The following is a 144,179-nucleotide window of genomic DNA, read 5'->3' as shown; positions in this document are numbered from 1 at the left end:
ATAAATATGTATGTTATCAAAATATTCAATGTCTATTATGACTTTTGTATTCTTTATATAGAAACCATTCCCCTTACATCAATATCCAAGTTTCTGGAATTGTAAGCGCTGATAAACCCATTTACCATGCAGACATTCTAGACGGATATATATGTATCAAGATCAATGCAAATGAGTAACGCGTTGTTGGTATGTGGGTCGAATCCATCACACCATATCACATCCATAAAGTCTTAGAAGATTCCAGAAACATCTAGTATACGTCAACACATGATCGCAACAGTTCATCCGTCTTTTGAACTTTTCCCCTATTTACCAAGAACCCAGCGTGATGATGCCTCCCAAATCTTATGGTACTTTGTAAACACATAGTGTATTGCTTTTCATCATGGCTGTTAACAAATTACATGATTATTGTTAAAAATCTAACTTTTGCGTTGCTATAAAGCAATTGTACCATCACACTTGTATAAACTCTATAATTAAGTTGCTGCTTCAAACTGCGATTTTAAAAAATTGGATGGCATAAATCCATACAGTTTTGTATGAAAGATTTCGTAATCTACGAAGCGCAGAGTTATCCTATTTTTCAATTTGTGCCCATGAATCTTCTTGCCAAAACAAAAATCTTGACAATTCCATATGTTTAAATCCATATGTTTAACTTTGAAAACCAGCACAAAAATGTATTTATCATCTGGTTTCTACAAAGGTGTATGATTACCTCAGGACATTTAGCTCCCCAACTATATAATCAACTGAATCCCATCAAACACAACTGTTATCTATCAATAGTGTTGTAACTTCGACTGATTCTACTTAGTATCAAACTAACGAGGAAATCACGTTTTTCTTTAATGTTTCCTATGACCACCGTACCGAGCTGCACCACGTTATTTTGTTACTAATGTACTTGAAGTGCATATGAGGTGCACAAGAGAGAGGTAACTATGATAAAATTCCTTTTACAAAAGCAAATATGCAATCAAATATTGCAGAATACTTGTAAGCTATTGGGTTAATAAGAATGGTTCTATGTAAATAGTTGTGTCTCTTGGAATTATTGTATTGTTTCATTAAAGACAATAATTATCACGATTCTTATGAAGAAAGTTTGATAGGTCTCCGTCTTATAAGCATCAAAGTCCACATGCACTTGGAGGAGCATTTATAGATGTGATATCAGTACATGGAATAACGTTAATTTGTTTTTGTTATCACACATGTAGCTGCACCTCCCTATCATACCAACAATGCCAAATATATTGCAGACCATCTCTGTACATATGCTTGTCTTACATACCATGGATATAAAACACGTGTTTCTTTGAGCCATACGACTAGCAGCAAGAAGTGAAGCTGCCGGATTTTATGGCTGTAAATGTCTATTGTATTAGGTTCGACAGTTCAGATTGTCCACAAAGGTGAAAACCCTCGTGCTCTATGCGTATAAAGGTCAACATTCTTTACTCTTTACTTTGACATTCACAAGAGTATGGAAACAAACTCCACGTATAATTGTATTTGAAATGTTCTGTTCTTAGTTTTGATAGGAGTCCTATCATGTCTGGGCCAATTATGATATCAGCAAATAAATATTCTTGATGTAATATAGTTCCAAACATGCAACATACAACACTACAGGATAAAGTCTCATACTGTATGTATAAATTTGTACTAAATCTGCAGAAAATATACTTATTAGAAAATTTTGACATTTGACATTGTCAGTGGAAATAACATAATGGTAAGCAATGGTTTTGATGATGCATGACCATCATTAAAACACTTCAGTTTTTAATTCACAATTTACTTGTCTTGCCGGTTTTATTGTCATACTTTGTTAATGTCGGCTAAAGCTTTACTTCCAAGGATAAGATATCTAGATTGAAAATGTCCACAACCAAGCGCTTGCCATACGTTAGACAAGGTTTGCTATGCAGACCTAGTGAGCTGGACCATTACAAGCATTGTGACTGATTGCCATGGTCTGCAGTATCACCTAGTCCATCAGTCTGTTTTATTTCTAGTGCATAGGTCTTATCTAGAACGACATACCTATGCATTTTTTTAGCAATCTGGTTGGATCCATAAAACGTCTGAGCAATGACCGCGTTGCTGCTAACGATATATATACAAGTTAATGACGTTGTGAACTGGTCCAGGGGACTGTTAAGTATTTAGATATACCCTCTATTATTTGTCATATTCGTAAATACTACAAAAATACATTTATGTGTTAGTGTAGCCAAATGTTATATATTTGTGTATCCAAATGCCGTATATATTTGTGTACCCAAAATGTGATATATTTGTGTACCCAAATGTTTTATATGTGATATATTTGTGTACCCAAATGTGATATATTTGTGTACCTAAATTAGATATATTTGTGTACTCAAATGTGATAAATTTGTGTACCTATGTGCGATATATTTGTGTTGTGCTATGTTGTATTATTTGTCTTCAGGTGATGTATTTTTCAGTTCCATTTTTTAATTTCTACTTCGATCGAATCAGATTTTCCTCAATCGCATCAAAGCATTAAAAAAAGCTCAGGCGCTTCGCATCATTGTCAAGTCCTAGAAGGAAAAAAGATGATGTAGCTTAACTCATTATTTTGCTCTACTCTATCTTGTTATAAATTTAAAGTTTCTATTTCACGTGTCTTGTAAATCCTTGTTATTCTAAAATGTCATATATTTGTGAACATCTACAAAGACGTCTTTGGAAAACAATATTATATAAAGGAAAGCCTTACAGCGAAGAATATTAGTTATGCTGGTGATGTTTTAATGGGAATCATAGAACATCTTGTGTTACTGCCTACGACCTCCGTTTGTTTTTCTTAGATTGTTATATTTACAAAAAAGTCAATACTTCACATCTTCTGCATAAACGATTTTCCTCATTTTGTTTAAGCAACGGTCATCAGGCAGGCGAGCTTATAACGAAACCTGTTAACATGGTCACATGGAACGAAGGCCCTTTTGTCATGCCATCTGACTTTAAAGTTGGAGTAAGCAAATTGAAACCCCGAGAGAATTTGCATCAAAAGTATATCTAACGACAAATCTTATCCCTAAAACAGAGTGACAGTCTTCATTATGTGTACGGAGAAACAGCTTCTGAACTTATCGGATAAGTATACACATGATAAACTGGTACTGATATATCAGCCTAGCTTGTAGTTAGACCAAAGTAAACATATTGGATTTTGTTTAAATAACATACATGGGATTGGCTTGTAATGTTGTAATACTCCACCATTAGGACTGGTTCAGGGAGTATTTGCTGTGGACAAGGGATTAAATGCAATTGCATCACGCCTTGTATGTGCAAATTTCTCACAAATGTCTTATAGAGATACCGTCTAATTGCCAAATATTTGTTTCAAATGCATGCAAAACAGATTAGTTCGAGACACTTAACATTGCCTGTTCCAAGTACAATAGCAACAGTTCGCGACCCCTAACATTACCTGTTCCAAGTACAATAGCAAGAATTTGCGACCACTAGCATTGTCTGTTCCAAGTACAATAACAACAGTTCGAAACATATAGCATCGCCTGTTTAAAGTACAATAGCAAGAGTTTGCGACCCCTAACCTTGCCTGTTCAAAGTACAATAGAAAGAGTTTGCGACCTCTAGCATTGTCTGTTCCAAGTACAATAGCAACAGTTCGAGACACTTAACATTGCCTGTTCCAAGTACAATAACAACAGTTCGAAACATATAGCATCGCCTGTTTAAAGTACAATAGCAAGAGTTTGCGACCCCTAACCTTGCCTGTTCAAAGTACAATAGAAAGAGTTTGCGACCTCTAGCATTGTCTGTTCCAAGTACAATAGCAACAGTTCGAGACACTTAACATTGCCTGTTCCAAGTACAATAGCAACAGTTCGAGACACTTAGCATTGCCTGTTCCAAGTACAATAGCAAGAGTTTGCGACCTCTAGCATTGCCTGTTCAAAGTACAATAGCAAGAGTCTGCGACCCCTAACCTTGCCTGTTCAAAGTACAATAGCAACAGTTCGAAGCAACAGTTCGAGACCCCTAACATTACCTGTTCCAAGTACAATAGCAAGAATTTGCGACCACTAGCATTGTCTGTTCCAAGTACAATAGCAAGAGTTTGCGACCCCTAACCTTGCCTGTTCAAAGTACAATAGCAACAGTTCGAGACATTTAACATTGCCCGTTCCAAGTACAATAGCAAGAGTTTGTGACCTCTAGCATTGCTTGTTCAATGTACAATAGCAAGAATTTGCGACCTCTAGCATCGCCTGTTTTAAGTGGAATAGCTGCAGGTCTCGACCACTAACATTAACCGTTCCATGTTCCATACCAAGAGCTTGCGACCATTAGCATTACCTGTTCCAAATACAATAGCAAGAGTTCGCGACCCCTAGCATTGCCTGTTCAAAGTACAATAACTAGAGTTCGCGACCCCTAACATTGCCTGTTCCAAGTACATTAGCTGCCGGTCGCGACACCTGGTGCAATTTCTTTTTCAAGATTTACAGCTTAAGTCCTCGATATTTTCTGTTATTTGTCACAAGAGCCGAAGTACATATAGAAAGACTTGATGATGTTTTAAGCATTTGACTGAAATATTGAGGAATCCCTATGTTAAATGGATCGACCTACTAAGTTCCGACTTCGCCATAGTACTTTCATTTTATGTGTGTTACCGGGTTGTACGCCTACTCAGTTTGGAGATGTGGCTGACTTTGCTTACACAAATATTTGCCAATGTAGTTATCGTTCCTAATTCGATGATACGCGTCTCGCCAGTCGACCATTGTGTTGAGTGTCCGTTAAAATGTCGTTATTCCGTGTGCGCGTTAGGAAAGACATATAGATTTTTCTTGCTACCGACAATTTTATACAGTAAAAAATAGTAGGAACAATGCTAAAACCATCAGAAAATGGTAGCTGGTGTTGTTTTTCAAAGAGATCTAAAGGATTAAAAACGTTAAATTTGAACTTGTGATGTTTCACGATAACAGCGTCTGATTAAATTGTCCAAGTAGCCTGGTGTAATGATATACGCCTCCCTCGTAAGTCGACGGTCATTAGCGGGCCTCGCTCCAACATCCCACGGGGCTTGACCTTATATACAATGTACGGGTGAAAACAGAACCAACACATCACAATCAATATGTTTAAGATTTAAATTACCGTGAATTCTATATTATTCACGTTAGGACAAGAATGTTTGTGACGTACCGCTGATGATTGAAGGCCTAGTTTAGTGTATCACATAGTATAAAACAGGTGAAATGCCAAATAAATGTTTATTGACAAAATATTAGGTAACTTTTAAGACTATACTACATTTCAGTTACATACAATTTTCATTCGGAGAAATTGCATGAGACATACACGTGTTGTTATAAACAATCAGTATGATCTAATGCTAATTATATAAAATTCGTATAAAACGTTTGTTAAAGAAATGAAGTAAGATAAAAGTTTTAAAACGTTATCGGATTCAGAGCAGTCATTTTACGTCAACCAAATGAACTCTTTCCCAACCACTTTTTTGTTCACTGGTAAGATACTGGCTTTGTATGAGCATCATCTGTGCGTATAATATTTCAAAACTGTGTTAGCATAGCCTAGCGGTAAAGAGGAAAGTTATTACAGGTGAACCCCTATCATCAATGTTCAGCTCGACCGGAAGACCTTGGACACTTACATAGTTATCCGCAAGGCGTCACTATGTTGTAAGTATGCTTCTCTGTTGAAATATCGATTTTTATACATCACTTCTCGTGATAAAACGATATCACACGGATAAGGTTTCTAAAGAACCAAGACGTCGTATGTGTGCTGTCTGAACGCGACCAAGATAATTAATCAAACCAGATCTTTTAATTCTATCTAATTTGTTTAGTTTTCACTAATGACATTTGAAAAAAAATCAGGGAAAATTAGTAGAGATTAGGTACGTCATATGCTAATCATGTCTATACAGTATAGTGGATATTTCTTCAATAAAATTACAACAGATACAGCTACTTGAGACGAACCAAGCATTAAAGTTCAGATAACGAGAAATAATATAGTACATAGAAAGACAAAGAGAGAAGAGAAATCAATCTGTGTTATTTCCTTGACATTATGACGTTTTTTTAATTCCTCTTTACAGAAATATCTTATCGACGGTTCCAGTGATGCGCTGCTGTAGCGCTGTACATGTAGACATGACGAACAGTAATAAATGGCCAGCCACTTTGGACGGCCATCTGTGTAATGACACCGTCCAGGCAACTAACATAGCTAGGCAGTACAGCAGTACAATCACTCGCGTTAACTAAGACACTTTTCGAATGAATAATTAATCAGTTGCCAACACGTCTGGCAGATGAGAACAATATGATGAGTGGTTATTGCTGTAGAAAGACATATATCCAAAAAATCTCCCATCCTCCAATTCCGAGCAAATTGCATTTATGATCCCATAGAGTAAGAAAATCATGTTGGTCGACCCTAAGATATAAAAGCCAGCTTAATGTTCGGTTCCATAAGCGTTCCACTCCCTGTCAATAGGAGTAAACTGTATGTTGCAGCACTAGCATATCTCAATATACACTACAAGCACCTGTTTTCTGTATATCGCTGTAAAATTGTCTATGTAGATAAATGCAATCTAATAAATGCATTTATTTAATAAAAACGAATACGAAAAACACGCGTTTTGGTTGCTAGGCAAGCTATTCCTAAGAAAACCACATGTGATATTTAACTTCTTTGAAAATTAAAATCAGATAAAAGAAAGCTTGGTTTCATTTTCCATAACCTTGATCTTCATGAGTTTAACCACTGAGCAGTGTATGGTAAAGTCAATTGGAAAACCATAAAAATGGATATATTGAGTGTGTTGACAAACAGTGACTGATTCATCGATATGAATTCCTGCACCAATGCTCCAAATGTAAATCTCATGAATATCTGCAACAACGCTATACAAAATGTCACTCTGATGTCTATTACAAAACCGCACCAAATGCAAGTCTGATGTCTGCTACACAACCGCACCAAATGTCAGTCTAATGTCTGTTACCATATTGTTCCAAATGTTAGTCTGATGTCTGCTACAACACTATACAAAATGTCTGTCTGATGTCTGTTACCATACTGTTCCAAATATCAGTCTGATGTCTGTTACAACACTATACCAAATGTCACTCCGATGTCTGTTACAAAACCGCACCAATTGTTAGTATGATGTCTGCTACAACACTATACCAAATGTCAGTCTAATGTCTGTTACAACACTATACCAAATGTCAGTCTAATGTCTGTTACAACACTGTACCAAATGTCAGTCTAATGTCTGTTACAGCACTATACCAAATGTCATTCTAATGTCTGTTACAGCACTATACCAAATGTCAGTCTAATGTCTGTTACAGCACTGTACCAAATGTCAGTCTAATGTCTGTTACAGCACTGTACCAAATGTCATTCTAATGTCTGTTACAACACTATACCAAATGTCATTCTAATGTCTGTTACAGCACTGTACCAAATGTCATTCTAATGTCTGTTAAAACACTATACCTAACGCCAGTCTGATGAATGTTAAAACACCATACAAAATGTAGGTCGACGTCTGTTAAAAGACCATACTAAAAGTAAGTCAGAAGCCTGTTAAAACACCAAAACACCGCACCAAATGTAAGTCAGTTGCCTGTTAAAATATCGTACAAAATATGAGTCTCGTGAATGTTACAAAACTGAACCAAAATATTGTACCAAAGAAGTACACATGAAAAAAAATCTTTTTATTCAAATTTGGGATAAGAAAAAAGTACCGAAGAGTCGAACAATGAATTAAACTGCATTATACAGCAATTTCTTCCTTTAAAAACTTGTGAGTGATGCCAAGAGCCTACATTTTGATGTCTATGATGCGACTAAGGAAAATTACAGGTGATTGAAGAAAACGTCAAATATCTAGGTGGGGAAATGTACTAGCCACGTACTTCAATATGTTTCGTAATTTCCATATATCTGATGATTCCTAGAGAACTTCAAGTGTGTGTACAGATGTATATTCTGAACGGAGCTAGTATTCGAAGGAATTAAAATGTGAGATGCAGGTTACGTGAGTCTGATATATGTTACAACTTTGTTCTAAATGTGAGTTTTGTGTATCTTAAAACACCGTACCAAACGTCATTCTGATGTACATATATCCTTATGTACCAAAAACGTTAATCTCACGTTAATTACAACATCAAAACACAACGGGTATTACGAACATTACAATACCTTAAAAAATGAGCAGAATGTAGGTTTCATCACTCTTACTCACTAAGTTTTTTTTTCATTCAAAGTAATAAGAATTGCTGTCTTTGGAATATATAAGAGTGTGTTCTTTATTGGATTAAGACTCTTTCTGATGGGAAATATTTCTTTCTCTCAATGAAAAAAGAGGGATTTACCTATAAAACATGATGTTAAGTTCAAAGAAACAATGGTTTCTGCCTTGGGAAGATATCAGTGTGTGATATATCGGATTGATACTCCTTCTGATGGGAAATGTCTCTTTCACCACCCACGCATTGAGGTCGTTAAATGTTTAATGAACTAAAGTTTATTTTATTCCTCATGAGGAAGTAGCTCCATAAACTGCAAAACAGTGAAAATGCTTTGTGAAAAAGATTAAAATCCGCAACACTAGAGAGCTCAACATGAATATCAGAAGGACATATAGGACAGTTACAGGTAATATATAGGGTAGTTACAGGTAACATATAGGGCAGTTACAGGTAACATATAGAACAGTTACAGGTAATATATAGGACAGTTACAGGTAACATATAGAACAATTATAGGTAACATATAGAACAGTTACAGGTAACATATAGAACAGTTACAGGTAATATATAGGACAGTTACAGGTAATATATAGGACAGTTAAGATAACAGTTAGAGGTAACATACAGAACAATTACAGATAACATATAGAACAGTTACAGGTAACATATAAAACAATTACAGATAATATATAGAACAGTTACAGGTAACATTATGGCTTATACTACAAAAAGAACAAAGGATGGCATCACAACTATGTTTTAATGGTATATGCATGTAACCCTAGTTAAATAATAGCCGCAATATACCAATCGGCTAGATCTTCGCTTAAGCTCGATTGGTTGAGTGTCAGAGTAGTAAGCCAGGGGTCCCATATTCGATTCCTAGCGGAAGCATTGAAATAAATAATGACCTCTGTTACATACATATGTCTACACTGTAGGGTACACTCAACTTTTGTACAATTGTACCTGAACAGAACATGTTCAGTGAACGTACAGATAAAGTACATTTAAGACAATGCAAGGCTCTGTACACATAGAACCGGAACAGTTAAGGTTCAATGAACTTGATGGATACGCTACAGAAAGGCAAATTCTACATTTAGATAGTGTACATTCGGACTGGAATGATACATTCAGATAGTGTACACTGGGACTGAAATGATACATTCAGATAGTGTACACTGGGACTGAAATGGGACATTCAGATAGTGTACACTGGGACTGAAATGATATATTCAGATAGTGTACACTGGGACTGAAATGATATATTCAGATAGTGTACACTGGGACTGGAATGATACATTCAGCTAGTGTACACTAGGGCTGAATTGATACATTCAGATAGTGTACACTCGGACTGGAATGGGACATTCAGATAGTGTACACTCGGACTGGAATGATACATTCAGCTAGTGTACACTAGGGCTGAATTGATACATTCAGATTCTGTACAATCGGGCTGGAACACATTCTCTTTTGCACAGTGCACACTGTGTACATTGTTGAACAGAACACACAGTCTATACATCTACGAAAGGAAATAAGTTTCGGCCTTCCATGGGCGTATCAGCGATCTCAGACAAATTGTATTTGTCAGCCAATTCATGGTCATTGCAAATTGCCTTTTGTCAGTTTCCAAGGCTAATACCTGACTGCGTTCTTAATCTGTAAGTTCTTCACTCTTCAAAGTACCCTTAGCTTGATGTATCCTGACGAAACGCACACGCAAAATGCAACTACACGCACATAATGAGCCATGTTTTATTGTGTTGTGTCGGACTTCTAATCTTATGAAATAATTCATTGATGTACAATCACATTTGTTGTTACTTTTGGTCGCTTTGATATTTTCCGATGGTTTGAAGGAATATTCTTTTGCAATATTAAAACTCCGCTAAATCTCGGCCTAGCGTTAAGCTGTCTGGTGCTCTCGGCACTCTAGCTATACCCAGTGATAAGGCGATGGTGTTCGTAATTTCTATTTCTGGTTGTAAATTTCTAGACAGCTCTCCTTTGTTTTCTTACAATTATTTCACATAGGTCCACTCCTCAACCGTCGTAATGAGAAAGCGGAAAGACCAAAACGAGGCACTGAGGAATGAGTCCTATACGGCGCGCCGTGTAAAACATCGACTAATTAAGTAAATATTTCACAAGGTACATTAGCAGTACATTGTACTTTGTACCTTGTTGAAACAAAATCGTGACGACCACATCAGCAAAACAAAAGGTTCATATATGTGTTTATGTTGTCGAACTATTATGATAACGAACCCATTTGGTTGTTAAGGTTAATCCGGAAAACGTTAGTATGATGGTCACCATTTTGACCTCAAAACAGAATGTTCTGATTTTTTTGTGATATCAAGTAAGACGTTTTCAGTGCTCCTTACTACTGCTTGTGCTTTCGTTGTAAGTACCCCTTCTTATTTTGAGAACATAACATGCCATTCGCGAAACTGACATAAAAGTACAAAATTCATGTCCCTTCAGGGAACATGATTTTATTTTGGAAGTCCATTTCTAAATGTTCGCGTGTTTCTTTGTTCTTTTCTGTCAATGATTGATGTTGAGTTTGAACTATAATGTTGCTGACCTGTTTTCTATCGTTAAAATTATTTTTATAACACCAGCTCCAACTGAATCTTTATAGCCTTAAATTGTTTTCGTACTACATTTCTCTTGGGTAGTTTGAGCTGATATAATATTTGTTTAGATGTTCACCTTACAAAATGACGCATTTTTTGTCTATTTAGTGGTCCAGTAACAGGGATATCACGTTAGACTTATACAGTGTCATATCCTACCAAAAGCTATTGGAATCTATATACACGGAAGTCACATAGACTGTACGGGCCACAAGTTGAAGTTGATTGAACATCAACTATCGGACTGTCAATCCATAGTGTGGCCAAAAGCCTTAATCTGGGGTTTGAGAATCCAACAATGTCTGATCAGCAGGAATCAGGCAGTTTGTCATGATTGCAAATCTCTGAAAAATCAGTTAGCATGTTATCCAAATCCCCGCCCAGTGTTGTGTCCCGCGGTCCGAGATATCAATGTCCGCCTCCCTCAGGTTTCCGATTAACAGATCACATTAAAGTTAATTAATTTGTAGCAGGCATATGGCTTGTGGTGATAGTTAATATAGCCATTCTACTAGGGAATTTAATTTGCAATGGCAAATATTATGCGACTCGTTTACATACATGTTCAGTAATACAATAACGGTATTTAATATTTAAGAACACTGTGACAAGAAAAATAAGCTCTTCTATGATATATTACAGTCCCTTTGTACAATGTAATGCCTCTTGGTTCCAAAAGATTGGTTTGGTTGTATCTAAGATTGCACAAAAGATACAAATGAGAATAACAGCATTAAAACAAGATACGAGAGAGCAGAGCCAAACAATGAATTAAATTGTAAAATACACCTGTTTTTTCGCTTTAGGACTCGTTAATGACGCTAAGGTTTACGTGTTAAACATAGGAGGTTGCTGACGATAATCCAAAGATTAACGAGAAAAGTTTTCATGCCACTTGAATATACATGTATACAAATATATAATCACGTGTTTCAAACGACGCTTGACATATGTTGACAAGCATTCGGTATATATGATCTGTTGTATAACGCCGCCCAATGAAACCAAGTTTCTTTCAGTATGTAGTCTATATAATTATAATCACGTGAAGAGTTTGAAACTGTTATATTCAACGACCAATTATTATGTCTGTATTGAGAGGAGCAATTCACAGTCGTTCACAGCCTATCAAAATGCCAATTTCTGCGACATGATAAAATATCCTAAATGATAATAAGTTATCTTACCTTTAAAACAAATGATTACTTTCAGTCCGATAGCACCTTCGTGACAATGGTAAAAATTACACGCAAGTCAGAACCGAAAACGCAGACGGCAAATACGATATACAGGAACTGAGGTACTTCAACTAAGGAACGATGAATTCAAATTTACTTCATTTATCCAGTATTGTGCGTTGTCGAGTCCCTAGCTGTCAACATAAACGAAGGCAATGTCACTTCATAATGAATATACAACAATGATCTAGCATTCACTTCGAATCATTTTCTCTCTTTGTGGTTACTCTAAAACGACACTAAGAATATTTCTCCTCGCGCAGCGAACGTGAATATCTTAATAACCAACACAGTAATTCTGATATTTCGAAATTAATCCGATAAATTAGTTTACCAGCATGTAAACATAGTTTTGTTTAAATAAAGTGCTGGGATGATTTGACTTGATATGCTTGTGAATTAGTGATCGCTTTGAAACCAGAAAATGACACTGTTGACAACGAAATTCTTGAACCTACCGATTTCATAGAGCATTATTCTAAAACTTGTTCACCAAAAAATACTTTTTCTGGCGAAATGCCATAGGGTGTTAAAATGTATAATTAATGTACGGTGTTTACCCTCAACATTTTATCGAATCATGGAAGAAGCTCGAGCTGACCAAAGAATCAATGTTACAACATGTAATAGCCAGAATATTATATGTAGACACTATAACGTTAGAGGTAGTTCTACTTTGTCTATACAGTATATATACTACAGTATAAGACAATGTGTAGACTGTTTTATCCCGACTGTTCGATTATCGACAGACAGTCTCTTTTATCATGGCTGTAAAAGCAGGGGAAATCAAATATGATTGCCCGGAGGTCATCTATATTGTGGGTCGCTAAATATATCCCTTTATCGACTTTATATAAAACAGTAGTTTGTCCATGCGTATTTGTCGTATTATTAGATATTATCAGCGCCATACTTGTATTCAAGGAACGAAATATTGATGGGAGAAAAATATCGTATACAAAAATACCCAAACGCTGATTTCAAAATTCAGATGAGTGCTATGAAATACATAAATGAAGGTGATTACAGGATGATAAACCTTGCCACGTGTCTTAAGAATAGTTTTAATGACATAATGTTTAATGTGTGAAGCACTCAGAGTGAGTACCGCATTGCCAGTAATCTATAAAGATGATATGTAATATAAAGAATTACGGATTATCTCCAGCTTCAGTGTTAAAATGCCGTGGTTACCAGGAACAATTTACATGTGTAACAAGTCGAAAGTACCAGTGCTGGTGACAATGGCCGACGTTGCAGATACACATACAGATATGATACCATTGTGCAAGCTTCGTTGTAATTATCTGTTCAGGAAACAGAGCTTCACATCTGAACGAAATACTTAGTACTATGCAATCCCCTAGCATTACCCAAAATTGAACCAGAAATTGGAGCAACTGGTTGAAAAAAGGAATACAATTTCAGCAGCAGGGACAGAGGAAAGACAGGCAGCCATAGAGAAATGTGACAAATGTGATGAAGTATATCGAGTATAATAGTAGACGCGGATGTTGGGCGAATTAAGTGGAATCTTATACATAGCTATAATGCCGTAGCTAGTTCAGGAGTTATCTTAGAATAAACTAGCTGGGTCTTGGAATCCGCAGTAAACACTGCAATATATATATGCACAGGTTACCAATAAACAGATGTTTGTAATGCCTCGTAAACGTTTTAATAATTAAGATTGGAGTTCTCTTGCTATGCAAGCGAACATAATTGAGTGCTTCAAGAAAGCAGAGTAGACCTCTGGCTAACAATATACCTGACTAATAGCAGTCAGAGATTCCTTTTTTTTTGTAGAAGGATAGAAAAGATGTACTGGCGTGAAGGAGCAGGAAACATCAGGACAAATATCCATATGGCATGGCAACATAATCGTAATCCAAACTCAAATTCCATGAACCTGGGGCATGATATGAAAAAAGATATTTACACGGAGCAAGGTACAAAAATTGGATTGTGAAAAAACTGGTTGATAGTAAATCTCAGTATGAAGGAAAAGATCGGCTTTTAAAGGCAACCAGAGTAAGGAAAGTAGGTGTGGTGCGTTGTGCCATCAGAATGCGATATTAGAATTGTACCAGCAGTAAATCCATAGCCAGTTCTTAACATATATGTCATTTGAAGAATCGGGAATTTCCAAGACTACATTTCTTAAAATAACAGAAAGCAAAATTCTGGCTTTAGAAAGACTTAATGCAGGATACTACAAGTGGTTCCAACAGTCTGTTAGCAAACTCTGAAAAAAAGGCAGAGCAACATATCGTCATTGACCGTTTGTAAGATATCAGCAAAAGGCTCGGAAGCCACAGATAACGAATTGTAAGGCAGACAGTGTGCAAAGGTAAGCAATAATATTTAATTGATTACTGGGAACAAATGACATTACATAAAGTTATAATTCCTCAAACACTGCATAACTTTCTTACATTTGAAAACTTTAACACAATTGTAATACAGTGATATTTTCATTATTATTTACTGACAACTAGCGATCTGTACAAATCAAGTTGTTTATTTAGTATCATCAGCATCATCACCATCGCAATCATAATTCATTCCTTCACTTACTTACTGACCCAGTACTACAAGTCTTTTTAGAAGCAATCCTGCAAATACCTTATACGTCAAATTTGAACAGTATCTTCCTTACGTTTGTCACCTCTACTCTTCCCTGCTGAATGACACGTTCTACCTATTATCATAAACTCCACAGTCACGTCACCTATGAAAAAACTTCGCTTGGCTCAAAAAATCACGTAAATTTATGTAATCTCAGTCGGGAAACTGAGAAATTGAACCAGTGAGATTTAAGTCCTGGAGCAGAGCTGCCTGTTATAATGATTTTTAGTTTACAACGACGGATTTATTTCAGAATAAGACTTGCGATATTGTTACTTTCAACAACAATTATATTGTTGGTCATTTAACAATCCTAAGTTGTCTTTTCAGAAGCGTAAGAGGAAGCACAAAGTTTGCTCAAAGACGAATTGCATGTGGATTTATGATGATGTAAGTGGTTAAACGGCAAGGTACCAAGGTAATGCTTTTACAGTTTTGTCTGGATCTGACGGGAACCCTCAGGCAGAGTACGACATCTTATATGATAGTGATAGTCAGCGGAGTGCAGTCGACAATCTCCACCAGGAGCTAAAATGGAAATGTTAAGTTTATAAACTGTTGAGGTAACGGATCAATATCGATATAAACATATAAAGACAAAACTTACATAATATGTTATTCTTAATTTTCAGCATATAAAGAATTTTGTCGGACATGGCTTGGTTATTATGATATATGTTTATCTTATAATATATATGTATATAATATTATAAATAAAATGTTTATTTCGTTATTGTTAGTTTGCTGTGAAACCAGAACTCCCCCAACTGACTGCAAACAAGACCGTTCTTCTAACAGTGCACAGTGCAGCACAAATCATAATCCTTCAGTCGATAGTTTTCCTATTTCTTTCCATAAAACCCAAATCCAAAACACTCGTAAGGAGATCTTGATTTCATCAAGCACGTGTAGTTTTATTAAAAACTATTTGTAATAATAACACATGTATCATCTTTACTTGAGTACATTAGAACTATAAAGTATCATGTTCAGATCAATATTAATTTCATACATATGTAATTTTCTTAAGAGAATAGCACCAGAGTTATTGAATTTAATACTTTGGTAAAACGAGTGAAAGTGATTTTCGCCTGGGAAAGAACAATAATAAGCTACTGACAAAACTGAATTAATGTTCGTTAGTTTGTCTGTTGGTTTCCTTTGTTGTAAACTTAGTAGCAGCAACTAGTGGTATAAAAACATACACAAAGAAATATTTGTTTTAAAGAAAAAGAAAAAAAACCAAAACTGTAATGTCAGTAAGCGAGATGGTATAGGAAACTAGATGCATTATATCAAGGCCTCATTGTATTATTACAACATGTAATATATGATATATGGCGGTGTTGTAAGGTAGTCACTGGTGACAGATAGATTATATATACATAGAAATAGAAGGAAGACAATTTTTACTCGTGACCTGCCAGGAACTCAAACTCACAATCTACAGTATTAAATCATATAGCCAAGAAATCATGCCTTACCATTACGCCACCACGACATTCCGTAAAAGGATTTCGGAAGTTGTTGTCAAAGTCAGATAGAAATTCTCGGCAATATCCTGGTGTCAAATTGTCTTATAAAGTTATATGAATACCTGGATCGCAATGTATATACAAATTGACACGAATTGTACAAGTAATACACGTCAACAACGAGTATAACTACGCCAGGTGAATTAAATATGGAACCTTCAGATCAACAATATTAATGTATATGATTCATGGAACTAATTTATTGATTTATTGATATTTTTGACATTGTAACACGAAGGAAGACAATTTTTGTGACTATCGCCCTGACCTGACCGGGCCTCAAAATCACGATCTGCGGCACCAAATCGCCTAGCAAAAGAATTCAAAGCTGTTTAAACGTTACACCACCACGACATCCCCGAAAAAGGATGTTTGGAACGCAATGCATAACTATCTCTTCAAAATATGTCTTGTGTCTGAATAGTTTAATGTATATGATTTCTAACTCTACTGATGTTTGTTGTTTACAAATTTCTCCCAGCAGATCCAACCATTCTTTGTGTTTAGAAAGATGTATTCACTTGATCCATGTAATGTTTTAGTCCATATGGAAATTCTCAAGGTCAATCATTTTACGTCCACTGTCACATTAGTCTTAAATGATTGTTGAGCGTTTTATCAGTTGGAGATTGCCAGGTGAGATTGTAAATTGTTTGTTCAGTGATTGACTTATATGTTTACTGAGATAAGTGAGTGAGAATAACAAATGATTCATTTAGCAATTAAGATTTAACAACTGTTCTCTCTATATGTGTTAAAATTCTTCTTGGCCATTGAAGTAACCTGTTGTCTACAACAATAATAGCTTTGTTAAAATTTAAAGTAACCATGTCCTGAAATTGATGGAGAAATCAATTCCATGTAAAGTTGTTTCCAATTTCATTTTCCACCTGTGATGGTATACATCAGCACCGATGTTTTAAACCCTTATCAAAATAAGATCGTATGTTTCTGTACTTACTTTCTGTCCGCATATCTTGGCATGTTTGTCTAAAACGTTTATAGTCACTATGACAGAAAATTGTTAACCGTTTGAAATAAAGGATGTGTCATCAGCGAACTTAACTTTTTTTAAAGTTTTTTAGATAAAACGATACAGGATCCCCAGTAATGTGATTGAATCAAGTGCCTTTTTCAAAATCGATAAAAATAATTTCCCAGGAAATATTGTTTTGTTCAGTATAATTCATTATATTTTTAAATTCATCTTGTATTTTCCACAATGTATCTTCCGCTAAAAAATCCTGTTTGCGTTTTTGAAATTATAGAGTCCTGAGACTGGTTTTAATTTATTTGCAATACATGCACGAGCTAGATTTGTAGGTAAGTTAAGAAGAGTAATGGGTCTCAGTATTGTCTGGGTTTATCACCTTTCGGAACACATATTATGATTCCTTTTTTTTGTGTAATTGATACTTGTTTAATTTATAGCCTTCCTTTCGAGATCGTATAATAAAAAATGTTAAGTCTTACCAAACAAATTAAGATTCAGAAGTTTTACCATCTGATCCTGTAAATTTATTATTTTTTATGTTTTTATCAGGACAAATAGAACTTTTTCTATTAAATCCTCTTCAATGTTAGTCTTTTTCATTATCGTTATGTATGTGAAACTCATGATCTTTTAAAATCAATATCCTCAATGTATTCAGAGTTTTTTAAACAATGATCTTTATGAATATTTCTCTTTCAATATTTCATTGTGTTTTGTAATGGGTTCTCCATTATCTTTAAAGTCTATAAATCATTTTACTGTTATTGGTTTATGATTCGAGGCTGCAGAAAAAAATCTTATCTTTGCTCCCTCTTCTATCTCTCTTGATCTTGTCACGTTTGCTCTAAAGTTTTCTTTTCTAAGGCTTGTGGGTTTTTTCTCGAGTTCTCGAGTAGGTTTGTATATTAATGTTGTATTATTGTTCATGATATCATTAATTTCTTTTTTATTTATAAATTGGCGTTAAAATAACGTTATTTTTAACGTTTAGATAATGTTATGAAATATTATCTGTAAATCATGTGTTTTATTTGATACATATTATATAGATAGTCCTCTAACCTCTAGAAGCAGAGTTTCTAGAAAATGCTGGTCACTTACTGTCATGTCTAGATGAATATTTTAAATACTATGTTCTTATTGTACCTTGGTGATGCAGACTGTAGTTAAGTGTTAATATTTTTTTCTCTTTTATCTTATTTACATTTTGAGCATCAAATATTTCTAATGTTGTTAATTAATTGTCTGTTCTGTATCCTACAAGTATATGTGTATGTTCTACTAAATTCTTGGCATTATCAGATATTAGAAAAAAAAGTCTACTTGTTTAAGGGGGTTTCTTTTTCTCAATATATAGACACCTTTGTAATGTTATACATACTCTTTCCTAAACACTAATTACATTTACTCTGTTTTTGTAGAATGTCGTTTGAATTACATGTGTATCAATATTTTTTGCTTTTTACTTTTCTCATCTGGTTCCAATATAAAAAGTTAACTTGTGAATGAGGTTAAACCTGTCACTATTCAGGCTGTTACCAGATGTTTTCTTTTTTGTTTTTTGTTTTGTGGGTTTTTTTTTTTTTTTTTTTTTTGAAAGTAAGTTTTTGACTTTGAAATATATGTTTCCTGTTTAGCTTTTTCACACAGAATTACTCCTTGGTTCCTTGGGTAAGTGTAAAGCAATGCTCGTCAAAACTGTGTTAGTAAATACCAAACAAAGATTTGTTATGAACCGTTTAACTGAAATACGTCCCGTTTAAGATAAACATTTCATTTGCTTTTGCCAGTATTATATACTTACTAGATTAGGGTTCATATATTGTTCAAGTTCAACACTGCTATTTTAGGAACTCGCGAGTTCCTACGGCCAGCAAACATTCTTCACAATAAAATTAAAGTTTCATATACATTATTAAAATCTAATTTTCAGATACATAATTGATAAATACAACAAAATAGAGGTGGTATTTATCAGCACTGTGGCCCGTATTTTCAAAAATGTGTTTTGAATTTTGTCAGTTATTGTGTAGTCATTATATGTTGGTAAAAAACAAAACAGGTCACACAATCCTTGCAAACACTGTAAATTTCACTCGATCCTTTCCTACACCAACATCGAAAGGTGTTTGATGAGTATGATGATTTTAAATTCTACATTTTCCATTTCTGGATTCCTATATCCCAACCTATGATGTTTACATGTCGCTGTTGCTTCGATGTTCAGGGGCCGGTTAACATTTTCACGTTTTTCGTGCATGACAACGTCAACTGACGGACAAACTTGTAACATAAGGTTTTAAAAAGATGCATGTCGATGAAAACTATGGGTATGTTTTGCGGTCGTCATAGTGATCTCATTGAGAAATATTCTATTTCTTTGTGCGATAAGACGCCGAGCGTGTTTGATACTTGTAAGTCTGCCTGTTGGTTCTCTTTTGAGAACGCCTCATTTCTTACTAGGAATGACCTAGATTTACTTGTTAAGTGTCGCCGATGAGGCAAAAAGACACTTATTCTTCCTTAACACCTGGTCTTATCCTTCTTTTACTTTTTCATGGGTCGATGTCTAAATATTTCTCTTTTTCATATTTTGCCCTAGTAATATTGAATTTGGGTTTAGATTATGACTGTGTTGACATGTTGATATTTGTTTGTTTTTAATTTATTTTTTTTATTACTCTATTTCGTTTTATTCCACATAAATTCTATTCTTGTCTGTATTTCAGCCTCTTTGTCAACGCTATATTGTTAACACTGTGGTCCGTTTTCGTCAGTAATTGAGTCTGTATTTGTCTGAAGTATGGTCCTGCCCTTTCCCCGCTTTAAATCAATTCACTCTCAATCTTATTTAAAGGGTCTCGTATGTAAATAATCATCGTAATGAGATTTGCCTTGAGATGTAAAACGATTTCGCATGTTGTACAAGGAAATAAAATAAAAAAAATGAAAAGACCATACACTATTGATTTTGTACCAACATTTGATTACATAACATTTGAAAGTTGACCTTCTACTTGTGCATATCAGTGGTACCTCAAACTTCACAAAAGGCCGACTGGATATATGGAAGTAATGCTGTGGGTTGTATGAGGTACAATGGACGCCACGGGAGACATTTCCTGTCTGGTCTGAAGGTCGTTTTTGCCTATCCTTCAGAATTAGTCGCCAAGCTTTTCTCGACCCCCGTTCACACTTTCAGACAAATGATTACAGTCAGTCGAGTTGTATTTTGGACACTGAACTTAAACCATCGTAAAACTGGCAATTTCACCAAATGAACAGGAGAAAAATTCGACCAATAGTATAGATATATATCTGTATCTTGTCGTTTTGATATCTACCACATGTACATATAAATGTTTTATTGGTCATCTTCATACACAAAATTCGTAATTTCGATGATAACATACCAAAAACTCCAAATTAAAGGAGTATACTTAGAGAATGTAGCAATTCTTTATGTTTCCTTCCTGGAGTGGCCATTACGACGTCATTGCTGTTATTAGGAAGATGGCGTAAGTTCGCCAGTCAAGATGGATATTCCAAATCTGGCATTACGTCATGGGAACGGACAATTTCCCCCAGTTTGTATTTCATTTTATTGTAATGTACTTTAACAGATGTAATGCAGTATAGCAATTGAGCATGTTTGCCTGTCTATGTGTCATTCATGCTATGTACGCGTATCAACTAAGCTGTTCGTGATGCCACTTCACAGAGAAGACTTGAGAGTTGTAATCAAGCATTTTTTTCAGACCTTTTCCTGCAGTTCCATTTACGAAACGCCTGCATGACCCTTAATACGAGCCTGATTCGCTATTATTTTTTTTTTCGGGGGGGGGGGGGGAGGTGACAGAAGAGACATTAAAAGTAAATAAACTCTAAGGACACAACTATTCTACTGATGGACTTAATTCTGGTAACAAGTCGTGTTTAACAATGCCAGATGTTTAGTCAAACCTTAACTGAGTAAAACCGGAATACTGCACGGCCCCAAAACCTAATTACTGTTCGTGATATGTCGATCGCCCAATTTTATACTAGCTTAACGACATATTAATTCTTGATTCAACTTTTACTAATGATTCTTTCTCAACGCATAATCGGCTTACATGCAAATTGGCAAAATTACGACGTTGGTAATGAAAATTGGAAGTAATGAAATAACCCAGAAACGTGGCTTCTAAATCCTATCAATGATATGTATGATCGATGAGAATCCGTTTTCGGCCGTTGTGACCAGTTTACTGACTTTTAGACCAGCCCTTTGGATTACACTGTTAACACCATTCCTTAAGCGGACACCCGTCGTGCTTCTGAGTCCAGTCATAGCGGCGGACACCAGTCGTGCTTCTGAGTCCAGTCATAGCGGACACCAGTCGTGCTTTTGTGTCCAGTCATAGCGGCGGACACCAGTCGTGATTATGAGTCCAGTCATAGCGGACATCAGTCGTGCTTCTGAGTCCAGTTGTAGCGGACACCAGTCGTGCTTCTGAATCCAGTCATAGCGGACACCAGTCGTGCTTCTGAATCCAGTCATAGCGGCGGACACCATTCGTGCTCCTCAGTCCAGTCATAGCGGCGGACACCAGTCGTGATTATGAGTACAGTCATAGCGGACATCAGTTGTGCTTCTGAATCCAGTCATAGCGGACATCAGTCGTGCTTCTGAATCCAGTCATAGCGGACACCAGTCGTGCTTCTGAATCCAGTCATAGCGGACACCAGTCGTGCTTCTGAATCCAGTCATAGCGGACATCAGTCGTGCTTCTGAGTCCAGACGTACCGGACACCAGTCGTGCTTCTGAGTCCAGTTGTAGCGGACACCAGTCGTGCTTCTGAATCCAGTCATAGCGGCGGACACCAGTCGTGCTTCTGAATCCAGTCATAGCGGCGGACACCATTCGTGCTCCTGAGTCCAGTCATAGCGGCGGACACCAGTCGTGATTATGAGTCCAGTCATAGCGGACATCAGTCGTGCTTCTGAATCCAGTCATAGCGGACATCAGTCGTGCTTCTGAATCCAGTCATAGCGGACACCAGTCGTGTTTCTGAATCGAGTCATAGCAGCGGACACCAGTCGTGCTTCTGAATCCAGTCATAGCAGACATCAGTCGTGCTTCTGAGTCCAGACGTACCGGACACCAGTCGTGCTTCTGAGTCCAGTCATAGCGGACATCAGTCGTGCTTCTGAGTCCAGTCATAGCGGCGGACACCAGTCGTGCTTCTGAGTCCAGACGTACCGGACACCAGTCGTGCTTCTGAGTCCAGTCATAGCGGACACCAGTTGTGCTTCTGAGTCCAGTCATAGCGGCGGACACCAGTCGTGCTCCTGAGTCCAGTCATAGCGGCGGACACCAGTCGTGCTTCTGAGTCCAGTCATTGCGGCGGACACCATTCGTGCTCCTGAGTCCAGTCATAGCGGCGGACACCAGTCGTGCTTCTGAGTCCATTCATAGAGGCGGACACCAGTCGTGTTTCTGAGTCCAGTCATAGCGGACACCCGTCGTACTTCTGAGTCCAGTCATAGCGGACATCAGTAGTGCTTCTGAGTTCGGTCATAGCGGCGGACACCAATCGTGCTTCTGAGTCCAGTCATAGCGGACATCAGTAGTGCTTCTGAGTCTAGTCATAGCGGACACCAGTCGTGCTTCTGAGTCCAGACGTACCGGACACCAGTCGTGCTTCTGAGTCCAGTCATAGCGGACACCAGTTGTGCTTCTGAGTCCAGTCATAGCGGCGGACACCAGTCGTGCTCCTGAGTCTAGTCATAGCGGCGGACACCAGTCGGGCTTCTGAGTCCAGTCATAGCGGCGGACACCATTCGTGCTCCTGAGTCCAGTCAGCGGCGGACACCAGTCGTGCTCCTGAGTCCAGTCAAAGCGGCGGACACCAGTCGTGCTTCTGAGTCCAGTCATAGCGGCGGACACCAGTCGTGCTTCTAAGTCCAGTCATAGCGGACACCAGTCGTGCTTCTGAATCCAGTCATAGCGGACATCAGTCGTGCTTCTGAGTCCAGACGTACCGGACACCAGTCGTGCTTCTGAGTCCAGTTGTAGCGGACACCAGTCGTGCTTCTGAATCCAGTCATAGCGGACACCAGTCGTGCTTCTGAATCCAGTCATAGCGGCGGACACCAGTCGTGCTCCTGAGTCCAGTCATAGCGGCGGACACCAGTCGTGATTATGAGTCCAGTCATAGCGGACATCAGTCGTGCTTCTGAATCCAGTCATAGCGGACATCAGTCGTGCTTCTGAATCCAGTCATAGCGGACACCAGTCGTGTTTCTGAATCGAGTCATAGCGGCGGACACCAGTCGTGCTTCTGAATCCAGTCATAGCGGACATCAGTCGTGCTTCTGAGTCCAGACGTACCGGACACCAGTCGTGCTTCTGAGTCCAGTCATAGCGGACATCAGTCGTGCTTCTGAGTCCAGTCATAGCGGCGGACACCAGTCGTGCTTCTGAGTCCAGACGTACCGGACACCAGTCGTGCTTCTGAGTCCAGTCATAGCGGACACCAGTTGTGCTTCTGAGTCCAGTCATAGCGGCGGACACCAGTCGTGCTCCTGAGTCCAGTCATAGCGGCGGACACCAGTCGTGCTTCTGAGTCCAGTCATTGCGGCGGACACCATTCGTGCTCCTGAGTCCAGTCATAGCGGCGGACACCAGTCGTGCTTCTGAGTCCATTCATAGAGGCGGACACCAGTCGTGTTTCTGAGTCCAGTCATAGCGGACACCCGTCGTACTTCTGAGTCCAGTCATAGCGGACATCAGTAGTGCTTCTGAGTTCGGTCATAGCGGCGGACACCAATCGTGCTTCTGAGTCCAGTCATAGCGGACATCAGTAGTGCTTCTGAGTCTAGTCATAGCGGACACCAGTCGTGCTTCTGAGTCCAGACGTACCGGACACCAGTCGTGCTTCTGAGTCCAGTCATAGCGGACACCAGTTGTGCTTCTGAGTCCAGTCATAGCGGCGGACACCAGTCGTGCTCCTGAGTCTAGTCATAGCGGCGGACACCAGTCGTGCTTCTGAGTCCAGTCATAGCGGCGGACACCATTCGTGCTCCTGAGTCCAGTCAGCGGCGGACACCAGTCGTGCTCCTGAGTCCAGTCAAAGCGGCGGACACCAGTCGTGCTTCTGAGTCCAGTCATAGCGGCGGACACCAGTCGTGCTTCTAAGTCCAGTCATAGCGGACACCCGTCGTGCTTCTGAGTCCAGTCATAGCGGACATCAGTAGTGCTTCTGAGTTCGGTCATAGCGGCGGACACCAATCGTGCTTCTGAGTCCAGTCATAGCGGACATCAGTAGTGCTTCTGAGTCCAGTCATAGCGGACACCAGTCGTGCTTCTGAGCTCGGTCATAGCGGACATCAGTCGTGCTTCTGAGTTCGGTCATAGCGGACATCAGTCGTGCATCTGAGATCATTCATTCAGTTGAAACCAGTTGTGACCAGGCCTTTAGCTCATGCCGTTGACACCAGTCATTCAAATGAGACCAGTAATTTAGTTGACACCAGTCATTCAGTTAACATTAGTAATTCAGTAGAGACCAGTCACCCGAGTGAGATCAGTAATTCAGTAGAGACCAGTCACCCGAGTGAGATCAGTAATTCAGTAGAGACCAGTCACCCGGGTGAGAGCTGTAATTCAGTAGAGAGACCAGTCACTTAGCTTTCTTTGTTGAAGCCAGTCATTCAGTCAACACTAGTCATTTAATTGTCATCAGACATTCAGTAGAAACCAGGCCTATAGCTTATGACGCTGATACCAGACCGTTTGCTACTAAGCATGCCGTCGAGACCAGATCTTCAGTTTACGGTCGTTTAGAATAATCTTTCTGTTTACGATCATTGATTACAATTCTAAAGTTTACAAACGTAAAGAACAGGCCACAAAGACCATAAACCATAGGACAGGTCATAACAACCGTTAATTTAGGACAGGTCACAACAACCGTTAACTATAGGACAGGTCACAACAACAGTAAACTATAGGACAGGTCACAACAACCGTAAACTATAGGACAGGTCTCAACAACCGTTAACTATAGGACAGGTCACAACAACCGTAAACTATAGGACAGGTCACAACAACCATAAACAATAGGACAGGTCACAACAACCGTTAACTTAGGACATGTCACAACAACCGTTAACCATAGGACAGGTCACAACAACCGTTAACTATAGGACAGGTCACAACAACCGTAAACTATAGGACAGGTCACAACAACCGTTAACTATAGGACAGGTCACAACAACCGTAAACTATAGGACAGGTCACAACAACCGTTAACTATAGGACAGGTCACAACAACCGTAAACTATAGGACAGGTCACAACAACCATAAACTATAGGACAGGTCACAACAACCGTTAACTATAGGACAGGTCACAACAACCGTTAACTATAGGACAGGTCACAACAACCGTAAACTATAGGACAGGTCACAACAACCGTTAACTATAGGACAGGTCACTACGACCGTAAATTATAGGATAGGTCACAACAACCGTTAACTATAGGACAGGTCACAACAGCTTAACTATAGGACAAGTCACAACAACCGTTAACTATAGGACAGGTCACAACAACCGTAAACTATAGGACAGGTCACAACAACCATAAACAATAGGACAGGTCACAACAACCGTTAACTTAGGACATGTCACAACAACCGTTAACCATAGGACAGGTCACAACAACCGTTAACTGTAGGACAGGTCACAACAACCGTAAACTATAGGACAGGTCACAACAACCGTTAACTATAGGACAGGTCACAACAACCGTAAACTATAGGACAGGTCACAACAACCGTTAACTATAGGACAGGTCACAACAACCGTAAACTATAGGACAGGTCACAACAACCATAAACTATAGGACAGGTCACAACAACCGTTAACTATAGGACAGGTCACAACAACCGTTAACTATAGGACAGGTCACAACAACCGTAAACTATAGGACAGGTCACAACAACCGTTAACTATAGGACAGGTCACTACGACCGTAAATTATAGGATAGGTCACAACAACCGTTAACTATAGGACAGGTCACAACAGCTTAACAATAGGACAAGTCACAACAACCGTTAACTATAGGACAGGTCATAACGACCGTAAACTAAACTATAGGACAGGTCACAACAACCGTTAACTATAGGACAGGTCATAACGACCGTTAACTATAGGACAGGTCATAACAGCTTAAACTATAGGACAGGTCATAACGACCGTAAACTATAGGACAGGTCACAACAACCGTAAACTATAAACTAGTCCTCTAGTTTCGGCTGTGAACAGTCCTTTTCGTTTACGCTGTAAACTGTCCTTTAGTTGACGCTATGAACAGACATTAAGTTTACGCTGTAAACAGTCCCTAAGTTGACGCTGTGAACAGTCCTCTAGTTGACGATGTGAACAGTCCTTTATTTGACACTGTAAACAGTCTTTTAGTTGACACTGTGAACAGTCCTTTAGTTGACACTGTGAACAGTCCTTTAGTTGACACTGTAAACAGTCCTTTAGTTGACGCTGTGAACAGACCTTTAGTTGACGCTGTGAACAGTCCTTTACTTTACGCTGTGAACAGTCCTTTACTTTACGCTGTGAGCAGTCCTTTAGTTGACGCTGTGAACAGACCTTTAGTTTACGCCGTGAACAGCCCTTACGTGACATTGTAAACAGTCCTTTAGTTGACGCTATGAACAGTCCTTTAGTTAACGCTGTAAACAGTCCTTTAGATTACGCTGTGAAGTCCTTTAGTTGACGCTGTGAACAGTCCTTTAGTTGACGCTGTGAACAGTCCTTTACTTTACGCTGTGAACAGTCCTTTACTTTACGCTGTGAACAGACCTTTAGTTTACGCTGTGAACAGTCCTTTAGTTGACGCTGTGAACAGACCTTTAGTTGACGCTGTGAACAGTCCTTTACTTTACGCTGTGAACAGTCCTTTACTTTACGCTGTGAGCAGTCCTTTAGTTGACGCTGTGAACAGACCTTTAGTTTACGCCGTGAACAGCCCTTACGTGACATTGTAAACAGTCCTTTAGTTGACGCTATGAACAGTCCTTTAATTAACGCTGTAAACAGTCCTTTAGATTACGCTGTGAAGTCCTTTAGTTGACGCTGTGAACAGTCCTTTACTTTACGCTGTGAACAGTCCTTTACTTTACGCTGTGAACAGTCCTTTACTTTACGCTGTGAACAGTCCTTTAGTTGACGCTGTGAACAGACCTTTAGTTTACGCTGTGAACAGTCCTTTAGTTGACGCAGTGAACAGACCTTTATTTGACGCTGTGAAGTCCTTTAGTTGACGCTGTGAACAGTCCTTTACTTTACGCTGTGAACAGTCCTTTAGTTGACGCTGTGAAGTCCTTTAGTTTACGCTCTGACCCGTCTCTACATATCATGATTTCCCCCCACACGGACATAAGTGTTACGTTCCTTCTGGGCAATGGCCTCTTTTCCCTTTATTGAGATAATTTCCATCTTTCTCCCTGTTTTTGTTGCCTATTCTGGTACTCTCTAGACTCCTTATTCAGCAACAAAATACTGATATATGCCTGCATTGATTATCGCTCGCACTTCTGGAAATATATATCAAACCTTCAACTATTGCACTCTCACAAAATGACAATGACCATACCACGCAGTTTGTGTCAAATCCATTTTATTTAGAGAGCACAGCTCTATTCAATCTTCCACCATGGGTGCTGTGGACGATGCAGCCAGACATGCAATTCCATCGATTTTGGTTGCAATCTTTAACACCGGATATTAGTGAACAAACCGTCGCATGACACTTGACGTCCAGTTTTTATTTACAATTTTTCATCTGTCATCGTTTTAAAATAAAACAAGATTTCATTGGAATAAATGCACTGTTGGCTAGAGTTCAGAGGTTAGAGGTCAAGACGACTGAGATGTAGGGTCACGCTATTGAATCTGACAGGGCTATCGATATGTATTGTCTACACGAAACGGTATGTTTCATCAAAACACACACTTCTTCAGGAGAGACAAATGATCCTTTGTTTCTAGAAGAAACCATTGTTGTTTTAAAAATGTGGTTTTGAAGAGTACGCTCGTTTATATGGCTAGTCTTTCAGCGAAGCAGCAAGACAAGCTCTGTTGGAAAAAAAGTTGGAAAAAAAAAACACTTGGCCATGAACGATCGAATCAAATTGCTTCTGTGAGGTCAAACTTCTCCGCTCTGGCTATCATTTTCGTAAACCTAATCCAAAGATAGCATCCACTTAACCTGGATAACCATTCTCCACGAGCATGCGTACATCAGAACGGTGGTATTGTTGGGAAATGCCTCGGACAGCTTTATAAACATTTGAATGTTCTATTGGTAAAGTGTAATATGTAATATGGTTCAGCTAAATACAGTACATGCAAAAGACCACGGCCAAGAGAGGGCCTACCTATTGTCAATGATTTGTGTTTTGATCAATAGTTATCACGTTTGACGAGTATGATGAATACTTTGATATGATTTTGATATTAGTAATTTATCAGAAATGGGTTTTTTTCGTATGGGTTGTTTTAGGTACAGAAAAGTTTTAACAGTCCATCTTATAATCATACAGATCATAATTTAAAATTTTAACAAACTACAACAATGAATGAGGGCCGCCACTGGTGGCTTCGATGACAACAACACAATCAATTAAATACTTCCAAAAGCTTTCTTTTAGAGAAGTGTACTCATTGCAACTAGTTTATATATCATTCATATATAATAACATATATATAACATTGATACACCATGAAGGTGGCGACAAGACGCCATACTCTTGTACAAACCTAGACATCAGGTGTAGTAGTGAGGCTAATATACAGACATTGGTATTGTACAAACCTAGACATCAGGTGTAGTAGTGAGGTTAATATAGATACAGACATTGGTATTGTACAAACCTAGACACCAGGTGTAGTAGTGAGGCTAATATACAGACATTGGTATTGTACAAACCTAGACATCAGGTGTAATAGTGAGGCTAAGATAGATACAGACAATGGTATTGTACAAACCTAGACATCAGGTGTAGTATTGAGGCTAAGATAAATACAGACATTGGTATTGTACAAACCTAGACATCAGGTGTAGTAGTGAGGCTAATATACAGACATTGGTATTGTACAAACCTAGACATCAGGCGTAGTAGTGAGGATAAGGTACAGACATTGGTATTGTACAAACCTAGACATCAGGTGTAGTAGTGAGGCTAAGATAGATACAGACAATGGTATTGTACAAACCTAGACATCAGGTGTAGTAGTGAGGCTAAGATAGATACAGACATTGGCATTGTACAAACCTAGACATCAGGCGTAGTAGTGAGGATAAGGTACAGACATTGGTATTGTACAAACCTAGACATCAGGTATAGTAGTGAGGCTAATATAGATACAGACATTGGTATTGTACAAACCTAGACATCAGGTGTAGTATTGAGGCTAAGATAGATACAGACATTGGTATTGTACAAACCTAGACATCAGGTGTAGTGAGGCTAAGATAGATACAGACATTGGCATTGTACAAACCTAGACATCATGTGTAGTAGTGAGGATAATATACAGACATTGGTATTGTACAAACCTAGACATCAGGCGTAGTAGTGAGGATAAGGTACAGACATTGGTATTGTACAAACCTAGACATCAGGTGTAGTAGTGAGGATAAGGTACAGACATTGGTATTGTACAAACCTAGACATCAGGTGTAGTAGTGAGGATAAGATACAGACATTGGTATTGTACAAACCTAGACACCAGGTGTAGTGAGGCTAATATACAGACATTGGTATTGTACAAACCTAGACATCAGGCGTAGTAGTGAGGATAAGGTACAGACATTGGTATTGTACAAACCTAGACATCAGGTGTAGTAGTGAGGATAAGGTACAGACATTGGTATTGTACAAACCTAGACATCAGGTGTAGTAGTGAGGATAAGGTACAGACATTGGTATTGTACAAACCTAGACATCAGGTGTAGTAGTGAGGCTAAGATAGATACAGACATTGGTATTGTACAAACCTAGACATCAGGTGTAGTGAGGCTAAGATAGATACAGACATTGGCATTGTACAAACCTAGACATCAGGTGTAGTGAGGCTAAGATAGATACAGACATTGGTATTGTACAAACCTAGACATCAGGTGTAGTAGTGAGGATAAGATACAGACATTGGTATTGTACAAACCTAGACATCAGGTGTAGTAGTGAGGATAAGGTACAGACATTGGTATTGTACAAACCTAGACATCAGGTGTAGTAGTGAGGATAAGGTACAGACATTGGTATTGTACAAACCTAGACATCAGGTGTAGTAGTGAGGATAAGATACAGACATTGGTATTGTACAAACCTAGACATCAGGTGTAGTAGTGAGGATAAGGTACAGACATTGGTATTGTACAAACCTAGACATCAGGTGTAGAAGTGAGGCTAAGATACAGATATTGGTATTGTACAAACCTAGACATCAGGTGTAGTAGTGAGGATAAGGTACAGACATTGGTATTGTACAAACCTAGACATCAGGTGTAGAAGTGAGGCTAACATACAGATATTGGTATTGTACAAACCTAGACATCAGATGTAGTAGTGAGGCTAAGATACAGACATTGACATTGGTGTAAAAAAAGATGAAACTACCAGCACAGACAAGAATAAAGCATTCTCGAAATACGCGGAGACAAGAAGATATTTCATGGCCAGGTCACAATCACAACCTACAGAATCAATTTCCGGTTATTTGTCAAACGAAATGTATTTTATGTCTGTAGATTAAGTATAGTTTTAAACATATTTACCTTTAACAAGATGATAAAATGTATACAGTAGTATGTTGTTTAAAGGTAAGAATCATATCACTTTCGATCAGGAATTCTGTCTTGGTCCAGGAGTACCACTCTGATTTCTTTCTGTATTATTTCAAAAATATATCTGAAATTCGAGTTCTGTCAGAACATGTTCGTAGTATTGTACTGATTTCACAGAGAATTAAATACAACTTGAAATTTAAATTTATTTACTCTCGCGTTGTGTGGTAATCTCGGCTCTTCTCGAATCCACGAGATTATGATAGCCGTTTATAGTTTTCATGCTGGATACAAATCAGATCAAAGGGTGACACGCGATAAGGGGTTAGGCAATATGATACTAGATACAGATTCAACGAGGGACCATGCCATCTGGTATTTTGTGGACATAAGTCAGAAATTATATGATTGTGTTATCATAGCATCAAGAAAAATAGATTGAACATTCGGTGAGTCGTACCATCAGCCATGAAATGATGTCAAGGTCGAAACGGATCTCGCCATCTCGGCGCTGGCTGACACAAATGGCTAATATCAAAATCACGGTTTATATGAAATGTCTATTCTCTGTGTTAAATTACGAACCGGATTCCATCCAAAATCTTTATCAAATTATATATAAATTCATTTAAATTATATCAGGAAAATCGCCTCCCGTAGGACCAGCAAAAGCTAAAAAGAATACCATTGATTTGAGAAACAGGACGACGTGAAAATAGGTTTGCTTTATTATGCATAAGTACGATTAGGTAGATGTTCAGATACTATTGGGCGGAGTAGGAGCTGCAGTAACAAGTGGCCTTTTTTATGTTGAAGCCGCTTCACTTAAACAGTCGACCACCCGCCGCCATTGATTAGTTGAGATCTATCTTTATATCCTGATAATAAGGCCACGTGAACACTCTGTCCAGAGACGAGAGAGCCATCCAAGGATAGAAAATATTAAAAAATATTGTACTAGTTATCAGTGCATCCGTACATCATCACTGTCTGGTCGTCACATACTCAATGAACGTATATTATCGCTTGTATTACAAATATTTATAGCAAGTTGTAATTTGATTTCGACAATTTAAAAAGAAAATATTGAAAACAATCTGGTTAGAGATACTTTTGGAGTAGACGTCGATGTTTCCTTGTCTTTTATACGAGAATGCTGCAATTTTGCAGAGAAAACGTCTCCTCTAAACTTCCAGTAACATGTCAACGTATTTATCTGTCTATTTAATTACCTATTTATTTTTCTAGAATTACTAGTATGGACTTATATTTGTATATATCTTTCTTTTCTTGTACTTGATGTATCTCTGTAATATGTACTTCTTTTAACTTTTCATAATTGGAAGAGTAAAGATATGAATTGATAAAAGAAAATATTTTAAACAACCTATTGTTATTTCAAGACATTTTCTTCTGATTGGTTATGTCAGTGGAATAGAAGTTCTTATTTATAACACAATGACTACACAGTCACCTTCATCAGACAAATGACCAGTGTGGAGCGTACTAGCAGTGACGCACGTAATGTACGAGATTGTACGGAATCGACCAACTTTTTCGCCTTTAGTATAATCCTATGTACTGTAAGACAGAAAGCAATGTGACGAGGTACAAGATGGTAACTATGTACTGTAGTCGATTCGGCTACAATTTGTTTAGCTCGTTATCAAAGATGGAAGAGAGTCTGTGGCACACCTTGTCCATGTTATCATCTTTGTATTTTTTCTACCACCTTTTTACCATCTCGTCACAATTTTTTTCCTACTGTGGTGTACATGGATGAGATTCGAAAAAGGTTGGTAGGTTTCTTACCATCCCGTACATTGACGATGCCACGACAACAAAATAGTTCCAAAAGCAAATGAAAAAATGATGTTTTTATTTACTATTTTTACAAATACACATACGTGCATTATGTAACATTGCTTCCAGGTAGGACATATAAACCACGGTTGTTTGAAATTTAAGCACGAAAGAAAAAACAAACTCGCATTTACAACCAGTTTCAGTAAAGACGAGACCCTATACCCTTCCACAAGCCTAATCACAATGCTTAAATATTGATAATTAAAGTGTGGTTAGTAAGCTTCATCTAGATACTATGTATCACAAGTGTGAAAAATAAAGATTTATATCGTTTCCTTACCAACAGTTATGACCGTCGTAAACAAATCTTAAGTAACGTTGTGGTTATATTACAACAGTAAAGAAATATTATCGGATACATATCATAGGCTTTCTGATCTCCCAGAGTTACTGCCCTTCGATTCACTGTGTCAGTACGATAGCATAGCGGTAAGCTTTACAGCCAATGGGGGCCAAGGCTGTGTCACCGGCAAGAAGTGATTTTTTAATGTTATTGGAACATGTTACAATACAGCAGTAGTAAAATTTCGACTATAAACTATGTGATAGGGTGAAACAAAGGGAAGTTACTCTGGGAGATCAGAATGCCGGATGTGTAACCATCCCTTTGGGGTTATTTTGGGGACTGAAAGGATTGTGCAAAATTTACACAAATTGAAATCACCTTTCAATGTAATATATTTACTGATAGATACATCATCGCTAAATAATAGGTTCACCTGCAACATATTATATACCCTGTATATATCTTCTCTGCTTCGGATTTTCTAATTTACAGTTTTGATTTCCATTTAAGTCTGTTTTGAGTCAGACAAATGGCTTGGATTTATTTTAGTAAATATCATTACAAAGAAGTAAACAGATTGTTAGCATGCTGCAATAAATGTCTCTTGCTTATAATTCTCTGTATGGTATTTTCTTATTTCAATTTTCAATGGTAAATTGGATTTTTGAAGCTTTTTTTTATACATTATGGAACCGTAAGTTTTTTGTCAGCATGACAGTAGAACCTAAGAAAGGGTGAACAGCCTCCTTTGTATTTACCAGCAATAGTCATTATAGCAAATTCCAACATGATCTTAAAATAACCAGTAGAAAAAATACTGTGGCTGAGATAGTCATATTCTTTGTTTTTTATTTATCAAAAGTAGAAAAAGTGTAAACGTTAATTGATTTGAGGATGTAAAATGGGAACTGAATGTAAGTTATTTTTGTGATTATGTGCTAATAGTACGAAAGTCATCATACATGTAGCGTTATTTATCCGCAGGAACAAATGGATCGATCGAATAAAGTTTATCGATCTCATTACATGAAAGTTTACAGAGTGAAATGTTACGTATTGTCAAGTTTTAAAGTTTCAAAGTAATATAATTATCAAAATATTATTAATTTATCATCATTATTTTATGATAAATTAATAAACTGATACATATACATACCACACCTTGTAAGAGGAAATTAGATATAGGTTTATCATTTGTTATGTAACTTGACTTATCTAGATACATGTAAACTTTAACTCGCATGATTTGATATGAGAATGGACGGTAACACCCGCTGTTGTAGCCGATGCCTACAAATAGTATGTCGAGTTAAAATTCTAGGTGATCAATAAAAAAATATGTCGGTTGTCGTTAAGTGATCAAGGAGGAGTAACTCTTCATACAAATTTCAGAAATTCTTCAGTTCAAATGATTTTGTTGCGTGACGATAATGTAAGTGGACCGAACAATCGTTACTGAATCATTGATGTAACCATCACCTTCCCCTAAAATACTGGTTGTCTCCCTTTAACCGCACAACATATCGTGTTTGTAAATTTGCTGTATTTATCTGTTGATATTTAAGACGTGTCCATACGTACTGATAATTCCCTAGTTATTGATTAAAATAAAACGGTGTGGTCACCTGTCCGGAACAAAGTGACCAGTGAGATATAGGCACGGTGGTAGACCTACATGTATGTGCCAGAGACACACTACCCTTGTCCGTTTTATATCTTAGTTTACCGATGGCAATGTTAACACTCAAAACACCAAGCCTGTTTATACTGCTATGGAATATACAGCTAGTAATGACACTTACAGGGTAAGTCTTTACAACTTCACGTAAAATTATTCTACGTTATTAAAATCTTTGTTTTGAAGCAATGAAGTTTCCTTGATTCAGGGCGATATGATTGTCTCAATGAATTTACTCAAAATGTCATGTCATATTACCCATGTGTGATAATATACGTTATTTTGACGTCACTTTAGATAATAGAATGACGTCAAACATTCACGAATTACATTGTGACGTAACAATGTATATTATAGATATCACGGACACGATTCACGTTTGATGTAGAAATTCCCCTTGTCTCCCACAAATGCTTAAAAAATAGATCATGTGATTAAAAATATCTTAAATTGTTTCAATTTCATATATAATTCATGAAACTCGTCACAAATTTTTCATTTTAGTCTCGCTAGAAATAAAAATTCTTTGACTCGTTTCAGAAACTTACATACCAATGAAAACTTGTATATGTAAAATCCTTTATCCTATATATTTATTACACGCAGATCAATCCTGATAACTACACTGTTATCAGTGTAATAACAATAATTACATACTTTTTGTTATCACACACATGTTATCATGATTCCCTAACGGATTTGTGATTGCCTTAATGTCCGAAGTTCATTGTTTCCATTATATATATAGGGGTATAACGGAAAATATCGCCAATTAAGACTTTCTTTTTGTCTAATAATGCCTGGATAGGGCACGAGTCAAATATATGAATTCATATCTAGAATTTGATTTTAGCGAGATATGAAATGTATAATTAGTATTCTATCATTGAGTATATACATGTGTATTTTCACAGACACGTGTGTACACGTGAAAGGGCAGACAGTGTCATACAATCATTCAACCAAGCCTTTATCTGTCAGGAAAGATACACCACGAGTTGTGGCACTTTAGATTGGCGTCGCTGCACTCGTTACCGGATACAAACGTGCTATACTCCGCAGCAAAAATATAGCACACGCTACCGCCAGGTGGAGCAGTGTTGCCCTGGATGGCGGGAAGATGAAACGGGTTCATGTTCCATTCGTAAGAAGTATTTTCTCTGAGTTTTTAAACAAATGTCTTACTGTATGGTAGTAATTAAGTCAGCATCATTATATATGAATGTGTTGTAATAACTGTTCAATGTTTCACACTATACTTACATATTTTGAATTATAAAAACGAATTGTTAAAATAGTAGTTCTTACAACAGTTTGTGGAAGATTAGAGCGTGACGTTTCGATGACTAAACGGTCACCTTCATCAGACAATTGACCAGTGTGGAGCGTAGTCATCCCTTTGATTTAAACATATTTTATTAATATTAATATACACAATAGGATTGTGCTCACGTTTCCAACTTCTGATTCCGATGGTAAAAGTTTACACTGTTCACTGTACAAAACACTCTACTATTTCTAATTTCCGTCCCATCTTGTGACATAGTTTGATTCTCCGTTTGCTTCGTTGCCTTCTAAAACATTAATTTATCTTATTCCATCCTTACTGCAAACGATTCGATAAACACATAAATTCACATTTAAGGATATGTTATTCCACAATACATTGATCAAAGGAGAGATATAGAAAAATTGAAATCTATTTGAGTCGAGAATGTACATCTGGGTGTTTTGGCATATCATAACATTATTTTCTACGGATAAATCACTGCTTCCATGTAGTAATAGTTGCAGGTCTAGAGGTATGAAATTATTTAGATTGCTGTACAGTTCACTGTTCTACATAATTATTACAGGGGAAGAAGATTGATATGCATTCTTAATAGGATTTCCATATAGAGAGTGACGATAATGAATCAGATGAGATTGGAAGAGATGATTATTTAAAGTGCTACATTTATTTCTTAATCTGCCTCTAAAATATTAGACTTTTTATATCCAACAAAGTAATAGTTAATGTTCTATTTGAGATCGATATTTAAATATTCAATATGAAATACTTTGCCTGGTCTCCTGATCTAGTTGCTTCAAAGTTCCAAAGGGAAAAACGACTTTTTGGTGAAGTCTTAAGTCGGAAATTTTGTAAAGAGTAACTGTAAGCGTCACGTAGGTTATGATGGAAGTTTTCAGTTACTAAGGGGGGCAACAGAGTAGATAAGTAACTGGGTGTTAGTTCATTTGTAATTTTATAGAATAGTTGCATTTTTCGCCAAGATCGACGATTTGCAAGTGGTTCTAATCCACTTTCAGAATATAACGATCGTATGCTAGCATAAGAAGATAATCCAGTAAGTATTCTTGCAATTTCTAAATGATTTTGCCAATTGGTCTGCATCTCCAAGAGAACACCCGCCACAAACATCGTAACAGTATTCAAATAATAGTTTGACTTTTTAAAATATATTTATACATTTTACATATGGTATCAATATGACTGGACAATTTGCAGTTTGCACCTAAAGTAACTCCTTGTGTTTATGATTATCAACAAATTCAACATCTACATTATTAAATCTTAAATTTATTACATGTTCACGTTTATTATTTGAAATTAGTAAGGCTTCCGTTTTCAGAGTATTGAATTTCATTAGCCATGTTTCCGACCAATTTTGAAAGTTTCCTAAGTCGTTAATTATTTTAGTTTCAATTTCCGGAGACAATCGACCGGAACATAGTAAAGAAGTATCACCAGTAAATAATTTGGAAAGACTTTCAGGGTATCAGCTATGTTGTTTACATATAGAACTAAAAGTAGTGGACCCAATACTGACCCTTGCGAACGCCAGCACTAGCAATTCTGTTGTATAGCCCTGTTAGAAACCATTCAGAGGATTTATCGTGGTCATGGCATTGCAGTAGCCATGAAACCTCACAAGACACTCCAATATATCCTAGTCCACCCTGAGGATAAACACCCAAAGAAAACGTCGCAGAATGCGTGCACAAAATCGGATGCAAGAACTTCGACTCATCGTACATCGGAGTAACAGGCAGAAGATTCGGGGCCGACTTAATGAACATTAGAAAGACGTGGAATCCCACGTAGGCAAGAACGTTCAGATCAGAGCGACAACATTAGTAGGTCAAGATCAATAAGTCGGCACTTACAGATCACTCCACACAGCAAAATCATATCACTGACTGGGAAAATTCCAAAATTGTCAGCAAGTAAACAACCTTTCAGACGGTTGGTCAAGGGATCCATCTGGATACGCTGCAGTGGGCCAATACTAAACAGGGTCGAGGGAGCACAGACTCTCGCACATCTATGACCAAGTGTTAAACAAAGCGTAGCCGAATTGACTACAGTACATTGTTACTATCTGGTGTAGAGTTTGGTCTATGATTTATTTACCATCTCGTCACGCTATTGTCGACCTTAGCATACATAGGATTAAAGTGCAACCGAAAAAGTTGATCGATTCTTTACGTTATCGTACTCTACATATGTCAGTGTTCATACGCTCCACACTGGTCATTTGTTTGATGAAGGTAATCGTGTAGTCATCGAAACATCACACTCTAATCTTCTTTTTGTTGTGTTATAAGAACTTCTATTTAACTGACATCACCAACTCGAAGAAAAAGTTCAGAAAAAAATAATTGTTGTTTTCTTTTATTGGTACGACTTCAGCGGTCTGTAGTTACCAGTGTTTAAATGGAGGGACCTGCACGAACGTTGGAGGGGTACCCAGATGTATCTGTAAGGAGGGCTACAGCGGCGAAATGTGTCAGACAGGTAATGTACACGTGTCCACCAATCCTAAGACCATGTTATGTCTGGCGAACTAATTTTGAGCTCAACACGTACTTTATGAAATCCATTTCAAGTTACACACCAATAACATCGACGATATTACAAACATGGTCGTCATAACCATGTACTCTTCCAACACGTTATTAAATTAGCTCCTGTGTACAATACAAGTTGTGTGAGAGTGTCTTTTTAATATCCTGTTGTAGCAATATGTACGAATATTTGTTTTGTATATGCACTGTATGCACATTTTAATCGTTGCATGGAAAGGTAACAGAAAGAACTTCGCATAAGATGTATATATTGTGCCACTAAGTAAAGGGAAATGGTTTAATTAAAATTCCCTTGCATTGTCAAACTTTATGAGATTCCAATTAAATCTCACAAATCTGTGAAATGATGTAAAATCTTTTGTGTAAGGGACTTTTGCCAGCTAAGTATGATGTGTGTTATCAACATTTTATTGTCACTAATTACAGCCAGGAGTCCATGGCGGGCCTGGTATACTATATTGCTATGTGGGTTTGGCGTCGCCGTCATCATAGTTGTGGCTTTTCTTGTCTACTGCTGCAAACGAAATGGATACATGTAAGTTGATGTCAATATTAACATGGATCTGTGCCACAACAACTATACGCTTAATAGAACTCATTTCTTAAGCTTTTAGTGGATAGGACAGGGAAATCTTTACTCGAGGAGGCGATGTCTGACAGTCGCACACGAGGCTCTGCCAATAACTAGACACTCGGAGACTAAAACTCCTCTTGTCTACCCTTCAGATAAGAATTGATCCCGTCTCTGCTTAATATTGTCCATGTAACCAGAGAGATACAATCGAATTCTGATTTTGTTATATGGTGGATGTGTGACCGTAACATTTGAATTACTACATAGACTATCAATATGTTATGCCGTTGTCGAAATGCATTCAAATGCTAAATAGATTGCAAAGCCAGATGAGCAATGTTTTAATTATTCTAGATGCTTTGTGGCATTTGATTAGTCAATGGAAATAACTTGTGGTTGTACGATATATTGTATAGTAACTGTACAGCTTGATTAATTCACGAAGATGTAACACGACTTTTGAAAGGTTAATCACATTTCGCCTTACTTTGAATGTTATTCACATTATGTATACAGAGCAAAAATAGCCAAGATTTCAGAAACTCTGTACAAATGTCCGTCTTACAAACTCCGCTACAAGATATCACTAAAACATTTTGAAATTTACTAATTCCGTAATCGTGACATTATACAACATGGTGATCTTCTTTATATTCTCTCAAGCATACAGTCAAACTCCTCACCCCAGAGGGCGGGCTACAGAAGACTAATACAGACAGGAAAACTTGACCCTGGTTGCCATGACAACTCCACCACTCCGTCCTCCTGGACACCGATGAAGTCGTTTACATCTCCTGTTAATCCATCCGCACCCCCTGACACCTGTTGATGGACCTTCCTACGCCTCTTACTGAATGACGTCCCGATACCACCTCTTGATTAACATCCGGACACCTCATATTGATCGACCTCCGAGCACCTTCAGCTGATTGACCGGAAGGCACATCATGTTGATCGACCTCCGAGCACCTCCAGCTGATTGACCGGAAGGCACATCATGTTGATCGACCTCCGAGCACCTCCAGCTGATTGACCGGAAGGCACATCATGTTAATCGACCTCCGAGCACCTCCAGCTGATTGACCGGAAGGCACATCATGTTAATCGCCAGCCCGACATATCCTGTTGTTCAACCACCTTACACCTGTTGATCGACCTCCGAGTACATCCTGTTGATTAACCTCCCGACATATGTTGATCAACCTCCCGACACCTTCTGTTGATCGACCTCCGAATACATCCTGTTGATTGACTTCCCGACACCTGTTGATCAACCTCCGGACACCTTCTGTTGATCCACCTCCGAGTACATCCTGTTGATCAACCTCCCGACACCTTCTGTTGATCGACCTCCGAATACATCCTGTTGATTGACTTCCCGACACCTGTTGATCAACCTCCCGACGCCTTCTGTTGATCGACCTCCGAATACATCCTGTAGATTGACTTCCCGACACCTGTTGATCAACCTCTCGACACCTTCTGTTGATCGACCTCCGAGTACATCCTGTTGATTGACTTCCCGATATATGTTGATTAACCTCCCGACACCTTCTGTTGATCGACCTCCGAGTACATCCTGTTGATTGACTTCCCGACATATGTTGATTAACCTCCCGACACCTTCTGTTGATCGTCCTCCGAGTACATCCTGTTGATTGACTTCCCGACATATGTTGATTAACCTCCCGACACCTTCTGTTGATCGACCTCCGAGTACATCCTGTTGATCAACCTCCCGACATATGTAGATCAACCTCCCGACACCTTCTGTTGATCAACCTCCGAGTACATCCGGTTGATCAACCTCCCGACATATGTTGATCAACCTCCCGACACCTTCTGTTGATCGACCTCCGAGAACATCCTGTTGATTGACCTCCCGACGCCTTCTGTTGATTAACCTCCGAGTACATCCTGTTGATTGACCTCCGACATGTCCTGTTGATCAACATCCTTAACCTGTTGGTTAACCTCTATACACCTTCTGTTGATCGACCTCCGAGTATCGACCTCCGAGTACATCCTGTTGATTGACTTCCCGATATATGTTGATTAACCTCCAGACACCTTCTGTTGATCGACCTCCGAGTACATCCTGTTGACTAACCTCCCGACACCTTCTGTTGATCGACTTTCGGACATCTCTTGTTTGGTGTATCTCACGACTCCTGTTAGTAAACAATTCGACAATATGATCCACATTACATCAAAATAAACGTTAACTTTACGTCAAAAATACCTATCGATGTGCTTCTCACCTAAAATATCGAGTTATTTGTCCTAAAAAGCTGGTTTACTATACAAAAAACTAGTAATACTTATCACGCCTAGTAAGATCATTATTTTTAGAAGTAAATATTTCTTTGTAGAAATGCACATCATTGTTTATCTATATTTTATCATAGACATACGTATTTTGTGAAGTTATATAGAAAATGAAAGTACAACTTAAAGCGACCTTCCTTCGTTCAACTTTAGATATAAGCTATGATAATTATATAACACGAATCACTGATTGTGCCTTTGTTATGAACTGAAACATGATTTTAAATGTTAAACAGACTTTTGTATAATGACAAATTAAACAACTATTTAATGTATTTGTATATTCTTCTTTAATTCTTTCAAAACCAACGTGTATTACAAAACTGAACATGCCTATCTTTATGGTTGGAAACACGTATTTTAATCATGGCTACATTCACGTCGTCGGTTTTACTTTACTGTTTACTTTTATTGATACGAATATACTTACAAAAGTATTCTCGGATAAACGTACCTGTACGTGTTTTACACAGAAAACCGGCATCATTTTTATGAGTTTTTGCACAAGTCTATGTTTTTGTTGTTATCTGGAACAAGACATTTTATCAGATGTGTATTTAAATAGAAACCGTATTGCTTGCTTCAAGCTATTACAAAACAAAAAACGCAGAGCATAGTTGTGGATGATCAACGCTTGTAGTGATATCCTATTCTTCATTAGTGGCGATAGAATTCATTTTATCGTCATTGTAATTATGATGATACAGATCGTGCGTTTTGTTTTGTTTTGTTTTGTTTTTTTATCAAAATGTTATCCAAATGTAATTTAATTTCTAGTGTACTGCATTTTATGCAACTTTCCAGCACAGAATTCCTAATTGTGTCATTTACTGTATACTAAGCGCGATAACTCTTTCGTACCAAATGTATTGCCCAAATCAATCGACATTTCCCCACAAAAAAAACTGAAGATTTGTCTTTGTTGTGTACGAGAATACTATGCTCACACGAACAACACTGTAAACCTGGTCACTCTTGTCATTTAACGTTAATGGAAGATGGCTGCTTTAAGTAATGTCAGAAATGCAATCTTGATATGGATGTAACCAGCATATATCTTAATGTGTACAGCACAGCATCACTGTAACCGAGCTAAAAGCCTGATTTGTATGCAATACCGTTAATGCTAGAAGTTTTGACCGATCTTACTATTGGCTATGTAACAAAAACGGCCGACAATCGGACAGATGCCAGTTGTTGACGTGGAAACCGAATACTTGAAACTTACGGTAGTACATGATACAGCTACTAGTCTCGTTAGACTAGAAACTCAATTATCAATAAAACAAACCAAAAACAAAAATGTCCCTTGTTATCCTTATCGACGTGAACAGTTTAAGTTAGCCTTGGTCTAGTTTTGTGCTCTGTTCTATCATATGTAAAGAACACACCCATCAGTGTATGTCTGCCATTATCACTCACAGAAAATTGCATTATCTGTACCCTCGCCTGACACGAGTGAGACCAGGGTTAAATTCCACGCAGGGAGGATCTACATATCATGTATCAGAAAATATCTATGTTTACAACAGAGAAAAAAAATACTCTCTCATATGCTAAACCCATGTAAAGGTCACGGTGTGATGAAATGGACATTTCTTAAAACGTATCCTTGATACATTTGCCTGTCCATCAATAGATACGTATAGATAAGTTGTAGCATCGATAAACCTAAAATAGAATTTTGTAGAACTAGTCAATTTGACCTTTTCGACCTCACTCTTTAGGAATGGAATAAATTCAAAATATTCCTTCTATTATTAGATTTTGGTCAATCGTATTCTGTCTGAAAGATAGCTATTAGAATCAGAGAGAATTTTACCAGATATCGTCACTTCTCTAAGAAGTACTATATGATTATAACATTTAAGAAAGTAAGAGGGACCTTAAAACAATATGATTACACAGATCTGATAAATATGACATGGTATTCCAGAAGGGTAAAAGTCACCGGTTCAAACTAATCAAGTTAATATTGATATCATGTTCTCAAAATGAGAGCTGGGGTTGTAATAACGGGACCATTATGTTTAATATGGACTTGTATTTTGCAATACAAAATAAAATGTCAAATTAGACCATGATGGTGAACACAAACTTTCTCATTATCTTCTTAAACCCGCCCCTCGCGAAACCCCGTCAACAGTTCACGTATCATGTATATATTGGGCGAACTGTGAGATGTAGATCTTAAAAGGACATTGTGAAATCCTTATGGATATCACGAAGTTAGGTCGTATAATTTCTATGAAGAGAAGATTGGAATATATGAAGTAAATTTAAGTACACAGATTGGCATTGACAACTCATAAAATATGATTAAAAGACAACGCACCGACAAAAATACATACTACTGAAATCAAAGAAATTGTTGTAGTTCGTAACTAGGGAACCTCGTATGGAAATATTACTCATATTACTCAAGTTTGACGGATTTGTTACTCGTTTCAATATCCATATATACATAATGCACTTATATTCGTTAATATCTCTAGGCCTTGATAGGGACGTCTGGGGCACGCTAAGGAAAGTGGTAAGTGTCCTTATCTGCCACGCGGGAGACAAAGAAGTGTTTTTTAGTATAGGGTTATCTATATTGATTTTCTATTTCTTTCTGTCCATTTTAATTCGCATGGCTGTTGACACAAACCGAGAAGAAAATACGAAATATCGATTCGTTCTTACAGTAGATTACTAAGGCCATACATGTATATTAAACGAGGAAGTTTCTTGCAGCAAGGTTTACGAGGTGATCGATGTGGGCGATCAGAGCACCTTCCATTGATAATCATAATGATTGTATACATTTGACTGTAAGTTAGGGACCATCTCAGTATGAAAATGTATCTTTCGTTTTGTGAAAATAAATCTCCTTAAGTGTTTCCTTCAGTGATTGTACCGTGTGTCGTCAGTTGTAACATGCTGGCAAAGCTCTTGATTTGATTTCAGTTGGAAAACCTGTGTTCAAATCCAATGTATAATTCTATACAAATATATTTAAATCAAAAAGATAAAGAAGATGGTTTACTTTACTTCTTTTCTCTATTCATTTTATTTATATCTAGTTATCTTCAAATGATAATGTCATTATATACTTATGGACTTCTATTTTGGGGAAAATAATTTGGAAGTCAAGTTACTTAAAAATAATCCTCCCCGGCGGGGAATTGAACCCCGGTCTCCCGCGTGACAGGCGGGGATACTTACCACTATACTACCGAGGATTACATATACGGTTTCTTCTGTTAGTTTTCAGATGAGCTGGTATGATACTAGTTTCTTTCAGCTCTATTAAGATGTTAAGAAGGTGGTAGTGGTAGTATTCCACCAGATATATCTTTGTAAAGTGTTAATATTGTCTGTCCTAGAATTTTATTGGTAAAGTTATAATAACTGGCACTATTTATCCCGATAAAGTGTTAATATTGACTGTCCTAGAAATTTATCAATAAAGTTATAATAACTGGCAACATTTATCCCGATAAAGTGTTAATATTGACTGTCCTAGAATTTTGTTAAAAAATGTATAATGACTGGCAAAATTTATCTCGCTATTGTGTTCATATTAACTGCAGTGTCCTAGATTTATATTCATAAAAGAATAATGACTGGCAATATTTATCCCAATAAAGTGTATGGTAAATTGAACCGTACACCGATGAGTACTCGCCGACTAAGAGAGTCTACTGAAATATTTTAATACGTATTTTGTTTTAAGGTTGAGATCTTAAAATAGAATGCTGATATGATTATAATTCGAATTGGGAAAAAAAATCTCCCCGGCGGGGAATTGAACCCCGGTCTCCCGCGTGACAGGCGGGGATACTTACCACTATACTACCGAGGAGTATACAGATGCTGCATGCCTTTATTGATAAGACATCATCAAGTATGTATTTACCACAAAACTCACCATCGACATGTTTGAATTTTCTTCAGGACGTTTAATAACTTATTAATTATTGCGGTTTTACATAGGCAAACATTTGAATCATCGTTCACATATCTTGAGATCAAGAGAGTATATATTCAGTTAAGGTAGTTATGGTATAGTAGAAAGCGGAGCAGTGTTATTCTTTTTAAAGTACGTGACATAAATATAAGCATTCTTTAGTTGAAAATAAGGTGAAAAGATACAATTTAGATAAAGCTGTATTATTGGTTTGATTTACTAGTATGTAATATTTGTTCTCGGTTTTCGGATATCGGAGATATGACTAAGTTGATAGCACAGAAGAAGATGGACTAATTATTCGTTATCATTACTTCTGTTACCACCATAGTTATAGACAATGATTGCGAGTACCAGCTTTTAACTTTGGTTTAGTAATAGATACATATCATTAATGGGTTTTGGTATACAAATGAATATGTTTACATCAAGATCAATTATGTGGCATATCTCCATTAAATACGAAGCGCTAAAAACAATTACAGGTACAAGTATTCATTTGAGGAAAAATGTCATTTAGAAATAAAAATAATCCTCCCCGGCGGGGAATTGAACCCCGGTCTCCCGCGTGACAGGCGGGGATACTTACCACTATACTACCGAGGATTACATCTGCGGTTCTTCCGTTAGCTTTCACATAAGCTGGTATGATATATATATTTGGGTAGATCTATATGAGAAGAAATGAAGTTGACAATATTCGTAATAACTTGGTTCGTACAACGTATAGTTATATCTTATGACCGCAAATAAAATCTATAGCAACACCACTTTATTTTCATATCAAGATCATATAGTAGAAATGCGCGCAAGCGTTTATAAAATAGAATATTTCCATTCCGTATGTAATTAGAATAACATGAATGAGCTAATTAGATACATGTGCTGTTTTGAACCTCGCTATCGCTGTTATAATACGGTACGATAATATCAGATGTATGTTATGTATATCAGATCAATCTACTTCATTACTCCCGAGTTATATCGCCATCCAGTTTTCTGATTTTTTTTTAAGCAAAAATTAATATTGGTACCATATTCAGTTTACAAATGTGGCACAGGCGGCCAAAATTCTAAACGACGAGTATTATATCTGTGTAGGAATCAACGGTTGATTCTGTTTTGGTGAAGTGCCGGCTTAAGAGATAAGACGATAAGTAATCAATGGATTAATTCCTTGTATTGTTAACTTCACCCGTGTTAAGTAAGCATCTTTGTGAGATGTCAGTATGGTATGTTATGCTATCAGGGAGTATGTCCATGAAAAAATAATGTCATACACCTTAATGAGAAAAAGGCAGACTTCAACAGAACCGACTGACATATGTCAAACACGTCCTACGTCATATCGCATTTTCTAACGATATCACTATGACGACCATAAAACTTTACATACCTTTCATCAACCTGCATCTCTCGAAACTCGAAAAGGTTCATTTCAGTTACAGACATATATTGCATGACAATCGTGATATCGGAACAAGCCCTTGAAAACCGAATCACCTGCGACATTTGAACACTGTAGGTTTTGAATGCATGCTTGTTGGTATCCATCGATTGAAAATTCACAATAGAGAAATTAAAACACTTTTGTGTTAAGCTTTTCTTGTTGGTTGTGTTGTACGTAAATATCGAGATAAAAGGTTAATGTAGAGTATGTCGTGTCCCGTTCTAGTGGGGATATACTATAGATCTCTGTCAGTAAATCTTTTGTTATTCAAACACAAGACGTCATCAATGTCTGACCGTGAAATTAAACAACTTTGGATGGTTTTGTGGCCTGTTGTCTATAAGTTCAGCCTCGTATGAAAACAAAAGCAAGTCAGTCAACAAAAAGAACACAGTTTGTTCCCATAGCTATACCAATAGTCTGTTGGGAGATGTATCCGCCAAACTCGACGAAGATGTTGTCGACCAGAAATTCAATCATTTTTATGATGACGTCCTCCGTATATTTCTCCTTTGGTTTGGGCGTATATTCACGGAATGCGCTTCTATATTGTTCACATTCGTATACTTAAGGGAAGTTCTCAAGGGAACAAATGTGTTTATTCAATTTCGTAACACCGCTTGCAAAGTATTTGATTTTAAACAGATAAATAAAAGATATGTTGAAATCAAAACGATAAGAAAAGTGATAGAGTTCACATATGCTTTATCACTGTTGAAAAGCGTCCAACAACAACTCATCTATTTTGATTATATATATTCATATTCTGTCTGTTTAAGCTTGTAATATGTCGATTGGTATTTTTCGGGAATAAAAGTAATCCTCCCCGGCGGGGAATTGAACCCCGGTCTCCCGCGTGACAGGCGGGGATACTTACCACTATACTACCGAGGATTATATCCATTTGCGTTTCCCTTTGTTTACTTAGCATGAGCTTGTATGTCGTCCATAATATATAGACATGAATATGTTTCAGTTAAATCGACTACTGTCGTAATTGTTTTTATTAACCGGACATCACTTTCGTATTTAGACTTAAATTTCTAACTTTTTGTCGTTACTTTCAAATCCACATGATATAAGAGTGTTTTGCGCATGCGTGAATTAAAACTAGGTTGTCATTCCAAAACTAATTAGAATAATATGAATGTGCTAATCAGATAAAGGTATTTATACAGCATATGTATTTATATATGCCAAGACATCAGTTAGGCGCCATCAATTTCAGTAAAATATTGAAATAAAAACAGATATTTACTTTTTTATTAATAAACCTTTTCGTAATCCTTACAGCATTTGCACGTGTATCACTGGTGAATCATACACGTGCTCATACTGCATTTAAAAATGGCACGTCAAAAACTGACAAATGCTGACAGACAGCAAGCTTCTGGAATGGTATAAGGTGGTAAGACATACCGGCAAGAAGCTGTATGTTTTTACTATCAGACATAACGCTAATCCGGCAGACAGTAGGATTAGCGTTTGGAGACCAAGGCATACGGCATACCATCATAATTACATTCTGTGCGCAACGATTTTTGTTGGTGGCTGTGTTACTGTTTGGGAATCTTATTTCGCTAAAGTGTAAGCTTTGCTTGCTTGTCATTGACCATGATTAGATCCTTTGACCTATAGTTTCAAATTTCCACCAGGTAGCAGATTGGCCTATCCTAATGGATGAGAATGGATGACAATGCCAAACCGTATAGAGACGACATAGTACAAGACTATTTTAAACAAGTCAGAGGGGCTTCCATGACTTATAATGTCACTAGACACTGGGACTATCTCGGACAAAAACTCGTTGCAAGGGATCCAAAATACCAAACAATTGGAGAATTTCTGACAACAATTATTCAAGTGTGGAAGAAGTTTTATCGGAACAGCTCCGGCGTCTGGTCAATGGTACAAGACGACGAACACAAGAATCGTACCAGAAACGTGATGACTATACTTGATATTGACATATTAATACCCGATAGAACTCGTTGATTGGTTCATATTCTTGATGAAGTAACATGGTTTGGAGATTTGATGACGTGTCTTTTGATAAGAAAAGGTTAAAATCAGACATTTTCTAAACTCTGGGAATTTTTTTAGCACATCTGTTTAAAATGATACAGTATCATTGTGTGTAGTGTTGCTGGCTGTCTAAAAACATTCCTTTATCCTGTTGAGTTGTCATTAAGTACTTTTTTTCTTAAATACACCGAACACAATTATGCCCAGACTAAGGTGTTGTAGTCCCTTACTTAGGTCAAAATGTATAATTCTTACACTAAGACTAGAATCGTTAAGTAAGATATATATTCACTTTCGTCCACAGGTCATTGTATGGAAAAACCTCGTGTAGTCCTGCATGTACTTTTAATCTTGTATACTTTGATTATACATGTACTTCCATTCATAGCTTCAGACAACTGTATCTTCTTTACGATATTGGCAGCATGTAACCTTTGACCTAAGTAAACCAAGGTCGTTGACCAGGGCCGTTAGTTATTTAACCCAAAATATTTATGTCTAAAACAATAACTATTTTACTGTAACTAAAATCCAAAATCAAACAATATTCAAAGAACTGTTTTTTTCTGTGTGTTACTTTGAGTGACTATATCATTACTTGTGACCAAATGGTGAGGTTTAATACGGTACTAACAATATCTTGTAATAGAGACTAAGGGTGTGAGGACGAAAACTGATGACTCGACACAATCTTCAGCATGTTGATATTCTATGATCACTGCTAGAACAACTGGTCAACAATGTCAGCTCTTTAAACCTGTGTTTTGTGTATACATTTATGTATATAATTCCAGTGTCAGCTAATCGCGTGAGGTCTTAATTATGTTTATTATTTCAGCAATTTGTTGGTGAAGACAGAATTATTTCGCTAACGATGTCAGTCCTCGGTAGTATAGTGGTAAGTATCCCCGCCTGTCACGCGGGAGACCGGGGTTCAATTCCCCGCCGGGGAGGACATATTTTTTGTGCTACAATCTAATCTAAAATAATGTTGTTCAATTATCCTATTATACAAAAGTTATATATATATATATATATATATATATGTACATATATTACAAAACTTTTTTTGCATTGCCTCTAGTATTGGACATATTTTCACACAATGACAATATCTAACATGAGATGAAGTGCTTGCTATTCCAGCACGATCTATTATGGGTGATGTTAGTGTGTGTGTGTGTGTGTGTTTTTACAATACCGTTGTTGATTACTGATCTGTCTCAAGAAATAACTAATTTCTCGGTAGTACGGTGACAAGTATTGATTTGAATTTTATTTTCGAATTTTGACAATGTATCTTCATAAATGCTTTATATATAGCAAAATGTACATACTGTATAGCATTTAAATATAGTTACATCGTCTCTCATATAGATGTTGGTATTACATCAGAGCCTTACATTGTGTTTAATTACCGGTCGACTTTTGAAGGTTACTATCAATATATGTAAATAAAACATTGAACACAATGCCTTCCAGTGATAGTATCCCATGTCAGAAATTATAATATTTCATGAATTTTGGGTTTATTGCAGATTCCTACCTATATTTTTACTTCTAATTGGTCTTTTTTTCTATTTTCCTCGATCATCCGCTTGTATTTCAACATGATGAAAACAGCTGTATTTTACACTTTATTATTTGAGGATATTATATCTAATTCTGTATTGAAAGTTACTATTCACTTGTGTATTCTTGTACATGTACAACCCATTGAATGGAAATGTGATTTATTACAGGTTTAGAAAAATCAAATCACACCAAACCTCACATTAGTCTTTATATAAGATATTAAGATTGAAGCATTCTCTTTCAGTTGATAACTGCATGACTGATGACGGCCATAACAAAGCCTTTGTTGCTTAATTCTAAATCTATTTAGCAATCTCCTGTGGATATAACTTATTCTCACTAATTGTCACTTGTGTCTATAACGTATGGTAAACAATTGTTGAATATTACCACAAACAACAAGAACATACCAACACATTAGCAAAATATTACTTAAAACTCAAAATCGATTAAACGAGCGTTGAAATGTAACAAAAGAAATATTTACACAGAGAGCATTGAAAATGTAACATTAATATATAGCCGAATTGAAAGATCCCAGAAATTGGGTATTATCTGTTGTAGAATGTAAAAGATCATTTATTTTCCATTCCTAACTTTCATCTCATAACGAGCTTAAATCTATACACTGTTGTTCATCCCAGCATTAAGACACATGACAGTGTGTCAGTATTCAGGCTGAATTTGGCGCGTGAAATGAAAATCATTCAAGCCATTAACAGGGTATAATTGGTTATTAACAGTCGGTCGTTGTATAGTTGGTCATTACACCACTGTTATGGGCTTGATGGATGGAACATTGTGTGGTAGCTCAGTCGAAACCGCAGCTGATAGAACCCTGCCTGCCAATGGTTAACCACTTAATATATGATATTCATTCTGATAAGTTCACGACCAAACCTACAAGTAGGGCTCTTAAACATTGTAGATTGATAAGCCTCAATGAAGCGATGGATAAAAACGTCTGCATATGCCTTTGACTCTGACTAATGCGCACGCGCAGTACACCTGGGTGTAATCGCGTGTTATCGCATCAACAAAAACGTCTTTTTTTACAACAATAGACACTAACTTTTCTATGACACTATCGCAATGCAGGCTTTTTGGTTACAAATACATCTGCCATCATCAATATGGTAATCGGTAAAGGACTAGCAATTATGGCAATGTCGTTTTCTATTATAAAATTGAAATATTCCCAGTCTAAATATGAATATGTATGTTGACTATTCATTCAGTTATAAAGGCTGCAGGGTGATGAAAACATTGTTCTCAGCGAGTAGGCATCGGATTTTGTTTTACACTCTAGTTTTATTTTACGCTGCGTTATATGTGTCATGTCATAAATTGGGTTGTGTTACGGACATGAACACTCGAGTCAGGTGCACCGCTTCTCTAGTAGCATCCCCTCCATCTGATTACAATATCTTTCATATTAATTTTCTATAGAACAGCATCGTGGCAGATCGTTAACGCGATAAGGTGCGTTGTGGTACAATGTCGTTTGTTACCATATTGTATCACAATGCTAGGAAATTCAATAGATGTTCCTTTTGAAGTGTAAGATAGAGTCACACATTTTGTTGTCCACCCTTAACTTGTCCTGACACACAAACATGCGGATTTACTACTATATAAATATCGTATTCCTGTACACAAAAATACACCACACGAAGACAATGTCGAAAAGACTTCTAAATAGTATCGTTACAACGAATATCAACCTTAAGTTTTGCACAGTAACAGAATTTTGATTAAATTAGAATTTCATCATTCCACTATTTAATCTGACTTTAAATAATGATATTTTTTTATTATTCTTTTAGGATTTTCAATATGTTGTATTTGTGATTAAAACTTATCTCCACTATAGTGAAAAAATAAAGGTTTTAACATACCTTAAATATAAGCCCGGCTATCCTGAAGATAGGCCTGGAGTATTTCTTATATAAATAAACCTGTATTTATATACCGCGTCTTATTTTTGATTTTTCAGTGGTTTATATATATACATATAACTAGTGATAACATAATTTTCTTGAAATGATCTTATGACTAATGAGATAGCGTATACCAAACTCATGTACAATTACGACAGGTAATTCAAACCTGGAACCTTCGGGTCAACAATATTACTGTATATGATGCATTGTGTTAAGTTATTGGTATTTAGGACCTTGTCACACAACGAAGGAAGACACTGTCTGTCTAACCATCACACCACCAAGACATCCCCAAAAAAGGATGTTTGGAACTTGTACTGATAGACAACTGATTTTTTTCCATTCAAGATCGTATATAGATATATATTATTAATAACGCTTTTAGAAAAAGGCCGTTAACAATATTTTAGGTATGACGTATGTTTAAACTAAAGTAATACAAATGGGAATAGTATTTTTATTAACTTTGTTGAAATTAGCCGATTTTCTGATCGGCAGCAAGTGAAGCGGAGATTAAATCAAGCACATACAGTTTATTTTTGCTACCCGTTTGCTTGTTATGACACTTTGTAGTTTGATTCATTCTTGAGAATATTTTTGTCAACGATTCTCAGTACAACACAACATTCATCAGTAAAATATTACAAGGATTTATGGAGACCAGACATGACATCATAAAGCAAAGTTGATGTCATGTCACTCAGTTCTACGTGGGGCAGAATGTGAGGTGTGATTAGACTTACCATCCAGCGATTAAAAAAAATAGTCACTCAAAGTCAACAAATTAAATGAGGTAGTTTTATTTATATATTTTATAGCCCCTTGTACAATATAAGTGCGTCACCAGGACCCACTTATAAAACGGGAGACAGACTAACCATAATGTTACCCAAAGATGGATAGGGAAATGATGAAATGGTGGTGTTAACGGATTTCTCTCTGCACCAGAGTAATCAAACATCATCTTCATGGCAATATCATAGTCTATTTTATAACACATTTAATTTGTAATTAATTATACTTTTCATTTAAATTACATTAATTAAGTTCTTCAATGTGTTTTTCGTTAAAACAGATGAAACTGAGCATCGAAAGAACTCAATTCTCCAGAAAAATGATTACAAGGAAAATTTAAGGAATGGCGAATGCTGGTAACATTTACAAAAAGGTAAGCTGCACTTAAAAGTTCAAACTAAAACTTGTTATATGAATGAAAACCACAAAACTGTCCTCGATAAAAAAAACAAAACCGCATATCTCATATATTTACAGCTGTTATATATTACACGAGAGGACATCTGTGTACAGTTGTAAGGCGCGCGCTGTTACCGTCCAGCGCAGGCGCGTGGTAGTCATTTGCCAACCAGCTGGGCATCACAATGCCGTCGGGTCGGCTTCTAACGGGTCTATGCTCTTACATGTATGTCCTTTCGTCCGCATCACTGCTCACATAGCCTTACCTTTGAAAGGTAAAGTAATAAACTTCATTTAACTAAAGTCCTTTTATCACTGGTTTGTAGATTTGAGTACAGCTATTCTATATTGTATGGTAATGAGTCTGGCGCGTGCTCAATAGTACTTATTTTAAAATAAATATACCAATTAGTGAAGTTGTTATGTAACGTCATGTATCACAGGTGTATGTATGTTTCCGATATCTTGTTAATAACCGTTTATCTTGTACGAAAAAGATTTGTACGATTTTATATATATATTATATGTTTATATGTCGTATTCGGGTGTTGTAACTGCAAATATTGATTCACAATAAATGAGTTAATAACTAGCATGAAAACGGACAAATCTAAGCGTTGTGTTTTAATCCATATGTTCCGACCCGTTCTTCGTCATATTTATGAAATTCTATATAAAATTGAGCCGTACCTAGTACCTACAACTGTGACATTAGCACCGACTAGTGATGTCGGTATAATGAACAGGAATCAATACGCTTGTTTTTTCTATTTTGAAGTATTTGTGCAGGTCCGGTTGTTTGATTTATAAACATTTAGGCTGTTTGTCACATACCATTAGATATAGGTGAGTTATGTCGCAGATTCGGCAGGCATTTGAAGACATCATAAGAATTTCCTTCCGAATAAACCGTTGAAACTGGCATTCAAATTGATTCAGGTGTATAATTCAAACAATTACTGACATTATCTTAAAATGCACAGACATGAACTTTATCATATGATCAAATAACCAATTGCTTTTTGCAGCACTTCCTTTCAATAGAGCAAAAACAATCAAATTCTATTTGAACTATTTAAAAATCTGTTTATTACTTAAAACAAAACTCTTAGCCGTTAACACCGATGTTCATTTAACTGTTCTGTCTGTTCATACGGATCACTAATTTTCTAATCACACCTGTTGATGATAAAATATGTTCAAAATTTCTGTTTGCGATTAAATAGTAGGACAATTTACATTAACATTTGAGGATAAAAGCGGCTAACCCATACAGCTGTGTGTGGACCGCTGTACAAAACTGGCGCGCAAAATTGCCGTTAGTACCTCTGCATCTGTTGTTAGCCAGGTGTAATAGGCTTGTGACAAAGACAAAATTATCGATTATTTTATTTAAGATTTTTAAAATGATGATCCCTTCTGTCTGACTCATATAAAAATAGATATTTACAATATCAGAAATAACATACCATGATTTTAAGTATCCGACATTGTGATATAGCCGCCATATATTTGTTTTATTATATTTTCAACATTAAGTTGCAGTTAGACTACAAACAAATATTGATACAGTTACAATAGAATTATAATAACAGAAGAAAAATCTGTGAGGTATTATCGTCTGTGGTATATCAACTAATGTTTTTCGTTTCGTCAAATAATAGTTATAAGAACAGTAAAGGTGATCTCAGTCATTACATAGCCGATGTAGACGTGCCGTGCCTACATTGTTAATCTATCATTATGACGGAGTGTGTCTCACTTAATGTGGAGTAATGTCTTATAAATATATGAAATGTTTAAGCGAATATGTTTCAGTTGCAACCAATAACGCTGTTAATGCAATAATGGCTAGGTCCAGCTTCTATAGCTACCTTGGGTGTTTATTTTCCTGACAGTTTTATACTAACGATTGGTATATAACTTATAAGATATGGATAATAATTTATAAGATAAACTACAGTGGTCATTTTTATACTTAGAGCAATAATAAAAAATGACCATTACAATTGTTGAAATGTGGATGTAAGCTGCGCATTACCACTAGTGTAGTGTGATCCCGCCACCATTTCCTTACCAAGGCACGGACTGCTAATTGGACAAAGCCGTTGAGTTAACATTAATATCGATTTTATTCCTCGATTCGGGAGGTCCTATCAAAGGGTGCACCAAATATAAAGATCTTGTAATGTCGGGGTGTGTGGAGGTATTACAGGTAGCTTTACACAGCAATCAACAAACCTGACACAAGTCTTGGACAAAGAACGAACAACGTTGAATGCCTAGAAGTTTGTGAATGATTCTAAAATAGCGGATAATTTAGACAAAGAGCACAAAATCGTTTTACAATTAAACATGAATGTGTTTATAATAATGTAACTTACAAATATCCTTGAAACCTGTTTAAATTTACCGATGTCATTATGTCAGGTTGTGTACAACAGATCCGCTCGTAATAACCGCATTTCGATACACATTCCGAACAAAATCAATTATATCCTAGGAATTCTTACACTGCAACTTAAGCTGGTTCGTCCTTCAAAGACTCGCTGAAGGAATCAACCTGGATACCTAAGAGGCGAATCAACGAGTACAATCAAAATAGGCGAAAAGAAATTTGAAAAACCAAATCGGGAGACACACAAGTCCCAAAATTCAGTTATTGTCAATGTAAACAATTATCTATGTATTTGTTTTCTTGTCCGGATTAGCTGTTGTTTGTAACTGTTTTACCGATTAAACACCGCGGTTTGGCAAGCTGTAAATATTGAACAGCTTTATAAAACAAACATAATAAACAAAGGGCAGTGGTCATTAATGTGTTGAGTGTAAATCTATAGTGCCGATGATAACACTTATGGCTTCAGATGGGTTTCAGTATAAAAATATATATATTGTATAATCTTTCGCATGGGGTAATCAGGCAACCCATTTCAAAACGGTGTCACTAAGTTCATAAAAACAACTTCCACCAAATAAGTCAGATTGTTTGTCTTGTTTACACAACACCTAGATACATGACTTTATAGTATTGAACAAGGTTCGAACTTATTAATTGGAAATCAAGAACATTATATTTATACATTAGGGTGAGATATCCCAGTGGTTCACTGACTTGCCACTCCCTGATCCGATGTTTTTGTTTGTTTTTTTTATGTGAGACTGTACCACGTAATTCCTCAGGACATTAACAAATTTTGCCAGCTTTTCATTTTCATCTTAGGAATAACGAAAGTACTCATTGCCAACATCATACATTTGTTGACATGGCCTGAGGTCAACATGTGTTGTGTTGAACCAGAGGACTAAACTGTTACCTGAGACCGAATGCCGATATAACAAACGTTTTGTTTGGACTCTACTGTTGATATCTAAGAAAATGAATCATTACAGATAAATATTATTGATAATGTCAGAAAATGTCGAGTAACGGCCGGGGAGTACCGAACGTTATCATATCTTTATTCTCTATGCTTTTCTATTGTAAATAAAGTCTGAAATTCCATGTGTTTGCCCCAGAACAAGGTTACCGGTCAACATCTGAATGTTGACTGCTTACGTCTCAGTAATGAGCTGTGCCACAATAGTGCTAGATATACACTGTGTATATACACTAATATATCTATAATGTTATGCCTTCCATATTAATGTTATTCTAATTAGTTTTGTAAGAATTTCTATATTTTAATAACGTTTGTGTATTTTATTGACAAAGAGGGATTAGGCCTAAAATATTGTTTTAAAAGTGCATGCTTCACTTTTGAAATGAAAGTGCAACGATTTAATAATCAAATATACATTATTCATTACAGACTCTGTGAGAAACAATGGTAACACATCTAAACTATCTCTACAGCAGATTTAATAGCAAGAATCCTCGGTAGTATAGTGGTAAGTATCCCCGCCTGTCACGCGGGAGACCGGGGTTCAATTCCCCGCCGGGGAGGATTGTTTTTATATGTTTGTGGACTTTTTAACATTTCCCCCTCTCTTTTCATGTTTGTAAGGTGACAAATTGAATAATGCTTGCTGTAATTAAAAATGCAATAAAAAACTAAAACTGTACGATTTGATTGTAATGGGTATGATCATTGCTAAGTGTAGTTACTACAACTGAGAAAAGGAAAACTCGTCGGATGAGTAATACATATAACCACATATTTAATACCTGACGTTATCAATACAGTAACTTTGTTTTTTAATCACAAGGATGTGTGCAATATGCAAACGAAAACAGTAACAAACGGTAGCGAATATTTTGAAAGTGTATGATTGAAATAAATCAAAGAATATATTGTAATTGAGATAACATGATGAGCCCACAAGGAGAGTAATGGAGTGGCTTTAGTATCACGGTTTGTTTGTTTTACGATAAACATTCAAACAACTGCTCTAAACTTCCTATCTAACGTCGATACATTTGTAGATGTCATTTCTACAATCGTCTTCAGAGTTGATAGAATAGTATATTTTACTCGGAAATCGATATTATATAAAATTGTACGAGTAAACACATGTTTTAACTAATGATACTGATTAATTTACAGTAACTAATACCCGAGCTAAAGCTGAGTTTTCCTTTACATTTTTATTGCGATATTAAGTATGGTTATAAGGTAAAACGACCATGGTGAAGATAGCAGTTATAAACAGCTGACAGGTGAATGATCCCTCAGACTCATTCAGATCGAAAGAAGGGTTCCTATTGGATGACCTGTGTCTATTTGAACAGTGTATATTCTACATTAGTTGCTAATAGATTTACATAAATATGCTTTACATTAAAGCAGGATGTCTGACTTTAACGTTAACACAATGACAATTACAAACTAATATTTTTTTCTATCTTTGGCAATAAATGATCTATTGCAACGATTGTCATTTATGTACAAAAACAACCAAGAAAAAAACCGACATGTAAACGAAATCATAACCAAATACAAATGTAGTGCATTAGGACAAGATATGGAAAAAAAATACACTGACACTCTTGCAGTAGAACAAAAGAAACAAAACCAGGGGTCCCAAAAGGCACGCGTCTTCCGTTTCATCTACGTCAGCCGCAATACAGTCTAGGACAATCTATGTAAGTACAAGAGGTAGTGTCGCAAAGTACACAACCAACAGAATGAACACAACCGTCACAAACAGTCTGCCAAATCATCATGTTTAAATATAACGTACATCAGTAAAATCTTATTTCCTACAAATCCCGTGTTATCCCACTCACTGTCCCCCACATAAGTAGTTCTCCAGTTGTGAATCCTACACACTGTCCCCTACATAAGTAGTTCTCCAGTTGTGAATCCTACACACTGTCCCTTACATAAGTAGTTCTCCAGTTGTGAATCCTACACACTGTCCCCTACATAAGTAGTTCTCCAGTTGTGAACCCTACACACTGTCCCCTACATAAGTAGTTCTCCAGTTGTGAACCCTACACACTGTCCCCTACATAAGTAGTTCTCCAGTTGTGAACCCTAGACACTGTCCCCTACATAAGTAGTTCTCCAGTTGTGAACCCTACACACTGTACCCTACATAAGTAGTTCTCCAGTTGTAAATCCTACACACTGTACCCTACATAAGTAGTTCTCCAGTTGTGAATCCTACACACTGTCCCCTACATAAGTAGTTCTCCAGTTGTGAATCCTACACACTGTCCCATACATAAGTAGTTCTCCAGTTGTGAATCCTACACACTGTCCCATACATAAGTAGTTCTCCAGTTGTGAATGACGTGTCGTAAGAAAGGTGACATCAATGTATGTATACATGACAGCATCTTATTAACTCATTCATATTATTCTAATAAGTTTTGAAATGGCAACATTCTCGTATTGAACGCATGCGTATAACACTTCTCTACAAAGTTCATTTCAAAATAAAGACATTAAGTGATAAATTTCAGTCTTAATAAGAAAGCAATATTTTTATGGTTAGAATTTATTTGAAATAGATTCATGTATACAGTATAGATAACACACCTGCTTATGACAAATAAATAAAGAGAAAACTATACGTATATAATCCTCGGTAGTATAGTGGTAAGTATCCCCGCCTGTCACGCGGGAGACCGGGGTTCAATTCCCCGCCGGGAAGGATTATTTTTATTCCCAAAATATAACAATTTATATATATAACGTTTCATGCTTAAACAGACTGAATATGAATAGATATAATAAAGAAAAGACGAGTAGTTCTTGGACGCGTTTCAACAGTGATAAAGCATATGTGAACTCTATCACTTTTCTTATCGTTTAGATTTCAACATATCTTTTATTTATCTGTTTAAATCAAATACTTTGCAAGCGGTTTTACGAAATTGAGATAACACGTTTGTTCCCTTGAGAACTTCCCTTACGTATACGAATGTGAACAATACAGAAGCGCATTCCGTGAATATACGCCCAAACCAAAGGAGAAATATACGGAGGACGTCATCATAAAAATGATTGAACTTCTGGTCGACAACATCTTCGTCGAGTTTGGCGGATACATCTCCCAACAGACTATTGGTATAGCTATGGGAACAAACTGTGTTATCTTTGTTGACTGACTTGCTTTTGTTTTCATACGAGGCTGAACTTATGGACAACAGGCCACAAAACCATCCAAAGTTGTTTAAGTTCACGGTCAGACATATTGATAGCGTCTTGTGATTGAATAACAAGAGATTTACTGACACACATCCATAGTATATACCCACTAGAACGGGACACGACATACTCTACATTAACCTTTTATCTCGATATTTACGTGCAACACAACCAACAAGAAAAGCTTAACACAAAAGTGTTTTAATTTCTCTATTGTGAATTTTCAATCGATGGATACCAACAAGCATACATTCCAAACCTACAGTGTTCAAATGTCGCAGGTGATTCGATTTTCAAGGCCTTGTTCCGATATCACGATTTTCATGCAATATGTCTGTAACTGAAATGAACGTTTTCGAGTTTCGAGAGATGCAGGTTGATGAAAAGTATGGAGAGGTTTAACGGTCGTCATAGTGATATCATTAGAAAATGCGATATGACGTCGGACGTGTTTGACATATGTCTGTCGGTTCCGTTGAAGTTTGCCTTGTTCTCATTTAGGTACATGACATTATTTTTTCATGAGTCTCTATTACGAGCTTTCCCTTGTTCATAATTCGGCCAAATCACATCTACTGTGAGTTTGGGATAAGGGTTTATTGATATGTCGACATTTTCTCTGTTGTGGTTACAGTACACGAGGGAGTGTGAGAGTTAATGCCAACAGTCCGAAGTCAAGTAGGAAACAATAGTTATATATATATCAGCAATATAGAATACAAAATCCGACAACAATATCAACATTCCGTCAAGTGGTTTTCAACCTCTCCAATACTATACAAACGGCTGACCTTTTGTCGGTAAGATTTAGTTATTGTCTACCTTTTCCACTCTGTACAAGGCCATGCTAGTGTACCAGATTCGGGTGAACGAGAATAAAACAAGTTATCTAAATCCAAGACCATGACCGAGGTGAGATTTAGGTTGAAGCCACGAAGAATATCGAAATGATTGGTCGATGATGTATATGTTGATGTCGTAGCAAAAGTATGGTAACAAACGATTTGCCACGTTGAGTTTTTGTTTGTTCTGAGTTTGCCAATCGTTGTCTCAGGACAGGTAACAAAGACAGATGTTTACATTATATTCAGTTATCTATTGTCAACAGTTTAACACCTTCACGACATTTGTGGACATACTCCCTGATAGCATAACATACCATACTGACATCTCACATAGCTAATTACTTAACACTAGCGAAGTTAACAATACAGAGAATTAATCCATTGATTACTTATCGTCTTATCTCTTAAGCCGGCACTTCACCAAAACAGAATCAACCGTTGATTCCTACACAGACATAATATTCTAAAACATCGTCGTTTTAAATGTTGGCAGTCTGTGCCACATTTACAAAACTGAATATGGTACCAATATTAATTTTGGCCTTAAAAACGAAAAAGAAGAATGGCGATATAACTCGAGAGTAATGAAGTAGATTGATCTGATATACATAATATACATTTGATATTATCGTACCGTATTATAACAGTGAAAACGAGGTTCAAAACAGCACATGTATCAAATTAGCTCATTCATGTTATTCTAATTACATACGGAATGGAAATATTCTATTTTGTAAGCGCATGCGCTCATTTCTGTTATATGACCTTGATATGAAAATAAAGTGGTGTTGCTATAGATTTTATTTGCGGTCATAAGATATAACTATACGTTGTACGAACCAAATTATTACGAATATTGTCAACTTCATTTCTTCTCATATAGATCTACCAAATATATATATCATACCAGCTTATGTCAAAACTAATGTAAGGAACCGTGGGTGTAATCCTCGGTAGTATAGTGGTAAGTATCCCCGCCTGTCACGCGGGAGACCGGGGGTTCAATTCCCCGCCGGGGAGGATTATTTTTATTTCTAAATCACATTTTTTTCTCAAATGAATACTTGTACCTGTAATTGTTTTTAGCTCTTCGTATTAAATGGAGATATGCCACATAATTGATCTTGGTGTAGACATATTCATTTGTATACCAATACCCATTAATGATATGTATCTATTACTGAACCAAAGTTAAAAGCTGGTACTCGCAATCATTGTCTATAACTATGGTGGTAACAGAAGTAATGATAACGAATAATTAGTCCATCTTCTTCTGTGCTATCAACTTAGTCATATCTCCGATATCCAAAAACCGAGAACAAATATTACTTATACTCGTAAATCAAACCAATAATACAGCTTTATCTAAATTGTATCTTTTCACCTTATTTTCAACTAAAGAATGCTTATATTTATGTCATGTACTTTAAAAAGAATAATACTGCTCCGCTTTCTACTATACCATAACTACCTTAACTGAATATATACTCTCTTGATCTCAAGATATGTGAACGATGATTCAAATGTTTGCTTCAGTAAAACCTCAATAATTAATACGTTATTAAACGTCCTGAAGAAAATTCAAACATGTCGATGGTGAGTTTTGTGGTAAATACATACTTGATGATGTCTTATCAATTAAGGCTTGTAACATCAGTATACTCCTCGGTAGTATAGTGGTAAGTATCCCCGCCTGTCACGCGGGAGACCGGGATTCAATTCCCCGCCGGGGAGATTTTTTTTCCCAATTTGAATTATAATCATATCATCATTCTATTTTAAGATCTCAACATTAAAACAAAATATGTATTAAAAATTTTCAGTAGACTCTCTTAGTCGGCTTGTAGTCATCAGTGTACGGTTCATCTTACCATACACTTTATTGGGATACATATTGCGAGTCATTATTCTTTTATGAATATAAATCTAGGACACTGCAGTTAATATCAACACTTTATGGGGATAAATAGTGACACTTATTATACCTTTATTAATCAAATTCTAGGACAGACAATATTAACACTTTATCGGGATAAATAGTGACACTTATTATACCTTTATTAATCAAATTCTAGGACAGACAATATTAACACTTTATCGGGATAAATAATGACAGTTATTATACCTTTATTAATCAAATTCTAGGACAGTCAATATTAACACTACTACTTAACATTTTGATAGGGCTGAAAGATATTAGTATATAGCTCTCAAATTTAACTGAAGAATGCCTACTTTAGACATTATTTAAAGGGAAAATCCAAGGTTACGAAATCGAGGAAAGTACCGTGGCTAAAGAATTCACAAAAGACTGTGCTTATCTTCAACGGAAAGCAACACAAATCTCTTTTGTGCTGATACGTAAAACAATTGCATGTATGGTGTGATTCATTAGACCGAAGGAATATCGGACTTAACTTCCCCTCGATTCCTACCTAAGTTATTTATGTGACTTTTGTAAATGACTTTATTTGTATGTTTGTAAATATTCTCTTATGTCATATACTTTAATCTTTGAGGAATAAAGATTGAATGAATACGCGGGGAAAAGGCTGAGCTCCCACCCCTCATTGGTAAAAGGAAGGAGAGGGCGGATTATGCCGAACACATGTATTAATTATAATTATAGTTCGAATGGGAAAAAAATCTCCCCGGCGGGGAATTGAACCCCGGTCTCCCGCGTGACAGGCGGGGATACTTACCACTATACTACCGAGGAGTATACACATTTTGCATGCCTTTATTGATAAGACATCATCAAGTATGTAACTAATCTGCAGGTGTCAATCTCTAAAAAAATACTTGGAGAACGTTTTTATTTGACAACCACGATGTATTTCATTTCAAAAGGTTAAAGTGAAGTTTAAAATGTGATGTTTATAATAATATCGTAGACAAGAATAAATACGCATGCGTCAACAAAACTGAGCATTGTCTTTCCGTATGTAATTAGAATAACATGAATGAGCTAATAAGATACTGGTATGTATATTTAGTCTATAACTATCTGGTTTATTTATTTAGAAGGACAAGATACATATAAAATACAGATACAAGGAACTTTAGATAGCGTCACATACATATTAACTCTGAACAGGTAAGCCCGTGATATCTATTATTACTTTAGATAAGATTTTAAAGAAAGAGTTATGTGATACATATAAACATATATATCAATTTGAGGCATGAGTTTTAACTTAGTACTTTTAAACACAAATACAAAAATGTATACACAAATACGAAAAGTGTTGATGCAGTAAAGAGTAAATTTGAGTAAAGATGCTATAATGTTTTAAAGAGCAAATGATTTGGCACTTTCTACCAAACTCTCTTGAAAACAAACAAAAACAAAGAAAAACCCAGAAATTTTATCTGCTTTCATTAAACAAAATTAAACTCAATGATTAGGTTATTGGACATTCCTAAAATTCCTAAAACAGGACTTTTGACAAGTTTACTTTACAAAAACAGTATTTACTCTCGGCACTTCTACAAGCATTGCCTGAAATTTTGACACTGATAATGTTCTGAATTGACACCTTTCATATCGTCAAAAATTATATGTAACCCATCGGTTCAGGTAAAATTAAGTACATGTCGTAAGAGAATCATTAATTTCTAGGAGAGACGGACGTGAAATTCAGTTATCATGTGTCGTATACTGTATAATGATCAAATGTTGTCCGCTGTTATTATTTCGACTTAAACGATATTTCGACTCGAGTAATTTCGAGACAACGACTTTCAATTGTAATTGAGAAAATGATGAGTTGTGATCATGCAGGATATGTTTATGGTTCCATTTTGCGAACATTTTTCAAAGAAATAAGGTACGGTAAATAATTTATAATATTGTTAGCGATAGACTACGAGTCAGTCATATTTGGTTTAAACGTATAAATTTTTATAATTATATTTAAATGGACAGGTGTTGGGAGGTTGTCCTACAATTTCTGTAAAGTGAGCCTCAAAGTTTAAAAGGGAGTCAAAATTTATACCTGAAAGTTTGAGATATGTTAAATAGTAAAGAAATCAATGATTTCTGTGAAAGACGGACGTGAAATTCGGTTATCATGTTTCGTATACTGTATAATGATAAGATGTTATCAGGATTGTTATATTTAGATGTAGGATATAACACATGTGTGTGATATACGTCTCTGCTGCGTTAAGTCAACAAGTGAAGGATGATGACGTAATACGAGAAAGAGCTTACAGTAAAGACGATATCGCCGCAAAACTTACTTAAACCATTAAGTAACGTCTATGTATGTCTTTAAATAGATGGTTACTAAAGGTGGACACCGTAATAATCAATTACCTTGTTCATGAAAGTATCTCTCAAGATAAATGTACTAAGGCAGTCTGTCACAAACTGTCTTATAGTATTGCTATACGGTTTTCTACATTGTTTACACCTAGCGATCTGTTCCACTGGTACACATGTGATCATTTTAGCTATAAATAAAACTGTTGTTTTGTCTATAACTGACGTTTTCAACATATTATATGGTTCATTGTAAGTACTATGTATTTTCTTGAATTGAACTAAGTCATTATCGCTGTTCATTCTCGCAACTAATAATACATTTTCTTGCTTCTAAATAACGTATTTTACTAAGCGTTTCCATTCGTTTTTAGAAGAGAATTCTGCACATTATACATACGTCTGTAAATAGATTGACAGTTCATATTTGGTGAGAATGGACCTAATATCCCTTCTGTGTCGCACCGGATCTCTTCATAAATTTCAAAAGTCTGCGAATGAAGATCGCTTTTGGAATACTGTTAGGTTAGCAAGTGATAATACATCGTAGGAAATATTATTAGCTCTTTTCTATCTCGCTCTGTATCCTTTGGAGTCCAACCAGACTTTCACACATGTCCGAACGGGTTACTGATCTAAGATGAAGTATCAATTTCACGGCATAATGGTGGAACATTTCCAATTTTTGAATGTCACATTTAGTAAGATTGTTCCATAGCTCGACTCCATATTAAACCGAAGGTAGAATAACTTTTCTATAGATGTTAATACGTGCGAGAGGATTTGTATACGTACAGTCAGTCCCCATATGTGTGATGGAGTGTAGCATGTTGCGATCTTTCTTGCAAGCGTTGTCAACAGCATCCATGTTTTTCAAATTTGAGGAAACAAGTACTCCTAAGTGTGTCTCGTTGTCTTTGATTTTTAGCGGGCTGTTATTGATAACCCATTCAAGGTTTTAATATGTATTTCGAAAGGTAAGTATATTACATTTTGATGCATTAAAATTAAATTTCCACTTTTCGGCGTACCTTTGAGCGACGTTGAGTATAGTTTGTAGAGCCTTAGTGCTAGTGGCAATATGAGCAACGTCGTCTGCAAGACAAGGATTTCCACATTCAATCGATTGGACGTTTGCTCCTACGTTCGTCGTCTCCAATTCGATTAACATATCTTTTATATGCAGTAAGTATAGGAATGTTGAGATGATTCCACCTTGTCTAACTGACCTTTGAACTCTGAACCAGCGTGACTGACTGTTGCCACGGATCACAGCGCTGTACATGTCTGTATACGCGTTAGATAGTATCCTAAATAATTTTCCGGTAATTCCTATATTATAAAGCTTTTTAAAAATGTCGTTGTGTTGCACCGTGTCGAAAGCTTTGTATGTATCTAGAAAAGTCACATATACCTTGCTTTTTTGTTCTTGATTCTCATGGATAAATTTTTGAAGACTAAATGATGTCGTTATACAACTAAGGTTCTTGCTGAAATCCTTGTTGTTGTTTACTCGGAAATTCAATATGAGCAAATTTGAGCCAGCACGAAATGCGCTTACAAATGAGTCTTTCCATCAGTTTATAGAGAGTTGGAAGCAATGATACAGGTCTACAGTTGTTTGGATCGTTCAGTGGTTGTAGAAGTGCCCAGAGTAAACACAATTTATAAAGTAAACTTGTCGAAAGTCCTGTTTTAGGAAATTAAGGAACGTGCAATAACCTTATCATTGAGTTTGATTTTGTTTATTGAAAGCAGATGAAATTTGTGGTTTTTCTTTGTTTTTGTTACTTTTTAAGAGAGTTTGGTAGAAAGATTATAGCATCTTTACTCAAATTTACTCTTTACTGAATTAACACTTTTCATATTTGTGTATACATTTTTGTATTTGTGTTTAAAAGTACTAAGTTAAAACTCATGCCTCAAATTAATACATATGTTTATATGTATCACATAACTCTTTCTTTAAAATCCTATCTAAAGTAATAATAGATATCACGGGCTTACCTGTTCAGAGTTAATATGTATGTGACGCTATCTAAAGTTTCCTATGTCTGAATTTTATATGTATCTTGTCCTTCTAAATAAATAAATCAGATAGCTATTGGCTAAATATACATAACAGTATCTTATTAGCTCATTCATGTTATTCTAATTACATACGGAAAGACAATGCTCAGTTTTGTTGACGCATGCGTATTTATTCTTGTCTACGATATTATTATAAACATCACATTTTAAAATTTCATTTGAACCTTTTAAAATAAAATACATCGTGTTTGTCAAATAAAGACGTTCTCCAAGTATTTGTTTTAAAGATTGACACCTGCGGATTACTTACATACTTGATGATGTCTTATCAATTAAGGCTTGCAACATCGGTATACTCCTCGGTAGTATAGTGGTAAGTATCCCCGCCTGTCACGCGGGAGACCGGGGTTCAATTCCCCGCCGGGGAGATTTTTTTTCCCATTCGAACTATAATCATATCAGCATTCTATTTTAAGATATCAACCTTAAAACAAAATACGTATTAAAATGTATAATTAATACATGTGTTCGGCATAATCCGCCCTCTCCTTCCTTTTACCAATGAGGGGTGGGAGCTCAGCCTTTTCCCCGCGTATTCATTCAATCTTTATTCCTCAAAGATTAGAGTATATGACATAAGAGAATATTTACAAACATACAAATAAAGTCGTTTACAAAAGTCACATAAATAACTTAGGTAGGAATCGAGGGGAGGTTAAGTCCGATATTACCTCGGTCTATTGAATCACACCATACATGTAATTGTTTTACGTATCAGCACAAAAGTAGATTTGTGTTGCTTTCCGTTGAAGATAAGCACAGTCTTTCGTGAATTCTTTAGTCACGGTAATTTCCTCGAATTCGCAACATTGAATCTTCACTTTCAATAATGTCTGAAGTAGGCATTCTCCAGTTAAATTTGAGAGAGCTATATAAGGCTGGACACCGTAATAATCAATTACCTTGTTCATGAAAGTATCTCTCAAGATAAATGGACTGAGGCAGTCTTTCACAAAGTGTCTTATAGTATCGCTATACGATGTTTACATTGTTTACAACTAGCGATCTGTTCCACTGGTACACATGTGATCATTTTAGCTATATATAAAACTGTTATTTTGTCTATATCTGACGTTTTCAACATACTATATGGTTCATTGTAAGTACTATGTATACGAGTTGAACAGGTCGCTAGTTGTAAACTATGTAGAAACCCGTATAGCGATACTATAAGACATTTTGTGACAGACTGACTTAGTACATTTATCTTGAGAGATACTTTCATGAACAAGGTAATTGATTATTACGGTGTCCACCTTTAGTAACCATCTATTTAAAGACATACATAGACGTTACTTAATGGTTTAAGTAAGTTTTGCGGCGATATCGTCTTTACTGTAAGCTTTTTCTCGTATTACGTCATCATCCTTCACTTGTTGACTTAACGCAGCAGAGACGTATATCACACACATGTGTTATATCCTACATCTGAATGTAATAATCCTGATAACATCTTATCATTATACAGTATACGAAACATGATAACTAAATTTCACGTCCGTCTTTCACAGAAATCATTGATTTCTTTACTATTTAACATATCTCAAACTTTCAGGTATAAATTTTGACTCCCTTTTAAACTTTGAGGCTCACTTTACAGAAATTGTAGGACAACCTCCCAACACCTGTCCATTTAAATATAATTATAAAAATTTATACGTTTAAACCAAATATGAATGACTCGTAATCTATCGCTAACAATATTATAAATTATTTACCGTCCCTTATTTCTTTGAAAAATGTTCGCAAAATGGAACCGGAAACATATCCTGCATGATCACAACTCATCATTTTCTCAATTACAATTGAAAGTCGTTGTCTCGAAATTACTCGAGTCGAAATATCGTTTAAGTCGAAATAATAACAGCGGACAACATTTGATCATTATACAGTATACGACACATGATAACTGAATTTCACGTCCGTCTCTCCTAGAAATTAATGATTCTCTTACGACATGTACTTAATTTTACCTGAACCGATGGGTTACATATAATTTTTGACGATATGAAAGGTGTCAATTCAGAACATTATCAGTGTCAAAATTTCAGGCAATGCTTGTAGAAGTGCCGAGAGTAAATACTGTTTTTGTAAAGTAAACTTGTCAAAAGTCCTGTTTTAGGAATTTTAGGAATGTCCAATAACCTAATCATTGAGTTTAATTTTGTTTAATGAAAGCAGATAAAATTTCTGGGTTTTTCTTTGTTTTTGTTTGTTTTCAAGAGAGTTTGGTAGAAAGTGCCAAATCATTTGCTCTTTAAAACATTATATCATCTTTGCTCAAATTTACTCTTTACTGCATTAACACTTTTCGTATTTGTGTATACATTTTTGTATTTGTGTTTAAAAGTACTAAGTTAAAACTCATGCCTCAAATTGATATATATTTGTATATGTATCACATAACTCTTTCTTTAAAATCTTATCTAAAGTAATAATAGATATCACGGGCTTACCTGTTCAGAGTTAATATGTATGTGACGCTATCTAAAGTTCCTTGTATCTGTATTTTATATGTATCTTGTCCTTCTAAATAAATAAACCAGATAGTTATAGACTAAATATACATACCAGTATCTTATTAGCTCATTCATGTTATTCTAATTACATACGGAAAGACAATGCTCAGTTTTGTTGACGCATGCGTATTTATTCTTGTCTACGATATTATTATAAACATCACATTTTAAACTTCATTTGAACCTTTTGAAATGAAATACATCGTGTTTGTCAAATAAAGACGTTCTCCAAGTATTTGTTTGAGAGATTGACACCTGCGGATTACTTACATACTTGATGAGTTCTTATCAATTAAGGCTTGCAACATGTGTATACTCCTCGGTAGTATAGTGGTAAGTATCCCCGCCTGTCACGCGGGAGACCGGGGTTCAATTCCCCGCCGGGGAGATTTTTTTCCCCATTCGAATTATAATCATATCAGCACTCTATTTTAAGATATCAACCTTAAAACAAAATATGTAATAAAATATATAATTAATATATGTGTTCGGCATAATCCGTTCTCTCCTTCCTATTACTAAGTAGGGGTGGGAGCTCAGTCAGCCTTTTCACCGGGTATGTATCGGGATCATTTCTACCACACAAGTAAACATCCTATACGCAACAGACCTTAAAATTTGCTCGTTCAAAAATAAGTTTATCATTGAGAGGACGCAGAATGGCCCAGATTGGCACCCATCCTTATCAGAAATTATCTTTACGTCATTTGATTAATTCTGTGATTAAAACCATTTATCCTACGTATTTGTAAACTATTTTGATTGGTCTAGAGATCTTATCAACGTGTATTATTTTGTTATATTTCACATCACGGTTGTAAGTATCACCATTGACTCTGATAAACAGTGAAAAGGTAACTATGTACCTACACATCTGATATCTCGTCTCCCATGAGATGACTCCACATCACGCTTTTCACGTCGCAGTGATAAGTGCCTGCTCTATAGAACAGCTGATCAAATGTCACACATTGTCGGGTTCCCACAAAGTTCATTTCACTTTCTGAATTCTTTAGTCTTTTCGCTCATCTGACAAGACATCTATATTACAGTGCACTTTCGTTTACAATAACGCCATACAACACATACACACAAATTTACACACAGTAATATTATAAACAGTAGTGTTGTTTTCGGTAACACAAACAATAGAGATATATTGCACAAGTACTGCCAACTTTATAACATGGATAGTCATGTATACAGCTAGATATTTCTGTCTACGTTTTGATATTGGCGCCAGAGAAAGACATCATCTCCAAACTCCAAATACAAAAAGGTTGTTTCCTAAGATACTGTATATATGATATATGCTACCTCGATATGCATCTATTTGATACAATAGATCTATGAAAAGTTCCAAACTTGATTACAAAATCTAAATTCATAATTTTTGTTCATCACATTCCAATATGCCTTCAGCGTAATCAACAACGACTGTTTAATTTTTACCAAACTGTGTGATAAATATGATGATTTCCCTATGGTAAAGACGCATTGTACGTCCACGAATTACATAGTTTCATGTTTAAAGTATAAATATGTGTAACGTGCATTATATTAATTATTTGTATCTTATTCATGGGGAAGAGTTCATAAGTTGCTAGAACTTGTCTCTGATCCATTTATCAGCTACTAAGATATCAAAGACGCTTCCTCTTCCGGCACACCTGGTCTTATTCGCATTATACGTTTTCATGAGTCCCTAGTTTTATTGAATTTTAGTTTGGACTATGATTATGTTGACATGTTTTCGTTCTTTATTTTTCTCTCTGCAGATTCACTAAGCAAGTGTTACACAGTCTAAAATAAGTCATACATATGTTAAATCTGTTTAATTTATCCTGTAGAAAAGAGACCAGAAACGAATATGTTACTTACTAGGGTAAGTTTGGACGAGAAGCTCTCAGGAAATCCCTAGTAGCACTGATGATGTTTGCTTTATTAACAGAACTGAGGAAAACAGGCCTGAAGCCAGTCTGATTTAGCATTATATGGCCAATTTTTTCTACGTCAGAAATTCTGTAAAGTTGAAATCGTTACTTTTATGTCGTCCATGTTGGCGACCAAGTTACACGTGCAATGGTAAGCGTTGTAATGAAATTTAATTGAATCGAATTGAACAAAGTCCTCCATCAAGGCATGGACGACATCAAGATGTTAAAAAAATCTAGGAAGTCCTTGCATTGCTGATGTACGATTGAAATGATCAGAGATTGAAAGTACCATGTCTGTATTTTATTGATATGCTAGCTAATTCTCAGTTTAATTATATGTTGTATGGAGCTGATTCTTCCTAATGTTTCTATTGCGATGATTATGTTTTTATAATAACAGACCATTTCTTATTTTCTTGTATAAATTTGATATTTTATATTCTAAATATTTACATTTATAGACGTCGATATGTACTCTTTTAGAAAGCCACATCATTCAGTGATGGTATTCTTCAGTGTATCTGGCTTGTACTTAACTACAGTCCTACCTACGCTATTTGTTATACTTATCAAAAACATTGTAAGTATCTCATTTATATATCTGTTAATTGTGTTTACATCTGTTAATCTTATTAATGTATTAAGTAAGCCTTACGGTTTACAAAATACAAAATATTTATTTACACTATATTCAACATCTCCCTACTAAACAGAATTGACAGAAGAACAAATAGAGGATCTAAAGTTCATTTAAAATCCGTGAGGCTAATCAGAGTATTTTTTAATTTTCACATTTACAAATATATTTCATTGTATCATGTTTCAGATTTAAATACTACAGAACTTTGTAAAATAGGATGCAGATATTCTAAACCTGACAATTTATTCTATCAATTTAGCTTTTAAAACCTACGTAAGGTGTAAAATTTGATCAGCCCAGATCTAAACTTTATTTCAGAACAAAGTGTTCGAAAATTTAAATACGGTTTAAATTCGATTGATATACCGCACGGTGTAATTTTATTGAAATAAATAAAAAAGAAGAAATTGCAAAAAGCTATGAGTAGTTATGCTGTGTACGTCAGAGTGGTGGAGATTTTGACATGGAGTGGGCGGAGATGTCGATACACAAGTCACGGTAGGCTTGCCTCGTGGCAGTCACGCTCCGAACGTAGGCCGTCTCGAGCTTGGCACGCTGCTACGTTTTCCTACAAATAGTAAAATAGCGCCTGTTACCAAGCGTGAAGGGGACATGGGCTCTTTAATAGATGTAAGGGAATTTAAAGTTAAATTATTTGATCGTATCCTTCTGAGGACGTGTAGGGGGGTGCACAGTTATCAACTTGTTAATAAATGCGTGGTTCATCATTTGATGTTTTCTTTACTGACTTTCACTGCAATGTAGACGGTGACGTCGAAACAAATAAAAGGCGGTGGCTATCAAACTTTAACAAAATCATAATTATATTTAAATACTACCCGTATGGAGCCTCTATTTACCTGTGTTCGACCTCGCTGACTTGGGCTCGGCTGTTTTTGAATTGTGGCGGTATGCAGAATGGGGAGATGCATACAGGTGTATGGCCGGTCAATTGAGTAATTCTGCAGAAATGTGTAAATATATTATCAAATACTAACTGTTCGTCAAATACATTGCGGTGAGGTGTAAGATACACAAACCTGATTTGTCATGGATTCGAATTTCGATGTCATCAGATAACATTCTCGGACGGATCGGAAAGTGGATGTTTAAATGTTGTATGATATGTGTTTAGGCCAACCATGTAAAGAATATACGCGAAGGACAAACTTAGAGGGAGTGTGTCTCGGGATATCTGCGTTATCCTGTCAGGGTGAGTGATACACCCCGGAACAACACAGACAGATCCGTCATGGTATGTAAAAAACAATATAATAATGACCATTTCTTCATCCGTCAGTTTCATAAGGATTTTCTCAGTAGAAATGTGTTGTCTAGATTGTAAAACGTGCACACCACTTCCTGAATCTGTCAATGTTACTGTGTTAGATAGAGATGTCGTACTGTCAATATAAATGGCACATAGATGATACCATAATAATGCAATTTTATCCAGCTTGTAGTTTTACATTACTTTAATACATAAAACTATGAAACAGAGACGAAGACTTGCTTATATAGTTGCTCTCGTATCAATATATAACACTTTGTATTAGTTTATCAACGACAGAACACCCATTTCTTCTAAGTAATTACACGAATTTAGATGGCAATATCCCAGTACTTCAATTAAGTCACTCGTGAAGCAAAGTTCTACTATATGTGGGGTGTAAACCAATATTGCTAAGAGTGCCGATATAACATACGACCTCGAATTTTCAATGTATTAAAGCAAAACTCAAAAAATACAAGCACGACGAAGTCGTCACGCGGAGTTAAAGATAGAATAAAGTTCATAAAGTTCAATGCACAGGTCCAGGGTCCATGGAAACATACACAACACAACTAGTCGTTTTTCCAACCTTTTACTAATTTGACATCTCGCGGGAAAAAATATATTCTGTAAGCGTTGCATCACATAGTTATGAAAGAGAACACGCCAAGATTTATCTTGCGTGACGATAAACCCCGCCCTCCTCGAGGTAAGAACACCTAGCCCCACGCGCCGACGACAATAGGAACATGTTTTCATTGGACGTTACGCATGCCATCTGCACGCGCGTCCGACTCTTGAAAACCCTTTGATGTAGAACACAGGGCAGGTGCTTTGGGTCCAAGATAAAGCGGCCGGGCGAATAGCGGTATTCACAAGCTCAGAACTGACCGCGAAAAGCAAGTAATTAATAAAGCACCACTATTAATTTTGGGGACGCCGCTTTCTGCTGGAGCTTTAGGGTTACATCTGCAGCCTCTCTGTACAGCTAGTATTGTCTATTGCCCTTTGAAGTAGACGCATCACAGACTCAGCTCTGTAGGTTTATTCCGTAATGCTCCAATTGTATTTGGAACTGTTGTGTTGTTAGTATTACTGACGAGTATCCGTGATAGGAAAATATACCAGTATTTTGGAACTGCTAAGTAACGGACCTAACGGGATCTTAAGTCTCTCGCGACAATGTCTTTGAACGCCACAGCTTTAGAGGTAAGTTTTACATTTATATCGTTATATATACACATTCTTACATTTCTCACAGAATGCGTATTTTAACAGTCAATTCATGCTGGACGGCTGATGCAGAAATATCAATCGTAGAAAGGACAATTAAAACGATGTTATTACAAAAAAATTAAAATTTCATTGCTAAAACATGTTCCACCACACTGAAATAAATCCCCTTTAATTCTGGATTTAAAAAAGATAAAAACAAATGTTTTTGTTGGTCGTTTTAGCTGTTGATAAATCATATTTTAGCGTCCCATTTCCGTCATATCCGAAAACTGCGTAATATATGGACATTAAATCAACAGAATTATACAGAAATGCATCGCTTTATATATATATAAAAGATGAATTTGACATCTAGTTCTGAAATTTGTTTTTTCAGTCTCATCTTTAAAACGTAATGTTAATTATAACATGTATCAGAAATCGATCTTAGGTATTTTGTCGCAAAGTTTGAAGAAAAATGAAATGTAGCTTGAAAACATACTGGACGTATAACCTCCAAAAACGTATTTTTGTATTTGTACAATCCAGCTGTTCGTCTTTTTACTAATTCAGAAAGGTGATAATATCATAAAGTGAAATATATCAACATTTTATCATTTTTAAGATTTATCATCGGCGTCTCGTTAACTTCAGTTATTATTGAATAGCTTATATCAATAAAACCCCTGTCATAATTCCCATTACAAACAAAATATTAGAAGTCATAAATTGACTGAAAAATAGAAAAAATATGATTTGCGTTTAAACAATCGAGATTGAGGTATTGTCGTAGAAACACGTGCATAATAAAGTCGTTTGTAAAAATAGATATTTTATAGCAAACACACATCAAAGTGTTCTTTGGGGACACGATAGAAAACTTTTGAGATATTTAAAAATGTTTAATAATTTAAAATATTATTTTTGTGCAATGAATCCTCGTAACTTAATTGTTTTTTGCAATGTTGCTGAATTTTAATCAAAAAATTATTCTGACTGTATAAAAACAACGTAATCCTGCCTTGTAAAGTATATGATATCTAACAGGATATAAACGTAGTAGTGGTGACATATGGCGCCAAACGTGCGAGGGGTGTTGGTTGGATGATAAGCTCGCCCATTGGAGGTGCTCACCTGATATTTTGCATACAGGTGCGAGTACAGTTTTGATATGCTAAGTACACACACACAAACCCACACACTGTCTTACTTCAAGATTTGCACATATTTCCTACTATCATGTACGTGGCATGGGTCAGCATATTATAATCAGTACAGGCTGTATCAAATAACAAGGAGGTGGTCTTTCTGTCCTGCATAATACCTAGAACCAGTGTGTATTTGCAATTAACGTGTAACTTCTGTATTCGGATATAACAATATCTATTGTTAGTCATAACAGTTTCTACAGAAAATGATCAGTGTTATTATGATAATCGATCCATGTTTCTCTGAACTAGGTATATAAGGTGACAGGTAAACTGTTGTGAAATTGTCCAGGTAAGAAAAACGGGAGGGTCTGGAAGGTGAGTCGCCCTTACGGCAGGTGGCTCGTTCCTACATCTGTAAGGACGAGTGCTCTGATTGGACGAGGTGTACACAGCTATACACTATAACAAAAATCCCGTGTCATTAGGTCGCTGTACGGCCTTCTAATAAATCAGAATTATTATTTACCTGGCGTAACGTAACTGGTCTGACAACACTGTCGTGTAAACAAGAGAAAAGCAGAACGACAAGAAAGGGTGGACGACACTACAGAGATTAATTGAAATATAATGATGGCCAATTAATGGCCACCGAAGTGAAAAAACGACAGATCAATTACTGGTATAAAAACAACAGATCGTTTTACATGAATGGAGAAGACGGCACTCCGCTTTTTGAAGGAATATACCATCATAACTTTAAAAAATTATGTTTTTTAAATTTATTTTTCTTTTGTCAGTTTTATAAATAGTATTTACAAATTATGACATACTTCAATAAGGTGTGCAGTTATGCTTTCTATTAAAAGACCGTCTATGTCACTTATTATAACATGGTAGCAAACTAGAACCAAAAAGAAAAATATTGATATTGTAAGTAATGAATATATACACTATTTGAAATCTAGAAATGATTCTATATCTATCAGAATTTTTTCTACTGGAATTATAATCATCAGCGGTGGAGATATCCCATAATCTCTTTAGATTGTGAATGTGTCAACAGGTAAGGTGTCATCATGTCGTGACGTTGCTGTTCCTGAAATATGAAAGCCTTGTCAGCTTAAGAAAATGCTACCCTGTGCCAATAGCATCATATAGGGTATCATTTACATGACAATGAATAAAACGATTGTTTGGTCCTATTCAAAATAACGAAGAGACAAAAAATATGTAATGGTATATTTCTTAAATGTGTTTGGGACGTGGTATTTATTTTAAAGCTAAATAGGTTTTACTTTGGCTGTTAGTGAAGTAGGAGTGTGTCAGCTCGAGTGAAGGCAGGACGCCTAACGCGTGTCGTTCACACTACACTGAATCTTATGTCCGTATACCACACATAGGGGATTCCTTTACTGTATAAAGTCAACAAAACCGGCTACCCGCCGCCTCTACCCTCTCCACTGGGGACAGTTACTGGGTACGCAGGGAGCATCTGTCGTTGTGTGAACTTTGCCCGGAGGGTCAGTGATCGGACGAGACTTTACACTTCAGTGCGTCTAAAGCAAAATATAAATACAGAAATAGGGTTTGATTAACGATGTACGTTGCCCCATGACTTATCCCTCTACCGTCTTGAATGATAAACATATCGTCCACAAAAGGCCGTTACAGTGGACGTAAAACCCGTTAAATAAATAAATAAATAAATAAACATGACAAAGACGAGCGTATAAAGCCTTCAGCAGTACTACAGAAAGGATTTATTTCTCAAAACTGCTTGAACTGATATCTAGTATTAAGATTATCACTAAGATAAATATTTATAACAATGTACGCAAATATTCTAGACAGAATCAATAGTAACCTCAATTTTAAGTTGGACGTACTCGCTAAAGTTACAACAAAAGCCGTGTTTGTTGATTTTATAAGTTCTTATTGCTAAGGTCTCGGCCCCCCGAGAATTTTGTATTGAAAAGTAATTATCAAAATACACAACAACATATAGGTAAAGAAACATCAAAATGAATTCTACAGCGTTGCTGATATGAAACTAAATAACTGGTCATAATGCTACAGGTAACATTAAATGCATCAAACTGTCTGTTTTCCGCGAAATACAGTCACGTCCTCAATGTGTCGATTTAACCACCAATATTAGACCATTGTTTAAAGTAGAAATGGCGATGACATTTCACACTAACTCAGTCGGTTAGCTTAGGTACACAACAACTGTTTTCCTAAACATAGAAATATAGGAACGGTTTACAAATAACAAGAAGGAGAAATACCACCTTGTCGACATAATCATAATCTAAATTCAAATTGGATGAAACGAGGGCAAAATCTAAATAATGGGAAGACTTACACGGACACTTCTAAAACTTACACGGGGATACCTATGTGTTCCGGAAGAGTAAGCGTCTTCTACTTTCCAACGACGACAACTGTCATGTTGTAAATCTTGTCAATCCAAGTAAGTAATGTCGCGTTATCAGATGAGAACATGGCAAACAACACCGGAACCAACAGGCAAACTTACCAGCATCCAACATGTCCAGCTTCATATCACACGAAGAAATCGAAATTTCTTTATAATCTTTATAATTTCTTTGACGACCATGAAACTTGCATCTTCATCAGTTGAAAACTTCTTACACGAACGTTGTGATAATGGAAGCTTCTCATTGAATATAGAATCAACCGAGACAAGAAAGCACCAAAGGTTAAGGACGCAGGGGTTTAGTATCCAGAAATGGAAAATTCACAATAGAAAAAATTTAAATTATCACGCTTATCTTACAGCTTAGTGGAAAGCTATTACTGGTACAAAAAAAACCTTATCAACAGTATCTAAATGGTTAATATATTTATGATAAATAACTTCGAAGTATTTTGACGAAATGTTTTCATTCAAAATGTCACTCTTTTATAAGACCGATCAATTAAAAGTATTATTTATCATAAACTATAATTGATGAATAAAGCATTTTGTACATTTGTTGAATTCAAATATTTTCTTACGCTCGCCGGGTAGAAAGAATGAAACTAAACCAGTACAAGTTGTCTGTTTTATCTGCTAAATCTGTATTCACTCTGTAATCTGTTAGCATTTGGGTATCATCCGCAGATCCGTTTATCTATCATTTTTATTGATGATGAACAAATAAAATCTCTTTAACGCCCAGTCCTACAGCTTCGTCCGTGTCAAAAATTGGCAACATTACTGGTGTTAAATAAGATATCTTGTCTGTATATTATAATCTTACTCTTTAATTTTCTATGTGATTATTTCATTGTTTTCATGTTACAGTAAATATTATCCATATATCTCTTCTGTAGAGTTCCGCCAATGTATCATGCTAGGAAATCATTTCTCACCAAGTAGACAAGAAAATATTCAACATAGAGATCTATCTAACTTATTCTATATATAGAACCTTCTTTTTACGTCGCTTCCAGGTAAAAACGAAAAAATTTAAATACCAAAATATTTTCTTTGTTTCAAAACGGCAACTTGATTGATATTACGTATGGTTGTTGTTTTGCTGTTACCTTGTTCTCATTTGAGACTACCTGGGTTCGTCTAGATTTACATGGCATTTCTATTACGTAATGTAGAAGTAAAGAAGACTACATCAGGCTTGTAAATGGATTTTCTGGCGTGTTCAAAAATACTTGCCATTCCTATTAAATGTTAATCTGTTAGTTTCATTTTTCATTCTAGGATGTTTTGTTTGAGTTCCGTTTTCTCATGATGTGCATGGTCACGATTTATCCAAAAATAATAAACACAAAACGATATATTGCTGATGTATGAAATACCATCCCCAATACACTGTAGTTATTCCATTAACACTGGAAAACATAGAATAACGAATAAAAAGGTTAATCTTGTATGATATAATAGATTGAAAGTAATCGGTAAAATCTTACATACTTTAAAGGAAACATTCTTCTTGTCAGTTCGTACCACTGCATCTGTATTTAGATATTTCCTGGATGAGGCTCGGTCAATCAAAGACCTAACTCTTGATAAACAAGTCCTTTGGTCACGTAGTAGACGTTCTCTTTAACAAGTAATTTCGATTTACACAAACGTTGGACACAAAAGTGCAAACTCGGAAAATAGTCCTCAATATTTTTCAATCATAAAACAGTTGATTGCATTTGTCGATTATTTCTTTTCTTTTTTAAGTTGTGGTTTAGTTTAAAGACAACAATTATAGTACAATCGCACTGAAACGTAACGCTTATTTATATTAATTTGTTTTTCTTCAATTATATTGGGCGTTCGTGAGATGTAACGATATTAATGAACATTGTGTATTTATGTAAAAAATACTCAAATATCAATTTAGATATAGAAAATTAGATATAATTTAATTTACTATATAGATATAGCAGAGACATATATGTAATAGTAGTGGAGAATGCGGGTGATGTCGATGAATCAGAAGACATTTATCCTTTTGAAATACATGGTCATGTTCTCCTTGTACCTTTTTCTGCGATTTCCGTGGAAACCTTTCTTTTGTTCCTTTTTTGCCCTCTTTCATCAATGTTTGATTTTAATTTCTCTAACTTGTTGACATTTTCTCTTGTTTCAGCTTTCTAAATATATTAAGAAACGATATTTTGATATCAAAATTTGTATAGGAATAAATATTAAAACATCTGTTATTTTTCAGTGCTCGTCGTTTGAAAGCCACTATTCCATGGATGTGACGTCGGCCGTGGTACAGAGTGAACTGTTGTCAGATACTTATTACACCGACACTCAAGGTACGTATTAACGACTCGTTGCGAACACGTGATCTCACAGTAAGCGATAGTCTCATATCACAATTACATATATATTGTGCACAAGTTGTGAATAAAAAGTAAAAGGGGAAAACTATATCCTTAAACGAGTTAAGCTTTGTTTTATACTTTTATGTAGACGTACGATGTTAGATTTGGCGGCATATGTCTGTCCGAGTTCCGTCGGCATTGTCAGCATAGCCTGGTTTGAGTATGCAACATTTAAAACATAGACAGGTTTTTCTGGTTTTGTTTCAGTTTGATGAAACAAACCTGATTTAGCTTTTCTCTGATATACAATTGAAAAATGACTGGGTCTAAGGGCATGGACATTACTTTAAAGAGGAAAAATCCAGCATTTCCTCGATTTAAAAAATAATTAATTAACAGTGATTTTGGTAAACCATCATCCGGTCGGACGCCATTGAACACAAAGATCCGTAATTTTCGCGTTTTCCGCTAATAGGGCAATTTCTGATATATCCCCTCCAATTCCTATTGAACCATTTAGTTACTATCTATACATATATAGAGAAATCGTGTATTCCTCATCACAAACACTGTATTTTTTTTTGTGAAGCCTTAAATCACACACTGTCTAACAATACGTGAGATCAATATACGACAGATTCATTATTGTTTCGTTGTACTCAATATTCGCAGTAAAATCCTCTTTAGACAAATTTTTATGGACATCATGGTCTGCAATTTCAGTGGCTATTTTCTCACAATTGTATTTTCGTCATAGAATTGTTTACAATTTTCCTAGAAATGAACTTACCCTCATTATATTTAGTATTTATAGTTTACATAATCCTTACATTTTATTGACATTCGGAGACTTATATTGATATACTGACATAGTTTTGTTCTTAATATTGGATATGAGAAAAATGTTGTTTTTTTTTTTTTTTGTTATTATTTTTGTGATTAAACAAGTGATGATATTTGTCTGCTGTTTCATCTTTGTTGCACCATACACACTTCATCAGAATGGATATCTATCTATCGCCAATCACTTTTAAGTGATTACCATATTACCGCCAACTCTAAATATTTTTTTCGTATATTTTCTTTAGCAGAATTTAGACACTTTGAGGAAAATACATTCGTACATCATATAATTGACTCGATACTTTACCATATTTTGTTTGTGCCGAAACAAAACCACTCTACTTAAACGTAAATCGTCCCGATGCTAAATATACCATATAATTTTACAATATATATCGACTTTAGTTTAGAACTCTTATTATAAGTTAGAAATTATGTGTCTCCAGAAGAGTGATATTTCACATTCCCATATCTCTGGCGTATATAACAGGTGAAATCTTTGTATCAGAAAGTCAAGACTGTAGATCTGGTGATATGCTAATATTTCTTATTTTTCCTTATATCGTTAATAATAAATTTTGTACTTAGTCAATTTCTTCTTCGCTTTACCAAAGTATCCAGTTTTATTGACCAAAAACTCAAGTTATGAATAAGAATTAAAAAACAAGAAGTTACACTTTCTACTTTGTAAAACATAAATCTACTTTAGATGTGTCGTGTCGAGAAGATCCTGGAAATTTCTACATGTCACACTGTCGTGTCTCAACGTAATACCATTTAATAGGTTCCTACTTAATGTCTGTGGTAAATGTGTAACTCGTTTAAAAGAACATTATCTTGACAGATGACATTTCGGTACATACCTGTACACTAATTGAACAGTGACCATCTAATCGGAATCAATTATCGATAAGAACGGATAAGTATGGGGCTGTCATTGTATTGTGGTTTGGTGTTACGTCATCATGCTGGCCGTTCCTGCACTTGTTCTTCCTGGCAGATTTGACACTAATCTACCTAGACATACGAGTGACGAGTGACCATTCTACTTACCTGGTTTCACCTGTTCAGAAATGCCCAGCCTCTAAACGCCACCTGCCTTGACTAACCCCTACAGGTACATCACACCTCTTGGTGCCAAATCTGTCAGGAACTCCAAACATGTTCAGGAAGGTGTGATAATGTCAGGCCAGGTCAAATGTGCCTATTAAATACTATTTTGGGGGACATGTGTGAAAATCCAGCAATAGATTTGACCGATTCCTTGTAACCGTGTGTTGGTGAACGATTAATCTCCAGCAATAGATTTGACAGATTCCTTGTAACCGTGTGTTACGGTTACAAGGAATCGGTCAAATCATATATTCACATTTCAAGAGAGATTATAGTCTTTAAATTGGCGAATGAGTTATAACAATCTGGAGGTCATAACACTGTAATGTAACAATATCTACAATAAAACCTGGAAAGTAGAGCTTCTTATAACGTAGATAAAGTAATGAATTCTAGTTTCAATACGTATAGTGTACGGAATGCAGTTTATAGAGACTATAAATATATATAAATTTCTTCATTGTTATGTTTTGTTGACAAGGAGAATGTACACATTTACTTACCTGTAATTAGTGGGCAGTGAAATATCTAAAAATGTTACATACTAGGAGTTTATTTCCAATATTTGTACTAGTGATATTTATACAGGAAAGTAAATCTTGCTATCACAGTGACAATTTGTATAGAAAAAAAGTTTTTTCATGAATATGAACTTTTAACTACCGTCATTTCCGGTGTGATGTACAGGTGCGTCACGGTAGGTATACCCCTAGTTCCAGCTTGTTAATGCTGATCGTGCTAAATCTTTAGGTGACAGGGCACGTTTACATTAATCGTAATGCACCGAGAATCAGCTGACATGCTCTGTTGGCCTCGTAATTGTGTGTATCCACCTAAACACAGTGAAGTATAATAAAAAATGTCGTTTGAAGTGCTTTAATCCAGTTTCCATTCAAACGATACCTTGTTTCCTCGGCTGAAATTATAAATCAGAAGTCAAGATGTGCCATATATATTGAATACTATCTTTTTCATCTTTGTGTGGGGAGTTCATTTGCTAGGCGAATAAGTACAGATCAGGCTCGGCAATATTCATGAAAGTACTGACGATGTGAATGTTGAATCGTTTGGACAGCTAAAACACTACCGATGTGAGAGTTGAACTACGTTTTCATTCAAAAGCATAAAAAGGCCTATATAATATACTTTGATATTAAAATACATAACAGATAGAGTTAAGTATAGGACTAAATGAAAAACTTAAATAACCTCGATGGAAAATATGACTTTTTAAAACGTTCAATACAAATAATGATTCATGGTTTTGTTTTTTTCATCCTTCACCGAGATTATGAAATTGTGTTGATGCTATTTAAAATCATAGGTGTGCCTTAAACACAGATATTTGTTTTAAAATCGCTTCTCTAATAGAGATGAGAAATTTTGTCATTCAGGTGGTATATGTTGACTGGAAAATACAATGTATGACTTCTTAGTGTAGTAATAGCAACTGGCAGCATAAGAGATAGTGTAGTTAACATAGAAAGTTAAAAAAAAACTAAAAAAACTTAATAGCTTTTCCGGGACTGGTGTCCAGAAAAACGTTCTGTTAATTCATTACGAACGACGGTATTATCGCACAGACGTGTTAATTTCAAAATGGTACCTAATTACTTGGAGATGTTTTGAGCAATCTACAATTGCATTTATTACATTTTTAAAGTGCATGAAAAACACAGCATATTTTCTAATCAATAATTAAAGAGAGCTGCTCAATTAGTATTGTCGTAGTAACTAGTATAGTATCTTAATCCAGTTTTCTTGTCGTTGAGCGTCACTTTTCCAATGCATCTCGTAATGGCACTGACGACATCAGGGTCGTGAGCGAGGTGTCCAATATTGATCACGATTTCGATTTTAATTTGGGCGGTATCGATTAGCCGCTTGGGAACTGACGCCCCCGGCCGGGCTTCCTGGGAGACGGTATTTGCAAATTAGGGGCTATTATCACGGGAAAGGGGACAGACATTCCAGCACACACGTGTGACTACTCACACACACCGTCAGCTGTGCAGCAGGCCCCTTTCCATACGGCCTTTGTTGTAAGCCGCCGGTTTTTGTATGCGATAGTAGACAGATGTGTACACACGTTGAAAGGGCAGTGTGTAGCTGAGACGTTGAGTGAAGTAGAGAGGCGAACAGCTGGTCCCCAGGACTATTGTATAGTAGTACGGGAAAACTACATGTGTTCATGTTTACAGTTCTCTGACTACTGAACAGTTGTATACTATATAGCCGCACGGATTTACACAGCATCGCAGAAAATAACATACGTTGAGAGTTTTAGGATGAAATTTTCTCCAGGTTCGTATACATTTTGATAATGAACATCTATGTTTACCTAGAAAGGCGGATGTTATCATTTTTTCTCTGATGTATCTTCTGATAACATTCAAATGACTTATCATTTCGATCGTTTTTGGTTTCTTTTACAAATTCATGAATGTAACTTTAAACATACGAGTATTAATGCACTTCAGTGTTCCAAAATAGACTTTTATAGAAATAGAGACCAAATGACCCCATGTCATATTTCGTCAGGAATATGTACGATTTCTCGTACATTGAAATTTATCACAGATACGCTGTGTTACTGCCAGGCTATGAATTAACTAGTTAAAAACTTACAAAAATTATGTACAACTATTCTATATGATATCGTCACATACTTAGCTATATAAAAACAGCTACCTCGCATTTTTCTGTTTTATCATAACAATGTGATGTCACGGATTCTTGTTAGCGAGATGTCTTTGGTATATCTCGGCTGGACACATATATATTTGCAGCTTTCTAAACATCCCTTCACGTATATGTTAGATAGTAATCTGTATCGTGATCACAGATCGAGGTCGAGCTTGATTTGTGTGACGTTTCCAGTCCGACATGACCTCGTGATCAGTTCCCAGTTAATACATGCAATGGGGAAATAACGAGGAAAGGTTAGGCTGATTTTTGATCGCATGTCTATTGAACATTGTCGTCAATAAATCATTGAAATAGGTCACTGATATAGGATTCTACAGGTCTAGTAAATAATCACCGTCTGGGTATTCACAAAGTTTCTAGATTTCACGAATGTTTTAAAAGTGACTAGTGACTGTCAATATCATTAACACGTTATCAATGAAACTTTACAACTACATACAAATGAATGTTTTACTTTTGATCAACTTGCAATCATCGGAGATTTACATATTAGTTCATTTATAAAGAGAATACAACACCCATTTTATAGACAGTGTCCGAGACCTCTTCAGTGTGGAAAGCAATCCAAGTCCGGATGAAGTTTAGTAAGAAGTTTGCATCTAATCAACTCTTTTTTTATTTTAAAACATACTTTTCTTCATTTTTTTGTAATGATAGATTTTCCCGTTCTTTTGTGTACTACATTGCAAAAAAGGAGAATGACAATTGTTTATAGCTGTTCAATTTTAATCAATATTTCTTTATAATGGTATGTGTGACTATAGACATTGTATTATCCTTATCTCCTGGAAGCCTGCTACAATGTATTGTCTGTTCAGCAACCACACGCGTATATTGTAGTCACTTTCTACCTGCTCAGCTATATGTAGCTACGTAAGACATATAACGGGCACCGACTTCTGTATAATACCACAGCCTGAACATCTGTTGCCTCATCTAGACAATTATAGGTTATACCTGGGCTTTTCTTCACAGGTACATTTTGTTCTGAACAGCAACGAGCGAGCGCACGCTCGATTTTTAGCAGACAATCACGGTATACTGAAAAGACCATTTAAATCCCCGATATTTGTTTTTTTTCTTCTCCCACACGACCCATTCCTCTATATTTCAGCTGTTGCAGTTCGTGATCGATTAAGAGATATTGATAAAATGGGGTTAGATTGTGTTTATGGTTTGTTGTTAAATATCACAATCACCCTGAAACAATACACATGCCGTTATACGACCGGTGACGTCGTTCACTCTAGCCGACAGGCAACACGATCGAAGGACGTTCTGACGATTATCAATATAGTTGTTGCGTCCTTAACAGAAAAATGAAGGGAAAAAAATCAATCACCTTGCTTTTTTCTACCATTGATATGTACTGGGTAATTGGTCGATACCAGCGTGCCAGCCTGCTTGATCTGGAAGCTGCCGTCATCAGCAGCCCTAGCCCTGGCATATATGATGAGTAGCTTTAGGTTTATGGGAACCAGATGTGAACGCCAGTAGCGTCAGCTGTGGGTCCATTCATACAGCATTCTCCCTCCCGTCCCCCAGGCCTTCCATAACAGCACACGTGTGGGAGTTCCGAAGCTAAATTCATCGGGATATGTGCTCATTTGTGCTAAACTTTGGGAAGATATTTCGTGACTGTTTTGAAAGCAGTGAAGATTTAAATTGAATCTGTGCTCAGAACCAACGTGTAATTTGAGGTATGTGTTATGTAGCTGTATGTTAGAGACTCTGGTAACGAGACAAGATCAGCGTTATTAACAGCCCCGTTACTGCCATTAAGGGATAGTTACACTGATGCTGGAATGTTGTGTTTGTGGGAAATAAAACCAGCTAGTGCTCTGACGGATTAGTGACTGTTCCTCGTGAAGTCAGAAGTTGTGGCAACAGAGAGACGGAAGTCTTGGAACATTAAGTTTTTGATATGGTATCACAATATAATATAATAGATGTTATGATAACGTAGTATTACATCACACGACTGACGATGCTGTATACGATTCTGTTGTAGTCACACCGTAATTATTGTATTTTGTACTATACAGTAAACGACAGTTGACTAATATATAGATAGATAATCTATATGGCTGGCAACTGCTGGTATTAATCCTAGATTACGATCCTGTGATTGTTGCATGTCGCGTCTCCACCCTCTGGTAGATCTCTGTTTGTTATTGTTCAGGGTGAGCTCTTCTTGAGTTGGCTTTCGGTGACACTATTGTAATGACCCATATCCGGTCAGTGTCTCTGACCTCTGAAGTTATCCCTGACTGACCGCGACCTCGTTAAACCTTACTTGCTTTTCACTTGTCATTCTTATTTGAACGTTTCTCATTGTCCGGAGACGTAATGTATACTTCGAATCGGACGCGACAATGGACAGTTTAACGTGGGCGTCAGTGGATTGTAAACCCGAAAATGATGCCTTGTGTGTGTGAATATGTATACAAAACCATCCCATTGTGGTATATACGTTATATTGTCCGAGCAACGGGCGAACATCTGCTTTAAACCAAAAGCGTATTTGTGAAGCCAATTGTAAACATCAAGGTCGACAGTCTCTCTGGCGCACCCACCGTCAGAGAGAAAGGGCCACATAGTGTAAGAACAGACACTTTAACCATACAGTTTACGTGAGATTCATCGAGACCAAATAATTAAAATGGTAGTGTAATCGTTGACTACTTCGAAACCATTGTCATATATAACGAAGGAATTTGTAGAAGTTAACGGTTGCAATTTGAAAACTGTAGCACATTTCTTCTATTTTGCTTTCTGAAACTGTATCACATGTCATTATGATAAGAAATCGAACAGTCACAAGCTGGAAATAATTCTATAACGCACAGCCTCACAAGCAGTAAAGAGGATCTATGTAGTGTCTTGTAAATAGTTGTATAACGCTTACCCTAGTCGGCTTATGACGCACCAAGGAGACCTTTATACACCTGATTCGTGTTTTATGCAATTAATTGGCATTGATAGTCCAACACTGGCGTTATGTAATGCCAAGTTAAAATTGTACCGTAAATCTTTAGCTTGCATAAAGAAACTTGTGAGGGCTATCCACAATACCAGTGTATATATTTAACGTTTGAAGTTACTGGATTGAAGTGGGATAAATAAGCCACAAAGTTAATATCCTTCAGTTTCCATTTATTGCAGCTATTCAGGAAATCACACCCTGTAAACGTTAGAACATTTTGCACCCGTTGGGGTCACCGTATAATGCTTGGTATACATTGGTATTTAACATCGTAAACGTTTCGATCTTGTCTATAAGTTTGAAGGACTATGCAGAAATATCTAAACACACATCAAAGAGACTGTTTAATTCGTTATGTACGTTCTCTATCGCATGTTCCGCTATCGATGTTTTCATAAAAAGGAAAACTTGAACAGATGTTAATTGCTTCTTCTAGATTTTGACTTTGCATTTGATTTATGATATTATACTCTAAAAAGTTTTTTCGGTTTTAAATGACGGGAGTGTCGACAGAATCTGATTTCCGGTTCTGCAAGGTTAGAACCCGGATACAAACGTACCGGGTCATATTCAGCTGCAATGTGTGGTTACGTTTTCTTATCTAGATGGAGTAAAACACTCGAAAACTGAACAGCTTTTCAATCAAATACCGGAGGTACTTTGAATTTTGTAGAAGTAATTTTAGCTGATTCTGTTATACGGATACAATGTAGCTAGTGGAATTTGGGATGTTTTTATTAATTCAAGAAGGATTCGGATGGTAGCGAGGATCCGCTCATACATTTAAATGTATATTACCAGTTATACTAGAATGATTATGTTGCTACCATCTTATTTAAATTGACCATCTTTTTGTGTCTTTGCAGTTGAGGTTATGCCAACAGAAACGATGACGTCACACGGAGGTCATGACCCCATGTCGATGATGGGTATCCCGCATCCTGCAATGATTGGATTACCATACAACCAGGCGAGCATGGTGCTGGCCGGGTACAGAGACTGCGCTGCTCAGGCCATCAGCTACCTGGTGGAAGTGGAACACATGTCTATAGACGATCCCTTTGTGGTAGGATTACGCAATCATCTTCAGGACTATCAGAAATCTCCGGACTTTGGGCAACTTTTACGTCATCAATTTGACGACGCCATGACGTCACCATCACAACACGAACATTCATTAGACGATTCTGGTATTTCGGAAAGTGACAATAGCATTGAACACACGCATTTGACATCATTACAGACAGCAGATATAACGCAATTTGTGTCCAACGGAAGTACAGACAACCGTAGTATAGATATAGGCAACGGGGAGTCGTTAAACCTCCATGCTTTACAAAACAGTAGTCCAGCTATTTCAGCACTAGCGCAAGAACTTTTGTACCTTCTAGAGGAAGAGGAAGCGGAGGTAATGTCGGACTCTGAACCTGAGGAGGATGTCATAGAACAGTGAACATTTTTTGTAGGAGAGTGTTTGTGAGCGTGTTGTAGTACATGAAGTTGTAGTGTAGTCGTTATGTAGCCATGCAAAACGGCACATAGAACCGATAGTCGGTCACGTGCATCCTGGAAACCACATGTATTTGTACAAACTTGATTATATTCTCACATTCTGAAGTCGTTCCTTACTTTGACTTAGTGTAGGAACGACAGATTTGACTATCATCGCAGACTCTGGGACTCTGGATAAATGAGGGTTATCGTGAGCCATATTTCCACTGTTTCTATCTATCCTCTCGTTCTAATGCCGCTCCAAATGTGTGTTGTATATGTTTGAGCCCGCTGTATATTGGTAGAGGAAGCTGTCTGATCCTACTGTATATTGGTAGAGAAAGGTGTCTGATCCTACTGTACATTGGTAGAGAAAGGTGTCTGATCCTACTGTATATTGGTAGAGAAAGGTGTCTGATCCTACTGTACATTGGTAGAGAAAGGTGTCTGATCCTACTGTATATTGGTAGAGGAAGCTGTCTGATCCTACTGTACATTGGTAGAGGATTCTGTCTGATCCTACTGTACATTGGTAGAGGAAGATGTCTGATCCTACTGTACATTGGTAGAGAAAGGTGTCTGATCCTACTGTATATTGGTAGAGAAAGCTGTCTGATCCTACTGTATATTGGTAGAGGATTCTGTCTGATCCTACTGTACATTGGTAGAGGAAGATGTCTGATCCTACTGTACATTGGTAGAGGAAGCTGTCTGATCTTACTGTACATTGGCAGAGAAAGCTGTCTGATCCTACTGTACATTGGTAGAGAAAGCTGTCTGATCCTACTGTACATTGGTAGAGGAAGCTGTCTGATCTTACTGTACATTGGCAGAGAAAGCTGTCTGATCCTACTGTACATTGGTAGAGGATTCTGTCTGATCCTACTGTATATTGGTAGAGGAAGATATCTGATCCTACTGTATATTGGTAGAGGAAGATGTTTGATCCTACTGTATATTGGTAGAGAAAGGTGTTTGATCCTACTGTATATTGGTAGAGAAAGGTGTTTGATCCTACTGTATATTGGTAGAGAAAGGTGTTTGATCCTACTGTATATTGGTAGAGGAAGACGTCTGATCCTACTGTACATTGGTAGAGAAAGGTGTTTGATCCTACTGTATATTGGTAAATGAGGATGTCCGATCCAGATTACGTTCGATACCTTATTAGGATAACGTATCTTTATATTTTAACTGGATACAATTAAGTTTAAACTTTCTTGTCTTTGACTTCGATGATAAAACATTGTGTGAAATGTTTATCTTCAGTTTCACTTAAAAGTACATGTAGGTATTAGCCATATCGTTTTACAAACTATATATTTATCTAAATCCCGAGTGTTTTCAAAGTTATATTTTTGTCATTTCGATGAAAGTTCATGTTAATTGAATATAAAATCTCTACCGTTATCTGATGAACCACGTGGTGTCCAGTACAGACAATAAATTACGCAGTGACCATCACTTAAGTCTGACATATGTAAACAAGTTATTTATTGACGGCTTTGATTTGCTTTGAAAGTAAATTAAATTTTAATGTATGTTCATGATATGGTGCTGTCTCCATTTTTATATATTTGTTGTATTTTTGTGCATAATTAATTTATACTTATCATTTTGTACATTTACATATTTGCTTAATTTCAGATTGTCTTTGTCAATATTTTGCTGTTTTAGACCTATTATGAAAAATAAACTTTTTCAAACTGAACTTTCTTAGTATCTTTTTATGTTTTGTTAATTAAACAATGGAATTTTCTGCACGATAGTTGTGTATTTTGTATCCCTGCTGACATTCCAGACAATCACGAAATTGCCCGGAAGCCATTTTGTTCTAAACTTATTTATACAAACATGCAATTGGAGAAAGATGTGTGGAGTATTTAAGGAAATAAAGCAAAAAAGGACTATTCAAATTTTACATAGCTGCCTGTAAGCAATTTTCCCAGTAAATTTGTTAAATAAGCACAAATAGGGTAAAAGAAGGATATTTACTAGAAATTAAGAACGACGATCCACTATGTCCTAGGAAATGGTAGGACAACTGAGATAGTTATATATATATATATGTCTCTTGTAAGAACAATCGTGAAATACAAGGTACTAAAATCCAGGGCCAAAAACTCAGCAGTCAAACAATAAGACATTTCTAGAAAATGTTACTGATCTGAAAATATATGCCTCACACCATCAAAATTGTAGTTTAAAATAAAAAGATTATCATCTAGTCGAAAACTGGCAAATTTCATACCGTAAATGAACACGAAGGGAAATAACTCTTGTAGATCAGAGTTATATCTGTTTGATTCATTAAGAGAGACGACACAATCTTCAAATATTTTTGTACACGGATGAAGTAACATATCCCTTCAAAACGACAAATCGGACAATCTAACATTCGGTTAATTTGCTGGGCTTATACCTAAAAAAATGAGGATAATGATTAAAGAAATGTTGATATCAATAACAGAATAATAAATGTAAATATTGACATTAATTTCTCTTTTTAGAGAGAGAAATATTCGGTCTATCGCGACATGTTCTCGACAACCGTTGAACCAGATATCTGTGATTTCCTGAACATTGGCTAATTTGAACAAATTCATTGATAAACCACAAATAATCAAACATTCATAATGGCGCACCAGCCTCTATCTGTCAATAAAACGGGCCCTGTAACATCCTAACTTGGTTTATAAAACCAAGAAAAAAATACAATTCGTTGCAAAAGTTCCACGAGTTTTAAGTATTCCATCCAAATATAACATGTCTTTAGAACAGATCGAGTACACAACTATTTTCTACAACACAGCTAGTCATGTTTCAAAAATGTCTAAAACGTATATTGTTTAACTGTACCCATTAAAACGCCCAGCAAGAATATAAAATAATATAATAAGTTGTCAAAGCTTCAGATTGAGAACTTATTGAGCTAACAATCAGCTATTTACATAGGTGTTTCGGACTATGGATGAAACAAGCTGACACAGACACCTAATGTCTCCCAGGGTTTTTTAACGTTTAAGCTGATCTTCTGTCAGATTCTACTGTAAGGCAGATGCAGACTTTCAGTCTAACAGGAAGTGAATTCCATTCGGCTTATATTTGACTTTAAATTATATGTTTACTTTGTGCAGTTGCACCTGAGATATCCTAACATGACTAAAATTCCATAACAAACTTGTTGGACAAATCTTCAGAAGAATACCATTTGTGTTGAAACAATGAAACCAATGTTTGCTGGCATATCAATGACCATATATGTCACATAATGGATATGTCACGTGTTAGTTCTCACATTCATGCTGCAATGTCTCGATGATTAACAGAGAGAGAGAGAGAGAGAGAGAGAGAGAGAGAGAGAGAGAGAGAGAGAGAGAGAGAGAGAGAGAGAGAGAGAGAGAGAGAGAGAGAGAGAGGAGAGAGAGAGAGAGAGAGAGAGAGAGAGAGAGAGAGAGAGGGAGAGAGAGAGAGAGAGAGAGAGGGGGGGGGGTGGAGGGGGTGTTAGAGGGGCAGTCGTAATGATGTAAAAAATAAATAAAACTTCACCGATTACTTTCATTTCCTATCTTTTGTGCATTAATGGAGTTGAACTGAAGATGTGTAGTTAGCGCGTACGACGTGTAAATAAAAGCAATCTGACATCTTTGCACCAAATTAACGCCTCGTTGTATAAGTTTCAGTGTTGAACATGATTTGAATATGATAATGATAGATGGTACAATTCAGATTATCACAAAGAGGTGATCAAATTAAATATTGACAAGGCTCATAACAATCCTTGACATGATCAAGAATAGATCTGAACTTAGGAGGCCCAATAATTCTATTTTTCGAATGGATGGAGTAAAGTTTAAATCAACTGGAAACATCTTACAGCTGGGAAATATTACGCCTTCCTTGTCCCACGGGGACCGATGTCTGAACACGACAGCTGTCCAGCTTTTGTCCAGACAAGTACAACGTGACCGCCTGTATTTGACACTAATCTTCAGGACAGTGGTCGACTTTGTATCGTAATTATGTCACGTGAGAAGGCACAGCGATGGAATCTCGTGGCGTCTAATTATGAAAGTTATTCTTAACTTTCTTGAGTTAAAATTACATAGAATACAGAAGTGAGTCTCTGGTTGTTATTGGAGTTTGGAACAAAGAATAATGGTAAGTTACAACATCCCATTTGGATCAGGTTTACAAAAACAAACGAATTTGATATACGCACGGAGCATGTGAGCAGATTATAGCACATTCAGAAAAAAAACATGAAGGTTACATGAAACGTAATATACAATATACAGCATAAGTAAGGTTACGTACGTGTACTTGGGGATATTTATCCAAAACCAATACATCGATCATAAGTCTCTTCCCGACTCGGGTTGGACCAGATACCTTATCCAATATTGACTTTACAGGGAAAGGAATGCTGTGTCGCTGCTTTTTTGTTGTTGTCAATTTTGGCTTACGACAGAGCAAAGATAATCTCATTAAACGTGAAAGTGTTAAAGAGAAATATACTTTGTAACTTAGTCAAAATGGCCTCAGCTTAATCTCGTCATACCTGAAGACCGAATTCTGATAGATCTTCTAAGTCAAGTCTAGACTGATCAACGATAGTATTCAATCACTTCTACATAAAGAAAATCTCTAACAATGACTTTTCTGTAAAAAAACATACAGGATTATCTGCCATGAAAGCTAGTTTTGGAGATATTTCTATGAAAATGTGAGGGGTTTACGGATAACATTTCTATTTGATACAGAAGATTTCCGTTTTCAAAATGATATGATACATATTACATTAAGTAACGTTTTATGTATATGAAATAACATTTGAACAACTATTACTTGTGCCTATTGGCGTGAATGGTCATTTGGGTAGCCACAACTAGCAACTGTCTGTGGTATTTGGACGATATTTCCAAATTTCCATTGATTAGCAAATATAATATGAACAGAATAAATACTCAGGAAGGAAATTGTGTAAGGCAAATAATTAAAAACTCCAAGTATCATTTAGAAATAAATCATTAACGAGGTGTTGTACATCCTGTATTAAAAGCGGCCTCGGTGAAACCGACCTCATGTCGATCGCAGAATGTATAATAATTACATTCTAATGTACACAGAGATATCGATGGAAGGCTTCAGACATTGTTATGAATAAGCTGTAGTGCGCACTCAGTCCGGTTACTAACAGAGGCTTTTTTGTTTAAACATGTGTTGTTCAGACAAATAAACATTCAACTGATGTTGATATTCAGTCAACAAAATGGGCTTTAGTACCTATTATGTATAACAAAATACAAAAATCAATTTGTGTCAATTTCAAGAACCTTGTAAATTTTAGGACCAGTAAGTTTCGGTCGAATATGCGTTGGTACAGGATCTTAGTCGAACCCGCATACTTGGCATAAGACAAAATGGCGAGGATATTGTTACTTTTCCTTTTTGCGGCTACAGTTATAGAATGTAAGTAATCTGTTGACATTTTTACAAATTCCATTCAGATTTCTTTATAATAACTTCAGGTTCACGATTAAGATTAATATTGTGATAAGATATTATAAAGGGTTTTAAATGACTTTTCATTTCTTGTTTTTAATTTTATGAACATTGGCCAGTGCAAAGTTAAGTTTCTACGCGAGTTTCATAAAACCTCATATCAGATGAAAACACATATTAAGATAATTGTTATTTGTAATTAATCATAAAATGAAAAAAAAATCGGGTTTTACAATCAGACGTGGTATGGGGAGTTATCATGACGTGGTATAGGGAGTTATCATGACGTGGTACAGAGAGTTATCATGCCGTGGTACAGAGAGTTATCATGACGTGGTACAGAGAGTTATCATGCCGTGGTATAGGGAGTTATCACGATGTGGTATGGGGAGTTATCATGATGTGGTATAGGGAGTTATCATGCCGTGGTATAGGGAGTTATCATGACGTGGTACAGAGAGTTATCATGCCGTGGTATAGGGAGTTATCATGACGTGGTACAGAGAGTTATCATGACGTGGTATGGGGAGTTATCATGACGTGGTACAGAGAGTTATCATGCCGTGGTATAGGAAGTTATCATGACGTGGTATAGGGAGTTATCATGACGTGGTACAGAGAGTTATCATGCCGTGGTATAGGGAGTTATCATGACGTGGTACAGAGAGTTATCATGCCGTGGTATAGGGAGTTATCACGATGTGGTATGGGGAGTTATCATGATGTGGTATGGGGAGTTATCATGACGTGGTACAGAGAGTTATCATGCCGTGGTATAGGGAGTTATCACGATGTGGTATGGGGAGTTATCATGACGTGGTACAGAGAGTTATCATGCCGTGGTATAGGGAGTTATCATGATGTGGTATGGGGAGTTATCATGCCGTGGTATAGGGAGTTATCATGATGTGGTATGGGGAGTTATCACGATGTGGTATGGGGAGTTATCATGATGTGGTATGGGGAGTTATCATGACGTGGTACAGAGAGTTATCATGACGTGGTACAGAGAGTTATCATGCCGTGGTATAGGGAGTTATCATGATGTGGTATGGGGAGTTATCATGCCGTGGTATAGGGAGTTATCATGATGTGGTATGGGGAGTTATCATGACGTGGTATGGGGAGTTATCATGACGTGGTATGGGAAGTTATCATGACGTGGTATGGGAAGTTATCATGACGTGGTATGGGGAGTTATCATGACGTGGTATGGGGAGTTATCATGATGTGGTATGGGGAGTTATCATGATGTGGTATGGGGAGTTATCATGACGTGGTACAGAGAGTTATCATGATGTGGTATAGGGAGTTATCATGACGTGGTATGGGGAGTTATCATGATGTGGTATGGGGAGTTATCATGACGTGGTACAGAGAGTTATCATGCCGTGGTATAGGGAGTTATCATGACGTGGTATGGGGAGTTATCAAGACGTGGTATAGGGAGTAATCATGACTTGGTATAGGGAGTTATCATGACGTGGTATGGGGAGTTATCAAGACGTGGTATAAGGAGTTATCATGACGTGGTTTAGGGAGTAATCATGACTTGTGATGTAGAGAATACATGGTCAGTGTCTTAGAATAAACGCTATATTTCTACAATGGTGGAGATGAAAAAAGTGGCTCGCCAAAGACTTCCTGCTTTTGTCTATCTACACCTTCACCAAAATGCAGCTTATATTTTAAGACATTGACCATGTATTCTGTTTATTAAGTCTTTGTTACCAGACGAATTGCGCCTAATGACGCACGTCAAAATGATTGCTCCACGCGAAATATAGTTCCAAACGATGGATAATAAAAGCAATTTTAAGCATTTCCGTCAATAAACTTGTTTGTCACAACAAACAACATCGCTTATTTGAACAATTATTTACATTTTGAAATGAAATATTTAAGTGAACCAAAAACTAATCTGTAGAATTAATGCACATGCTAAAACACGCCTGTTTCATATCACTACCGAATACAGTTAATCACCTTCTGACCCAGACTGCTTACACATTTGCAAATCCGATCACTGATATTGAATTATTCTAAAAACCAGATATTTTCACGATGACAAGTACCATAAGATTTATATCGTAAGAAAACTTATCACCGATTATAGATTTAAAGCCGTGGGACATAACGAGTAATAAGATTTATAAGACGTTAAATCTCGTTATTTAAGATATCTCTCTTCACTCATTCCATCTACAAACTCCATTAAGATGTCTCCCACTAGTAAAATAAAGACGTTAAAAAAGAACGGGAAATATTAGCGTGCTCTTTGACGCCAGATAGTTTGATATTAAGTTCGACGACAAGGTAACGCCATTTTGAATACGTTGCTTTTGGGTTGTATTCTACCATTTTATACTGCATTCTGAACAGAATCGATTAAAAAAGTTAATATCTACCAAATCAGAAATACACACGGAATTATTTCATGGAAATCAACTTATTCAACCTATGCGCCTCATTTAGTAAGAACAGCAAAATCGGCGAATCTCAACGCAGTTACTATAAAGCATCGCTCTGGTTGGTCAAAAGCACGACAGTTTTAACCATCACTGGAGAAGGGGGCTGACATTAGCAGCGGATTCGTATTGGAGATTGGAGATTTTTTTAGATCTATTTTTTGTTTTTTTGAAAGACTTACCTCTAATGATTATCATTATGATCATGTTAATCATTTCAGTCATAAAATTTATACCAGCATCAATATGGGGTTTCTAATTACACATTCGCTGCAGCAGCGGATTGGAGATTTGAATAACGTCACTTGATCTAACAGATTATCATGACGTCATATAGCGACATACCATTAACTGTTCAAGCGGCCCAAGTTTAATGCCAAGACCTCCGTTACTATTGATAGATGGTATGTATTCATTGGCTGTAGTATCATGTCGAGGAAGGAGTGACTGTAGTGATTTAAAATGTTCACAAGACATACATTTCCCCCCTAAACAGGAATACTAATATTTGCATATCAAATGAAGACCATACATCGAATACTTGCTTTACATTACAAGAGACACCAGGACAAACCATCGCCAAAAAATATTTCTCTAATTTATGTCTGTACATTTACATTTGCTAGACAAGCAGACGGATAAATTGTAGTATGTATATATATATACATGTACATGGTATGTTTATTATCACTTTTTATTTACAGTTAACAGTGTTCTCGGTCAGATGAAATCTTGCGATTGTTCATGCTCTAACTTGGAGAATGCTTTGGAAAACGACCCTGTTTTGAAAGCAAAGATGGAGAAATTAGCAAAGGAGATGACAGTGGATGCGAAGAATACCAGTGCGCACATGCGCTCTCTAACGTCGGCTCAGGACGACCGTCCGTCGGCCCAAGTAGCTGGATATGTCGGCATCACCATACTGTGCCTTGTGTTTGGACTGCTTCTATTCTTCGACGGCATAGGTATCGCTGCTCATGGGTTATTTACAAATCAGCCACAGTAAATCTATAGTTCCAATGGCATAAAATAGTGGCATGCATTGTGGCATGTTTGTTGTACATTAAAAAAACCCAAATACATGTACATGTAGCTGGTTCCTGACAATTCTAACCTGTCCGTTTCTGTTCCTGAACTTATCTAAGTGATTTTACAAACTGAGGGCCATCGACGACTTTACTTTGCCTTTATGACAGATACGAAACATGAGATCGGATTTATTAACTTAATATTATTCCAATGTAAGAATTTAATTAGAACAAATGTGTTTGATTAAGTGACACTGTGATCTGGGGGAGGTATTGAGTCTAGAATTGTCGCTGGACAGTACTGAATTACTCTCTACCAGAGAAAAAAAAGTCAAAGTATGTTTACGACGATTTACACAGTTTCTACTCACATTTTCAATAATACACACTAAAGGTAGTTTTCCTGAGAATCATTAATATTACTTTCTATTTCCTAGTCATGTATATGTGTAGTGTATATCTGACAGATTAAATACTTTCTGAATGTGTTAACCGTTGTGTTGATGTACTAGAAAGTTAACGGACAGCTGTGTTCGGAAACCCCATCTACAATATTGGAAGTTATTAGATTTGATATCTTCGCGTGTTCTTGTTTAATCTTTGCAATCGCTCTGGATAGTTCATGTATGTATAAAAATGCACTTTTACGACGAGCTGTGAGCAGAATTATTCAAATATATAAATATATTCTATTTGCATCCATTGCTGTTGTTTGTTCGGTAGCTGACGATTCCATCGAAATATAGAGAGATGAGTTTTCTCGAAGTCTTTTTTGAAACAGAATTAAGATTAATTCTCTTTGGATACACAGTTCAGAAACAGAACAATGTGAATAGATATGATCTGCATAAGAACAGGATCAACAAGATGTGTCGGCAGAGGTATTGTATATTATTTCGAACCTCGTTATCTCGAACTCGGCGGGACCATGGGAAAAACTTCGAGATGACGGGAGTATTCAAGTGTATTTAGTTCTCATGTTTTGTGTAAAATTAAGCAGAGATCGACGAAATGCTTCTTATTAATACACGTGGACTAAAGGTTATCATCGTGATTATCATCAGGTGCTGGGGCTCACTAAATGTAACCAAAGACATGAAGTGTGAATATCGCCAATTGAGTATGACGGTACCCTATTTCCACGCATCTTTGCAAACTATATAAGTAATGTAATAAACAGAATCTTGCATGATTTTCCATTTTATCATCCCCAAAATGGCAAATTTCTAGAGTTCTCAATTTCTGCTCTTTGATACATAGAGACACTATACGTAATTGCGTTATGAGGAGATGCAGGTCCAGATTTGATATGGTTTTGGTCAATCTATTTTTGGAGATTTTTTCTGTGTTTGATACAGGTATGAAATTGAACTTAGTCGTATTGTTGGTATCCATAGAACCTGGCCAATCATACACAAAGTAATAAAAACATCCATACTTCTCACTGCGGGGCCATTAAAAAAAATCCTAAAGTTCTCAGTAACAAGGACAGCACGTCAAGTACCTCTGGCAGTGCTGCATTGTCCAAGTATGTGTTAAAATATACTTGTTTGTTTGTTTGAACCCCTTGGCATTTCTCTATTCGAATCGCCGTCGAGAGAAATATTCAGCAAAGGACTGTAGTGTAAAGTGAAACACAACTTTCTGCAGCACCTTTTTTTATTAGTGATGGATCGGTTTCCACCTCTATTTTCCAGATATATATATGTGGGTCGTATAGGTAAAGATGTTTAATTATTTTTATTTGGAATATGGTTATTGTTATAATCTACCGGTTTTGTTTTAATTACTTTTGTCACGTTGGTATTCGCACTTTTAGTTTAAGAGTTACATGTACAATGTTTATGGCCAATCATTGCAGCAAATACGATTGGTTAATCTGAACAATAAAGAGATACAATCGTTGTGGTCTTATCTTTGTGGATATCTGCAAATATGTCTGCTTTTAGTTCACAAACAAAACGATTCCAGCTTTTTAAGATGTTCCTCAAATTCAGCGGCAAATCTTGCAAACATTTCATCTAATTGTGCAGATTTCCTTGGTATGTGCGTGCACATTAACGCTAATTTTTCATATTCACATCAATATTATCTTTTCAGTTTTAAAAATCAACTATAATGGAACACTTGTGAGCCTATTTCTAATGTTTACTGGCTTTCCCAGCGAGATTTTAGGAATCAGAGGAATTTTATTGTTCAAAATTAGCAGATATTATATTATATCTCATGGAGAAATGAACAAGAAAGGCATTCATTTCCCTTTTGATAATTATCCGGCAGGATTTTTTCACGATTAACCACGAAGATGGTGGCGTTCCACCTGCTGGCCTCCGTGTACAAGCGAAGGGCGATAACTCAAACTGACTTACGTGTTTATTCGTAAATCATACTTATCACCTTCCACAAAATAAATTTTAAACTATTTGAAATAAAATAAATGATTCGTTATTTCTGTTGGCGAGTTACACATGAATATTGTAACCGTCATAGGGTACCGCATCATGTGTAAACTGAACAGGTCGTCAACATGCCTTTCGAAAGGCTACAAGGGTTCTGATGTCTCTAACTAATTTTAACGGAATATATCTTTTGTTTTTCATAAAGATTGGTACTTACATTCTATACGGAAAAGTGTCTAAAATGTTTGGGTTTTTTTCACCCAAAATAAGATCAGGAAAAAGAAATATTGCTAAGTGAATTAACTTTGAAGTAGAATATTAAAACATCTACCAACATTTAAGGTAAGTAGAAAACCCAAACAGGAACTAGAAAACTCCGGAGTTGCGTTTGGAACTCTCCTACTTTGAAAACGCTTTCAGATTTGGACCAATATTTAGACGAAATAATCAACATTATTAGGGCAAGTGCAACTGTCAGTATATGTGTAACATAGGAGCCAGAAAACAAGCTTCAGTAGAAAACATGAATATTCCTTACACCTTAACCATGTACACTCAGTTACCATCAACTTCGGTTCAATATTACATGAATTTCGATGTTAGTTTGTGCCTGTCGAATATATGATGATGTTCAACATTTCTGTCATAATCTTCGCTGCAGAAAATTGCACATTAACTCAAATGGACTTTAATGAAATTGGACAAGAAATGTTGGCACGAAGTAAAATATACATGGTCGATCACTGCAATTCGTGGGGCGTGGTGTTGTACAAGTAGGTATGTCATGCTAATGGTTTTATTATGTTACGCACAGGTAACAATCAACACGTAGTGATGCTCAATGCATATATTTGGTGGCTTGTATTTGGTTACTGCCACCTTCATGTGTCCCCCCTCCCCGACAACTTAACGATAGTAAAAGAATAATTCAAACACTGAAGTCAACTTGTGTGAACCTATACTTCACACATTTTCCCAGATTCAGCTTAGTATTTGAAATGTTCGATTTGTAAAGTGGGAGACTCTGAAGTTACCTTAACTGACTGAAATGACTGACTTACATTGTGTGGTAGCGTAATTGTTGTGTGCATTATAACTATTCGATAAAGATAAAACAAACAGAGTTGAAAGTATTTATGTTTAATATATTATTAAAGATTTGAGCAAAATAATAAAGTAATTCATAATGCATGTAATAGTCCAAAAGAAAAATACACAAACAATTATTACCCACAATACATTCTTCCTTGAATTAAAAAGACTGATTAAACAGTCCCAATACATTGTACATCTTCTTACATCTATTCTACCAGCATTAAGACACAAGCTTTAAGACACTGCGTTCTTTTAAGTCGATCTAGAAGTTCGTGTTTAAAGTAATCAGCAAGCTTGGTGGGATGCAAAGGAAAGGAGTAGTGAGATTGGTAATTTTACATGGGATATAGTCATTAAAGAGTAAAAACAGTATAATTAAGCTAAGAATACTATGTTTTACTAATTAAGTATTAACTGTTTCAACCATAATTAAGTAGTGCTTAAATTAATGAAGTTGTAAAACATTTTCATTGATAATTAAATAGACAAGTGACTAGGTCTTTTCATACATCATTTAACATAGTAATACATAATGGACAGCACTGAATAAATAAGACCAGATAGTGATCAGACTGGACTTTCCTTTCTTCCTTCAATATTTGTGTGTAAAGATTTTTAAGTGTGACATAGAACTTACCATAACTATCTCAACCCCAGGATGAAACACAGATTTGTCATATCCATGATATGGTATACATATACACACTTTTTTTCCAAGGATTATTTTCTCTTTCAGGAACTTTCATGTGTTTCAGTTTTTTCTATCTTGCCAGTCTGTCTTAAGTCACCTTTCTATGACTCCGCGATAAGAACAATGTTTTAGCTATCCAAAAAAAAAAAAGTTTTTCTGACACCTATTCCAGATAGGAAGTCTTGAACTTTAATTTAAGTATCTATTAACAATGTGTTTAATACATAATTTATAGGTGTATATAGTTTTGGACTGTTAATGTAACATCTCATTCCAAACTTCTCTTTATTGTGATTTTGTTGTAGAATATCAATTGTTGGCTGACATTAACACAATCTTTTACCTATTTGGGAATTAGTTGTGCAGATCTTTACCCTAAGGTAAGATTCTTGAGTTGTCAAACACAAGATCATCCGTGGAAGTGAAATCCCTTGTCGAGGCAATTATTTTTGCAATCCCTGGAAGCGAAATCCCTTGTCGAGGCGATTATTTTTGCAATTCCTGGAAGCGAAATCCCTTGTCGAGGCGATTATTTTTGCAATTCCTGGAAGCGAAATCCCTTGTCGAGGCGATTATTTTTGCAATCCCTGGAAGCGAAATCCCTTGTCGAGGCGAATATTTTTGCAATCCCTGGAAGCGAAATCCCTTGTCGAGGCGATTATTTTTGCAATCCCTGGAAGCGAAATCCCTTGTCGAGGCGATTATTTTTGCAATCCCTGGAAGCGAAATCCCTTGTCGAGGCGATTATTTTTGCAATCCCTGGAAGCGAAATCCCTTGTCGAGGCGATTATTTTTGCAATCCCTGGAAGCGAAATCCCTTGCCGAGGCGATTATTTTTGCAATCCCTGGAAGCGAAATCCCTTGCCGAGGCGATTATTTTTGCAATCCCTGGAAGCGAAATCCCTTGCCGAGGCGATTATTTTTGCAATCCCTGGAAGCGAAATCCCTTGTCAAGGCGATTATTTTTGCAATCCCTGGAAGCGAAATCCCTTGCCAAGGCGATTATTTTTGCAATCCCTGGAAGCGAAATCCCTTGCCAAGGCGATTATTTTTGCAATCCCTGGAAGCGAAATTCCTTGTCAAGGCGATTATTTTTGCAGGTCCGTATAATTGATCTCCTTACATACATGTACTTATCCTAATTATTAATTGTATCTTGATTAGTCTATAGCCTTTACTGAAGTTATATGTCATTGGATCAGTCTCCAACGATTTATCTATCATATGTAGTTGATGAATGTTTGTATAGCTCTCATTACCTCATATTTCACACTGTTTAACATATCAACTATACAATATATATATATATTACATCTTTCTAGTGATGGTATTTCAACAGTTTCCTGGAAATGCTCTGTGTGCTTCAATTGTAGATCAAATGTAGTTGATCTGTAGTTACTCTCTTGTTGTATTTTTCAATTACAAACTTGCACACATTGATCATGTCCACATACTGATTGGCATGCCTTTGTTCATTTTCAATTGAATTAATGTCTTTTTTCTTGTTTGGCAACCGTACTAGCTGGCTTACTCCAGATAGGGTTTAACCAGAGCTTAAATCTTTTGTTATCCATGCATAAAAAATCCTAATCAGTCCAAATATCTTTCACCTGCTTTGTTTACTTGTACATGTATGTGATGATGTTGTTTGTTTACTTGTACATGTATGTGATGATGTTGTTTGTTTACTTGTTTTGTATGTATGTGATGATGTTGTTTGTTTACTTGTACATGTATGTGATGATGTTGTTTGTTTACTTGTACATGTATGTGATGATGTTGTTTGTTTACTTGTACATGTATGTGATGATGTTGTTTGTTTACTTGTACATGTATGTGATGATGTTGTTTGTTTACTTGTACATGTATGTGATGATGTTGTTTGTTTACTTGTGTATGTTGTTTGTTTACTTGTACATGTATGTGGTGATGTTGTTTGTTTACTTGTACATGTTGTTTGTTTACTTGTACATGTATGTGATGATGTTGTTTGTTTACTTGTACATGTATGTGATGATGTTGTTTGTTTACTTGTACATGTATGTGATGATGTTGTTTGTTTACTTGTACATGTATGTGATGATGTTGTTTGTTTACTTGTACATGTACGTGATGATGTTGTTTGTTTACTTGTACATGTACATGATGATGTTGTTTGTTTACTTGTACATGTACGTGATGATGTTGTTTGTTTACTTGTACATGTATGTGATGATGTTGTTTGTTTACTTGTACATGTTGTTTGTTTACTTGTACATGTACATGATGATGTTGTTTGTTTACTTGTACATGTACGTGATGATGTTGTTTGTTTACTTGTACATGTATGTGATGATGTTGTTTGTTTACTTGTACATGTATGTGATGATGTTGTTTGTTTACTTGTTTTGTATGTATGTGATGATGTTGTTTGTTTACTTGTACATGTATGTGATGATGTTGTTTGTTTACTTGTACATGTACGTGATGATGTTGTTTGTTTACTTGTACATGTATGTGATGTTATTTAAATGCTAGGCAGTGCTGATGCGATCTTTCCCTATCTCAACAAGAGGGTGAGACAAGGGAATTTCATACCTGTTATGATGTGGATAGTGAAGAATAGGGGCCATCTTAGAAACACTGCATTAATTGGTTCTATTCATCTTGAACTTGGGTAGAGATGGAGAATTCCTAACCAGACCAACAATTCCATATATCACGTTAAATTCCACATTGCATGCAACATACAGCAGTAGTAGATGAAAATAAACGACTCTTGTATCATCAAAACTGTGAGTAAAACTAGGTCTGAAGTAACACTGTAAAATATTTAATATCAATATTCATAGCAAATCCATCTAGAGAAAACAAACAAAAAAGTGAAAAAAAGGCCAATTCAAATCAATTAGGGTGGTTTCTTTTTTCGAGTCTGCGTCACACAGAGAGGATTCCAATATTATCTCCTAATGTAAGGGATCGTGTACATCCCTCTCAAATATTTCTATACTACAGAGTCAATGTCCTAACACTGAATTTCAATCATCTGTAAAGAAATGATTTGTATTAGTACAATGAGAGGAGTAAGTTCACTAGTAATTATGACATCACCATAGACATGAACAACCAAACAGTTTAAGTTCTGATTCTAATGACACTGATGACTTCATAACAAGATTAAACTACAGCAGATAATTACTGACCAACCATACTTCTCCACTTCATGACATGTAGGTTCTGATGGCTCCCCTCATATCACAGCCCCATATAGGACATTTTTCTTTAAAGTTGTGTAACAACAGACATAATTCTCCACTTCATGACATGTAGGTTCTGATGGTTCCCCTCATATCACAGCCCCATATAGGACATTTTTCTTTAAAGTTGTGTAACAACTGACATAATTCTCCACTTCATGACATGTAGGTTCTGATGGCTCCCCTCATATCACAGCCCCATATAGGACATTCTTCTGTTAAGTTGTGTAACAACAGACATAATTCTCCACTTCATGACATGTAGGTTCTGATGGCTCCCCTCATATCACAGCCCCATATAGGACATTCTTCTGTTAAGTTGTGTAACAACAGACATAATTCTCCACTTCATGACATGTAGGTTCTGATGGCTCCCCTCATATCACAGCCCCATATAGGACATTCTTCTGTTAAGTTGTGTAACAACAGACATAATTCTCCACTTCATGACATGTAGGTTCTGATGGCTCCCCTCATATCACAGCCCCATATAGGACATTCTTCTGTTAAGTTGTGTAACAACAGACATAATTCTCCACTTCATGACATGTAGGTTCTGATGGCTCCCCTCATATCACAGCCCCATATAGGACATTTTTCTTTAAAGTTGTGTAACAACAGACATAATTCTCCACTTCATGACATGTAGGTTCTGATGGTTCCCCTCATATCACAGCCCCATATAGGACATTTTTCTGTTAAGTTGTGTAACAGCAGACATAATTCTCCACTTCATGACATGTAGGTTCTGATGGTTCCCCTCATCACAGCCACAGATAGGACATTTTCTGTAAAACTGAATCACACCAAACATGACACCTCCTCACAACATATAGATTTAGACAGTTTCACTGATGTCACAGTATAGCTACTTTTCATTAATTTTGAATCACAGCAGATGTAACAGGCTATCTCATGACATGTAGGTTCTGACAGTTCCCCTGATTTCACAGCGACAGATAGGACAATGCTGTACAGCTGGAGCACATGTGACACAAGCACAGAGGTGACCACAAGGCAAAAATACCATTCCCACCTCCTTATCCAGACAGATCTTGCATGTTTTCTGGTCTTTCAATGTTCGAATCTCCTCGCTAAGATCTAAACACATCAAAACATAATATAAAATACATGGTATATATACTGTGAATAAGAAGGAAGATGTATCTAAAGATGAAATAAAACAAAAGTAGCTACAGAACTCTTCTTCTGCAACATTCAGTAAAGTCTTCTACATGAACAGAAGTTTTTTTTGTGTTTCAAGTCACCAGAGTTTACTTTGGCCTGTTTCAAATTAAAACCAAAGACAGAGGCAAGAACATATCAACACACAAGATAAATTCTAGACTAAGACAACATGTAGATCTAATATGCCCATCGTATCTATTGCAGTTTTGTGAAAGTGTCCTTGGGAAAAACATTTTATCTCAAATCTGGATAGCATGCAGATAACCTTCCACTAAATGTGAGACACCCACCAGCTACTATGAAGAGACCTTGCCTCAAAATGATCCAAGCTATTTATGGGATATTAAACAAAGAAAGCAAAATCCAAAGTTACCTTGATCATCCGACTTTCCCGAATTGAATTTTTCGCCATTTGAGCTGCTAGGATCTTCAGCTTAAAAACAAAACAAAAAAATGTTAGAATCCCATAATAAATGAAATTGTATAAATACACTACATATGAACTGTTCCATCATATACAAAAGCTAGGTCAATACCATGTAAATATTTATGTGTCACAGATGACATTTCTAAGACAAGATAAGTTTAATCTAGTGCAGGACTTTGTCAATGTCCTCTAAACCAGACTCACACATAACAAATAATCAATAATTTTTCAATACATCTATCAAGTCTTGTACTTGGATGTCAATATTCGATTGTTTCTTTGTAATCAAAGAAAAGATCTTGGTTTTTCCAGTGATTATTAAGCCTATTTTAAAATTAATAGTTCTGATTGAAAAATAAGTTTTCCTGAGTATATCTATGGGTTGTTTTGGGAATGTTTTTTCCATATGACCTCTATGACTGTGGCGACCTGTGGCATCTTTCCATAATGTGATAATATTAAAACATTCATTATCGTAAATTTAGTACAGTTCTAACACCGTGATTCTCCTGAAAGCAAGCGTTGGTAGCGTAAGTTTCTTCAACCTTTCGCTGTAGGTCAAATCTTGCCGAGAGACACTTAGTTGCTCTTCACTGTCTCTATATTGTCACTATGTTTATGTAGGTGTGGTGCCCAAACTGGACTGGAGTAGTCCAGCTGTGATATGACCAAGCATTTATAAAGCTGAATAAACAACTGATCATCCAAGAATTGAAAGGTCCTTCGAAGAAGAGCAAACATTGAGTTTGCTTTTTTAACCTTTTCCGATAATAGATGGTAGGCTGGTTCTACTTCATTCTGGCCTCTGCTCCTTTTCTTGCCTATACCCATGTTTACACTTGTCAGGGTGCATCATAAGTACCCATGTTTTACTCCACTCCCACATTGTATCAAGATAATTTTGAAGCTCTACACTATCCTGCTTATCTTTAACCATTTTAAATACTTTTGTGTCGCCTGCAATAGGTACATATCCAGATGGATAATTTACAACATTACGAACATCAATGGTTCTAGCATGGAGCCTTGGGGAATTCCTGATGTAACATTAGCCTAATCAGAATCTGCCCAATTTTCAGAAACTCTTTGTTGTCGTCCTATCAGTAATGCTGATATCCATGAGATCATTTGGTTGTAGAAATTAAATGCTTTTAGTTTATAAAGGAGTCTGGAGTATGGAACTGTATCAAATGCTTTCTGGTAGTCCGTGTCGATACAATCTATCACCTGTCCTTTATCCACAGCTTCTGTCCATTTATCTAAGACTTCTAATAGTTGCAAGCTTGTCAATCTTCCAGATATAAAACCACACTTGTTGTCTGAAAAGTATTTGTTTGTTCTCATAAATTCTGTTTAATGTTCCCCGATTATAGACTCTAAAATTTTACATACGACTGATGTTCGACTAACTGGCCAATTGTTTTCTGCTTCACTTTTATCACCTTTCTTGTAGATAGCACAAACTCGAGCTCTTTTTCAGCCATCTGGTAATATTCCTGTAGATAAGGATTGGTTGAAATTTTTTGTTAAAGGATATTGACTGATATTGACGAGGCAGTGCTTCTGAGAAACATTTGTTGGATTTCGTCCAGTCCCGGTGACCTTTCCCGCTTCAGACTTATGAGTAACTTGAATACCGTATCACAATTAACCCTGAGGGTTGTCATTTTCTCAATAATTTCTTGCTTTAGTTGCAGTGTAGTCCCAGTATCTTCATTTACAAAAACACTACTGAAAATGTCAGCTTTTTGTAGCAAATTTTCTTTTTCTTTCGTAGATTAAGTTTTACATTACATATTATTTCAAAGATTAGGACACAGTGGTCCCTCTTAGCGCAGTATGATACACCATACCTGAGAGCAAGTTTTTATCCCTTGTCATAACTAGATCAAGAATATGCAGGTTATCTTTCTCTCGCCATCTTGTTGGCTCCTCTACATGTTCCAAGAGGAAGTTGTCTTGTAGCTTTTGTAATAATTTATATTCCTGGGTTTCGGTGCTTTCACCTCTTGTGCTCCACTACTCCCAATTTATCCCTGGGTAATGAAAATCTCCCATTATTAATATTTTTTCAAAGTATTTCTGGGTTGTCTCTTCTACAAGATCTTGTAACATGTTGTTCTCAGCTGTTCCAGAGTCTAATCTACAAATAAGGCCTAATAGGATCTTTGTGTTATTGCTTATACTTATTTCAATAAACAGGTTAACCGTTTTCCTGGAATGATGTTTCCATTTTTACCTCGTCAGCTCTCAGTTTCGAGTTGATAAAAAGCAATAGACCACTACCCTCTGCATTTTCAATGTTTCTGCTTAACAGTGTGTAGTTTGTATTCCCATCTATAACTTGCTCTTCTGTTTTTGTGTTCTGAAATCTAGACTTTGCTTTGACCTCTGTGATACCTATTATATTTGGTTTCATATCTTTTACTCTAATGTTTAATTCTGACATTTAGTTTTTTAGCTGGTCTGTGTATGTGGACATACATTTGAGGTTGTTAATAAAAATTTTTTTTTCCCTCGGTGGTTAATAGAGGCTTTATTATTCTGGTATCTTACTCTCAACATTGTTTTTAAGAATCCATACTTTTGAAACCTTTCTGGCCAAAGGTGTGCCCTGGACATTGTACGTGAATCCCCCCCCCCACCCCCCACGATTGATTCTGTTGTCATTTCTCTTTTGCCTGCTCCCATAACTACCTGGTAATTCTCCTTTTCCCTCTCTGCCTCTGTTAAATCATTGCTTATCTTTATATTATTGAATATAACCTGTCCTTGTGAAATTCTTGATGTTTTCGAAAATATCTTTTGTGGTTTCTATTTTGCCAAGAGATACCAACACAGTATTGTCTTTCCGTTTCTCACTTGCACTCCCTTTGTTGAATTTGCCAAGTCGTGAACACCTGATAACTTCTTTATCTACATTGCCTATGTTACAGGTACCCAGTATGAGGTTCACCATTTTGGTGTCATTTGTTGTTTTTTTCATTTGTATTTGGTAATTTGAGCTCTGGAATACCGTGTTTAACACTGTTACATTCTCTATCTTTTCTCTGGTTGATCTCGGACATTATATTTGTAATGTTTGATGTTGTTTGCGGATAACCCTACAGCATATGACTTTGGCCACTCGCCAACATTTCTTTGATTGGATTCTAAGGATTGGTTCATTTGTGGGGAAAAGGTGGTTTTCCTAAATAAGGTTATAAAAGAAAAGCACAACAAAAACAAAACATGCTTAAGATCATAAACTAGGTTCTACCTGCACAGTATAAGGACTGAGGGGGAAGCATTTCGAAAACAGTAGTTATAAAGCAAGGATAAACAATGTACTAAGTTATAAGGGGTGGAGTTATTTTATAGAGTGGTGCTCAAGTTCAGGAGCATGGGTATTTATAAAATTAGGTCTACAAATCTTACATGAATCATAGACTATGTAAGAAGTTACTTATTATTTTCATAAGACTTATGAGACAGGGGAATTTCACACCTGTAACAATGTGGGTACCCTTAGGACACTTAGAGATAATTAGTTTAATTAGACACTGGAAAATAGAGTATAAATTAAGAGCTATACTCAATATTTACTTCTGATCCTCTACTAACTATCAACATATCACTTCAAACGAGTAAAATCACAAAGAATTAACTTAATAGACTTGACTTTGGCAAGAAGTCTTAATATCGCTAAAAAAATTCTCTTTACAAAAAAATACATACAAGCTGCTTCTGCAACTGTTTCACTTCGATCATTAGAGGGAGAGACTGATCCTGAACGTCTTGATTTCACCACACTGAACTGTTCAGGATCATCAATGATTTCCAAGGCAGCATTCATCAAGGTCTCAGCATTGGGAAAGTCATCACCTAACAGCATGAAATATTACTGGAATTCATGATAAGATTAAAGAATCATTTTTCCAGTTGAAAAAGCAAAGATATACTTTTGGCAAAATATATTACTTATAAAAACTGTTGACTTTCACTTGGAATGAATGAAGATGTAATGACAGTCAGCAAAAGGTTTGTAAAAAAAATTGGCATGAGTGATCAATAATTGTGAAGTTCACCAACATCAGTTATGAGAACAGCACAAGCTCACTGTTGAGGTTGAAATTTTTCAGCTTACCTAAGTATAAAAAAAGTTAGACAAACCAATGATGAAGCACTGCCTTACAGGGCTAACTCATAACAAAAACCTCATGTAGACAAATAACAAATTACATGAGCTTCATGCAAATAAAAAAGTCAAAGTTTCTCAAAGTAATGATAAAGTTCCTGCATGACACAAAACTACCAGTTTGACTTCAGGCTTACCAATGCATGACACAAAACAACCAGTTTAACTTCACACTTACCAATGGCTGTGCTCAAGAGCACTAATTTCAATTTTGTCTTAAGTTGGATTCTATAAAAATTCTAAATCATGTTTCATTTTGCATTAATATTTTTATTAAAATTAGACCAGACTAACATTATCTGTGCATATGAATTTGTTTCTGTTTTCATCACAATTTATAATTGGCGATCTAATTACCAATCATGCCCATAATGCATCTGTAGTTATGGATTTAATCCACCATATTTAGTACAGTGTATATTACCAATATCCTCCATTCTGTTCCTGATGGCCTGCATAACAACATTTCTGTCCATTCCAGTATCCAGTACAGCTCGCACCATAGGTAGTTCCATCCGTGCTTTAATCTCTCTTTCCTCTATAGGAAATCGCTGACCTAATACAATATTGACAGTACTTATCAACAACAGTATAGAGGTAACAGAAATTAACTTAGAGATCAAGAATTGTATTAATGTGTTTGTTTCTGTATTAACTCAATCACTATAAAAATGTCTTTGGTTTAAATCAACTCTTTTACAACCAGAAATTTTTTTGGGCAACATATCAAGAACATACATGCAATTTCATATTTATATCCAATCTGCTAATCAAGTGCACTGTCAATTGCTTTTGATCACCTTTACTTCAGAAATCTATATATAATATAAACCACTAAATAGTTTTAAGTTTGAGCTTAATCTCTGACCAGATTGCTCTGCCATTTAATCTAGGTGAATTTTCAGTCTGATCAGTATATCCCAAAGAGTTTGAAAATTATGGTCTCGACAAAAAAAATTTATTGAACCAATAAATATACTTGTTAACAATGACAATGAGGTGAAGGTCATACATGACCCAATTTCATTGCACACTGCCCATATCCACCTGTAGGAAAAGCAGGTATTAAATGTTACATCACAAATCCATAAAGGTTCAATAGTGATGTTCCAGACAAAAAATCACTAATTTAACCTTTGGCCTTATTTAAGTACACTGCACTCCAACTGATACAGTTATGTTTCAAGTTCCATCTTATCATACTGGTCAGTTCCAAAGTTAACATTTGGATAAGATTCAAAAGAAATTTTGCATATATTTGACATTTGACCTTGAGGTCACTGTAACATGATTTCATTGCACTGCACTCCCCCAGTGAATAATGCAGGTATGTTTTAAGTTCCATCAATATGTGTTTCACAATCCAAAAATTATTTTCTGGGCAAGACTGCATAAGAAATTTTGCACCCATTTGACCTTTGACCTTAATGTGAAGACCACATGTGAATAATTAATTTAAATGGTTCATGCTTCATCAGACAAGATTATACTACAAGAACGCGAAAGAGAACAAGATGAAGATCAAGCAGTAAATTTATGTGTATGTCTTCCATAATTATATAAAATTTACCTGAATGCCTCTTTCTCCCTCTATTGACAATGTTCTGTAAAGAATTACAAAAAAACAACTTAAAATACATGTATATGTTTGTGGTGCATAAAGAAGACATGCTTACTCCTCTTTCCATCAACTATAAAGTCCAGTCTTTTCAAACTCCAGTAAACAAGACAACCATAACGTTTTTATGGGACAAAGGAAAAATTTGTTAATTTTAAGATGATTTCTTCGAAGACTATAACTAATAGAACATATGTGTTTACATATGTTATATACTGTTACCCATGTTATGTACTGTTACTCAAGTTATGTAGTAATACCTATGTTATGTTCTGTTATGTACCAATATTAGTTCCTTATTAGTATACCAGTTTTTCAGACCCTTACCTGTTTTGTATAAGTTTACTAGTGTAACAGTATTTAGACTTAACCTTTAACTTTGTAGTGTACAAGTACATGCATTTGACCTTTACCTGTTGTGTGCTATTTTTATCCTCACTAGTACTGTACTAGTTGTACCCTTGTCGTGTCTCAATATAATCTCTCTCCCCATCATGTGACAGCATCTGATCCTTACTTGCTGTGTGCTACTGTTATCCCAACCCCCTTCCCTATAGTGTACGTCCAGTATTTCATCCTTACCCAATTGTTTTTAATGTTATCCGTTGTTGTGTACCAGTATTTCACCCATGACCCTTACCTGTTGTGTGCCACTGTTACTCTTCCCAGCAGTGTATCAGTATTTCACCCATGACCCTTACCTGTTGTGTACCAGTATTTCACCCATGACCCTTATCTGTTGTGTACCAGTATTTCACCCATGACCCTCACATGTTGTGTGCCACTGTTACTCTTCCCAGCAGTGTATCAGTATTTCACCCATGACCCTTACCTGTTGTGTACCAGTATTTCACCCATGACCCTTATCTGTTGTGTACCAGTATTTCACCCATGACCCTTACATGTTGTGTGCCACTGTTACTCTTCCCAGCAGTGTATCAGTATTTCACCCATGACCCTTACCTGTTGTGTACCAGTATTTCACCCATGACCCTTACATGTTGTGTGCCATTGTTACTCTCCCCTGTTGTGTACCAGTATTTCACCCATGACCCTTACCTATTGTGTACCAGTATTTCACTCATGACCCTTACCTATTGTGTACCAGTATTTCACCCATGACCCTTACCTGTTGTGTGCCACTGTTACTCTCCCCTGTTGTGTACCAGTATTTCACCCATGACCCTTACCTGTTGTGTGCCACTGTTACTCTCCCCTGTTGTGTACCAGTATTTCACCCATGACCCTTACCTGTTGTGTGCCACTGTTACTCTCCCCTGTTGTGTACCAGTATTTCACCCATGACCCTTACCTGTTGTGTTCCACTGTTACTCTCCCCTGTTGTGTACCAGTATTTCACCCATGACCCTTACCTGTTGTGTACCAGTATTTCACCCATGACCCTTATATGTTGTGTGCCACTGTTACTCTCCCCTGTTGTGTACCAGTATTTCACCCATGACCCTTACCTGTTGTGTGCTACTGTTACTCTCCCCTGTTGTGTACCAGTATTTCACCCATGACCCTTACCTGTTGTGTGCCACTGTTACTCTCCCCTGTTGTGTACCAGTATTTCACCCATGACCCTTACCTATTGTGTACCAGTATTTCACTCATGACCCTTACCTATTGTGTACCAGTATTTCACCCATGACCCTTACCTGTTGTGTGCCACTGTTACTCTCCCCTGTTGTGTACCAGTATTTCACCCATGACCCTTACCTGTTGTGTGCCACTGTTACTCTCCCCTGTTGTGTACCAATATTTCACCCATGACCCTTACCTGTTGTGTGCCACTGTTACTCTCCCCTGTTGTGTACCAGTATTTCACCCATGACCCTTACCTATTGTGTACCAGTATTTCACTCATGACCCTTACCTATTGTGTACCAGTATTTCACCCATGACCCTTACCTGTTGTGTGCCACTGTTACTCTCCCCTGTTGTGTACCAGTATTTCACCCATGACCCTTACCTGTTGTGTGCCACTGTTACTCTCCCCTGTTGTGTACCAATATTTCACCCATGACCCTTACCTGTTGTGTGCCACTGTTACTCTCCCCTGTTGTGTACCAGTATTTCACCCATGACCCTTACCTGTTGTGTGCCAGTATTTCACCCATGACCCTTACCTGTTGTGTGCCACTGTTACTCTTCCCAGCAGCGTATCAGTATTTCACCCATGACCCTTACCTGTTTTGTGCCACTGTTACTCTTCCCAGCAGTGTATCAGTATTTCACCCATGACCCTTACCTATTGTGTACCAGTATTTCATCCATGACCCTTACCTGTTGTGTGCCACTGTTACTCTCCCCTGTTGTGTACCAGTATTTCATCCATGACCCTTACCTGTTGTGTACCAGTATTTCACCCATGACCCTTACATGTTGTGTGCCACTGTTACTCTCCCCTGTTGTGTACCAGTATTTCACCCATGACCCTTACCTATTGTGTACCAGTATTTCACCCATGACCCTTACCTATTGTGTACCAGTATTTCACCCATGACCCTTACATGTTGTGTGCTACTGTTACTCTTCCCAGCAGTGTACCAGTATTTCACCCATCACCCTTACCTATTGTGTACCAGTATTTCATCCATGACCCTTACATGTTGTGTGCTACTGTTACTCTTCCCAGCAGTGTACCAGTATTTGATACCTACCTTTGTATGCTACTGTTATCCACATAGTATACCATACTCAATCTCTACCTGTTGTTTACCACTGCTTTCCCTGTTCAGTGGATGTGAATGTATAAGTATTTCAGAACCTTACTTGTTGTGCTCCAGTGTTAAACCTGTTCTGCACTGATTGGATGTAATCCTCTCCCTTAACGTTGCGGACAAATGGACATTTTGGGAACCATCTGGCATGTTCCTCCCATGGGTTGTCTCCAGGTTCCCAGTTCTTTAGGCCACCATCACAATAAAAGCATTTTACATTGTCTCCAAAATCTAAAATATATGTACATGTAAATAAAGTGCAATACAGGTAAAAATTTCCTATTTTTTTAACAATCTTAGATTGCATATTGATAACATGATTCTCTTTCACCTAGGCATCCTGGGTTTGATTCCCAAAGCTAACACATAAAGGAATGGGGTCACCTTCCTGATGACATATGTTATCCCTGGGTATACCAGTATTTTATCATAGTAAGATCTCTCGCTTCTTTCCATCTGTTCCAACAGAAATGATCCATTTAGTTTGGAACAACTTATTCCACAATGTTCTTTTAATATTATTAAGCTTAAAGAAAAAATCAATTCCATGGTATATATCAAACAGGCCCATCCCATGTCAAAGATATACAGGATTTGTTGTATCAATATGGAAATGGTAATAATAAGTAAAACTGTCCAGTAGAGAAACAGTGCTATATATTTTAATGATAAATCAGAGTATATCAATTTCTAAAGACATGAGTGGAAAATAAACAGAAAAAAGACTAAAATGCTGAGTAAAACAAAAGGCAATACCTTTTTTATCAACTGAGAACACAATCTCATGATGAGATTTAAAAACCTACAAAGTTTTCAAAGAAATTGGTTGAAAACTGGTGAAGGAGACATGTGACCAAGATAAAAATGTTTAAGAAAAAACAACAAAAAAACAGCAATAATACTTTCTTTCAAAAATTGTAAACTTTCACAGTAAGAAAAATACCAATATAGTCCATTTCAGGAAATGATAATAAAAATGACTAAAACCCAACCAAGTTTCAGAGATATTGGTGAAAAACTGAGGAAGGAGATCAGGACGGACCATCGATGCAGAGCAGATTTGAATAGCCAAATGTATGATTAAGGTGGGTTAAAAATATATAATAGGCCATGCAAAGAAATGTATTAATTTTGATTTCAAAAACACAGTTATGTTATGTCAGTAATATGACAAATGCACACTTACTAGCATAGAAAAAGCCAGCCTTTGACAGAAGCTCTGGTGTTTGGTGTTTGTAAGTTGGCCATGTCCTGAATGAAGACAGACGTGCTGATTCTATAGCATAGTGGGGATGTTTTGGTCTGTCTGTGTTTATACCGAGAGCCTCCATCTGTGAGGGTGCCTGCTGAGAAAATCTTGAATTCTGGTTGATAGCGTTAGTGGTTCCCGAAGATGTCTGGTTTGGAGTATAAGGAATATTATCTACATTCATCCCTAAAATAAATGGACATCTGGGAAACTTGTTTCTATGTTCAATATGTACTACATCTCCTGGATCCCAGCCTTTAAGAATACCACGGCAATATATACACTGAACACGATCATCTGATCCTGTGTAGTAAAACCCAGATTTTGCAAGGTCGCGAGGATTCACAGGAGAATTTGGAGGCCATGTTCGATATGTCTCCAGTCTATTTCTTTCAAAACGCAGGACACCTGGGTCTTTCTCTAGTACTGCCCTTTGAAACACTGAATTATCAGATTGAAGGGGTCCTGCAGTTCCAAGATGAGACACTCTCCATGATCCAGAAGTTCTAGAGTTGGAAACCCTACCTGAACTAGCTGATTCTGACTGAGAAACCCTACCAGATGATCCTGAAACAGACATTCTCGATGAACTCCCTGATCCTGAAGACCCTAGTGTTCCAGGATTGGACATTGTCCTTATTTCTTGAACATCTCTTGGTCTAACTGTACTTCTTGATGTTGTAGAAGCTGGTCCTGCAAATGAGCTTTCCACAGACTGGCTCCTTTGGTTCAGCATTCTACGACTCGAAAATGAAGAATTGGAGCTTGGGATGTGACTGGCACCTCTTTGTTCATCATCAGTAACATTAGCACGCACCTCTGGTAAACTTGGAATTCTCTGAGGAAACCTTTCTAATGAACGATTGATGGAAGGACTTTGGTTGACTCTTATAGAGTCATTTGGTGGTTCCAGTGACCTTGACCGACTGAACTCTCCAAATTGTGAGGAAATAGGTGAACGCGACACCTCTGGTAAACTGGTTGCAGACATACTTGTCTGTTCTGTATGTGTTGATTCTAACAAACTTTTTATCTTATTAAATTTGTCAGGTAGTTTTCTATTTGTTAAAGGTACTGGAATATTTGTTCTACAACTACTATCAATGAACGGACATCTAGGGTTAAATCTTTTATGAGCATCAAAAGGGATCTCTCCTTTTTGCCAGTGTTCTTTAATGAAATCACACTGGAAGCACTTTACAGTCTGTCCACTTCCTATATAGTAAAGACCTGCTGCAGCTAAGTGAATAGCAAATACTTTGTTGTCCTTTGGCCAATTCTCAAAGCTCTTCAATCGAATAAGTTCATAGTTCATAAAACATGTGCTATCTGATTCTGGGTATTCTAACTTACGATCAAAATATCCACCCAATGTGTCTGACAATTGTGAATCATCAGCCATCTTTTACACCAGTGCACACTGAATGCAAATCAGTTTGAAAAACTTGTTTAAATATTCAACCCCAAAACCACTTCTACCCATTTCAAAGATAATTGTAGCCATCCATGGAAAGGAACCCATTTAAAATTAATATGAAAACTTTATCATAGACAATATCAATGCTCAACTCTCACTTCCTGAAGAATTCTACCTATGATTATTTGTTTCGTTTAAAACAAAGGACAGTATTGCACTTTGCCACAATAATGAACAATTATGATCAGAGATCATTTGTTCAAAGAACAAAAATAACATAAGCACAATATGAAGGAAACAAACAATTCAAATAGAACATCCCTGCTAAAATATCCCCCACAATAATGTTCCTCTTCACAAACACTGAAATTTTGTCGACCAATATGTTGAGAAATTAAGATGTCCCCTTCATTTTTTCCAAATTCCAATGATGGCTGCACTGCAATTGATTTTGCAATGTGACTGGTTGAGGTTGTATCTCTTAAAGAATATGATTGGCTTCTAGCATTGTCAGGTATAGCATCATTACTCTCTATAATCTCGGAATTGTTGGCATAAAGAAAAACAACAGAAAACTTGTTGAAGAGGTCCGTTTCTGTGCTAGGTTCAGAGTGAGGACTGTGATCTTGCGCTTGAGCTGTAAGGGACAACCAGGGGATTGTCATAGTCAGTGTTTCTCTCTGCACTGGTCATGATACAGGTTTAGCTGCAATATTAAAGAAGATCTGTGCTAAAATCTATACATTTACAACTGTTTATGAAAGATGAATGATTTATAGCCAATACATGACATGCATCTTTTTACAAATATGTATTATATTCTTGACTACAAAAAATTAACTTCTTGTTTTCAAATAAAATTTGTATATGTAAATGTTTTGTACCACATAAATAACTCTCTATACAGAAACAATTCTATTTTCAACGATGCGAGAGTCTTCAAATGAGGTATTAGAATTTATTATTGGTGAAAAACCAATGGATGTTTTTGTAAATCCACTGGAAATATATTATTTTACCATCACTAAGGTTGATTTTGTGACATGAGCTTTCTACCCTTTACTTATAATAAAATGTAGGTGTGGGGGCTTGGGCAGGGTGGTGTTGACTGACAAATTGTGTGAGATTCAAATACATCTACATGTTTAACAAGTTCTCAGGCCCCTGCATATGGCTACAGCTGTATGTAATTCATCTTTTTCAAACTTAACGATGTAAACATCAGTACAAATGTATTGTCAGATATTTCACATTGACGGTGCATCATAAAGCACATAGCAGTAGGAATTAGAATCTTTCCAGTAATGTTGAACACTATTAAAGTTACTGCGTTGAGATAGTACAAGATTCATTGACAGCTTATAATAGTATACATCTCAAACTGCGATTTTTAAAAAGGTGGAACAATCTGAAATATCTAACCAACTAATATATATATGTATGCCATACAAGGTACATACATTTCCAAACTATATATGCAACTTGCAGCTTAAATTGCCCTCTACTTTTATCTTGTTTGTTACATGTATAATTGTAATATAAAAAAAAACATATATACCAGTTGACAATTACAACTTTATATTCAAGATATGACATAAGTACAAGAAACAGAATTTTATGAGTGAAATAAGGTTTAGCTGATCATTCAGTAGAGTGTTGGCCTACATGATCTCAAGTAAAGATCTGAGGTGCATAGTTTGATAATGTTAAATCATGATACTAAAGCTGCAGGAATTCTACAGATCTTTCAACATTCCTGCTTCAGTAGTTAAAATCAAGAATTATCATTTCACAATTGAGATTGACAAAAAAATACCATCTGTAGCTGGATGCTCTAGTGCTCAAATAAATGGAAATTCCCACTAGCCGTGGCTAGTTAGGCAATTGGTACTCTCATCTTCTACACTGTTACAAGCAAACATCCTTGGTTATATCAGGGACGTATATATACGTCCCTGGTTATATGTAAATTTGATCTTGGAAATTATTGTTACAAGCAAAGTGTTTTGACTATAGGGGCTTGTCTAATCACAGGAATCGGACGTTCTAAAAGCGAAATATAGCAGCAATTATACATGTCCCGTATAGTAGTACAATAACTATGTTTAGACACCCAGTTGATGTGATCTTGTTGGGTTTATTATAAATACTTCAACCAAGTAATGAGCTACTTCAACATAATGAAGGTTATGTCATGTTTACTAACTGACTGGCCAATAATAAGGGAGTCAGAAGGACTTCATACAGATAAAAATGCAGTATTTTATGTATGTATTGTGCTGTCAAAGTCATGGTAAACTGGTAATTATCTCAACCAGTCAACCCTTCGAGATACAGCGGAAGTCTCCAGGGTTTTTTTTCCGGCGAGAGTGAAGATTATCACGGAACCACGTTTCATATTCATTCAGTATCAAATGGACAACCATTGTTTCACAATCTATACATTACATACCTAGTTCTTACGCAACAAGATGCCTACGTTCAATACTATTTTGAAACTGGGTCTTTTCACGGGATTCCCCTTTGCTTGACGAGTCGGAAGAAGGCGTTTAAGATATGGGGCCAGACGATTTACAGGATTGGGCAGGATCGGGGTAGAACAGTGCCGTTTTAATGATTTTCACGAATTTCTTTTGCATTGATAACATTATATGTTACACATTATGAATAGGCCAAAGGAAAAATTAAGACGTATTACATAAAACACTCATATCTGTTTTGATCGCGCAAGACCGAAAGACGATTTACAGGATCGGGCAGAATCGGGCTTCTTATATGTAAAATTTGGGCATTAACTTGTTTTAGTGTAATTATTGTGTTGTTAAATGATATCAGTTAAACCACGGACTTATATGTGTATATAAGTCCGTGGTTAAACATTATAGTTTCACATTGATCAAAAATGGCCAAAAAAGATATTGTGTTCTTTTCACATAACGTAATGTGTCGCACAGGATCGAAAGACGATTTACAGGATCGGGGTAGAATAGTGCCGTTTCAATTATCGTAATGGATTTCTTTTGCATTAAAACCATTATATGTTGAACATTATGATAAGGTTTTAAGGAAAAATCAAGATGTATTACAAAAAAAAAAGAAAGAAAGAAAAAATGAAGACGTATTACATAAAACACTCATATCTGTTTTGGTCGAGCAAGACCGAAAGACGATTTACAGGATACATTTTTAATGACCGTGGACCTCGGATTTGTCAACCGGCACATAAACTTGAATTCTGCTGATATTTCGTTTAAATAACGTCAGTCATGAGTGCTAAAACAAAAATCAATGTTTAAAAAATAATATCCTGGCCTCGAGTGCCTGTGGCAGAATCGAGTGGTTGATTTGTAGATTCATAGTATAATTAAAATAGCAAAGGATAGTGACTATACTTAGTAATAATGCTGTCGGCAGTATAGAAAATAAAGTAACACTATCAGAAATATATCACCGCATAGTCCAATTTGGGAAAGATTTGGGTATATTTGGGTAAATCGTCGCGACGTCGTGGACCCTGCTTTCCTGGCCCGATCCTGCCCCGACTCTGCCCGATCCTGCCTGATCCTGTAAATCGTCTAACCGTGAAATATGGAATAGTTGAAGAGACGGAACAAAATAGAATACGTTACAATTCTAAAAGATATGATTATTTCGTAAAATTGTATCCACGTTGTAACAGTATTATTTCATAATATATTTATTGATACAATATGATATAATTATGACTAAAATTTTTTGTTTGTTGTTTTTGTTTAAAAGGATTTTCTACACCGGAAACGGAAAAGGTAAACAAGAGTTAGTTACCTTTTAGGAAGCAACTCATGACAGTGCGTCATTCAAAACAATCTGCCTGATAACGAAGATGACAACAACAGATCAGCAAGCTCAGGCTAGTCGCAGGAATCAGGTTGGTGCGGCTTTTTCATTTTGTGATATGGATGCATATTTTTGTAGGGCTCTTGGTAATTTTCATTTATTTTCTATTGTGCTGTGGTTGTAAACGGAAGTCGTAAATATCTCAAACACAACATACTGAACCTAAGTTGTACGTGATTTGTTTATGTTCGAGATACAGGTGCCTGTAAACGACCCAAGCACTTATCATTGTCTGTTATAACATGTTCAATATCGAAATGATTACAGTCATATAACCAGAAGTTTGGGTATAATCCCCTCATATGGGTACGTAATATCATGCATTTGGGAAAATGCATCGCTTTTAGTAATCATTTAGGTATCCAAATGCAGGGTCATTCTCAAATAGAAACTCGTAAGGTTTGTTTAGAAATTTGCAACAAAAAGGCGTCGTCTTTTTGATATGTCCAATGTGACACTGAATATAGTTGCATAGGAAATGTTCGCTTCTGTTACATAACTTTTGTGTTCAATGACGTTTTATATAACTGAATATAATCAGCGTCAACATTTAGTGCAAATGTCATAAGCGAGCATATATTTACCTGTGTTCTATTTTCAGTCACATAATCAGTTGAGAAATACTGGAGGTGATAAAGTTTGTGATTAAAAAAACAGATGGAGCCTGCTTAACTTTTTGTGTAAACATGTACCATGTTCCTTTGGTTATTGGACCATGTAAAAATGGGATGGCCTTTTTCGTTGCCAATACTTAAAAAAGAAACTTTATATGTCTTTATTTGAGAATGACCTTGCATTTAAGTAATGAAATGATTACTAAAAATGGTAACTATCCTTCAAATGCAGGACTATGCCCAACCTTCTAAGTAATTATACAAGGTAATAATGAAATAATTCAAAATTCAAGACAGACTTCTACAAGAACACCTTTTTCTTCATGTACAGGCAGTTTTTATTGTGTACTCTACTCTTGTACAAGATATTGCATGTTGTTTAATAGTGTTTACATTGACTGAGATTTGATTCGAAGTCATTGAAGGAAAACCTTGTGATATGTATAACATTTACATGTATAAGCTTTTTTAACAGTTAAGTATCATTGCTGTGTTGTAGGTGATGGTAGGAGAATTACCAGAAGATTTCCTGCGTATGCCTTCCAGTTCTGTGCAGCAACAGGTGATAGCAGACAGCCGAGTGGCTCAGGTGCTGCAGGCCCAGCAAGCAAGAGGCTTTTCTTCTATTCCGGCCAATGTCACAGGAAGGCTAAACCTCAGCATCATTCAGGTAGTGTAGATTCATGTATCATATATAGTACATACTAGTGGAAGTAAAAATCAGTTTCATAGGAATTTCAGTAGACCCTGCAGAATTTGTTTACAGGTTTTACCTTCCTAACATGTTGTGCTTAATGCATCATGTAGATTTATATGCCTTATCAATAAGTACCTTTCCAGTGAAACAAGAGGAGACTGAAGTTTTTTCCCCCATCCATCTGTCTGTCAAAGCATCTGTGATAAAATGTTTTTGCACTTTAACAACTTTCCATCAAATTTTTACACACTTATAAAGCATCAAAAGGTTACTATTTCTATATTTAGAAAATCTTTGTCATTGTCAGTAGGAATACATCTAGAATAAAACATGGCTGCTGGTCACTTTGGTATCAATATACTGACATATCCATTAATATCGCTCTTAAGTAAGAAAACCTCAAATAAAAAAAAAGAAAAAAAATAAGTAACCAAACAAAACTCAAAAATTATATCAGAATAAAATTATATTTGTCACCCAAATTATATTCAATATAGCTTTATACTACAATCTAATGATAGTTTGTTGCATAAATATACTTCTGTCTATTGTGTAACTCAAGACTGCTCATTTTTCATGGAATGTTAAGCACATTTGAGTTATTTTGCATATTTCTTTTATTGTTACACAATATATATATTGTATATGATTAGTTTTAAATCAAGGTTTGTAGAGACATCAATGTGAATGTATATGTGACATGTTTGGACAGCTGTAAATGTTTGTTTCAGGAAGAGATGATTTTATAAGATTTTAAAAGACACTTGAAAGACAAAGAAAACATAATTGTATTATTTTTCTTTCAGGCAAAACTAGCAAAAAACTATGGTCTTACAAAGATGGATCCTTATGTAAGGGTGAGATTGGGACATTCAGTTTTTGAGACACCAACAGCATATAACGGAGCCAAGAACCCACACTGGAATAAGGAGGTTTCAGTGTAGGTATTATGTAACTCAAAAAATATATATGTATTGTTGTAGAATAATTCAGATTAAATCCTACTCTTCAGATTTTCCTCCTGAGCTTGAACACCTCAGTGATATACTAGTGTATGCTTTGCTCCTCCTTTTGACTTCAATGTACACATCATTATTCTGATACACTACAGTGTACACTTTGATACATTTTGTCCCTCGATGTTACACTTCTGTGTGAACTTCATCATTTTGATACACTTCATTGTAAAACTATGTGATACACTGCAGTGTAAAACTATGTGATACACTTCAGTGTAAAACTATGTGATACCCTGCAGTGTAAAACTATGTGATACACTTCAGTGTAAAACTATGTGATACACTGCAGTGTAAAACTATGTGATACACTTCAGTGTAAAACTATGTGATACACTGCAGTGTAAAACTATGTGATACACTATAGTGTAAAACTATGTGATACACTATAGTGTAAAACTATGTGATACACTTCAGTGTAAAACTATGTGATACACTATAGTGTAAAACTATGTGATACACTATAGTGTACATACAATTTGCTACTTTGATGTATAGGGCAGTGAATTCTGTGTTCTATGTTATAATATATGGTGTACACACCATGATACATTACCATGTACACTTAATAATCAAGATCTATGATTCCTCTTTGATGTACTACCGTGTAAACATTGTTCTTCCTTTCTAATACACTACAGATTAAACTATGTTATATTGTGATACAATACTGTGTACATCCTGTTTATATCTCTCTGATACATTCACTATACAGTACTATCTTTCTCATCAGTACCCTACATTGTAATGATAAGATAATCTAACTTCCTGGACTTTTGTTTAGGAGTTATATAGAGGTTGTTTGGATTCAGATAAAATCAAAAGTTGTTTGTGTTTTGTTCACCTGTAATGATATTGGTTTCTCTTTAAGATATCTGCCGCATGGAGTAGAAAGTATATATGTTGAAATATTTGATGAGGTAAGTAAAATAACTTTTTGGAAATTATCAGCTTGTTGTGAATCATAATTTGTCAGGCCTTTTTCTTAGGGCTCTCTGGTGCCAAATAAGAGTCCAATTCCCAATCAGATTTATTTCATGCAAAATTAGGCCAAGTTTTGGTTTTTGAATAGAGCAGGTTTTGTGAATCAGCATGTACCATATTTTATTTCTGTTTTTGATGTTCCAGTACAGTATACATTTTTTTCATATTATTGTCATAATTGATCATTTTCATTGTGAAATTATACACAGACAAGTCTATATTGTGCTAGAAATGTTAGGTGTAGTTTACAACCATTACGGGTTAATCGGGGGACGTCAGTTATTTACGTTACACACACCTGAATATAATCTTTGAGATGAGTGGTCATGAACTACAAGAATTTCTTACAATTAACTTCACAATTTAATGCAAAATACCTTCAGTGAAAATATAGAAAATAAAAACTCAGAAATAGTATACCATGTACATGTAAGTTAAACACTGGGTATTATATTACCTTTGAATGGCATTCATAATTTGTCTTTTGTTTTTTATTTTTCATCAACAGAGACAGTTCACTATGGACGACAGAATAGCATGGGCATATATTACAATACCACAGGGAGTCCTAAATGGGGACACTGGGGATAACTGGTTCCCCCTCAGTGGAAAACAAGGTGATGAGAAGGAGGGCATGATCAATTTAGTGATGACATTCACAGTAAGTAGATAATACAGACAATCTTTACACAGTCTGGATATTGAGTACATAATATTGAAGAAATTGTCATGACCTAGATATTTGCACAGTACTGAACAAACTCGTAAGGACCTAGATATTGAGTACACATTGCAGAAATCCTTGAAATGATGTAGATGTTAAGTACACAATACAGACAATTTTGTTATTGCCCTGATATTGAATGAAGTCAAATATCTTGAACATCATGTAAGAATTTGTGGGTAGGTCAGATATGTTTGAATATTTTCTTTAAACTCTTGTTTTTCAGTATGAGGCACAATATGTTGATCCGTAGAGTTTAAAGTACATTTATATTAAAACTGAATAAATAATATTTGTCTGCAGCCTCTGGAAAATCTGCCTGCCTCAGCACCCACATCATTTACCTATCAACAGCCTGTGGTTGTACCTAACATGTATTACACAAATCCTGTCGGTAAGTATTACCTAACATGTATTACACAACACCTGTTGGTAAGTATTACCTAACATGTATTACACAACACCTGTTGGTAAGTATTACCTAACATGTATTACACAACACCTGTTGGTAAGTATTACCTAACATGTATTACACAACACATGTTGGTAAGTAGCCCAACACATGTATTACACAACACCTGTTGGTAAGTATTACCTAACATGTATTACACAACACCTGTTGGTAAGTATTACCTAACATGTATTACACAACACTTGTTGGTAAGTATTATCTAACATGTATTACACAACACTTGTTGGTAAGTATTACCTAACATGTATTACACAACACCTGTTGGTAAGTATTACCTAACATGTATTACACAACACTTGTTGGTAAGTAGCCCAACACATGTATTACACAACACCTGTTGGTAAGTATTACCTAACATGTATTACACAACACCTGTTGGTAAGTATTACCTAACATGTATTACACAACACCTGTTGGAAAGTATTACCTAACATGTATTACACAACACCTGTTGGTAAGTATTATCTAACATGTATTACACAACATGTATAACACAAATAATGTTGATAAGTTGTACTTAACATGTATTACACAACACCTGTTGGTAAGTATTAACTAACATGTATTACACAACACTTGTTGGTAAGTAGTACTTAAAAAGCATTACACAAAAGCTGTTGGTGAGTAGTCTCCAATATGCATTACACAACACCTGTATGTAAGTTGTACCAAATGTGTGTTATACAACACATGTTTGAAAATAGTACCCAACATGTGTTACATAACACCTGTTTGCATGTAGTACCGAACATGTATTACACAACACTTGTTTGTAGTCTATAATTTGCAGAGGGTTTTTCTGAAACTGAACTAAGTTGGAAGAAATAATGGCAAATTTTTTTTTTCTCATATAAGATGAGGACATAGTGGTATTTTTTATGTTTATGTTGTAGTTTACCCAACACAAGGACAGCAAGTCCAACAGACCCAATCCCAGCCAACTGCTGGTCCACAACAAACACGCCCTCTGTACACAGAAGATGACCTCAAACAGGTTAAGGACATGTTTCCTAATATGGATGAGGAGGCTATTAAATCTGTCCTGGAAGCAAACCGTGGAAACAAGGACTCAACAATTAATGCATTACTACAAATGAGTGTGGAATAATTTCCTGTGCTTATCTGGAGGTGTTGTTACAGATCTATTATTTCCTAGATATGATTCCTATTTGCACTGCCATGGAAAATTTAACAGATACTCTTCCCAGCGTGGCTTATGCTAAAGGATGTGATTTTTAGTTTAAGATAAGATATTTGTGGTTTGCAAATAAGCATGCAATAGATATGTACCAAACTGCGCCATAATTACCAATAATGGGATGCAAATCAGAATCATATCTGTATAAATTCATACTAGCACTTGAATCAAGTAAAAATTAGATATTATGTGTTAAGGAATAGAAACCTAGACCCCTTTCTCATCCAAAAATCAATACTCTGGTTACTGAATTAGAAAAAATGGCAAAAAATGTTCTCTCCTGGAAGTAGAGATGACTATAGTTTTGCCATGTGTCCATCTGTCCTTCTGTCTGCTATCTTTTTTAAGTTCTGGATACTTCTTGTGTGACCTACATTTTGACCTTTGACCTACATCAAAGAAAAACTGTTTTCAGGGTTCTTTCCCGTACACTACTCTTAATCAGAATTCCATACCTGGGGTATGGGTTCACTTGCAGTGCATTCTCTGCATATAGTTTCACAATTGGTAGGGAACTGTAATTTGCTGAATTGTTTCGTATTTCAAAATTAAGGAAAATTCATTTGAGTTGATGTTGTATACGACATGTTATAAACATGAAATGCTAGCTCTGTTAAGTGTTACTAGATAACCATTTAAAATATGCTGGGATTGATTTACTAAAACAGGTTTTGATTTACTTATTCTTTGTGTACATAATAACTCGATCTGCTGCTGCAATATTGATGATATTGTGACCTTGAAACTATGAAATGGTACCTCTCAAGGTTTGAACAGTTTGGTGTGTGTATTATTGATTATGAACAGAAATTACTAAAATTAGGTTAGAATACAGAAGGACATTTCTCCATACTTTTAGAAATACTAGACATTTTTTGTGTCACCTCATTTTGTCATGGTGATTTATCAAATGGTTTGACTCATTCAATGATTTATTGTTTTATTTTGAAAAAATTTGAAGTATCAAAATATATGTTGCATACTAAGTTTTTGATATTGACAGGCAAAGTTTGTCAGCAAAGCAATATATAATGTAGAATGTATAAATTCTCTACAGCAAATCATTGGAATCAGAAACTTTCTGAGAATACTTCGTTAAAATGATAAAATCTGTAAAAATGTATATTTTGTATATATGTATATTGATTATTATCAGACCATTTCATATGGACATAGTCAATTTCATTCTGTATAGAGTAGCTTTTATAGCACATAATATACAAAGAAGGTATCTATCACACCACATCATTGGTCTTAAAAAAGCAATTATTGTTAAAGTAAAGTATGACAGAAACAGGAGGATTTCTTTGGAAAAAATATTCAAGGGCTATTTTTTTTAATACTTTTTTTGTTTTGTTTATTTTTATTAGAAAAGATAACAGACTTGACTTATATAGGCAAAGCTTGGTGAAATATGCCTTGTCAGCAGTTGTTTGACCTTAACATATTTACAAACACTTTATTTAGGTTTGTTAGTTATATAAATAATTTGTACATAAACAAAAACCAGCACTGTGTTATGTGAAATGATTTATTGACTAATAGATGTGTCCTGTCCATTTCATCAGATAAATGATCAGTAGATCGCTTTCTCTTGGACACGTCCATCTGGCCCAAGTTGCTCAAATTAATTGCTGCCACTGAAGCAAGATCTTTTGAATCATATTGACACTCCAAATATATCAGTCTGATCTGTTTAAGCAGATCTACTGATACAAAATGGTGAAGAATATCTGGTTTAAATATTATTTAAAATATTTCATCTACCACTGGTTAAATCTAATCAAGCTTTTAACAACTAGGGCCTGCATGCTGACTTTAATGGAATGATCCCATTTAATTACAGATATCTATCATGTGGGAATATTTATCAGATTGTCAGTTTATCGTGTGGAAATTGATCTTTCCAGTGTTTACAAAATTTTAAAATTATATATTAAACTGTTGATTGTTTCAAGATGATAGGATGTGAAAGGAACTTACAGTATTATTATAGTAATCATTATTTGTGATCTATGGAGAGACAGGATCATGAGTACATGAGATCATATCATGTAAGACAAGAAATATATATGTCAGATATAAATAATTATAGAAAAAAAATAGTGCTTTTAAACTATACGTGTTACAGCATGTGAGTAAGCAATATACTTGTACTTATTAAAGTATTAATTGTAAATTTGTATCTACTTAACCAAAAGATTAAATGTATGCACAGTTTACCAGGTTCTGAGTATTTAATTTATACTTTAAAGATAAAGAATATTGTACAATGCATTAACTGTATGGGTTGTGATTTTGTCAGAAAGAAATTATGTTAATGCAGGAGTTATTTCCCTTATGTAAATGAAAGTTACATTTTATCGCCATATGTTGTATCATTCTGTTAAAAGCTAGTAGGTGGCAGGTTAAGAAAAGTATGTAATTTAGCTGTATTTTTTTAAAGAAATATTACTTCCTTGCTGCTGATTGCTTTCTGTTCATTCCTTTTTTACTTTGATGTGTGTTATCAAAAACATATTAAATTTTAGTGTATAGACATCTGAATCTGAAGCAATGGGTTGAAATTTGTGTCACCTTAAGCAATCGAAAGCTATTTCAGATATCAAAGAAAAAATACAACAAAAAATGGGCAGTTTTTTCAGTTCTACTTATTTTTTTCTTAACATATGTTTTTTGTTATGTCTAACTTAAATGGATTTATAATGGTGTGCAAAATCCTAGACATGAATTAAATTGATTCCAAGTATTCCCACTCTTTTAATTAACATGCAATATCAAAGTGCTCCTATAGTGCAGAATACTATACATATGAGTGCTACACTGTAAATGTGATCCTTTTGTCCTTGTTTTTTGTGGGCTTTGAAGAGGAAATTTGTTGTGCCGTACATGTGATAATATGTGATACATTGGTTAAATAAAGTACAACTTAGAAAATATAGATAAAATTGTTATATATTAAAACGATTTTTATTTTCTTTTAAGTATTTAATGATGTAAAGTAATGTCTTGTATAAAATTTGATATGCTGTTAAAAATATGAATGTCTTGACATCGTTTCTTTTTTGGTGTTGAGAGATGCATACTTACAGTATATACAAATGCCATAGTTTGTTCACCTGTTATATTACTTAATATCATATGTATTTTGGAATTCAATTTCTTTGGAGATATCCAAGATCAAAAGTGATACTAAGTTTTCAACAGGTTTTTAGTACTAATTTCTGTCAAGCAATCAAGAAGTCATTAGTAGGAAATGTTACATGTAAATGATATTTAACACTTCAGTGTTATACAGAGCATATAACTGTAACGAAAATAGTAAGTACTACAAGCAAAATAAGATGTGACTACTTAAGTGAAGCCAGATAGCACGGATATCAGAATCATTCAATAAAAATCTGTTAATGTGTTACATGAACCAATAGATTAATGCTCCCTAAAATCTACAGCTCTGCATCTTATGTTTCCATAGTGAAAGTAGCCCACATGTTATGTAGCTATAAGGCGATGGACAATTTATGTAGTGGAAGTGTAGAGAGATGTTTGGAAGATGCAGGTCCGGCAGCCTCGGCTAGTCTGCACACTGCCATCTTACCTGTCTTCTCAAATTCACCCAAAGTCCGAAGTGTTCACCAGACTGTGGTTGCTGGTGGGAACTGTCTTCATCCTACCTCTTCAGGAAAGAGCCAGGTATGCCACCCATGCTGTCCACACTGTTTCATGAAATCTGGGTACTTTGCCCTTTTCCGCTCATTATCCTGGTAGCAACTGATCCTCTCGGGGCAACGTCAGTTCGATGTCTAAAATATGCCTTTAATCAGCAGACCCATCTCCCATGGCTGTGCCTCTTCCAGAATGTCAATGTTTCTCACTGTAGCTTCCGTCTCCTGCTCGCCTGCTTTAACAAACCATGTGAATGATGGTTTGTACATACTCCATGTTCTCTTCTACCTTTTACTTCGAAAATGTCCGGTAATTCCTGAAGCACCTGGCTCCACCGGTACCAACCCTGTGTAGATGCGGTATTGCATGCCGACACGATTTGTCCCATGGTCCCACGTTCTGTGCAAAGCTGGCACTTTGGCTTCTCCACTACTTCCCACTGGCGAAGGTTTGCTAGTGAAGATAGAGTGTCGTAAATCGACAGCACCAGGAGATTCTCATTGGTTCGTAGCGGCATAGGTCAGACCATGTAAGTTTCTGCTCTGGCAGGCTCCATATTGTCCAAGCTCCTTGCAAGCCCATTTCAGCTGTACTTGCTATCCTAGTCCATCCTCCTACTCTGTAGATTTCCCCTTGCACTACAGCTCTTTTCGCTTTTGTCAGCTGAACCATCCTTCCTCTGGAAATGAGTGTTCCCAAACTTTGCCGTCCTGGGCCAGTTGCCCAGACAATGTTCTGGTATTTGAGAGCTCCCTCGGCCTGATCCACGGATTGCAGACAACATCCTTTCTGTCCTAGTCTTGATTCTTGTGGCTCAACTTCTCTTCCTCAGAGTCTCGCAGCGTCATCCCTGGTGCCTTGAACTCCTCCGCTAGCGATGCCAACGGGAGTTGTAGTGATGATGTTTGGCTGTACTGAATATATAATAGAAAAGATGGGAAAAGGTCCCTCTTTGAAAGAAGAAATAAAACCAAACAATGGTGTGCGCCAAGATCCATCACGGATCTGTTTATAATGTTTTGGTGACAATATTCCTGGAGTCGAAGAGATACCTGGAAATCGGCAGGGTTATTTGTGTATTGAGTCACCCTATTTCTGTCAAAAAATATCATCTTACTATCGATTTCATAATTGTACAATAAGTATATATCTTCAGGTACAAGTAAACCATTCTCCCGTCAAAGGATTTTTCGCCTATAGACTAACTAACGACTAACTTGAGCTAGTGTCTGTCATTCATGATCAATTTCATTTAATTGAAGCATTCTGTCATGATTTCTGAAATATCACGGCGAGTGATATAGACTATTATGATCATGTTATATATATATGTATGTTATTTAAATAATCATGTGTATTTTAATTGCTAGTTACAATCATAGGCACCTCAGTGAGTGATCAACTCTTTTTAGGGGGTCTTGTAATTGGATCACATTAGACGGTCCTACAAAAATGAAAGTGGTAGAAGTTATAGACACCTGAAACTTTGTTACGGTCTTAACGAGGGTAGAATCAATCAAGAAAACAAGTTCAAGAAGCCCAAGTCATGTGACTTCATCAGATAATAAAAGTAGAAATCGAGGATGTGCCCCAATTTTATGGCTTCATAAGGGAATGAAGTAGAAACCTAGTCGAGGATGCGCCCCAGATGAATGGCTTCATTAGGGAATGAAACTAACATCATGTCGAGGACACGCCCCCGCTGCGTGGATCCAACAGGGGAATGGAAATAAACATCCCACGGCATCATCAGGGAATGAAAGTAAAAATCATGTCGAGGACACGCCCCAGCAACATGGCTTCAAAAAGGAATGAAAGTTAACATCTCCAGCTTCATGGCTTCATCCGGGAATGAAGATGAATTTAGATTCAAGGGCATGCCCCTCGTACATGGCTTCATTTTTGATCGAAATTTGATTTGGATAAAGGAACACGTCCATACTTCACTGCTTACTGTGGAAATGATTGCAAGTCTCGATTCAAGGACATGTCCGCTCAGCATTTACTTCATTAGTAGAATTCATGGGGTATCTGCATGGCTTCATCAGTAGAGTTCATGAATTATCTGCATGGCCTCATCAGTAGAGGTCATGGGGTATCTGCATGGCTTCATCAATAGAGTTCATAGGTTATCTGCATGGCTTCATCAGTAGAGGTCATGGATTATCTGCATGGCTTCATCAGTAGAAGTCATGGATTATCTGCATCGCTTAATCAGTAGAGTTCATGGATTATCTGCATGGCTTAATCAGTAGAGTTCATGGATTATCTGCATGTCTTCATTAGTAGAGGTCATGGGTTATCTGCATGTCTTCATCTTTACTTAAAAATGAATGCTCAATCATAGACACGGCCTAGCTTCATGTCTCTTTAAGGTTCGAATATTAAAATCTTATGTTTATCCCTGACCAAGAAAATGTTCCAGCTTCTAGGCTTCTTGAATTGGAATGTAAATCTTGAACACGTACCAGCAGCATAGCTTCGTCAGAAATTCAAAGGTAGTCTAGAAATTTCGGCAGCTTCACATGGCTTGATTAGAAATCGAAAAGAAGATGTCAAGTCAAGAACATGTTCCAGCAACGCATGCAATTCTCTCCGATTTTCTTCCCCTTTCATTCTATTAGAGTGGATAGTGATAAGCTGTAAAAGGTTCCAAGAATACCATCAACACGGCATCGTCATAAATCGGAAATTGAACATCCAATAAAGGATACGATCCTGTTACATGGCTTTATCAGGAATCGAGAGTAAATCTAGAGCAAGGAAAAATCCCATTTATCGTATTAATGTGCACCCAAAACCGGAAAAACAAAAATACTAATAAATAAAAAAAGAAAGAAAACAACGATTTTCTTTTTCATTACGTAAAATAATACCCATAAATGCGACGTTTGACTGTTCTTTTGATATGCGTTGCCTAGATCCGAAATTATATATATAAAAAAAAAACCCAGACGCAGACAATTATAGCGTTCCGAAAGTAAAATCCAAAGTTTTTATCAATCGGACAGAAGTTTGATTTTTTAGAATATAATGTTTGAAATAATCGATGGGAAAAAAATCTGTTTTGTTGTTGTTTTTTTGTATCAATTTTCTTTTCACTCCATGAGTGTGGGAGGATGCATGTATGTTCTACAACGGAATAGACTACGTACACGAAGCCGTAACAATGCCTCACGAAGAAGCTAAAGGCTGGAATTCAACACCTAATTTCCAATGATTAGGAATGGTCCGATTGGAATCAGCATTAAACACATATCATGTGATGTCTAGGGATGTGTAGTGGGCATGCAGATAAAGGAATTATCTACCTAGGAACCTATCCCCTCAGGAAATTATAAAAAAAACACAAGAGACACAGATGGTATTCTGATAATGGATGCCAAATTTATTATCTCTGAATTTAAGTTCTAGAATTGCTAGTGAAACAAAATGGTGCAGCTAGGAATCGAGGAGGAAGATTCACTCAATCCCACGTGAATATCTCAGATAGGAAGTGAACGAGAGACGTCGGAGTCAACATCATGGGCTTGGAATATCATTTAATGAGTGGAATATTTGATCTGTTTGTTCATTTGACACCAAATTAAAGCCAGAAAATTGTACCAGATAAACACTCTCTACGCTGTCTGGCTTAAACTGTCAAATCTCTGTCATGAGCACGATACATATTTATCTGAATAAAACAACATCTGCATTACCCAAAGGATCTAGACCAAAGGTCGACATATTATTACCCATATTATGTGCATTTTCCAACTTCCTCAAAATGCTGATTTCTAAAGTTGACTATTGTACAGAGTTCCTCGCATCAAATTATATCTAATTATTAGGTCACCGGAGACAAAGTCTCATGGCGAACTATTGCGAACCCCTTTTGTCCAGTGTCGTGCGTTTTGCATCATGCGTGGTAAACTTTTAACATTTTCGACTTCTGGAAAACTCCCGAATCGATTTCAATGAAATGATACATGATTCCATGGCGTACCAAAATTGTAAATTATGTGGTCCCTGACCCACAACGGCCTTAGAGGCGGGGCCAAAAAGGTTTAAATTGACTGAAAATCTTCTTAAATCACATGTAGGGTAGAATGAAATGATCTTAATTTCATGATCCAATGTCTCAAATTACCCCCTGGTGAGGGGGTAAAGTTTTCTTTAGTTTATACAGGAAAATTACATTTTTGAGCATAATTTATCATTTTCTTTTAGAAATAGTTCAATCTTGCTTAGACTTATTAGTATAAACTGATAGTTTAATGAGATTCATACTGACCACGGCTCACCCCAAGGGTTAGGATTAGATGATAAACTGTTCCGGGATTGAAGATTTTATATAGGAAAATTCAATTTTAAGTGTAATTTCTTTTAATTCAAAGTTGGTTAGAAGCCATAGCAAAGGACAGCAGATAATGACTATTGTATTATGTTTACAAAGTTATCTTACTTTTTTTAACAAAATCATTTCTATGACATGTTACAAGCAGCATTGTGACTCAGGTGACCGTCAAGGCCCTAGGGCATCTTGTATAGTAATTTGGTCCATTACAAAAATACTTTTAAAAGTTTAAAAGTTGATGTTAAGCACAACGTTTGAATTGCAATAAAGTCAGAATGTTTTGAATCTGGTTTGAATTAAAAGAAATAAATATTCCGAAAAACAATACCTGAATATAAGCATCTGAACAAAAAGAATGTGTTATGTACAACAAATAACCACGACCTTAAATTAACCCACAGAACATGATCACAGTAATTGACAAGTACACGATATTTCCTGTCGAAATGTACACCGCAATGAACACCCATATCGCTTGTAAACAAATTCCTACATGACACACAGAAATCGCTGTACCAGACACAATATAGAAAACTTGAGTCACGAAAATACACCTAATATCATCTATCCATAACTGAAAAATGAAGCAAATCTTTAACAGAACACGTTTCATATGACATGATCAAGTTTCGATAACTCAATGTGTTCTTTGTAAAAAGCGTATACATTAATGTACGTTGTTCATTGGTCGGAATTTTGATACCGAAATATCATGTCAAGGGAACAGATTTTAATGTTAAAAGAATATTTTGACATTTTTTTATTTGAAAACTACTTAAAGATTTATTCTCATGGCTATCGGTAACACACGTCCACTATAGAGTAGTACATTCGGCGTCGGTTGTAGATAGACAGGTGTAGGATTTCATGTCAACAGGGAATAGATGCAGGTTCATGGAGAGAAATAAACAAATTTTCGGCATGAATCGTCAACAACTTTGGTTAACTATCAGTCTTTACAAGCCGTCCTTGTCCACTCTTTGTCTTTGCGTTTATATTGTCTATAGTTTTATATCTGAAACTTGCTATTAAATTCTGGAGAGGAATTGATATCAGCTGCTAGCTCGTTTTTTTAAGTCTCCTTTTATACTCTGTATTTATATTTGTATTTAAGATGTGTAAATGGTGGAAATAAATTATTGTTTAATTCATGTATTGTGGTATATTGCCAGCAGCCATATTGTTCTCTTTTGCGTATGAAAAAAATTAAAGGAGACAAAATGCACATTCAAAAAGACCATGTATCCTTAGGATTCGAAATTGTGCCCTGTGAACCACAATCTGTGGAAAGATATAAAATGATTATGATGAAATAGATGCGGAGAACTCTTGCATGTTTCGTACCGGAAGTTCCTATGCCAGTAACATTAAGTAGTATTTCTTAACTCGTCTGTGGATTTTTCGCTGTTTCCACAAACCTGTTTTGTCAACTCAAAATTGTATGACTTTAGGAACTCTAATATAGACACCATGAGACATCAATATACACAATGTATACGATGACTATCAATCCGAGTCTAGGGGTCATGAGAGATAACAGTTGTATTTCCCGCTCGTTGAATTTTCAGTTTTCAGACAAAAGATACACCATGACAACCAAATTGCCAAAGGACTGGTACTTGGTGACTGAAATTGAATACAACCTAACATATAAAACTAACATCAAACGCTGATGTTAGTAATTGCGTGTATATCATATTACAAATAAGATTAAAACCGACAGACTTATGCAGTAAATGATGGGTATTTTTATCCCGTCATTAAAATCGTAACCCTAACCGCGCCCGTGCTCACGCACGTGTAATCATATATACGTCCACTGAACGCTGGATATTAGAATTAGGAATTCGACTGAAGGTGATATGTAACGGAACTCAATACTGATCACGTCTTTGCGTATCCGAATATCCAGAGATTGTGGACACTTTAAATAGCCTTTAATGTGTTGAAACCCAACGCCAATCCACGGATACACTGGGTATTGAAGAACCATCGTTGAGAACTCGATATTCCGTACTTTGAGGAACACAGTTAGGTATCAGGATTGTAAGGTATTGACCTAACCATATGCGGAAATTATTGTTTGTTACAGGACAAAACCAGTGGAGAAACGTAATATGTTTTACTTGTATTTCGTTCTAATGACGTGTAAACTCAGTCGCTAGAACACTGCCACCCCTGTATCCTGTTGGAGTGGTGTATAAGTCAGTATCAGCTGAGTTTTTACATTTGTGCTTTATAGATATGTACATCACACGAGCTACATAGATATATACATCACACGAGCTACATAGATATATACATCACACGATCAACAGATATATATACATCACTCAAGCTACAGACATATATACATCACACGAACTTCAGACATATATACATCACACAAGCTACAGACATATCTACATCACACGAGCTACAGACATATATACATCACACGAGCTACAGACATATCTACATCATACGAGCTACAGACATATATACATCACACGAGCTACAGACATTATATACATCACACGAGCTACAGACATTATATACATCACACGAGCTACAGACATTATATACATCACACAAGCTACAGACATATCTACAACACACGAGCTACAGACATTATATACATCACACGAGCTACAGACATTATATACATCACACAAGCTACAGACATATCTACAACACACGAGCTACAGACATATATACATAATGTACATCACACAAGCTACAGACATATATACATTCTACGAGCTACAGACATATATACATCACATGAGCTACAGTCATTATATACATCACACAAGCTACAGACATTATATACATCACACAAGCTACAGACATTATATACATCACACGAGCTACAGACATTATATACATCACACGAGCTACAGACATTATATACATCAAACAAGCTACAGACATATCTACAACACACGAGCTACAGACATAGATACATAATGTACATCACACAAGCTACAGACATATATACATTCCCTGAGCTACAGACATATTTACATCACACGAGCTAAAGAGATATATACATCACACGAGCTACAGACATATCTACATCACACGAGCTACAGACATATATACATCACACGAGCTACAGACATATCTACATCATACGAGCTACAGACATATATACATCACACGAGCTACAGACATTATATACATCACACGAGCTACAGACATTATATACATCACACGAGCTACAGACATTATATACATCACACGAGCTACAGACATTATATACATCACACAAGCTACAGACATATCTACAACACACGAGCTACAGACATATATACATAATGTACATCACACAAGCTACAGACATATATACATTCTACGAGCTACAGACATATATACATCACATGAGCTACAGTCATTATATACATCACACAAGCTACAGACATTATATACATCACACAAGCTACAGACATTATATACATCACACGAGCTACAGACATTATATACATCACACGAGCTACAGACATTATATACATCACACAAGCTACAGACATATCTACAACACACGAGCTACAGACATAGATACATAATGTACATCACACAAGCTACAGACATATATACATTCCCTGAGCTACAGACATATTTACATCACACGAGCTAAAGAGATATATACATCACACGATCTACATACATATTCTACATCACACGAACTGCAAACATATCTTCATCACACTAGCTACGGATATATCTACATCACACGAGCTGCAGACAGACATACATACATCACATTAGCTAAAGACATATATACATTATACAAGCTACAGACATTATATACATCACACAAGCTACAGACATATCTACAACACACGAGCTACAGACATATATACATAATGTACATCACACAAGCTACAGACATATATACATCAGGAAAGCTACAGACATAATATACACCACACGATCTACATACATATTTACATCATGCAAGCTAAAGCGCATTTACTTCACTCAAACCAAAAATAGATATACCTCTAACAAGCCATAGATATATAGACATCACACAAGCCATAGATATATAGACATCACACAAGCCATAGATATATAGACATCACACAAGCCATAGATATATAGACATCACACAAGCCATAGATATATAGACATCACACAAGCCATAGCTATATAGACATCACACAAGCCATAGATATATAGACATCACACAAGCCATAGATATATAGACATCACACAAGTCACAGACATATTTACATCACAAAAGCCATATATATATATAGACATCACACAAGTCACAGACATATATTTACATCATACAAGCCATAGATATATAGACATTACACAAGCCATAGATATATAGACATCACACAAGCCATAGATATATAGACATTACACAAGCCATAGATATATAGACATCACATAAGCCATAGATATATAGACATCACACAAGCCATAGATATATAGACATCACACAAGCCATAGATATATAGACATCACTCAAGCCATAGATATATAGACATCACACAAGTCACAGACATATTTACATCATACAAGCTACAGACATATCTACAACACGCGAGCTACAGACATTATATAGATCACACGAGCTACAGACATATATACATCACACGAGCTACAGACATATAGACATCACACAAGTCACAGACATATTTACATCACAAAAGCTAAAGACACGTTTACATCACACGAGCTACAGACATATATACATCATACAAGCTATAGACATATCTACAACACACGAGCTACAGACATTATATAGATCACACGAGCTATAGACATGATATACATCACACGAGCTACAGACATATCGACAACACACGAGCTACAGACATATGTACATCACAATAGCTACACACATATATACATCACAGGCTACAGACATATATACATCACACAAGTCACACACATATTTACATTAAAAAAGCCAGACACTTTACATCACAAGAGCTACAGAGATATATACATCACACAAGCTTCTGGCATATATACATCACACAAGCTACACACAAATATACATTCCACGAGCTTCAGACATATATACATCACACGAGCTACACACATCTATACATCACACGAGCTACACACATATATACATTCCACGAGCTTCAGACATATATACATCACACGAGCTACACACATATATACATCACACGAGCTACACACATATCTACATCACACGAGCTACACACACATATACATCACACGAGCTACAGAGATATATACATCACACGAGCTACAGACATATAGACATCACACAAGTCAGAGACATATTTACATCACAAAAGCCATATATATATATAGACATCACACAAGTCACAGACATATTTACATCATACAAGCTACAGACATATCTACAACACGCGAGCTACAGACATTATATAGATCACACGAGCTACAGACATATATACATCACACGAGCTACAGACATATAGACATCACACAAGTCACAGACATATTTACATCACAAAAGCCATATATATATATAGACACCACACAAGTCACAGACATATTTACATCATACAAGCCATAGATATATAGACATTACACAAGCCATAAATATATAGACATCACACAAGCCATAGATATATAGACATCACACAAGCCATAGATATATAGACATCACACAAGCCATAGATATATAGACATCACACAAGCCATAGATATATAGACATCACACAAGCCATAGATATATAGACATCACTCAAGCCATAGATATATAGACATCACACAAGTCACAGACATATTTACATCACCAAAACCATATATATATAGACATCACACAAGTCACAGACATATTTACATCATACAAGCTACAGACATATCTACAACACGCGAGCTACAGACATTATATAGATCACACGAGCTACAGACATATATACATCACACGAGCTACAGACATATAGACATCACACAAGTCACAGACATATTTACATCACAAAAGCTAAAGACACGTTTACATCACACGAGCTACAGACATATATACATCACAATAGCTACACACATATATACATCACAGGCTACAGACATAAATACATCACACAAGTCACACACATATTTACATTACAAAAGCCAGACACTTTACATCACAAGAGCTACAGAGATATATACATCACACAAGCTTCTGGCATATATACATCACACAAGCTACACACAAATATACATTCCACGAGCTTCAGACATATATACATCACACGAGCTACACACATATACATCACACAAGCTTCTGGCATATATACATCACACGAGCTACACACATATATACATTCCACGAGCTTCAGACATATATACATCACACGAGCTACACACATATATACATCACACGAGCTACACACATATCTACATCACACGAGCTACACACACATATACATCACACGAGCTACAGAGATATATACATCACGCAAGCTTCAGACATATATACATCACACGAGCTACACACATATATACATCACACAAGCTTCTGGCATATATACATCACACGAGCTACACACATATATACATTCCACGAGCTTCAGACATATATACATCACACGAGCTACACACATATATACATCACACGAGCTACACACATATCTACATCACACGAGCTACACACACATATACATCACACGAGCTACAGAGATATATACATCACACGAGCTGCAGACATATTTGCATTACACAAGCTACAGACATTTCAACATCACACAAGCTAAAGCGCATTTACTTCACACAAGTCATAGATATATATACAATAATGTACATCCCACAATTCACAGACATATTTACATCACATGAGCAAAATTTACATTTAATTCACCTAAGTCAAAGACACATATACATCACACAAGCTACACACACATTTACATTATACAAACCATAGACACATTTACATCACACAAGCTACACACACATTTTCATTATACAAACCACAGACAAATTTACATCACACATGCTA

General features: G+C 36.2%; 3 protein-coding genes and 11 non-coding genes across 15 annotated transcripts; 8 read left to right on the top strand and 6 right to left on the bottom strand.

Moving 5' to 3' along the window:
* Window positions 1-44,993: 44,993 nt before the first annotated feature.
* On the bottom strand, window positions 44,994-45,065 carry Trnad-guc (transfer RNA aspartic acid (anticodon GUC)). Its single transcript has one exon. It is a non-coding gene; the product is annotated as a tRNA-Asp (tRNA).
* Window positions 45,066-45,616: 551 nt separating this feature from the next.
* On the bottom strand, window positions 45,617-45,688 carry Trnad-guc (transfer RNA aspartic acid (anticodon GUC)). Its single transcript has one exon. It is a non-coding gene; the product is annotated as a tRNA-Asp (tRNA).
* A 639-nt stretch (window positions 45,689-46,327) lies between these two features.
* Window positions 46,328-46,399, bottom strand: Trnad-guc (transfer RNA aspartic acid (anticodon GUC)). The gene has a single exon. It is a non-coding gene; the product is annotated as a tRNA-Asp (tRNA).
* Window positions 46,400-48,065: 1,666 nt separating this feature from the next.
* Trnad-guc (transfer RNA aspartic acid (anticodon GUC)) lies at window positions 48,066-48,137 on the bottom strand. The gene has a single exon. It is a non-coding gene; the product is annotated as a tRNA-Asp (tRNA).
* A 2,012-nt stretch (window positions 48,138-50,149) lies between these two features.
* Trnad-guc (transfer RNA aspartic acid (anticodon GUC)) lies at window positions 50,150-50,221 on the top strand. The gene has a single exon. It is a non-coding gene; the product is annotated as a tRNA-Asp (tRNA).
* A 7,633-nt stretch (window positions 50,222-57,854) lies between these two features.
* Window positions 57,855-57,926, top strand: Trnad-guc (transfer RNA aspartic acid (anticodon GUC)). The gene has a single exon. It is a non-coding gene; the product is annotated as a tRNA-Asp (tRNA).
* A 2,084-nt stretch (window positions 57,927-60,010) lies between these two features.
* Trnad-guc (transfer RNA aspartic acid (anticodon GUC)) lies at window positions 60,011-60,082 on the top strand. The gene has a single exon. It is a non-coding gene; the product is annotated as a tRNA-Asp (tRNA).
* Window positions 60,083-62,371: 2,289 nt separating this feature from the next.
* On the top strand, window positions 62,372-62,444 carry Trnad-guc (transfer RNA aspartic acid (anticodon GUC)). Its single transcript has one exon. It is a non-coding gene; the product is annotated as a tRNA-Asp (tRNA).
* Window positions 62,445-64,071: 1,627 nt separating this feature from the next.
* Window positions 64,072-64,143, bottom strand: Trnad-guc (transfer RNA aspartic acid (anticodon GUC)). Its single transcript has one exon. It is a non-coding gene; the product is annotated as a tRNA-Asp (tRNA).
* A 3,935-nt stretch (window positions 64,144-68,078) lies between these two features.
* Window positions 68,079-68,150, top strand: Trnad-guc (transfer RNA aspartic acid (anticodon GUC)). Its single transcript has one exon. It is a non-coding gene; the product is annotated as a tRNA-Asp (tRNA).
* A 2,467-nt stretch (window positions 68,151-70,617) lies between these two features.
* Trnad-guc (transfer RNA aspartic acid (anticodon GUC)) lies at window positions 70,618-70,689 on the top strand. Its single transcript has one exon. It is a non-coding gene; the product is annotated as a tRNA-Asp (tRNA).
* Window positions 70,690-85,412: 14,723 nt separating this feature from the next.
* LOC132552723 (uncharacterized) lies at window positions 85,413-90,627 on the top strand. 2 transcript variants are annotated; one of them, XM_060216916.1, is made up of 2 exons: window positions 85,413-85,568; window positions 89,826-90,627. In XM_060216916.1, the coding sequence occupies exons 1-2, from the start codon at window positions 85,553-85,555 to the stop codon at window positions 90,410-90,412; spliced, it is 603 nt and encodes a 200-aa protein (XP_060072899.1). In that variant the 5' UTR covers window positions 85,413-85,552; the 3' UTR covers window positions 90,413-90,627. The 2 variants fall into 2 exon arrangements, with proteins under 2 accessions (XP_060072899.1, XP_060072900.1); XM_060216917.1 differs by lacking the exon at window positions 85,413-85,568 and adding an exon at window positions 87,490-87,673.
* Window positions 90,628-103,017: 12,390 nt separating this feature from the next.
* On the bottom strand, window positions 103,018-122,208 carry LOC132552726 (baculoviral IAP repeat-containing protein 2-like). The gene is made up of 8 exons (XM_060216919.1): window positions 122,127-122,208; window positions 118,195-120,380; window positions 117,061-117,239; window positions 114,235-114,268; window positions 113,089-113,220; window positions 112,205-112,351; window positions 108,434-108,493; window positions 103,018-107,973 (listed from the first exon to the last, which is right to left on the bottom strand). The coding sequence occupies exons 2-8, from the start codon at window positions 119,657-119,659 to the stop codon at window positions 107,786-107,788; spliced, it is 2,205 nt and encodes a 734-aa protein (XP_060072902.1). The 5' UTR covers window positions 119,660-120,380; window positions 122,127-122,208; the 3' UTR covers window positions 103,018-107,785.
* Window positions 122,209-123,492: 1,284 nt separating this feature from the next.
* On the top strand, window positions 123,493-132,219 carry LOC132552722 (toll-interacting protein B-like). The gene is made up of 7 exons (XM_060216915.1): window positions 123,493-123,581; window positions 124,664-124,834; window positions 125,668-125,801; window positions 126,749-126,797; window positions 127,370-127,522; window positions 127,889-127,979; window positions 128,951-132,219. The coding sequence occupies exons 1-7, from the start codon at window positions 123,537-123,539 to the stop codon at window positions 129,163-129,165; spliced, it is 858 nt and encodes a 285-aa protein (XP_060072898.1). The 5' UTR covers window positions 123,493-123,536; the 3' UTR covers window positions 129,166-132,219.
* Window positions 132,220-144,179: the final 11,960 nt, after the last annotated feature.

Source organism: Ylistrum balloti, unplaced genomic scaffold (assembly GCF_031769215.1).
Source record: "Ylistrum balloti isolate Yb309-2 unplaced genomic scaffold, AGI_CSIRO_Ybal_v1 Utg370274, whole genome shotgun sequence".
Taxonomy (NCBI): domain Eukaryota; kingdom Metazoa; phylum Mollusca; class Bivalvia; order Pectinida; family Pectinidae; genus Ylistrum; species Ylistrum balloti.
The sequence above is the reverse complement of the archived record's forward strand: the minus strand, read 5'-3'. Positions and strand labels throughout refer to the sequence as shown.

Excerpts from the sequence above, each read along its gene's own strand:
- LOC132552726 (XM_060216919.1), bottom strand. The coding sequence starts at position 119,659 with ATGGCTGATGATTCACAATTGTCAGACACATTGGGTGGATATTTTGAT. Across the intron at positions 114,269-117,060 it reads TTAACACTGGAGCACAACAA|AACATTGTCAATAGAGGGAG; the intron begins GTAAGGTTCTGA and ends AATTCTTTACAG. Across the intron at positions 112,352-113,088 it reads GAACAGAATGGAGGATATTG|GTGATGACTTTCCCAATGCT; the intron begins GTAATATACACT and ends TCATGCTGTTAG.
- LOC132552722 (XM_060216915.1), top strand. The coding sequence starts at position 123,537 with ATGACAACAACAGATCAGCAAGCTCAGGCTAGTCGCAGGAATCAG. Across the intron at positions 124,835-125,667 it reads TAAACCTCAGCATCATTCAG|GCAAAACTAGCAAAAAACTA; the intron begins GTAGTGTAGATT and ends TTTTTCTTTCAG. Across the intron at positions 125,802-126,748 it reads TGGAATAAGGAGGTTTCAGT|ATATCTGCCGCATGGAGTAG; the intron begins GTAGGTATTATG and ends TTTCTCTTTAAG.